This window comes from Phocoena phocoena, chromosome 10 (assembly GCF_963924675.1).
Source record: "Phocoena phocoena chromosome 10, mPhoPho1.1, whole genome shotgun sequence".
Taxonomy (NCBI): Eukaryota; Metazoa; Chordata; class Mammalia; order Artiodactyla; family Phocoenidae; genus Phocoena; species Phocoena phocoena.
The window spans coordinates 38,543,885-38,685,725 of record NC_089228.1 but is presented as its reverse complement, the minus strand read 5'-3'; the positions used below and the strand labels follow the sequence as shown (position 1 = coordinate 38,685,725).

Genomic DNA, 141,841 nt, shown 5'->3' with positions numbered 1-141,841 from the left:
TGGTTTTTCCAGGAAGTTTTTGAACCAGGAACCAGCATGGTATAGAGTTGGAGGGTCATCTTAGGACTTTGGAATGTCAGTCACTGTTGTGGGTACCACTTTCTGTTGGATTAATCATTCATGTGTACAAGTTAGGCTGATCTGAGTGAAAGATGAGAGTGGACTGGTGAGTACTTTTGTGCTCAGACACACAACTGCCTGTCCCAGGTGGCTGCACTGGCCAGGGACAGATGGTTCTTCCCCCACTGCCCCAAGAGTCTGGAGGGTGTGACCTCCAGGATAGCCAGGCTCCAGCGTTCCTCTCAGACTCTGCCCCTCAGTTGAAAAACAATAGGCCTCAAACTTAGGTTTGGCAATATGATTTAGAAAAGGTTAATGTTTTTCAGAACAGTGAAGCTACAGTATGAAGATTAGACTTGGGAGCTCCAAAATACTCTCTAGCTTCCCTCTCCTGTTCTCCTTGGGCTCAGCACTTGTATTTGTGTTCCCACTGCCCTGAGCCCAGAGTTGTTTAGGGTGGCCCCGGAAGGTACCCTGGTCCACAGGGCTGGTCCACAATAGGAGCAAAGAGCACCACAGATAACTTATTATTTGGAGTAATTAACCCTTAAATTTTCCCTAGCAATTTTCCTCTGAGGCAGTCAAGTTTGACTAGAAAAATATAGTGCCATGTTTTGATTCATTAGTCATCTGGATGCTCACCCTCCCATATTTTCATGCTGGCTAACTATGAAGTACCATTACTCCCAGCTTGAATTTATGATACCTGCTGCCCACTATGCCCATTAATCCAACAGTATGAGAGGGACAAACTGTCTCATGCTCTTTCACCCTGTCCCACACTCCTTTCTCTTCCATCTCATATTATTAATGAAGGAGTTTAACAATAACAGTAACTCAATTTTAGTGAAAGTAAGAGAAAAGTCACTCATATCTTTAGGTTGGAATGTAAATTGAAGTGTATTTTGCCAATATCTACCAATTCTAATATACATAACCTTTGACCCAGCAATTCCACATCTAGGATTTTATCCTCAGATTTCTTACCAGAAGAATGCAAGGCTGAGAGGGAGAGAGCACCCTTCAGAGCAAAATATGTAGGATACTTAGACAGGTATGTGCCACAAGCAGCAGGGGGTAGTGAGGAAGTGGATCCACCCACTGGGGCTGAGGTCTTCCAGTTCTAGTAAACTTTAAAAAGTAACAGTTATGAAGTATGTGATACCATTTGAACTTTGAGTGAAATAAAAAGAGATGTACTAGTTTATGTGTTTAGAGATACATTAAATGTGTCATTTGTGGAGAACTACTGAAGAAACCCAGCCTGCTTACCTGAAGGCCTGGGAGGGAAACCACCTTTTCACTTACGGCTTAGTGTATTATTGAAATTTGTTTTACCTCCATGTGAATTATTTTTATTGCATTAAGTTCAAAGGACCAGACAGCTGATGGCACCATTGTGAGGCTTACTGTGTATCTTCTGAATCATGCCCGGGGATTGTTAATGGGGAATCTGATACTGGGAAACACTGATTTCAGCCTGCCCATATTTTGTGTTTAGCTCTGGGACCTCTGAACTTGGTGATGGTCTGGTTGGGGGTTTTTTCCTCCAGGAGGGAAGGCTCCTGGGAAGGAAAGATGAAACTATTTTTAATCTTGTGCAAACATAGACCAATGTAGTAATTTCAGGCCCCAGTGTGACATTTTCTTCCATTATAATCTGAGTCACTTTTAAAGCAAAGTCCTTTTTTGTACATTTTGTGCTTGTAGTGTTTCTAGAGGGAAAAGCTTTTAAGATACCCCCTCCTTATAAAGGAGGGCTTGGGGTCCTGGTGGGCTATGTTTTGAATCATGAAGTCAGGGGCCTTGGTGCCTGGAATCTGGAACACTAGTGGACAAAGTGCGAGGGTGTGAGGTAAGTGGTAGGATTAGGGTTACTTAGGCCATCACCGTTTACAGAACTCATCTGCTGACTTTGCCTCACAGCTGTTGATGAATATTGCTGCTTTGTCAGGGAAGAACTGAGGTTCTGAGACGAGAGGCCGACCATGCCCCACATTCCTTTTTCTTAACACTTATTTTCTTTTCATTTCACACAGTTTATATTTTTGTAACTTAAAATTTTGTTATAACTTCAAACTTGCAGAAAAATTGCAAAAGTAGTACAAGAAACTCCTAAATACGCTTTACTTTGAGTTACCATTTGTTTACATTTTGCCTTGTTTTTGCTTTGTCATTCTGTTTCTTTTCACTCTGTACATTTTTTCCCTGAACCATCTATGAGTGATTGGCAAACATCATGCCCCTTTACTCCTAAATACCTAATTGTGTATTTCCTAAGAATAAGAATATTCTCTTACATAATGACAATACATCTGTCAATATGAGGGAAATTTAATATTGGTTTAATATCTAATCTACATTCCATACTCAGATTCCTCAGTTGTCCTAATAACACCTTTGATAGCCCCATGTGAGTAGGCACAAGTTGCTGGTTTGTCTTGATGATCAGTCCTGGTTGAGGAGGTACCTGACAGTTTTTTCCTCCTTAAAGTTCCTATTTTTCCCTTTGCAATTAATAAGTAATTTATGGTAGGACACTATGTAAATATTCTGTTCCTTATCAAACTTTGACCCTCTACTTTCAGCATGCAGTGATGCTTCTAAGACCATCATTCCTTCTGAATTAGTTGTCATCTTACTCAAAGAAGAGCTTTCTCACCGCCTTCACTTGTTTATTCAGTTTTGTTTATATTAGTTCACATTGATAACTTATTCAATGTGATATAGCCCATTCTTGTCATTATTCATTTTGATGCCCAGATTGTCCCAGGTTTGGCCAGTGGGAGCCCCTTTAGGCTGGCTCCTGTTCTTTTGACATGTCTCCATCATTGTTTGAGCACTTCCTGACTTTCTAGTGCAAGAAGATGTTCCAGGTTCCTTTCCCCAGCCTGGCATCAGCCCTTTCCACAAGGAGCCTTGGTTTCTTTTAGTTGAAGTGGCATTTAGTAACCAGGATATGGATGCATGGTACACATTTTTATTTACTAAAGTCTTATAAAATAAATCTAATTTTGTATTCAGTTACTTAATCATGTTGCAGTTGAATAAAGGAGTTTCATGACTTAAATAAAGGAGATCCAGTTCTTGACTTTTGTTATAAGTCGAACAAGTAAACACACGATATAAGCAGACTAAGATGGACTTTAGCAACAAAATAAAAGAAGGTCTTGCCTGGTCAAAAAGAATTTATTTCTGCTTAACTGTTACAGAAATTACCAAAACCACTGAGCTAATTTCTGAAGAAGAAGGATATGCCTGAATATTGATGCCAGGGACCCTTATTCCAGGCTGTGGACTGCCTGAAGTCCAGCTCCGTGAGGCAGTGCCCTTGACTCTGTTGTCAGAGCTTTGGAGTAATGGCAGTGTCTTTCGAGGCGATGAAGCAGAGCTGCCCTGGTGTTTCAGGTGGTCTTTGACATAGTTCTTCCCTAGGTGGGTTCCAGTGTCATGGGAAGACCTGGGTCTGACCTGTGTTCTCCCTGTGCCATCGTTATACTATGTGAGCAAATCAGATATGGCCCCTGCTGTCACTATTCTGAGAATTGAATGAAGAAGGAAAGGTATAGTGGGAGGTTAATTGGATAATGGAGGACTAAGTTGGGTGGGTTTCCCAAGGAAGCAGCATTTAGCGGGCTGGGAACTGAAGGGCGAGAGGGAGTTGGAAAAAACTCTACTTAACAAATGCTCATGAGTAATTTTTTTGTGTGTGCCAGGCAGAGAAGGTGGACCTGATTCATGGGCAGCTGTCATGAGCTGCCTAGAACACAAGAGCCATGTGATGGCAGTTGTGGCTCAGGCAAGTTAATCTGGTGAACCAGGCTTCAAGTCCTGGCTCTGCCCCTTACTTGGTATGGACTTCAGTTTTTGCATGTCATAAAGGGGACATTAGCTATTCAGCAGGGTTGCTGTGACGTAGGGTCACTTACCATCCTTAAGGTGTTGCAGCATCCAGAACATGATTACTCCTTGTTATGGCACTTTAGTGTAGGGTAAACCATGGTAATTGAAGGGTAGTCTTTGTGGAATGCTTAGTCTGTGCATACATTGGGCTGAGTGGCTGATGCATCACTTTCAGTTCATCCTGACAGTAGCCCTTTGAGGTCAGTGACACATGGTCCCCATTTCATTGATGAGAAAACAAGCTTAGGCAGCACCTGGAGGCCAACTTGAGCTCATGTCACAGAATCAGAGTGGAGCCAGCGACTGCCACAGCCACTACGACTCTGAGAAGGACTGGGGCTTGGAAGGCAGGAGGGAGAACAACTCCAGTAACACTCCTGGGTATTCCATGTGGTGCCAGTGCTGCTGAGTAGCATTGATGTGTTTTGTGAGGGGGCCAGGACATATGGGAGAAACTTTCTAGAGGATCCAGAATTGTGGGTCTGGGGCTCTGATGAGAATTTCAACACAGGAGTCCTTGTCCTGGTGAGGATTGATCAGATATACTGGGTTGAGGGTAAGTTTCTGCGTTTCCAAGCCCTTTTTCTCAGCTGTGCACCAGTTTTTAATTCCTTCAGTATCTGCTGTCCGTGTGGTCTGGGCCCCAAACTATACTGTCTACCTCCTGTCCTGTTTCAGAGCTGTTGTATCTTTAGAGCAGGGTTTACTATTGGTTGAAATCTGCACCCCAGTCAGTGACATCAGAATTTTGGGGGTGGGACTCAGGCATCAGCTCCCTTCCCTGCCCAGGTGATTCTAATGTGCAGCCAGGGTCTAGAGCCACCGCTCCAGAGCTTAGGAGAGCTTGTATCCTTGGTTGAAGTAAGAAACTTAGCCTGCTCACGAAGGCAGAACTGGGTATTCAAAAGGTGCTGATGTCAAAAAGAGTCATGTACCACAATGTTCATTGCAGCTCTATTTACAATAGCCAGGACACGGAAGCAACCTAAGTGTCCATCAACAGATGAATGGCACATATATACCATGGACTATTACTCAGCCATAAAAAGAAACGAAATTGAGTTATTTATGGTGAGGTGGATGGACCTAGAGACTGTCATACAGAGTGAAGTAAGTCAGAAAGAGAAAAATACCATATACTAACACATATATATGGAATCTAAAAAAAAATGGTTCTGAAGAACCTAGGGGCAGGACAGGAATAAAGACGCAGACCTACTAGAGAATGGACTTGAGGACACGGGGAGGGGGAAGGGTAAGCTGGGACGAAGTTAGAGAGTGGCATGGACATATATACACTACCAAATGTAAAATAGATAGCTAGTGGGAAGCAGCCACATAGCACAGGGAAATCAGCTAGGTGCTTTGTGACTACCTAGAGGGTTGGGGTAGGGAGGGTGGGAGGGAGACGCAAGAGGGAAGAGATATGGGGATATATGTGTATGTATAGCTGATTCACTTTGTTATAAAGCAGAAACTAACACACCATTGTAAAGCAATTATACTCCAATAAAGATGTTAAAAAAACAACAACAACAAAAGGTGCTGATGAACCTGCCCATTAGATCAAAGCTCATCTGAGGAAGATGGTCAACCAGGAAACAAGCTTTAGGTGGCCTTAATGGCCAGTGCATGAGAAAGGGGGTGCCTTCTGTTTCCCTCTTCCTGGGAATTCTCATGCCTGATGCTGTAAATGTCTAGCTGTTTTTGAAGTGGAAAGGAATGGACTTTGGTATAGTGCCATATTGCGGAAAAACTGATTTGTGTTTAACTCTCCAACTAAATGTTTGTTGAGCACCTGTTCCATTGAGGGGCTGGGCCGGATGTGGGAGTAAGCATTCCAAGTTAATTGGAGCATGATCGCGCTGTAGCAACACCTGCGGCTCTGTGTGGAGGAGAACGCGCTGTGCGCATAACCCGTTAAATGAGTGGCAGGGATTGGGCATGCTTGGATAGAAGGGAAAGCACTCTTGGAGTGGTAAAGGAAGGGCAGTCTCTCAGGAGAGGAGGAGAGGAGGACTTGGAGCCTAGTTCTGAAGATAAGCAGAGAACCTGAGGGTTCAGTAGACATCTCTGCTCTGGGCAGTGATGCAATGTCCTAACTTATGGAGGAGTAGAGCCCTCCTTTCCCTTCCTATCCCAGTGGTCTTGGATGAACAGACCGGTCTGGAAAGTAGAGGTCACACTCTGAGGACTCAGCTTTCCCTGATGGTGCTTCACTCTTCTCCACCCTGGCCAGGCCCTGCTGTCTAGTCCCCACTGCATCAGCCTGAGCTCAGGACCTAGGTGAATTAGACCCTATTCCAGCTCTCAGGAGACACCCAGTCTAGTGGGGAAAGTTTTTACTGAGAAACAAGAGAAGCTCCTATTATTATTATTATTGGCTATGCTGTGAGGCATGTGGGATCTTAGTTCCCCGACCAGGGATTGAACCTGGGCCACAGCAGTGAAAGCACCTAATTCCTAACCACTGGACTACCAGGGAATTCCCACATATCATTTTTCTTGAGACTAGTGCTCTAAATAAGAGGAAGCATTTTCATTTTTATGGTGTTCTTCATTTGTGAAGAGATTGAAACACAAATGGAATGGAGTTGGAGTTAAAGAGCAGATGGTGGAAGGTAGGATGATACGTGATATTGAGTAGATGGCCAAAAAAATTTTTTTTAATTTTTATTTATTTATTTTTGGCTGCATTGGGTCTTCGTTGTCGCGCGCGGGCTTTCTCTAGCTGCGGCGAGCGGGGGCTACTCTTTGTTGTGGTGTGCAAGCTTCTCATTGCAGTGGCTTCACTTGTTGTGGAGCACGGGCTCTAGGCACATGGGCTTCAGTAGTTGTGGCTCTTGGGCTGTAGAGCGCAGGCTCAGTAGTTGTGGTGCATGGGCTTAGTTGCTCCATTGCATGTGGGATCTTCCCAGCCCAGCGCTCGAACCCCCATCCCCTGCAATGGCAGGCAGATTTTTAACCACTGCGCCACCAGGGAAGCCCTAGATGGTCATAATTTGTTGAATACAAATCATCAAGGAAATATAATTCCTATTGTGTGTTTCTTTGTTAGAGTAAGGTGCTTATGGAAAAAGAAAAGGAATAATTGCAGAAGTATTATTTAATTTGCCATTTGCCTAAATTATCTCTGTTCATGCTGTTGATTATAATTATAGCTGGTGTTATTTCATTCCATATTTGCCTAGAAAACAAGGTTTCTAAGAACATAGATTTATAAAATTATTTTTAAAAAATTCTGTCGGCCAAAAAATTGCTGTTGGTCCATTGCACCCGGTGTTGCTCTGCTCTCTCGAGTGCTGCGACCTCTGATAGTCACTGACCTCTTTCCTGTTCCATCCCCAGAGGACAGCCACACCTGAAGTTCTGTTGGGCAGGACCACTGCTTTCCTATTGAGGTGTAGATGAAGTTAGAATATGTTCATTCTCCTTGAGAATGATTTGGACGTGGGACTTCCCTGGTGGTCCAATGGTTAAGAATCTGCACTCCCAATGCAGGGGGCCTGCGGTTCGATCCCTGGTCAGGAAAATAGTTCCTGCATGGTGCAACTAAGAGCCTGCATGCCTCAACTAAAAGAACCCACGTGCCACAACTAAAGGTCCGGCATGCCGCAATGAAGATCCCGTGTGCCACAACTAAGACCCGGCGCAGCCAAATAAATAAGTAAATAAATAAATAAATAAAATATTTTTTTAAAAAAGAGAATGTTTTGGACATGATTCCTTTAAAGCCTTTTGTGTCACGGCCCATAATAAGTGCTGTGCGCTAACCATGTACAGGCCTTGGTGCCCAGGTGCTACACTCGTTGCTGTGGGTCATCCAGCAGGATATGAGCTACAAAGAAGTAACCAGTACCAGACAAAGAAGTAACCAGTACCAGACAGGACTGCACACCAGTCCTGTTTGAGGTGCTCACTGAAGCTTAGATTCCTGTTGAGGTTGAGGCCTTGTCACTTCCTTGCTCCGTGGTCAGTGTCAAATTCAAGTACTTAATAGTCTGTAAAAGCAAAAGATAGCTGAGATCCTTGGATGCATTGCAAGTAATCCAAAAAACATATGCAAGCTTTAAGTTAGTCTTCTTTGAACTAACTGCAGTTGTTTACAGGGTGGACTCTCAGAAACTGTGGCTCAAGTTTGCAGCTGCACTAATGCTTGGGGTACGAGAGGTGGAAACTCTGGTGTCAAGAGCCTGCTGGGTGACTTCCTGCTTCGTAGCCTTTCTGCAGGTAGAGAGCTGGAGTAACTTTTTGAGGCGTCTGTAGATTATGAGTTTATAAAGAGAGCTTGACTTGAAAACAAAAAAAACTCCAGCTCTCTAGATAAATGCTACTGGTAATTTACTTATTTTTAGTTCTTTGTCACAGAGAATTCTGGATTTTCTTCTAATCATTTGCTGAATATAGCAGGTAATGATCTAAGGCTGGCAAAGGACTGGAGGGCTGCTCTCTCCTTTGGGATGAGAAGCATCTCCGAGGAGCTCATGGCTCCATTTGCTCCCCCTCCAGTTCTGAGTCAGGTTGATGGGTGAGACATCTACTTGGGTAGTAATAGTCAGCAAAATCCCGAAAAGGATCCGACTGCTGTTTTTGTGGCCATTTCCTTAATCCAGTAAGAAATATCTCCAGCCTAGCATGTCTTGCTGCCTTAGGATGAACAGCTTGACAAGAGTGTGGAAGGCACTCTCTCCAGTCCCTGTTGGTTGTTGCCCTGTCTTGTCTCTGCATCTCCCACTCCCCCATACAGAAATCTATGTAGGGACAGAGACCAAATCCTGTTTTATCAGTCAGGCTTTACAGGGCAGCTTGGTCTGAGAAGATAGAATCAGAGCTCCATCTAGTTTACTCACACTTTCTCTTCTGCCTGTGACCATTCTGCCTTCCTGTCCCTTTACTGACCAAGGAAGTTCTGAGGGGTAAGCAGCGGCTATCCCTATGGTTCTGTGAGGGGCCAGCCTGTTAGGAGGACTGTTGCCATGAATTCCTCACAGTGTCATCTTTATCCCTGTGTGAGATAAATGCAGAGGTTCCTGACTCTTGATTAGATCTGTTATTAAGACCACAGAACTTAACAAGATTCATTGGATTGGTATACAATGAGAAGACATAACATAAACTTGTCATTTACAAAAGAGGTCTTTTAAGTAGTTAGCTCCCAGCACAAATGATTTACATAGAGCCTGGGAAGGGCAGGGTGCCTCTGTGCTCTCATTAGAAGCCAGTTGAAGATTCCTGTGAAAAGAAGATAGAGTATCTGAAGAATTAAGCTGTGGGCTGGTGGGAATCTTTGTTCATTTGGGCTATGGGAGTCTATTTGTGCCTGACGGGCCCAGCTTGGAAATTCAGACGATCTTGGCTCTGTTAGGAAGAAGAAAACAACACCTTCGAGCATCAGGAGATGCTGGCCACTACTGAAAAGTACTTGATAGCTGCTACTTTCTCCCCAGTACTTGGGAGTATGTAAATTGTAGCTGTACCCATTTGATAAGACAGACGATCCTCTGCATTTGTCCTTCCCTTATGTGTATTTGCTTTTAATTTTTAATCCTTGGGTTCTAAAAATCAGGAACTAATTTCCAAATAATTACTACTGAGTGGAAACATACTTTTTCCTTTGTGCTAAGGAAGTGATCAAAGCCTGCAGGAAGAGAAGGTAGAAGCAGTGGGAGGTGAGGACAAGGGCATCTTCAAGGATTTCTTCAGTTGTGTTATACCTGGGTTTAAATCTGTTGTGGCAGACAGTGACTGGGGATCTCCTGGAGCTTTGAGGAGGGGGAAAGCACTTGGGAGTAATACATTTCCTCCATCTTACTTGGTGTAGAGGTACCTGAACTGGATGTATTGTATTTCTCTGAATCAGTGCTGTGATCCTTGAAGAGCAGCCCCATATCCTCTACTGGGGAAGGCCAGCAATGCAGAAGTTGCTGGGATTGGCCCAGGAGCTTTGCCTTCACCAGTTCACTGGGAGCTGGTACTTTCAGGTGCCACTCTAGGCCTGATTCCGAGGTCACGCATGGCATGACCTTCTGCTCAGCATTGGCCTTGTTCACTGCTTCACTGCCTGGTCATAGAGTGGCTGTGGCTTTGCAGAGCAGGGGTTCCAAGAGTCTGCAAAGCCATCTTTTGGCCCTTTTGCTCCAGCCTTTGGAAACACAGCCCTAAGACCTACCAGAGAAGTTTACGATTATTTAGATTTTGCAGCTGTAGCAAGGCTGAGGTAGGTAGAAGGGCGAATCAGAGCCATATGTGGGAGGGAAGGAATTCTGCTAGCAAGAAAGTCTGAGCAAAGGGAGTGGGTGCTAGTTGTGTCTTGTCCTTCTATAAACAAGGTTTGTTGATCTGGCAATTTCTGGCATGGTTGAAATGTTCTTGATGGTTGGGTCTTAAGAATGTGGCCCCAAAAAGAATGTGGCCAAAAGCAGGTCACAGCTTTAAACACTGAAGGCTAGTATTTGCCTAGATAAACACTCAGAACAATGGCACCTTACAGTGAAAGTGCAAGAGCTCCCAGTCATGTGAGCTAGGATACCCCTGTCTGGCTCCTGAGGCCTGTATTGTGAGGTTGCTGGCAGGATCAAGGGCTGCAGTAATGGGGGGCCTGAGTAGGGAGCTGGGAGTGGCTGTGGCCACCCCAGTATTTCATCTCATTCCTCTTTTCTGGAGTCTGATTAGCCAGTTAGGTCAGGAAGGCCAGCAGTCAACAATCTTTTTCTAACCTTAATTCATTCAAGTCAGATTAGCATATTAGTTTTGAGCTGTGGTACTTATTTTTAGTCTTTCGTAGTATAATGGAAAAAATATCAGAAAGCTCAGCTTTTAACTTCAAAGTGTGAAATCAGATGATTATTTGCTTTGTGCTTGGTGAATCATTGTGGGGATTTAGGGGAAACCCCGTTGCTATTCCCTGATATCTGAGTGACTGCTTGGTGCTAGGCATCAGTTGGGGAAGAGGGCAGCAGAGCATATGTGGCGTCAGACCCCTGCAATGGACCTTTTCTCTCTCCTTTCCTCTCTGGGCAACCCTTGGCGTTCAGCCTTGACCCGACAGATAATTGACCATTCTGCCCTCACAGTGTAGTCCCAACTCTACCTTTGTACTGAGATGAAGAAGGGGTTGGATAGCCAGAGGAAGTTTGGGGAGTCAGAACGCAACTTTTATTTTCTAGTAAGCACCTACTTGGAAGACACTTATATAAGTATTTAGTTTATTACCTCTTGTGTTTTAGTAATGTATGTAAATCTTAATTGACTATTTTTGTATGAAATTTGGGAAGACTACATGCATAGCAAATGAAGCTTCACACCTAGTACAGGGTAGGTAGTCGGTAAATATACACTGAAGTGTTAACTATTGTTGGGCTCTCTTGAGATAATTGTAATTTACTTTAATTGGGTTCTTGGATGCCGCAAGGGTATGCAAATGTAGTAACTCATTCCCACTTGTATTCTGCTGAGTCTGGCCACCCACCTCTCACACTTACTCCCCTACTTCCACCCCACCTCCAAGTCCAGCTGCTGCAGCCAGATGGACAGTTAGGCCTGGTCCTTGTCTTTGGGCTCAGTTTATCCTTTTCCAGCCTCAGTTCCCTACCTGGGCATCGATGATTAGAAGACTGGACTTAAGCCTTATAAGTTTTTTCTGAAGTCTAATTGGTGTGACACTTGAGTAATGTGGGTTTTAAAAAAATATTTATAATTGTAGTAAAATATACATAACGTAAAATATGCCTCCTTAACCATTATATTTTTTAAAAATTGTGGTAAACAAAACAACATAAAACATAACCATCTTAACTGTTTTAAGTGTGCAGTTGAGTACTGAGTAATGTTTAACAGCAGCATATGGAGTTCAGTGGAGTGTAGAAGGAACTGTTTTTCAGTGAGCTTTATCACATAAGATGTTAAAATTCTACTCAGGCTAAAAACCACGGTCCAGTGGAGAAATGGCCTTTCAGCCCTGGCTTCTGAACCTTGTCTTTCTTCCCTTCCTCTAGGATGTGTTTGCACCTGAGTGAGTTTGTACCCAGGTAGAAAGCCTTTACTTCCTTCCTGCCTTTGTTGAGAAAACCAAACCACCGTCAGCAGAAATCATTGCTCTTCTGGGACCTCTGCTTTTTGTATCTGTGATAACAGAGTTTCCAAGAGTTTTCCAAGTGAGAAAAGCATTCAAATAGCTTTTGTGTTTGATAGACTGTTGAGTAGTGCTTGTTTCTCACAGGTGGTAATTTTTTTCTTCCAAATATTTTTACTTTTAAATATCTTGCTGTGTATGTGGCCCTGGACTCTTGGTGGGTTCCCAAGCTCCCTGATGGTGTCTTCACCAGGCTGCCCCCACACCTCTGATGATACTCCCACAGAACACAGGCCAGAGAGGAACTTGCTTTGTGTCAGGGAAACCTCATCTGCCTCCTGAGCAGTGAACGATTTTAGGGTGACACCTTGCATCTTCACCAGTGACTTGGCTCAACACCTTCCTCATCTGACCCCAAGGTGTGAAAAAGTCCTGTTTTAAACTCAAAGCAGAGCAATCTGCCTGTCTTTTTGGTGTTTGAAGCCCAAGTAAACAATGACTTCACACTGTTGTTTTCCGTTGTGTTGAGTACATCCTGTTGGCCATCAGATTGAGCAGTTTTAAACCGGTTAACCCTCTAGAATTTTTAGATTAATATTAGACTGACATTTAACATTTACTTTTAACTTCTGAGTGTCTGGACAAAAGCCTTTTTGCTAGATGGAACCTAAAGTGATTGTTTCAGTTAAGATTATTCCTTTTGATCATTTAAAACAAGGTCATGGAATTTTATTAGTTTTGTTTTAAGAAGAAAATCCCATTTTCCTTAAGTGTTTTAATTACATCGTGAATGGTAGCAGTTTGACAGTTTAAATACTATTTTTAGGTAATATAGCTATTAGAGATTTAGGGGTTCCTGTGAGTGGTGGGCTGGGCTGCCTCTGCTTCGTTTTGTATGGTTAATAATGGGTTGAATCCCACAACTTTTCCTTCATTCTTAGAGAATAAAAACTAGTAGGGAGCCATTCTTTCAGAGTTTTTAGTTAAGATACTTTAAAGTTTCAGTCTCTGTAGGTTTTTCTGCACCTGAGGAAGTGTTAAGTTTACTACAAATTGAGTTAGTGTCGTGTATGCATTTGTTCCACGTGTTTTTTGAGTGGAAAGTTTTATTGACTGAGCCTACTCCATGCATGCGGCACTCATTAGCTCTGGGAGGTAGCCAGTGCTGGAACAGAGCTACTTCTCTCCTGGGGCTGGAATTCCAGAGGGAATCTTCTAGTTCCCAGGGATCCAAGTCTGTCTGGACAGGGTAGAGTCACAAGGCGCTCACAGGCCTCTCCTCTCCCCGCCCCAACCCCAAACGTGCTTCATTTGCATATAGATAGGGATTAGTGACAGGAGGGAGCCGGGAAGGATTCTTTCCTCAGATGTCTGGGGTCCTCACCTACCACTGTATAATGCTTTTGAGTCTCTGGTTGTGTCCCTGCCGATTGATCTGGTAAACTATTTATTTATTTTTTATAAACTTATTTATTTTATTTGTTTATTTTTGGCTGCGTTGGGTCTTCGTTCAAGCGGGGGCTACTCTTTGTTGCAGCGCGAGGGCTTCTCATTGTGGTGGCTTCTTTTGTTGTGGAGCACTGACTGCAGGTGCTTGGACTTCAGTAGTTGTGGCTCGGGGGCTCTGGAACGCAGGCTCAGTAGTTGTGGCTCATGGGCTTAGGTGCTCTGCGGCATGTGGGATCTTCCTGGACCAGGGCTCAAACCCAAGTCCCTTGCATTGGCAGGCGGCTTCTCAACCACTGCGCCACCAGGGAAGCCCTGATCTGGTAAACTTTAAATACACCTGCCTCCAGGGCAGATTTTATGTATTTTGTTTTACAAAGAGCACCACCTTTTGGGCACTGCTGAAAACTTGGCTTTTTATTTCTGCCCATCACTGAAGAGTCCCCAGTATCACAGTTGGAGAAAGGAAGTACGCCCATTTTTCACATTGTATGCCATGGCTTGTTGAGCAAGTGTTCAGAACGCCAGGGGCTTCCCCAAGGCTTTGGGAAGGTCCCTCTTCACAGAGTTGGCTTTTGCTGGGGTCTGGAGCAGTGCCGAGCTCAGACTTAGTGGTGGACATTGCACTGGGGATTGGCACAGAGGAATGAGTTACCCATTCCCACTACCCATTTCTCAGCAGGAGAGCTTCAGCAGTGTCAATCAGCCAAACAGTGGTGAGTTCAGCTGAGACATATTCTTGGCCTACCCTTAGCACTTGCTGGTATTCCAGAGGGTGTAATGTGAGTGTGCATGTGCAGTGTTGAAATGAATGGCTGTGTCAGGAAGACTTTTGACATAGTCTTTTCTCTGGTTCCTCAGCACCTTCTCCTCCCACCATCTTCTGGCCACAGGCTCTGTGTGACCATGGTTGAGTGTTACCTCTCTTTAGGCCTTGGTTCTGAAAACTGAGGAGGAGGATCTCTGTAGTGCCTCCATCTCTGGATGACCAAGTGTGTGAGTATGAGACTATGTGGAAAGCCTTCCAAAGGGACGTCCTAATAGTGGTGTTTGGATGCAGCCTGACAAGTTCCTAGCATAGGGAGACATGACCGTTGTTTATAGGAAGCCAGTATTAGAAAGACACAAGGCTGCTTTTTGCCAGTTTGCAAAAAGATCTTTTCTTCCCAGAACATGGAAAACCAACACATAGCAGCAGTTGGAGTTGTGCCGTGGACAATGCCTGCTTGCTAAATGCAGAGCACTTAGTCATGCCCATGAAACAGATACCCCGTGTCGTCATATGTCCACAGATAGCATACTGAGCTTATGTTCCTGGTAGGACAGGGTGTGTCTCATACTGTTGCTGTTTTCAAATAAGCTGAGAATTTTTAAATGGAGAATCAGATTAGAAAAGCAAAAGATCAACTGGATCTAATAAGTAGAAAAGTAAGTACACAAAAGAGTAAGAGTGTCAGAAGAAGATTAAAAAAAAAAGAAATGGGGCTTCCCTGGTGGCGCAGTGGTTGAGAGTCTGCCTGCCGATGCAGGGTACACGGGTTCGTGCCCTGGTCCGGGAGGATCCCGCGTGCCGCGGAGCGGCTGGGCCTGTGAGCCATGGCCGCTGGGCCTGCGTGTCCGGAGCCTGTGCTCTGCGGCGGGAGAGTCCACAGCAATGAGAGGCCTGTGTACTGCAAAAAAAAAAAAAAAAAAAAAAAAATGTCCTGTATCCTCTCCATTCATTTATTATGTGTGTGCTTGGCATACATCAGTGATTGCAACAGGTGCTTTCCTGCCCTTCCTTTCTACAACTTACAGTCTTGTGGAGTGTTGGTTGAGCTGAGCCATTCACTAAATAATAGTCAATATGTATAAGAAAGGAAAAGTTATAGAAAGTACTATGCAACAGTAAAGAAAACAATAAAGTTACAATTTAAGATAGTATAAAACAAAAGACCTAGAATATTTAAAAAATTAAGTGATAAACTATAAAAGGGGTACAAAAGCACAGACAATTAAAAAAATGGGAGATATTAAAAAAAAAACAAAACAGAAAAGGGCTTGAAGAAAAAACTTAAATTTGGGAGCAGTTTATAAGGATCTGAGGAGAAGACCTCCACCCAGGATACAGAGAACACCAGGTGTTGAAGAACACCTTCCTTGCCTTTCCTGGTAGAGGACCTCACAAAGGTCACTGGGAGTTAAGTGGAACTGTTGCCTGCAGGACCTCAGCTTCTAAGTCCGTGATCATTTGGTGTCCCGCTTGAGAAGTGTGGCACTTAACACTGCTGGCAAGTCTGGTGGGAAAAAGTGTTTTTCATGTTGCTTTAATTTTCGTTCCTTGATTACTAGTGAGGTTGAGCATCTTTTTTTATGTTTATTGCTTTCAGGTTTTCTTTTCTGTGAATTACTTGTTTGTTATCTCTTCAACCCATTTTTACTGTTTTAGGGCACTTGATATATTTTGATAGGGATCCTTTAGCTATCATATGCACTGAAAAAGCTCTCTCCCAGGCTGTGGTTGGTCCTTTTTATTTTCTTCATGGTATCCTTTATTGTACAGAAATTTAAAATTCTAATTCAAATTTTTTTTTTTAGGTTAAAACATTTTTTTGGAAATAATTGTGGATTCACATGCAGTTGTTAAAAATAATACTGAGAGATCCTGTATGCCCTTTACTCAGTTTCCCCCCATGATAACATCTTAAATAATAGTACAATATCACAACCAGGATATTGACATTGATACTATCAAATTACAGAACATTTTCATCACCACAAGGATCTGTCACGTTGCCCTTTCATAGCCACATCTTCCCCTCATGTCCTAACTTCCTCTTTATTTCCTGGCAACCACTAATCTGTTTTCTGTTTCTATAATTTTGTCACTTCAAGAGTGTTATATAAATGGGGACTTCCCTGGTGTTCCAGTGGTTAAGGATCCGAGCTTCCACTGCAGGGAACTCGAGTTCAATCCCTGGTCAGGGAAGTAAGATCCTGCATGCTGCGCAGTGTGGCCAAAAAAAAATTTTTTTAAATAAATTTATTTATTTTTGGCCACGTTGGGTCTTTGTTGCTGTGCGCGGGCTTTCTCTAGTTGAGGCGAGCAGGGGCTACTCTTCGTTGTGGTGCGCGGGCTTCTCATTGCGGTGGCTTCTCTTGTTGCGGAGCGCGGGCTCTAGGCGTGTGGGCTTCAGTAGTTGTGGTGCATGAGCTCAGCAGTTTTGGCTTGCAGGCTCTAGAGTGCCGGCTCAGTAGTTGCGGCACACAGGCTTAGTTGCTCCGCGGCATGTGGGATCTTCCTGGACCAGGGCTCGAACCCGAGACCCCTGCATTGGCAGGCGGATTCTTAACCACTGTGCCAGCAGGGAAGCCCTGTGGCCAAAATTTTTAAATAATTAATTAATTAATTTAAAAATTAATGTTATATAAATGAAATCATATACTGTGTAACCATTTGGGATTAACATTTTTCACACCACATAATTCCCTTGAGGTTCGTCCAAATTGTTGAGTGTGTCAATTCAAAAGTTCATTCCTTTTTATTGCTCACTAGTATTCCATGGTATGGATGTACCTACCACAGTTTAACCATTCATCTGTTGAAGGGACATCTGGTTTGTACCATTTGTTGAAAATGGTTGTACCATTTGTTGTACCATTTGTTTCTCCCCCATTTAATTGCTTTGTACCTTTGTCAAAAATCAGTTGAGCATTCTTGTTTAGGTCTATTTCTGGATTCTGTATTCTGTGCCATTGATTTATGTGTTTGTCCCTCCACCAATACAGTCTCTTTTTTTTTTTTTTTTTTTTTTTTTTGCGGTACGCAGGGCTTTCACTGCTGTGGTCCCTCCCGCTGTGGAGCACAGGCTCCAGACGCCAGTGGCCATGGCTCACGGGCCCAGCCGCTCCTGCGGCATGTGGGATCCTCCCGCACCAGGGCACGAACCCGGGTCCCCTGCATCAGCAGGCGGACTCTCAACCACTGCGCCACCAGGGAAGCCCCCAATACAGTCTCTTTTTAAAAAATATTTATTTTCCTTATTTTTTTTTTTGGCTGCGTCGGGTCTTAGTTGCAGCACACAGGATCTTTGTTGAGGCATGCAGGATCTTTTTGTTACAGCACGTGGTCTGCTCAGGTTTCTCTAGTTGTGGCACTTGGGCTTCTCTCTAATTGTGGCATGGGGGCTCCAGGGCGTGTGGGATCTGTAGTTTGCGGCATGTGGGCTCTCCCGTTGAGGCGCGAGAGCTCAATAGTTGTGGCACGTGGGCTTAGTTGCCCCACGGCATGTGGGATCTTAGTTCCCAAACCAGGGATTGAACGAATATCCCCCACATTGGAAGGTGGATTCTTTAGCACTGGACCACCAGGGAAATCCCCACCAATACAGTCTTGATTACTTTGCTCTCTAAGTTGATATTAGGTAGAATAATTCCTCTTTATTCTTTTATTTTTTAAAATTTATTTATTTGGTTGTGCCAGGTCTTAGTTGTGGCAGGTGGGCTCCTTAGTTGTGGCTTGCCAGCTCCTTAGTTGTGGCATGCAAACTCTTAGTTGCGGCATGCATGTGGGATCTAGTTCCCCGACCAGGGCTTGAACCCAGGCCCCCTGCACTGGGAGCATAGAGTCTTAACCACCGTGCCACCAGGGAAGTCCCTAATTCCTCTTTATTCTTCTTGTTCAAAATTGTTATTGTGTTGAGAAGCTGGAGCTGGTGTATTAAATTTAAGAATATGCAGATTATGACCTGCTGAATGCGGGGGCACAAGCCATCCACATGAGGTCAGCAGGTAGCTCCCTCAACATCTGAGCTCCCAGTTTGGGGAAGTGAAGACCATAGGGTCGTTTTGATTGAAGGTGCAGTTCCAATCCACCCACACAAAGGAACTAAAGTCACAAGGTCTATTACTTACAGATCCCAGACATAGGGGGGTGGGCAGTGAGCCAGGGGAAGGGCAGTCATCTGTCTCAGGTCACAAGCGAGCAGGAGATAGAGAGCACCTATTACTTACATGGTGGTCGGGACAGAGGTCCCTTATTTTTCAGGGGCTCAACTCTAAGTGGATATTTTAAAAGATGCCCCAGGAAAAGCAAAGTGGGAATTTATGGTGGGAATCTTAAGCTCAGATCCTTATTGCAATGTCCAGACTCTGGGAAATGCCTAGGCAGCAAATCAAAATAGTTGTTTTCTCATCACAGCTATTTTATTTTATTTTATTTTATTTTTAACATCTTTATTGGAGCATAATTGCTTCACAATGCTGCATTAGCCTCTGCAGCACAATAAAGTGAATCAGCTACATGCATACACACATCCCCATATCCCCTCCCACCTTCCCTATCCCACCCCTCTAGGTGGTCACAAAGTACTGAGCTGATCTCCCTGTGCTATGCAGCTGCTTACCACTAGCTATCTATTTTACATTTGGTAGTCATCACAGCTATTTTAGTTCCTTTGCCTTTCCATATAAATTTTTCTAAATTAATTAGTTAATTATTTTGGTTACATTGGGTCTTCATTGCTGCACGTGGACTTTCTTTAGTTGCGGCAAGTGGGGGCTACTCTTTGTTGTGGTGTGGTGGCTTCTCTTGTTGCAGAGCACGGGCTCTAGGTGCGCGGGCTTCAGTAGTTGTGGCATGCGGGCTCAGTAGTTGTGGCTCATGGGCTTAGCTGCTCCGCGGCATGTGCGGTCTTCCTGGACAGGGATCAAACCTGTGTCCCCTGCACTGGCAGGCAGATTCTTAACCACTGTGCCACCAGGGAAGTCCTAATATGAATTTTAGAATAATCTTTTCTATATATACAAAAATTCTTACTGGGATTTTGATAGGAATTACGTTAAACCTTGAATTAGTTTTCTAGGGCTGCTGTAAAAAATTACTACAACTTTAGTGGCTTAGAATAACACACACAATTATCCTCTCATAGTTCTGGAGATCAGAAGTCTAAAATTAAGGTGTTGGCAAGAGCTGTGCTCCTTTTGTGGACTCTGGAGAAGAATCTATTCCTTGTCTCCTCTAGCTCTGGTGGCTGCCACTATTCTTTGGCATTCCTTGGCTTATGGCCACATCACTCCAATCTGTGCCTCAGGCTTCACATCCCCTTCTCCATCTGTGTGTGTGTATAATCTCTCTCTGCATCTCTCTTATAATGAGAATTGTGATTGGATTTATAATCATCTCCCCAGGTCAAGATTCTTAATTTAATCACACCTGCAAAGACTTTCCTTGTAAAGTACATTTGCACATTTTAGGGATTATGACCTGATATCTTTGGGCGGCCATTATTTAGCCTATTACAAACCTGTATATCAATTTGGGGAGAATTGACATCTTTACTGTGTTGAGCTTTCCAATCCATTAACACAGTATGTCTTTCCATTTGTTTAGATCTTTGATTTCTTTCACCAGTGTTGTATGGTTTTCAGCATACAAATTCTGTACATGTTTTGTTAGATTTACACCTAGATATTTCATTTTTAAAGCAATTTAAATTGTATTATCTTTCAAATTTGGTGTCTGCATGTTCATTTCTAGCATACAGAAATACAGTTGAGGGGCTTCCCTGGTGGCGCAGTGGTTGAGAGTCTGCCTGCCGATGCAGGGGACACGGGTTCGTGTCCCGGTCCGGGAAGATCCCACATGCCGCAGAGCGGCTAGGCCTGTGAGCCATGGCCGCTGAGCCTGCGCGTTTGGAGCCTGTGTTCCGCAACGGGAGAGGCCACAGCAGTGAGAGGCCCGTGTACCGCACGGGCTTAGTTGTTCTGCGGCATGTGGGATCTTCCTGGACCAGGGCTTAAACCCGTGTCCCCTGCATTGGCAGGCGGATTCTTAACCACTGCACCACCAGGGAAGCCCTACAACTGATTTTTGTATGTTTGTTTTATATCCTTTGGCCTTGCCAAACTTATTAGTTCTAGGAGTTTGTTTTGTGGATTCCTTGGGATTTTCTACACAGACAATTATGTTATCTGCAAGTAGGGAGAGTTTTATTTTTTTAACTTTATTTATTTTTGGCTGTGTTGGGTCTTTGTTGCCGTGTGCGGGCTTTTTTAGTTGCGGAGAGCAGGGGCTACTCTTTGTTGCGGTACATGGGCTTCTCATTGCGGTGGCTTCTCTTGTCGCGGAGCATGGGCTCTAGGTGCGTGGGCTTTAGTAGTTGCAGCACAGAGGCTCAATAGTTGTGTCATGAGGGCCCCAGAGCACATGGGCTTCAGTAGTTATGGCATGTGGGCCCAGTAGTTGCGGCTTGCGGGCTCTGGAGCATGGGCTTAGTAGTTGTGACACACGGTTTTATTTTTAAGTCCCTACAGTTTTATTTTTTCCTTTACCATCTACATGCCTTTTGTTTCCTTTTCTTGCCTTATTACACTGGCTAGAACTTCCAGCACTATGTCAAATAAGAGTGGTAGGGGACTTCCCTGGTGGTGCACTGGTTGAGAATCCACCAGCCAATGCAGGGGACACAGGTTAGATCCCTGGTCCAGGAAGATCCCACATGCTGCGGAGCACCTAAGCCTGTGTGTCATAACTACTGAGCCCGCTCTCTAGAGCCCGCAAGCCACAACTGTGCTGCAGTTACTGAGCTTGCATGCTGCAATTACTGAAGCCTATAGCCAGCGCTCCACAGCAAGAGAAGCCACCGCAATGAGAAGCCTGTGCACTGCAACAAAGAGCAGCCCCCCCCCCCACCGCAACTAGAGAAAGCCCATGGACAGCAACAAAGACCCAACGCAGCCAAAAAAAAAAAAACCAAAAACAACCAGTGGTGAGAGCAGACATCCTTGCCTTGTTTCTAATCTTAAGGAGAAAGCATTCAGTCTATCACCATTAGATGCTCTTTATCAAATTGAGAAAGTTGTCCTCTGTTCCTGTGTTTCTGAGAGTGTTTATCGTGACTGGGTGTTGAATTTTGTTAGGTACTTTTTCTGCATTAATTAATATGATCATGTGATTTTTGTTCTTTAGTCTGTTAATATGGTGGATTACATTGATTGATTTTCAAATATTGAACTGGCCTTGCACCCTGAAATAAGTGCTACGTGGTTATGGTATATAGTTCTTTTTATATATTGCTAAATTCTGTTTCTTAATGTTTTGTTAAAATTTTTGTGTCCATCTGCATTTTCTTTTCTGTTTTTTTTTTGGTATTGTCTTTGATGTTGGTGTCAGGGTAATGTTAGCTTCATAAAATGAATAGGCAGGTGTTTCTTCCTTCTACTTTCTGGAAAAGACTGTGTAGAATTGGTGTTAATTCTTTAAATATTTGGTAGAATTTATTAGTGAAGCTGTCTGGGCCTAGAGATTTCTTTTTGTGGGAGTTTTTAAATTATAAATTTTTTGAATTACAAATTTTGAGGAATTGGTCTGTTTCATTTGAATTATCAAAATCTGTGAGTTACTTGGTAGTATTTCCTTACTATCCTTTTTGACGTCTGCAGGATCTGTAGTAATATCCCGTCTCAGTCCTGATATTGGTAATTTGTTTATAGAGATTTGTCAATTTTATTAATCTTTTCAAAGAACCAGTTTTTTGTTTTATTGAGTTTTTTCTGTTGTTTTCAATTTTATTGATTTCTGTGCTTTACTATTTCCTTCCTTCTGCTTGCTTTTGGTTTATTTTGCTCTTTTTTTTTGAGATTCTTGATGTGGGAGCGTAGATTATTGGTTTGAGACTTTTCCTCCTTTTTCTAGTGGTTTCAGTGCTGTAAATTCACTCCAAAGAGCTGCTTTAGCTGTGTTCCACAAATTTTACTATAACCCCACAAATGTATATTTAGTTCAGTGTAACATTTTATTTCCCTTGAGGCTTCCTCTCTGACACAGGAATCATTTAGAAGTACATTGTATAGTTTTCAAGCCTTTGGAGATTTTCTTACTATGCTTGTGTTACTGATTTCTAATTTGATTCCATTGGGGTTGGAGAACATTTCAGTATTATTTCAGTTCCTTTAAATTTGTTGAGATTTTTTTCATGGCCCTAGATGTGATCTCTCAGGGTATATGTTCTGTGGACATTTGAAAAGAATATATGTTCTGTTGTCAGGTGGAGTGCTCCATAAATGTTGATTAAATCATATTGATTGATAGCATGTTTTAGTTCTTTTGTACCCTTGGTGATTTTCTTTCTAGTTGTTCTATCATTTGTTGAGAGAGTGATGTTGACATTTCCAACTAGAATTGTTGATTTGTTTATTTTTTGTTTCAGTTCTATCAGTTTTTGCTTCTCATGGTTCTGCTACTCTGTTGTTTGGTGCATATACATTTAGGATTAGTATTCTTCTTGATAGATTGACCCTTTTATCATTATATAATGTACCGCTCTTTGATAATTTTCTTTGTTCTTCAGTCTACTTTATGTGATATAAATACGTCTCCTCTTGCTTTCTTTTAATTATTGTTTGCATGATATATCTTTTCCCATCCTTTTCCTTTCTACCTATCTTTTTCATCTTGGAGTTGTCATCTGTTGATTGTCTTTTTTTTGTTCAGTTTGGGATCTTCTTGGTTCTTGGCATGATGAGTGATTTTTCAGCATTTTTTTTTTTTGCGGGGTGTTGCGGGGGAGCTGTACCACATGGCTTGCAGGATCTTAATTCCCTGACCCAGGGATTGAACCCGGGCCTATGGCAGTGAAAGCACCAAGTCCTAACCACTGGACTGCCAGGGAATTCCCATGATGAGTGATTTTTGATTGAAACTTGAACAATTTTGTATTTTGTTCTGAAACTCTAGATTCTGTTTTAGCTGGCTTTTGTTTGACACTTGTCTGGCAGAGAAAGGGTAGAGGAGGCACTGCCTGATTACTGGGAAGTTTAGGTAGAAGCCCAGGTTCCCCACTCAGCCTTTGTTGACACCTGAAGGCAGGTGAAGTCCTTGTTACTGCTGGTTGAGGGTGGGAGTTCTAGTTCCCTAGGCCTCACGACTGCTGAGCAATGGTTAAAGTTCTGACTCTCCACCAGTCTTCCTCTGACACCATCCCAGCAGGGATGGGGAGAGACTCCTTCTTATTGCTTGGGTGGGAATATAGAAATCCAGGTTCGCCATGTGGTTTCCACTGACACCAAGGGGCTGGAGGTAGAGGGTGGTGCATTGTTACTAGCCAGTGAGGATGAAAGTCCCAGCTCCCTCCCCAGTGGCGATATTAGGGTGCCTTGTTACAGCCTCATGAGGGTGGAAGTCTTGGCTCCCCACTTGGCCTTTGTCGGCATGGGTGGGAGTGGGGCCACAGTTTTTTCTGTGGTGTTTTGCTAGAATAAAGCTGTTACTGTCTAAATGTTTTATGTCTTGCTAGGTTACCCCCTTCTTGCTTCTTTGGATAAAGAGAGCAGACTTTTGTTAGGACGGTTTTTGTTTCATCTGTTGGCATTACTGGGTTGCCAGCTTCTTCAGCTCCCACTTCTGGTATACATGAGGCAAAAGAAAACCCAGGGAACTCACTGCTGTGTCATTCCTTGAATCCTGGGGTCCCTAGCTGCTCTGCCTTCTTCTCTTGACTGTTTAAGAGTCTCATGTTTATTATATATATATATATAATATCTAGGATTTTCCCTTGTATTTAGTGGGAAACTAAGGAGTACATCTGTTTCATCTTCCTAGAAGTGAAAGTCCAATGGTCTTTTTCTTTTATGTTTTGTGTTTTTTGATATCTTTTAAAAATGAAATCCTTCCTTATTCTGACATTCTGCTATATTCTAAACATTTTAAAGTTTTGCTTTTTACATTTATGTATCTAATCCACCTGGGATTTATCTTGTTTTTTGATGGAGAAGTGACAGAAGAAACCTAATTGTTTTTTTCTACATAGATAGCCACTTGTCCTGGTGTCTTTGAACAGCTTCTTTGCAAGCAGGTTTTGGGCTCTCCCTCTGGTTCCACAGTCCAGTGTCTACTCTGCCCCATGTGACACTGCCTTAAATACAGTAGCTTTGTGATAAGTCTTGGTTTGGTAGGATAGGACTTCCAGCCCTCAAAATTGTTTTACTTTCTTGGGTTTTGTCTCTGTCTCATGACTTTTAGTTCAAAAACAAAATAAGAACAGGAATAACGAAGTCAATAGCAAAAAAAACCTTTTGGCATTGGCTTGGATTTGCATTGACTTCAGAGTACACTGTCTGTTTCAGTGGCCTTGTTTTCTTTAGCAATTTTATTTACTTTGCATTACCCAGGTCAAAAAATATCACGTGGCTCCTCAACAGCTTGGCTCAGGGCAGGGCTTCATCATTTTCCAGAATGGGAAATTGCTTGTGATGGCTGTGGCCACCTGTGGGCACCCAGAAAGTCCCACAGTGCATCTGTGTGGCTGCCAGCCTTAGAGCAGGGTCATGAGCTGCTTGAAGCTGGTGTGGGGGAGAGGGGACAATGTGCAGGGTTTTAGTCACTGCTGGGGGTTGGGGGGCAAGAGAGTTCAAATAAGTTTTGTTCACTAGCACTGGTTTGCAAATATATGCAATATGTGGGGTGTGAGAAGTGGGTGGTTGCCACACTTCTCTGTGCAAATACTTGGCTTTTCAATTTTTTTCAAAAGTATTTTTTTAAGACTTAATAATTGTAATATTTGGCACATTGTTTTATCTCTATATATGCATGCACATGTTTTTTTTTCCCCTTGGACCATTTCAAAGTGAGTTGCAGAAAAAAAAAACAAAAAAAAACAAAACAAACAAACAAAAAAAAAACAAAGTGAGTTGCAGAGATTTTTGATACTTCATCCCTAAATACTTCAAAATTGAGGACAGTCTGTTATCGAGCCACACCACCATCATTTCACCTAAGAAAATTAACAATAAATATAATCTCCAGCCCACATGCACAATTCCTCAGCTGTCCCTTTGAGAGCTGGTCTTGTGTGTGTGTGTGTGTGTGTGTTTTTTTAAGTAAATCCGACACAAATGAACCTATATATGAAACAGAAATAGAATCAGGGACATAGAGAATAGACTGGTTACCAAGGGGGTGGGGGGTAAGAGAGGGTTGGATTAGGAGTTTGGAATTAGCAGATGCAAACTGGTACATACAGAATGGATAAACAAGGCCCTACTGTATAGCACAGGTAACTATATTCAGTATCCTGTGATAAACCATAATGGGAAAGAATATGAAAAAGAATGTACATATATGTATAACTGAGTTACTTTGCTGTACAACAGTAATTAGCACAACATTGTAATTCAACTATACTTCAATAAAAAATAAATTTAAAAAAAGTAAATCCAGGGTCCAGTCAAGATGTACACACTGCATCTGGTTGCGGTCTTTAAATCTAGAATAGTCCCCTTGTATTTAGAGGCATCAGATTTGGAAAGACCAGACCAGTTATCTTGTAGAAGGTCACACATTCTAGATTTGTCTGATTGTGTCTTCATGGCCCTGTGTTTCCTATGAACTGGAAGTTAGTTCTAGAGCAGTACTACCCAACAGAAATATAATGTGATCCACATATGTCATTTAATATTTTCCAGTAGTCACATGAAATAAAAATAAGCAGGTGGAATTAATTTTAATAATATATTTAATATTTTTATTATGTACTATTTATTAATATTTACTTACTTAACTATACTTAATATTTTCATATCAAAAATATTCAATATGTAATCAATATTTTTAAAGTATTAATGAGATATTTTACATTCTTTTTTTAAAAATTAATTTATTTATTTAGGCTGTGCCAGGTCTTAGTTGCAGCCTACAGACTTCTTAGTTGTGGCATGCGGACTCTTAGTTATGGCATGCATGCAGGATCTAGTTCCCCGACCAGGGATCGAACCCTGGCCCCCTGCATTGGGAGCACAGAGTCTTACCCACTGGACCACTAGGGAAGTCCCCAACATTCCTTTTTTATACTTAGTTTTCAGAATCCACGGCGTGCTTTATACTTAATGGACCAGCCACATTTCCAGTGTTCAGTAGCCACATGTAGCTGGTGGCTCTGTACTGGACAGTGCAGGGTGAGACTTGATCCAACTCAGAGTAGATATTTTTGGCAGGAACACTTAGGGGGTAGTAACTGCCTGTGCTCAACTTTGAAACCATGGAAGTTGCTGAAGTCTGAGTCTACTCTTCTTCTTTTTCAGGCTTTGGGTGCTCTGGGATGGAGCAGGTGTGGAGAGGCTGAGGACCCAGTTCTGGGACCACGTCACTTGCTTCCTTTCTTAGACTATCTGCTTGAGCAGACTTGAGCCCGGGATGAGGATGTCTGTGGCCCTCTCGCTGCTGCTCCCCCTCTGGGGGAGGACCTTTCTCCTTCTGCTATCTGTGGCTGTGACTCAGTCCCGCTGGCCCAGTGAGCCTTCGGAGGCCGTCAGGGACTGGGAGAACCAGCTCGAGGCGTCCATGCACTCAGTACTCTCAGACCTCCATGAGGCTGTTCCCACGGTGGTTGGCATTCCTGATGGCACTGCTGTCGTCGGACGCTCATTTCGAGTGACCATTCCAACAGATTTAATTGCCTCCAATGGAGAAGTCATCAAGGTGAGACTGGATATAAACTGTAAATGAGGAATAATTCTCATCTTCCATTTTAGTTTTGATTTTAGTGTTAATTTTAGGTTTTTTTAGTTTTTTAGTTTAGGTTTAGTTTTTCAGTTTTCCAGGAATTCTGAGCTCAGTTCTTCCAGGACCTGCTAAATGTTCCTTAAGAGAGGGACAGCCGCTGACGTTCACTAGAGGGTCTCCATATATCTCAGAAAAGCATCCTAAACCTTTATTCTTGCTCCCATTTTGAGGGTGTCACCATTAAAAAGCTTTTACATATGTACTCTGGAATATCTTTTGGTCATCAAGTTAGGGATTTGATGGAAGGGCCTGTGTATAGGAAATGGTCTGCTTTCATTAACCATGGGATTAAACCCAAGAAATTTGGAACTTTTAAATGCTTTGAACCTATTTTTAAAAAATAAGGTATAAGTAAATATTGGAGTTTTGCTTTGCTTTGGTGTTCTATGTTTACTAATGTATTTGGTCACTTAAGAACCAAAATTAGTACTTAAATTTCAGCCTCGCCTCATCTCCTTTTGGGGAGGCAACCCAGAAAACAAGGGGATCTGAGATCTTTGTAACTGAAGAGTGTCTTGTCCAACCCAGGGTGGAAATTAGTTGAAACAGGAAGCTTTTGTGTGAAGAAGTACCATCCATTTGTCTGGGGTTGTGGAACCTTGGAATTTCCCCTACTTCCTGATTGAGTTTGCATGGGAGCCATGTGGGTGGGTGGGGTGTACTGCTCAACCTATGAACATCTCCTACAGCAGATGTCAGCACACTTTTTCTTAAAAAAGCCAGATAGTATTTTTTTGGCTTTGCTGGCCATATGGTTTCTGTTGCAACTCCTCAACTTTGCCAGTGTAGTATGAAAGTAGCCATAGACAATATGCAAGCGAATGGACATGGCTCTGTTCCAATAAAACTTTTTTTAAAAAATAAATTTATTTATTTAATTTATTTTTGGCTGCATTGGGCCTTTGTTGCTGCACACGGGCTTTTCTCTATTTGCGGTGAGCAGGGCTACTCGTCGTTGTGGTGTGTGGGCTTATTGCTGTGGCTTCTCTTGTTTAGGCGCATGGGCTTCAGTAGTTGTGGCACACGGGCTCAGTAGTTGTGGCTTATGGGCTCTAGAGCGCAGTAGCACGGGCTCAGTTGTTCCATAGCATGTGGTATCTTCCCGGCCCAGGGCTGGAACCTGTGTCTCCTGCATTGGCAGGCGGATTCTTAACTACTGTGCCACCAGGGAAGCCCCCAATAAAACTTTACTTTTAAAAACTTTACTGAAACTGAAATTTTAATTTCATGTGATTTTCACGTGTCAAGAAATACTATATCTTCTTTTGATTTTTTTTCCCCTCACTCATTTAAAAATAGCAAAAAACATGTTTAGCTCATGGGCTGTACAAAGACAGGTGGCAGCCCGGATCGAACCCGCGTCCCCTGCATTGGAAGACAGATTCTTTACCACTGGACCACTGGGGAAGTCCCATGGCCACAGTTTTCTTTTTAGTAAATTTATTTATTTTATTTTATTTATTTATTTTTGGCTGCATTGGGTCTTCGTTGCTGAGTGCAGGCTTTCTCTAGTTGCGGCGAGCAGGGGCTACTCGTCGTTGTGGTGCGTGGGCTTCTTGTTGCGGAGCACGGGCTCTAGGCGCTCGGGCTTCAGTAGTTGTGGTGCGTGAGCTGTAGAGCACAGGCTCAGTAGTTGTGGTGCACGGGCTTAGTTGCTACAGCATGTGGGATCTTCCTGGACCAGGGCTCGAACCCGTGTGCCCTGCATTGGCAGGCAGATTCTTAACCATTGTGCCACCAGGGAAGTCCTCATGGCCATAGTTTTCTAACCCTTGGCCTACAGCATTCTTTCCCCAGAGGTGTGGCTTGAATATGAATTAAAAATATTCCAAGGTCTATACTTCGTTATGGTAGTTTTTTTTTTAAACATCTTTATTGGAGTATAATTGCTTTACAATGGTGTGTTAGTTTCTGCTTTACAACAAAATGAATCAGTTACATATACATATGTTCCCATATCTCTTCCCTCTTGCGTCTCCCTCCCTCCCACCCTCCCTATCCCACCCCTCCCAGCGATCACAAAGCACTGAGCTGATCTCCCTGTGCTATGCGGCTGCTTCCCACTAGCTATCTACCTTACGTTTGGTAGTGTATATATGTCCATGCCTCTCTCTCGTTTTGTCACAGCTTACCCTTCCCCCTCCCCATATCCTCAAGTCCATTCTCTAGTAGCTCTGTGTCTTTATTCCTGTCTTACCCCTAGGTTCTTCATGACATTTTTTTCCCTTAAATTCCATATATATGTGTTAGCATACGGTATTTGTCTCTCTCTTTCTGACTTACTTCACTCTGTATGACAGACTCTAGGTCTATCCACCTCATTACAAATAGCTCAATTTTGTTTCCTTTTATGGCTAAGTAATATTCCATTGTATATATGTGCCACATCTTCTTTATCCATTCATCCGATGATGGACACTTAGGTTGTTTCCATCTCCGGGCTATTGTAAATAGAGCTGCAATGAACATTTTGGTACATGACTCTTTTTGAATTATGGTTTTCTCAGGGTATATGCCCAGTAGTGGGATTGCTGTGTCATATGGTAGTTCTATTTGTAGTTTTTTGATGAACCTCCATACTGTTCTCCACAGTGGCTGTATCAATTTACATTCCCACCAACAGTGCAAGAGGGTTCCCTTTTCTCCACACACTCTCCAGCATTTATTGTTTCTAGATTTTGTGTGTGTGTGTGTGTGTGTGTGTGTGTGTGTGTGTGTGGTATGCGGGCCTCTCACTGCTGTGGCCTCTCCCGTTGCAGAGCACAGGCTCCGGACACGCAGGCTCAACGGCCATGGCTCACGGGCCTAGCCGCTCTGCGGCATGTGGGATCTTCCCGGACCGGGGCACAAACCTGTGTCCCCTGCATCAGCAGGCGGACTCTCAACCACTGCGCCACCAGGGAAGCCCTGTTATGGTAGTTTTTAATATCTGTTTTGCACTTAGATTTCTACATACACATAGTGTTCTGGCTATTTATTGGTATGTTTAAAGCATAAGAACATAGTGGTTTGAAATGGCCAGTTTGTTTTGCTCACAGTTTTGTGGCCAAGAATTCAGGGATTTAGCGCTCATCTGGGAATCTCATCTCTGCTGCACATGGCACTAGCTAGAGTGGCTCACCTGGGCCTGGAGGATCTACTTCCAAGGTGGCTCATTCATGGCTGGCAAGTTGGTTCTGCCTGTTGGCAGGGAGCTTACCTGGGACTGCTGATCAAGGTCCTTGGTTTCTCTCCATGTAGACCTTTCCACAGATACCTGGATTTCCTCACAGTACAATAGCTGGGTTCCAAGATTGCGTATTCCAAGATACAGGAAGTGGAAGCTGCCAGTCTCTTAAGGCCTGGGCTTGGAAACTTGCACAGTGACACTTCCTTTGTACTCCATTGGTCAAAGCACACCCTGGCTCCAATGAGGCTTTACCAACTTGCCTCTCTCTGACCCACAAGCCCCAGGTATCTAGATTAGAAATGGTCACTCTTCCATGCCACTTCCATTCCATGCCACTCTTCTCATTGAGAGGTGTGTCTATGCCCCTTTCCCTTGAATCTGGGCAGATCCACTCCTCACCTGACCCTCCTTGTGTTCTCTTCCTTTTCCTTTTTGACCCCCTCTCTTTAGCTTTTGGCTTGTTCTTAGGGTGGCCTTGTGTTCTCAGAGGTGGTCATACTTCCGAAGATCCTGTCTCAGTTCCATGGAGCTCTTTCTAGTTTGTAGAGTCTTTGAGAAAGATTTCCATGTAATCTTCAAAACACCCCAGTAAGCCAGTTTCTAGTTTATTAGATGAAAAATGGCGTTTTTGGAGGTACATTTCTTACCCAGCATCAAATTTCATCTTCTGAATATCCAGACCCTGTAGCGATTACCCTTGTTCCAGTGGCCACTGGAATGTTGTACATGGATTAGTCTTGACCAAAGGTGCCTTGAGTCGATACAGTGAGCTGAGTATTTGCTGTATCTGGCAGAGGGACATTTAACAGGCTTATTCACTGGGGGAGCAAAGAGATTTTACTAGGAAAACAGGATTTTATCTGAGCTTATCTATCTGTGGAAAGCACACCATTTAGTAGATGATTAGCCTGTAGAAAAACAGGTGAAAATGTGTGACTCTTCATCCTGAACCGTCTTGACATCAGGGTTGTGTGGGGTGGGAATCAGATCAGAAAGCCTGACTTCCTTCCTGGAGCTTTGTTTTCCCTGTGTGTAAAACAGGATTGGAAAGTCTTTACACTAAAGGAGTTGTTTTTTTCCCCCCTATTATAATAATGATGTATAAATGTACATTGTAGAAAAAGGGAGAAAGAAAATCTCCTGTGGTTCCTAGCACTAGCATACTCCTCTGTCATTTTCTGCGTTCATCAAGAGGTGTCCGTGTCACATACACACACAGACATTTTAGACAGACCTGAAATCATGCTGAATCTATATTTTAACCTTTTTTTCATTCACTGTAGTTTGAGTTTTTTTCCTTGGTTATTAAGTATTCTTTGGGAATGTAACTTTTAAAGGCTGCCCAATATTCTTGTGTATGTGAGGAATATTTCAGATCTTGGTCCCAAGGAGCCTTGTTGGGGTGACCTCCAAATCATATCCATCACTATTAACTGTCATCCAAACTACCACTCGCTCACCGCTTCCCAGGCGCCCTGCCTCTGTTCTTAACCCCTTAGTCTGTTCTCCATACTGAGTCAAGAGACATCTTTATCTTTGTAAAGCTTACATCTGCTAAAAACAGGCCTCCCCTACCCCCCTGTCCTTAGGATTAAGCCCTGTTTGATCTGGCCTCTGGCCTCTTCTCTCTCCCCTTTCCCTTTGCATACCTTGTCCCAGCCACACCAGCCTCTTTCTGCCCCACAGATATGCCAAGCTCAGGGCCCACCCCAGGCTGCTGGCTCTTTTTTTCTTCTGTCAGCATGGGTACAGCCACCTCTTTCAGGCTTAGTTTCAGCATTGGAGCCCTTTCCCTCCACCCTGATGAAGGCATATTTCTCACAAAACCCTGTGTTATCTTCTTAGCAAATTTTTGTACTTGAAATTCTTTTTAGTCTGCATGTTTGATTCCAGTCCCATAGTAGGCCTTCAAATATTTTTGGGCTGGCAGAGGGAAGGAGAACCCCCTCAGCACCTGCAAACCTGCTTTGGATTGTCAAAGCCTACCTGCCAGGGACTTCCCTGGTGGTGCAGTGGTTAAGAATCCACCTGCCAATGCAGGGGACATGGGTTCGATCCCTGTCCGGGAAGATCCCACATGCCGTGGAGCAACTAAGCCCATGTGCTGCAACTACTGAGCCTGTGCTCTAGAGCCCACGAGCCACAACTACTGAGCCCTCATGCCACAACTACTGAAGCCTGTGCGCCTAGAGCCTGTGCTCTGCAACGAGAAGCCACCTCAATGAGAAGCCCGTGTGCCGCAACGAAGAGTAGCCCCCACTCCCCACCACTACAGAAAGCCCGCACACAGCAACGAAGACCCAACACAGCCAAAAATAGATAAATAAAATAAACTTATTAAAAAAAGAAAAAAAGCCTACCTGCCTGTTTGTAGGAAGAAATGCCAGCCTATGTCAGGGCAGTAAGAGACTAAGCTTGCCTAAGCCTCATGTGGAGTTCCCAGGTAAGGGTTGGCCTTCCAGTCAATTAGCCAGATTGCCTAATGAGGACTCATAGGCAGAACATGGTCTGTCCTGAGACCTGATGAGATTAGATGGTGTGGTTGTCATACTTGCTGACTGGTCAGGAGATGTGCATGGGGGTTGGTGATAGAATAATTCAGTGTTTGTAACAGACCATGTAACAATCTATAGAAGGGGTAGAAAATTAAGTCTCATGCTAAGTGAGCTGCACTGGCTACCTGCCAAGCCTTGTTGGACCTGTGTGGGCTGATGGTTGTGGTATTTCAGGAGATTGTGGCAACTTTGGGAATCACAGTGACAGAGGAAGTGCTGCTTGGCATCAGCCAGGTATGCCCTTCCCTATATTTTATACACCAGGCTTCAAGGAAGCAGGTCAGGAGGAAGAGGAAGGGGACATGCCTGCCTGGAGGATTAACCCTGAGGTCCTGGATCCTTTGCTCTGCCCCACATCTGAGACTCTTTCATGTCCAAACAGCCCTTGTCCAGTCTCATCCCAGCCAGCACCTATTACTTCCCCGCTGTTCTCTAGGTCTACCTCAAGAATCAATTTGCTATTACTGACCCCATTTTAACTCCCAAATGGACTCCATTGATCTGATGTAAGAAGGGTCTATGGGCTACCTCCAGACCTTTGTGGCCAGCATGACCTTCCTGAAAGACCTGTGCCTTGGGTCTCTCTTCTTTTCTCCTGTGGCCTCAGGACACCCTAAAGGAGATGGTCCTGGTGTGTGCTCCCTTGGACCAGACTAGATGCCTGTATGCAAAGCTCATCCCAGGTCTCGACTGTTCTTTGCTCTCACAGCAGTCTTAGGTCTTAGAGCACCCTCTCTCTTCATCAGGGTCTGTAGGTATAGGTCCCACAGAAGCCAGCTTTGCCTTTGCTGGACAGATCCTAAGCTGTCCCAAGTTGGCCATAGTATAAGTTACCCCCCTGACTTCCCTCAGGATTGGTGCTGGCTCCCTAAGGGTGCCTCTCCTCTGACTTGAGTTGAGTGTAGGACTGGCTGAGGAAGGTGATTATATGGCTGGAGATGTTCTAACTCCTCCTCTCTGGGTTGGTCAGGAGAGAAGTCTTTGCATCTCATGAAATGATTGGGCTGCCCCTCTAGAGCCCCCTCAGATGTCTCATTTTGGTAGTGCCCATGAGGATGGCTTTTCATCCCTGCTTCCCTTTAGCCTCCTTGTCTGGAGACAATGTGGAATTTCTCTCAGCCCAAGATGTTGGCAGACTGGGAGCAGCCCTTCCTGGGACTGTGCTCTCATCTGCTGGCATAGGCCCCCAATTGTTCCCATGAGAACAATGGGTACTCTTTTTGGCCAGGAAGGGGAGCTCATGAAAGGAGTATTTCTTTGGATGCTTGCGAGCTTTGTGGCAACCCCGCCTGCGTGAGATGAACTGCAGTTTCTTCCTGCCTCAAGTGGGTGTTCCCTGGCTCTGAATTGATCCCTTGTGAACAGAGCACACTGGGAAATGTGGGTTGGCGAAGGAAGGCATCCTTGGGGGTGGGTTGTCAGAATGACACTTGCCCAGACATATCAGCTCAAATACTTATTATTGAATATATAGGCTTCTATGTTTTAGAAAAAAAATTACTGACAAAGACTGAAAACATGACAAAGTAAAAATAGTTGATGTCAGGGCTTGGGACTGAGGGACTGATTCTGAGAATTTTATTAGTGGCTATAACCATGCTAAGCTGTCCCTTACTTTGGGGGGAAAATGATTAATTTTTGTTTTCAGATGAGAACAGGTAACATCAGATAAAATGCTTCATAATTGAGACCAGAGGGGCACTGATTGAGCTGGACTAGTTGTGTTCAACAACATGTGATCCTGTGGCCTTGGCCTTTGTGGCAACAGCCATATTCTGGCTTGAGGTTTGAATGTCAAGCAGCAGAACCAATTATTGTCTCTCATGGGTGTGGCTCTGCTCTACTTGGTAAAGCAAAGTATGTCTACCCTGGTTCTACCCTGGTTCCTCACCTTCTGTGGGGGCAGTCTTGGCCTTTGACCTCAAACCAGAGGCTCTTCGTGTTGACATGTGCCATCTCCCCACAGCCCAGCCATGTGACTGCCCATGTGCATCATTTGTGGAAGGTGAGCTTGGACACAGATTAGTCTCATTGTCATAGTCCATGGCACAGACACAGGATCACCCTGAATGTGAGTCAGCACCGTGGGGGCCTCTGAAACATGACTGGAAGCTGACTCCATCAGAGGGACTATTTCCTGCCCCCCTGAGCAAAGGAGCCCACCACACAGTTGGCCTGCCCCAAGGAGGCCTTGATCACCTCATGTGTGAGTGCCTCCAGGGTGTTGCCTATGGTATCCAGCCATAGATGGCTGTGGGTTGGCCCAGCTCCACAGCTTGGCTGACGGGTGAGGGGCTGAAGGGTCCAGGAGCCAGTGACCAGGTCTGAGGGAAGGCAGGGACTTTGCCAGGGCAGGCTGCTAAGAGGCCTAAGCAGTGGGGTGTCACAGGGCAGCAGTTTGTGCCACTGTGAAATGGACCAGTGAGAAGACCCTCTGACACATCTGTTGGGGATTCAGGGAAGGGCCCAGCCTAAAACCCTGGGGCTGTCCTGTCTTGAGGTGTTGGTTGGAAGGTGCCACCACTGAGGCTCAAAGGACCCTCCAAAAGGTTTGTAGTGTGGGGGAATTCTCACCAAATGCAGTTTCTTTTTTTCTTTTTTTTTTTGCGGTACGCGGGCCTCTCACCGCTGTGGCCTCTCCCACCGCGGAGCACAGGCTCCGGACGCACAGGCTCAGCGGCCATGGCTCATGGGCCCAGCCGCTCCACGGCACGTGGGATCCCCCCGGACCGGGGCATGAACCCATGTCCCCTGCATCGGCAGGCGGACTCCCAACCACTGCACCACCAGGGAAGCCCCAAATGCAGTTTCTTGATTATACTTTATTCCTAAGATCCCTCTTTGCTGGCCAGCATCAGCTCACCCAAGTGACAAGGATATGAAAGTGCTCATCCATCTTTCTGGAACTTTTGCTTGCCATTTCTAAGTCCCATAACTCCTGCATGGGTAAGATACCACCTTGTGGGTTCTGAATGATAAAGCTTAGGTTTTCTTGGTTTTAGAAACCAGTGGTCATATAGTTAATTAAGCCCTAGTGAGAGTCCAGCTTCTCAGTTTTGATGGGCAGAAATCTGCTCTTTGATGAGGGACTAAGTAATATAAGCTCCTCTGCTGATTTGTTCTTTCTCCAGGTATATTATGCTGATTTGGGGTGAGAGACTCTACTTGCGTTGCATGGTGTTTAGCACAGGTGCTGTATCTTTATCAGACCAAGTGTTTGACAGTCTACTGTGCCAGAGAAGGCTCCAGCGGAGAAGTTGAAGAGAATGTCTGAGAACTGAATAGCCAGTTACTAGTCATCTGCTAGTATAGACTGAGGAGTGACCAGAACCTTCACGTTTGGCAGTTCCCCAGTCATTGGTCATGGTGATTATTTGTGGGCATTGCTGGGCAGGTAGTCTTCAGAACTCCTTATGTGTCTGCCCAGGTTTTGTGGTTTTGATTCTTAATGTTTTTGGATGTACTTTATGGATCAAGATTTCTAAAATTGGGTGTGTGGCTGTTCAAGATCTTATTTTCCTCAGTGCTGGGCTTGCCTTCTATCTCAGAAGCATGTTCTCTCTGAGGGTTGCTGAAACTGGAAAGATTTCTGGCTCTTTGTGAGTGGCCTGTGATCTAGAGCCCATGATCTTAAATCAGGCTTCCTCCTGCAGTTTCTGCCTCCTGCAGGTGTTCCCATTGCCTGAAGTCTCCTTTCCAAGATGGCTGCTTTATAAGGTCAGCAAGGGAGTATTGGTATTTAATGATGGAGGGTGACTTGAAAACCTGGGGGTGACTTGAAACCCTGGGGGAGTTCCATGGCCGGGGACAGCCTGTCACCCCAAATACATGTGCTGGTGTTATGAGCACTTCACACAGAGCTCTGATTCCTGCTTCTTGCCTGCCATTCCTAGCCTGGCAGCCCTTAGAGGGTCAGTTGTGGGTGGTTACAGTACAGCTAGGACAGAAATTTCTATATGAGTAAACTAAGGATTCCAAGGATAGTCGGAATCTCATGTGCAAATATGCCAGGATCAAGCACATCTCTTTTAGACTTAGAGGATGTGAGTACTGGCTTTGGGCTGTCACCTGCAGCAAGTTCTCCCTGCCTTCTCTGCCCCTCAACGTTTTCATCCACTCTTAGCAAACAGGTCTTAACAGGTAAGCAAGTCCCTGAGGGTCCCCAGCCTTGGCTGTGTTCCCCTCTGGGGTCCTGGCTTCCTCTTCCTGTGGCCTCTCCACTTCCCTTTGATGCTTTGAGTTTCTGCTTTGGGGTATGAACAGGGAGACAAAGCCTCAGTGTGTGCTGGGTCCAAGGCCATTTGGGAAAGAGGATGAGGGAGTGGAGCCTGGACACGCCCTGGATCCATTCCTGCAGCAGCCTCACAATGTGTACTGTGTCCTCTCTCAGCCCATAGGGGCGGGTGAGGAACCAGCACTGACAGAGTCCAGCGTGTGCCTGGCCCTGTGATCATACAAGGCTGGCATCTTTTTCCCCTTCTTACATGTGAGAAAACAGGCTGAGTTTAGATGAAGCCTCAGACTGCCTGGAGATGAGGCTTCCCTTCGGGTACGGTGTTTTTGTAGAGATGAGTCCTGGTTTGTCATGGGGGCTGTGTCTCTGAGAAGGAACTTTCATATCCCACTTCACCCTTAGTCCCTGAGAGGAAAAGTGGTCTAGATCCTGGAAGTTTTGCAAGCTGGGGAGGATGTCCAGAGTTCCCATGGACTGAGGGGCTCCTGCTTTGTCACAGTAGAGCAGGTGTTGCATCCCAGAGCGTTCCCTCAACTGAGTGCCCTTGAGAGGGAGGGGGGCTGCTAGTGGAATCCTTTGGGGACTGTGGACACTGCCAGACCTTCAGGCATGTTCAAACTTCCCAGTTCAGGGGCTTTCCCTAAATGGCCTTGAAAATGTAGAGATGTCAGCTTCCCTGTGACTTGGGTAGGTTCCTTGTGGAACTCAGATTTGTTTTGCTTCCTGTGGCCTTTCTATTAAAATGAATCATTGCCAACCAAAGTGCTGCCTGGATCTGATGTTTGCAGTACCAAGATGTTCAGAGATATATGGATTTTAGAATGTTCAGGTTAGAATCTCTCCTTGTCTGAGGAGTACCCAAGACACCGGGTACTGTTTCCTTCCGGGTGTAGATCCAGGTTGAACACCTATCCTGTGGCCAGGGCTCTAGTACCTTGAGGAGCCAGAATTTGCAGAAGGGAGGGCAGGTGCAGGGTGGAGTGGCTTGGCTCTGTTTTTCTGACATGGCTTATCCCAAATGTTGTCTCTAAAGCTGTGGGTAGACCATAGTGAAAGAATTTGTTTCAGTAACCAAAATGAAGGTACACAGTTCTGCTCTTCCATCGCCCAGTTTGAGATTGAGCATTATAACTTACTTTGGTGAAACCTGGGGTTTTCTTTAATGTTTGTTATTTATATTACACGTTATTAACATGTTAAAATGTTACTTGGCATAGTTCAAATAAGTGTATATTTTCTAAGTCTGGCTGTGTGGGAGCCTTGACCAACCTGGGTTTATGCCTTAGGGCATGTCTGACAACAGAACTGTGGCTGTTGGGGGTCAGCAGAATGGGAAGCTGAGCCAGCCAGGGGAGCTTGAGGAGACAAGGGCCCTTCTCTATTCTCTCTGTTATAAAGTGCCCTTACGTAATTGAGACAGACTTGAAAAAGCACTGGCGCTGTTTACTCATCTGTGCTGATGGAACACACGGCGCTGGGCACAGGCCTAACTGCCTGGCCACTGAGGCATATCCCATGGGCCTGGCCAGCCACTTGGCACCCATCTGGAGCCTCTCCTGGTCTCTCTTGGCCCTGTTCAGTCTTCTCTACAAGTGGCTTCTCCTTGGCTGACTTCATCCAGAGCTCCATTCTTGGCCCTCCCTTTCCCCTTTCTCTGCCTGATCTCTTGCAGATGTGCTCTCATTCCAGTAGTAGTCATTGGGATGGAGTGGGCTTAGGAGAAATACCCTTGGGTGGCCAGAAACCTGGGTCCGCACCCTGGCTCACCTACTCTCTTCCTCTCAGGAAGTTCTTACCCCACCCCTGTAAAAGATCTCATGGTTCCCTTGACTACTCCATTTGGCCTTAACATCTTTGCTTCACATTTTTTGTAAAACTAGATCATTCAACCTTTGCTTTATATGTTTGTATGTGGCAGTTTTTGTATTTAACATAATTGAACTGAAAAAATTTAAAGCATAGGTTTTTCAGTCAAAGCAGTTGTGATAAGTATTTTTGTAGCTAAAAAAGATTGTAAAGGAAGAATATATTTAGTGTTTTTCATGGATTTGAAGACACCCATGTTTACAGTTATTTTACCATTTCTGATGTTGGTTCTGTTTGCAGTGGATGGTGAGTGATGGGATGGGAGATTCTTAGTGGTTCATTAATTAGATGATTGTGCACCCTAGAGTTGATGGAATGTGGTCACAAAAGGAACTGTGAACTCAGTGGTTCAGAGAGCAGTCAATAAAGGACAACTCCTAATAATGTCATATGTCTTCTCATGGCTTTTTGCTGGAGGTAAGAAATCTCTTTATAGGCAGGGTAAATATCTGGTCTCTGATAAGGTTGATGGAATGGCATGCGCATGGACACCCGGGTCCTAGCTGGGAAGAGCAGGTATGAGTTCAGGGTCTCTTCCCCAATCACTCAGGCACCCGGCTCTTGGAAGGAGGAAGCCTGGTGAACCAGAGCCCCTGGGGAACCCAGAAGCTATAGCTGTGGACTTCCTGCCACAGGGAGGGAAGCATTTTAGTTTCCTTCTCCTGACAAGCAGTGGCCATGAAGGGCAATCCCTGGGCCGAGGCTGGCAGTAAGACATGCCATCTGTTGGCCATTGTGTTTCTGGACTTGACGGACAGGGCAGTGGAGCTGACTGAGAGTGCCTTTAGGCAGACCAGAGAGTGGGTCCCACCTTTCTTGCATTGGGGGCAGGAGTAGGTGTTTCCCGAAGGTGAGAGAAGTCATAGATGGGGCCTGGGTAAGAGGCGAGTCTTGTTTCCCTCTTGTCAGCTGATGGTGGAAGTTTTTATGGTGGCATTCCATTGGGGGCTTTACGTATTACCAGTCATATTGCTGTGGAGAAGGACTTCCATCCTGAAATAAGTCTGGGAGGTGCTGTTGGGTGGAAAAGGGGATGAGCTCCTGAGGCCTGCTCTGTGCTTCGGCTTTCCAAGGACAGAGGTGAGCTCTGTCCATTTCCCAAACTTAGTTGACTACAGAATTCTGACTGGAGGTCCTTGGAATGCCTTTCATAAACACTCTTCTTAGGATAATTGTTTACATTCCCCTACCCTGGACATTGAAGTTTTTCTTGAGATTTGAAAAGCACTGTTAAGACATTAGATACAGCTAACCAAATGTGCCCTACTACACTTGAATGTAACATGGTGGTTGTAAAATGAGGCATTTGCGGGTATTGAGTTGTCCCTGCACCCAGACCTGTGTGCATTTCCACTTCTGGGCAGGAGAGGCACTCTAGGCCAGGCATATACCTTGAGCAAAGTTGTGGTGTCTGTGGAGGGTAGGGTAGAAGTCTGAGGCAAGCTTGGAAAGTAGTGCTGAGGGGTGAGACACCCGGGCTTGATTCTGCAGGCAGAGTGGACGAGTAGGTGGCAGGGCACTTCATTGGTATAAAAACCTGCAACATTCTTGAGCTCCATGGCATCACTTCTCTGGGATGAGACATGTGTTTTGAGTGCCAGAACTGCTGTCTCCCCACCGTGTGGCCTTGGGCGAACCATTTACCTTCCATGCTAGCCCATCTGGCAGCCCCAGTCTTTCGTGATAGGTAAATGAGCTCCAGGAGAGAGGTGTTGGTTCCTCCACCAGGAATTCTGAATTGTACCTCAGGCCTGTCACACAGGCTAGGCCAGTGGTTAACTGTTGTGATCATGTTCGGGTTATGCAGTGATGGTGGCAATTAACTCATGCTGACATCTCTTCTAGGTATCAGCAGCAGGGAAGGAGACCTTACCGTCCTGGCTGCAGTGGGACCCACAGAGCCACACCCTGGAGGGTCTCCCCCTTGACACTGATAAGGGCGTGCATTACATTTCAGTGAGCACTGCACGGCTGGGGGCCAATGGAAGCCACGTCCCGCAGACTTCCAGTGTGTTCTCTGTTGAGGTCTGCCCTGAAGACCACAGTGAGCCACAGTCTGTGCGGGCGGCGTCACCAGACCCTGGTGAGGTGGTATCATCTGTCTGTGCTGCCGATGAGCCTGTGACTGTCCTGACGGTAATTCTGGATGCTGACCTCACCAAGATGACCCCAAAGCAAAGGATTGACCTTCTGCACAGGATGCGGAGCTTCTCAGAAGTGGAGCTTCACAACATGAAGTTGGTGCCAGTGGTGAATAACAGACTGTTTGACATGTCGGCTTTCATGGCTGGCCCAGGAAATGCAAAAAAGGTGGTAGAGAATGGGGCCCTGCTCTCCTGGAAGCTGGGCTGCTCCCTGAACCAGAACAGTGTGCCTGACATTCGTGGTGTGGAGGTCCCTGCCAGGGAAGGTGCTATGTCTGCCCAGCTTGGCTACCCTGTGGTGGGTTGGCACATCGCCAACAAGAAACCCCCTCTCCCCAAACGTATCCGGAGGCAGATCCATGCCACACCCACACCTGTCACTGCCATTGGGCCCCCAACCACAGCCATCCAGGAGCCACCATCCAGAATTGTGCCCACCCCCACATCTCCAGCCATTGCTCCTCCAACCGAGACCATGACTCCTCCAGTCAGGGATCCTGTTCCTGGGAAGCCCACAGTCACCATTCGGACTCGAGGTGCCATTATTCAGACCCCAACCCTTGGCCCCATCCAGCCCACTCGGGTGTCAGAAGCTGGCACCACAGTTCCTGGCCAGATCCGCCCAACAATGACCATTCCTGGCTATGTGGAGCCCACGGCAGTTGCTACCCCTCCCACAATTACCACCAAGAAGCCACGAGTATCCACGCCAAAACCAGCTACACCTTCTACTGATTCCTCAACCACCACAACTAGAAGGCCAACCAAGAAGCCACGGACACCCCGACCAGTGCCCCGGGTCACCACCAAAGCTCCCATCACCAGATTGGAAACCGCCTCCCCGCCTACTCGCATCCGCACCACCACCAGTGGGATGCCCCGCGGAGGAGAACCCAACCAGCGCCCAGAGCTCAAGAACCATATTGACAGGGTGGATGCCTGGGTTGGCACCTATTTTGAGGTGAAGATCCCGTCAGACACCTTCTATGACAACGAGGACACCACCACTGATAAGCTGAAGCTGACCCTGAAGCTTCGGGAGCAGCAGTTGGTAGGCGAGAAGTCTTGGGTGCAGTTCAACAGCAATAGCCAGCTCATGTATGGCCTGCCTGACAGCAGCCACGTGGGCAAGCACGAATATTTCATGCACGCCACAGACAAAGGGGGCCTATCAGCTGTGGATGCCTTCGAGATCCATGTCCACAGGCGCCCTCAAGGGGATAGGGCTCCTGCTAGGTTCAAGGCCAAGTTTGTGGGTGACCCAGCAGCTGTGGTGAATGACATTCACAAGAAGATTGCCCTGGTGAAGAAGCTGGCCTTCGCCTTTGGGGACCGCAACTGCAGCACCATCACTCTGCAGAATATCACCCGGGGCTCCATTGTGGTGGAATGGACCAACAATACACTGCCCCTGGAGCCCTGCCCCAAGGAGCAGATCACGGGGCTGAGCCGGAGGATCGCTGAGGATGATGGCAGACCTCGAGCTGCCTTCACCAACGCCTTGGAGCCCGACTTCAAGGCCATGAGCATTTCTGTGACAGGCTCTGGCAGCTGTCGGCATCTACAGTTTGTCCCAGTGGCGCCACCCAGGAGGGTGCCCTCAGAGGCACCACCTACGGAGGTGCCAGATCGGGACCCTGAGAAGAGCAGCGAGGATGATGTCTACCTGCACACGGTCATTCCGGCAGTGGTGGTTGCAGCCATCCTGCTTATCGCTGGCATCATTGCCATGATCTGCTATCGCAAGAAGAGGAAGGGCAAACTCACCCTCGAGGACCAGGCCACCTTCATCAAGAAGGGGGTGCCTATCATCTTTGCAGACGAACTGGACGACTCCAAGCCCCCACCCTCCTCCAGCATGCCGCTTATCCTGCAGGAGGAAAAAGCCCCCCTCCCCCCTCCTGAGTACCCCAACCAGAATGTGCCCGAGACCACTCCTCTGAACCAGGACACTGTGGGAGAGTACACACCCCTGCGGGATGAGGATCCCAATGCGCCTCCCTACCAGCCCCCGCCGCCCTTCACAGCCCCCATGGAGGGCAAGGGCTCCCGTCCCAAGAACATGACCCCATACCGGTCGCCCCCTCCCTATGTCCCCCCTTAACCCACAAGCGCCTGGGTGGAGGCAGGGGTAGGGCAGGGCCCTGGAGACAACACGGTGTTATCTGTGGAGACAGGTGGCCTGCAGACCATCGCCCACTGGGAGCCGACACCTGACCTAGCACACGCTGACACACACGGGGCCTGAACAAGCCCGCCCACTTGGTCCTCCTAAACCCCAAAGCAGCTGGAGAGACTTTGGGGACATTTTTACTTTTAATTTTTGCCTAACAGCTTTTTGTTTGTTCATAGAAAATTCTTCGCTGCGTTTTTGAAGGCTGGCTCTGAAAGCACCGTTTGGAGTAGAGGTAGATGGAGGGAGCGAGGAACCGTGAATGAACTCGCAGGCAGTGCTGGGCGGCCTCCCGGCTCTCTGCGTTTTGCCTTTAACACTAACTGTACTGTTTTTTCTATTCACGTGTGTCTAGCTGCAGGATGTAACATGGAAAACAGTAGCTAAAGATTAAATTCAAAGGACTTTCAGAAGTTAAGGTTAAGTTTTTACATTTAATCTGCTGTTTACCTAAACTTGTATGTGTAATTTTGGGGTGGGTATGGGAAATTGCTTTGCTAAAAATAAGCTCCCAGGGTGTTTCAAACTTAGAGAAGACCAAGGGACAGTATTTTTTATCAAAGGAATCCTATTTTTTCACACTACGTAAACTTCGTTGCTCTGATACCCCAGAGAGCCTGACTGGGGGCCTCCTGGCCCTGGCTCAGGGGCCAGGGCCCTGGTGCTGGGTTTGCTGTCCCACTGTTGCCAGGGGCTGGAAGCTGGAGGGGCCTCTTAGGCCATGGACATCCACACCCCCACCCCATGCACGCTAGCGGCCCACAACCAAGGGGTCTTCATTTCCATAGAAAAGGGACTCCAAGAGGCAGTGGTGGCCGTGGCCCCCAACCTAGGTGCTCCAGGTGGGCCAGCTGCTCGTGGGGATGCCTGGGGAGGTCGAGAGACTCGACCACATCAGCCTGTTTTCTTTTACCCTTTTTCCGTGTGTTTTTTTTTTCCCCTCCTAAAAGGAATATCATGGATTTTTGAAACACTCAGTGGGGGACATTTTGGTGAAGATGCAATATTTTTATGTATGTCATGTGATGCTCTTTCCTCACTTGACCTTGGCCACTTTGTCCCAACAGTCCACAGCCCAACCCTGACCCACCCCACCCCTTTTCTCTGGCGCTCCAGTCCCAGGCCTTGGGCTTGAACAGCTGGGAAAGGTCTGGTGGCTGGGGAGGAGTGCCAGCAATAGTTCATAGTAAAAATAGGGGGGCTCTCAAAGCTAATTTTTTACTAAAGTTTTTATACAGCCTCAAATTGTTTTATTAAAAAAACGATTAAAAATGGTGATGCTTACAGCAGTTTGTACAAGCTCTTAATGTTGATTCCATGGGACTGACGGCTTTGCTCATTTTGATTTTTTCCCCCCCTTCTTTTCCTAATGGTTTAAAATTCTGGAATTACACTGGGGCTTCTTTTGCCTTTTTTAGCAGAACATCCGTCCATCCATCTGCATCTCTGTCCCGTGACTCAGGGGCACCCACTCAGCTTTGATTCTCCTCCTTTGGAAGAAACCATTTTGAGCATGACTTCTTGATGTCTGAGAGTTATTTTGGGTACCTTTTAGGGAGGAATGCCTTTTGCAATAATGTATCCCTTCCGTGATCGAGGGCGGGTGGGTGGGTGGGTGGACCCAGGCTCCCTTTGCACACCAAGCAGTCACTTCTAAGCCATACTGACCATTTTGCAGAGGATTCATGTGTGCTGCCTCAGGAGGGGAGGGACGGTCAGAGTGGAGGGGTCTCCACCCTGCCCTTCTCTGAAGGGTATTCCCGCTTGCGCCTTCTCCCCCAGGGCCTAGCCTCTCTCTCCTGCCTGGTCTCCTGGTGGGGTGAGCAGTGCCACTGTGGGGGAAGCCTGTAGATGAGGGCTCAGTGGACCTGTGATGACTGGGCCTTGTGCCTCCAAGCCCTGATCCAAGCCGGAGTTTCCCCAGTGCCCCAGAGTCAGGAGCGCAAGCTGAGTCTGACCTGGTGAGATTATTTTTGATGACCTTGCCAAAAGATAAACAATTTCCAGTGTTCCAGGTGAGGGCTTTGAAAGGCCTTCCAAATAGCTCCGTTGCCCCTAGCAACCCCACCATCGGGCATTGCCACGCAGAGACGTGGCTGGCCCAGAATGGCCTGTTACCATAGCAACAGGAGGCGATGGGGCAGTGAACAGAATAACAACAGCAACAATGCCCTTGCAGGCCGCCGCCTCCCCTGAGTGCCCGGCTGGCAGTGGTCTTTGGACTCTGTGAGACAGAGAGCCAATCTCACATTCAAGTGTTCACCAACCACTGACGTGTTTTTATTTCCTTCTATATGATTTTAAGATGTGTTTTCTGCATTCTGTATAGAAACATATCGAACTAAATAAAAGTGTCTTTATTACAATACCATTGCCTCCAAGCATCTTTTTCCCTAGCCCCTACACAACATGAGTGTAGGGTGGAACTAGAGTCCATGTGACAGAGGGAAGAGGGGACCCAGCTAGGCCCACTCAGAGGTGGCCTTTGAGCAGCTGACCAAATTGCCTTCACATCCTTACCATTTCTGTTCCTCTGGGAGGGGTGGTTGTGTGCACCAGAAGCTCTGCCAACCAGTGAGCCCTCCTTAGCACCTCTTCTGCCTGAGCCAGCTGAGATAAATCTCCCTGAGCCTCAATCTCCTCATCTGTAGTGCGGGGTGGGGAGAGGAATGGGCAGAAAACCCAGTGAGACTGGGCGGGAGGGGAGGATGGTGGGAGAGGTCTTGCTACAAGCTGTCTGCCCCAGAGTGGGTCAGCTTCTGCAGGTCCCAGACAGGGGTCCCTCAGGCTGGGCCCCCTGCCTACTACCTTGTGGGGTTGAGGCTGGCCAGTCTCCCAGGTAGTCTCAGGCAGGTTTGGCCTTGGCCTTGGCCTCGGGGTGGGGAGAAGGGGAGAATGGTTTCTGGCCAGGATGTTCTGCCTTCATTGGGCCTATAGTTTCTGGGGGCCTGCTCCTAAGTGCCCTGCCTGGGATGGACAGGCCAGCTGGGTAGCCTTAGCATGACTTAGTGCCCAGGAAGGGGCAGGTTGTCCTGGGACACTGCCAGGGCGTGGGAGGCAGGGCATGCAGCAGCTGTGTCTTCAGAGGCAGGATCAGGGCCATTGGTCACAGAACAACTGGTGCCTCTTTGGGGCTCACTCCCACCACCACAGGGTCCTCACCATCTCCACCTACAGCACCCAGGCTGCTGCTCTGCTCACAGCTTTCAAGACCCAGAGCTGAGACTGGTCCTGTATTGCAGATAGAACTGAGTCCCAGGGTGGGGAGTTGGGGGTGAATTACTTGTAGGATACCACACTGATAAATACCAGGAAAAGCTGTCCCCAGTGCAGAGTTCAGGGACACATACCTCACCCCAAGACCTAGCAGCAGAAGCCCAGGAAATGACCCTGCCCTTGCTCTCTTGGCCTCAGGAAGTTCTGCTTAATGTCTAACCTGAAGCCACTGATGGAGGTGACCCTAGAGTCTCAGCTGGGGTGGGGCTAAGTTGGTCTGTTTGTGTCCCTGTGAAGGCTCCTTGTGTCCAGGAGGTGCCCCTGGGTGGTTTCCGGGCGGTAGCAGGGGCAGCTCTCAACCTTGGTAGTGGTTCAGGGGCGCCCCATGTCAGCCCGGCGGAGAGCCAATTGCCAGGGACTCTGGGCCAAAGAGGGGGGACAGTGTCCATGGGCTCCCAGGAGGTGGCGCCACAGGCTGGAGTAAGCCTGACAGCAATGGGCAAGTCAGGGTGTGGGCGGGGTTAAGTAACAGCGGAGGCTGGCTGTAGGAGGGTGGAACCCGGCCTAGAGCAGAGCTGAGACGGCCTGGCACTGGACCAACCCTGGAGGGGGGCGGGGCCGAGCGGGGCTGTAGGCAGGGCTAAGGCGGTAGGGCCCGCTGCCGAGAGCCGCTCCGAGTTAGGCCGCGGACTGGCGCTTTAACTGGGCGGGTCTTTTCTCGCTCAGACACCGAGGCAGAGACCCTGAGGGCATTAGGGTGCGAGTTGCTGGGGTTTGGAGCCTGCCTTTCGCTGCGGCCGTTCTCCTTCAGAAAGGGAAGCTAGCAGAGAATAAATGGAAGGGGCGAGTCTGGGGCCCAGGCTTCCAGATGCCTTCTGTTACTGGGGCCCTGCTGGCAAACCTTGAATTCGGATGTACTTAGGCAGGAAGGAATAAGGACCTTTCCTTTGCACCTTAGCTTTTGTAAACCTCCAGGATTCCTGCGGTGGAGGCCAGCATGGGGCCTGCACACAGTAGGGCTCAGTGCTTGTTAGATGCTCCCTGCGTCTCCTCTTCCTCCAGCCTGAGAGCTCCTGAGAACACGGCCTAAAGTGCTGCGGATCTGGGAGGGTCCTGGATGGAAGCCAGGTGGCTCCAGTTGCTGTGCCCCTAGGAGAAGACACTTGGCAGTAGAAACAGACAGGGATGGGGTAGCAGATGACACTTTCTCTGAGTCGACCCTGGAGTGGGGGCACCCTGAAGCCCCAGGGAACACCCTGCCCAAAGCTCTCTCCACAGCCCTGGGCACTCACTAGGACAGCAGGGAACATCCATTTGGCAGCTGGCTAGAGCTCCCAAAGGCAGGGCTGAGTGTATTCTTGCCTTGTGTCCTCATGGTGTTGCAGCCTCAGGCTGTAGCGGGCAAAGCCCAGGTTTGGGACTTGCTAAAATGGCTGGGAGTTCAGGTCAGGCCAGCTCCTTTTCCAGGGATCATGCCCCATTTCCCTCAGCATCTCTGTTGCAAAAGGTCTTGGGAGAGAAAGGTGAAGAATGGGGCTGGCTCCAGCCCACGATGGTAGGGGATGGGGAGGTCCTGATGGGAGGTGGCAGCAGCTTTCCTCTGGGTGTGCCTGTGGGAGAGGACCAGCTTTGTCCTGGATGAACTCACCCTCAGGGAACATGTGCCTAGTTGGGCTGGACAAGAAGCAGGGCCTGGGGGATGCTGAAGGGGATGCAGTCCTCCTCTTGTTTGAGGAGCACATGGTGCATATGTGTGTAGGGGGGATGCCAGTGTTTCTGTGTCCAGTACAGTGATTAGAGGGCAAATGAGAGGCTAAGGAGGCATCCAGTGTGACCCCAATGGCTCTGACTCAGCAGCCACTGTGCCTCCCAAGGCTCACCCTGGGTCCCAGGCAGTACAATCAGCTTACTCCTCTCCTCAGAGACGCCCTAGGCCAGGCAGGGCTAGGAGAGGGACACAGCCACCCTCTGAGCCCCAAGAAGATCCCTGGAGCAGATCCGGGGATGAGGGAGGGCTTGGTTGAAATGAGCAAAGACTGGGGGAGGGAGGGCTCAGGGGAACACATGACCTTTCTGTTCTCTGAAGGCAAGAGGAAGATGTACTTTGTTCAACCTTACTAGGAATTCCTCAGTCTGTACTGTTAGCTTATGGTCAGAAAGGCCACCTTCTCAGAAAGCTGATGCCCATGCCAGGCCTGCCAGCTAGGGGAGTTATTAATACATAACTAGCAGTGCTAACCCAGATGCTGCTGTGTAACTGATACCTGCTGCTACCCACCCCAGAACCCCAGGGAAACCTGAGTGTGACTTCAGCCCTTACAGCCTGGCCTGGCCTGGTGGTGCTTTGGCCACACCCACGGATGCAGGGGATGGTAGTGGTCCTGCATGGAGGGCCAGCAGTCAAGCCCTACAGATTCAGGGCCTGGTTTGAGCAGCAGGCAGACAAAGGCCAGACTTGGAGATTGCAAGTTCAGTGAGGGTGGAGTAAGCTCAACAGCCTTGATTTCTGCTGCATCCTTGGGCCCTAGCATGATGCTGTCTTTATTCTAGGGCTCAAAAGTGCCAAATTGAACTGAAATTATTTAACTAAATTGAATTTAACTGAATTGAAATCATCCATCCTAGAAGAGGCCTAAGGGACTGTGGACCTTTCTACTTGCCATAAGGGTTTTGTTTCACCAACCTGCCCTATTCTGTCCATCTTTCCTGGAAGGCAGGAATTCTTCCAGTGGCTCCTGGAAGCTCCCTGGACAAAAAAAAAACCTTATGGTAATCCACTCTGATCAGGACAAAGATAAAGCTCAGTGCAGAGAGTAGCTATGTCCCATGGCCTGAAATACCTGGTGGTAAAGGTTAATTCTCAGTAATGGGCTTGGGTTTGCTGTAGTGGAGCCACAGAGGGTCAGGAGGTAGGGTTCCCTTTAATAGACTTCCCTGAAGACATGTGGAACTGAGTCTGATGAAGGGGTTGAACTAGCTTTCCCTTCCCGTGAACTGTCCAAGTCATGTATGGTCCTCTGTTGCCTGGAGTAGGATACATGGGCTGGTTAAGAGAGGGCATAGGGGCATGACTTGCCACCTGACCTGTTCCCCCTGCTCCCCATCCATGGAACAGAGGTAGGTGGAAGCAACTCCATGGAAACTGGGATCCTAGTGGGAAGGACTGCAATAGTAACTGAGGTAGCATTTTCTTTTTTTTTTTTCTCATTATTTATTTATTTTATTTCTGGCTGTGTTGGGTCTTCGTTGCAGCACGTGGGATTGTTGTTTTGGTGTGCAGGCTATTCATTGCGGCAGGCAGGTTTTCTCTCTCTGTTTGTGGCGTGCGGGCCTAGTAGTTGTGGCGTGCGGGCTTAGTTGCCCCGCGGCATGTGGGATCTTAGTTCCCTGACCGGGGATCCAACCTGCTTCCCCTGCATTGGAAGGCAGATTCTTTACCACTGGACCACCAGGGAAGTCCCGAGGTAGCATTTTCTATAGTTTACAGGAAACCATTTGTGTGCTTGTCTCTCCCCTTCTGCAAACTGAACTTCTTGAGGGAAGTTCCCACAGTCTTCACTGGGCCTGGCGCCGAGTAAGAGTTAGGTATGCACTGGCTGAAGGAGGATGAGTGTGCGTGCACGCACGAATGAGATCTGCAAAGCCAGCCTGGAGGCCTGTTTGGGGGAAGGCAGAGGGGCAAGGAAAGCAGCATGTTTTGACTTGGACAGTTACAACTTGGAGAAGCCATGTCTTCATTATGTCACAACAAGCCTTTGGAAGCACATAACTCTAATAGCAATGGGGCTTAATTAGCTTTCTTGGGAGCAATGCACGGGCGGTGGGGCTAGGCTAGTGATAAACATTTCCGATAATTTTTTTACTGGCTTTTTTCACATAATTCAAGTAAAGATTTGCACATTGCAACAGTAAAGGAAGTATGCAGACAAGGCATCAAGCAAATTCTATACTTTTCAGTTTTGCTCCCTTTTCCTACTCTACAAAGGGCATGGGTCATCTGAAGATCCTAGTACACAAGCAGAATTGTCCTAGCCAGCCCAGATGAGCTGCTGAGCAGGACAAAGATCGAACAGGTTTCTTGTTTGTAGCCTCATACCAGCCTTAGGCTTGCTTGAGAGCTGCCTTATTCCCCATGTTAGTGGGTAGTGCTGACAAACCTCAGCCAGGAGGGAAACCTTCTGTTTCTTTGGGCTTCCTTCCTTCCTCTTCAGTCCTGTTTTTCCATCCCAGAGGAGGAATGCACACAGGGATCCTATTTCCTGAGTTGCTTCTCACTGGGAGGTGAGATAAGCCTCAGCATCACTACAAAAAAAAGAAGAGTGCAGAGGTCAGGGGGCCCTGTAGATGGGAGCCAGCTCTCCCAGCCTCTCTGGAATAGTCCAAAGCCCATAGCAACACGTCACCCAGAACTGTCCTCAGTCATGCTTCATCATTCTCTCCCATCTCCACACTCTCTACCTCCTCTTCTTGCCTGCAAAGTTTGTCATTCCTCTTCACCACCGTTGGCATCTTCATCTTTGGCTCCTGAGCCTCCCTGTGGAGGTCACCATGCTGAAAGTAGCAGCCCAGGGTAAACTGGATTGTGTGGGGAAGCAGGACAGCCTCAGAGTCTGCACTCTGACCCCTGTGCATGGGCTTGCATGCCTTTTGCCTTGCCCATGGCCCAGCTGGCATCCAAGTGCAGCTCCTGAGGCCCTGCATCTCTTCATTCTTCCAAGATTTGCCTTCCAATGACTAATAGTTTCTACAAATCCCAGCAGCAAGCTGGCTCTGACTAGGCCTTTTCCTACCTGGGTAGATTTTTTCCCCCTGATTTCATTTTCCCTCTGGTCTTCTATAAGTGTTTGAGAGCACAGACTGGAGAAGTAAGTGGACATGTGTCCATTCATCAGTTCTGTTTTGGCATGTGGACTGATTCTCCTCCCATCTGGTCTTTCTCCAAAATGACTGCTATGTGTCATATGTCACACTGAAGTGGGAAGAAAATACATTTGGCAAGTGAAGTTTAGGGGGCTGGGAAGCTTCTGTAGGGTCTCCAGGTCCATCCCGTCCGTGGCCAGGCAGCAGCTGGACGAAGGAGGGAGTGGTACCAGACATACCACACAGCTGGTTTGCACAAACCGAGAGATTTGTGCATTCACTTGTCATGAAGTCAAGCCTAGTGAATTCTCCTAGGTCAGTATAGGCAGCTTGTCTATAACCCCTCCACCAGGAGACACTCTGGACACAACCTCAGCGCCCTCCTTTTACTCATTAAGTCAACAACCCAAATGCAGTGTTGCAGGAGCTACAGCCAAAGGTCCCTCTGGTGTGCTTTTAGCCTGGTGGTTGGTGAAGCCCTTGGAAGTGCAAGTGAGGGAAATGCTCAGAGCTGCAAAGAGAACTCAGCCCAATCGTTAGCCCCTGAGGTCCTGCTGAAAGCAGCCCAGGGGATAGGACAAGCCAGACAATGTCCTGCTCTTGAGGAATGCCCACTGTAGGTCAAAAGGAAGGAAACAACCCCTGGAACAATGAATAAAAACTGAATCAGAGCCCCAGACAACCAGAGGCCAGCACCATCCCATGGTTGGCAGGAGTCCCTAGGCTGAATGCCAGGGGTGGATGTGGACAGGGCGGGCATGTTCCTGGCAATGTTTCTCAGAGGAAGTGGGACTGAGAGTTTGAAAGGAAGGTAGGGGAACCACTAACCACACTTCCAGGTCTCTACTGTACTGTGTCCTTTGTCACCAAGGCAGCAAAGACCTTGGAGTTCTGCTAACAGCCAGCAATCCACTCTGAGGCAGGCAACTCCCCAGGCCCACTGCCTGGGTAGGGCTAATTACCCCCATTGGTACCAGGGACATGTTGATTTAAATCTGTGGAAAGCCACAGCTCCTATGGCTTCTACAAAAACAGAAAACAAACATCCTTCTCTCCCCCACTATCAAGTGGCCCAGCCCACAGTGACTGGTGTCTGTGAAGCCAGAAGGGCCTGGGTGGGGCCAAGGTCAGGTCATTGGCCTGCCCATAGTGCCTTTGTACATGTTCTTCCGCAGGAGAAAAGGTGTGGCACAAAACCCCCAAATCCCAGACCACCCACCAAAGGGACAACTAATAATAAAGTTGGTCATGTGTATGCTGGGCACTTGTTGTTTTATTTGTATCAGCCACTCCACTCTCATAATCCCCCATGTTAGAAGGGCTAGTATTATTATAACTTTGCAGGCTAGGAAATGGAGGCTTGGTGAGCCTAAGTCAGTTGCCAAGGCCCCATTTGGAAAGTGGCAAGACTGAGGTGTGGATCCTTGTGGAGCCTAGATGTGCACACCTAGTCACCAGACACAAAGATGATTGAAACACAGGAGGAAACACAGTGAAGACCATCATAACATAGGCAGAGAGGCTCTCATCATCCCAGGCAGTCAGAGTCAGGTAGTCAAGTCAGTGATCCAGGCTTCATGGAAACTTCATCCCAGAGGTTGGGGGGGAGCAGATCAGAGGGTATGGGAAGGCCCAGCCAAGGTCTGTCTATCAGCCTGGTTATCAGTGTTCATTGGGATCCCTGGATTAGTCCAGGTCAGGTTAGAACTGCTGACATCCCTTTTAATATATTCATCATCAGGAGAATTAAATGGGTTTGTAAAATGGGTCCAGATTCACTCAAGTTCTTCTACACAGCCATGATTTATGAAGCCAGGAATAGTTTGGAATATAGTCTGGATATTCTAAGAAATATTCTCCCTCAGGAAAGCACAGGTTTGTGTGAGAAGCCAGGAGGCAGAGTAGTAGGCACTGAAGTCTGTAAAAGTGAGGTAATGGTTAATGCAGAGGCAGCCTGCAGCCCCTCATCTGGGAACAGTCCCTGGGAACCACAGCTCAAAGCCTCTAAGAAATATCAATTCCTCTTCCCAATCTCCAAGGTCACTGTCCCAGGGCCTGCTGAGGCATCCTTCCACCTGGCTTCAGGCCAGCCCTGACACACCCATTACCTTTCCCAGGGACACTTCCTGAGACTCCTGTCCCGCGGGACCAGGCCTCAGAGTGAATCCCAGATGGTTCCCATTGCACCATCTGGATAAAATCTTCACCCCCCAGCTAGCCTTTGAGACCCTCATAACCAGCTCCATCACCCAGCATCCTTTATCTCCGTCCTCCCGTGACATCGTGCCTCTTAACACTCTTGTTTATTTGCGTTTCCAACTCCTAAACATCCTTTAATGCCACACTCGGTGTCCCCTCCCTGAGGCCTGTTCCCACAAAGTCTGCCAGGTGGGACACTGAAGTTACCCAAATGAGAGCTCCCACTCCCAAGTTCTCCGAGTCAGAAAGCGCCACTGACTCCAGGGCAGGGCACGGCGCGACGCCCCCACGGCCCCTTCTCGTGATCCGTGTCCCTCCAATCCTGGTTGGGTGGGAAGCTCCCACCAACCGCCGCTGGGCTCCTGGTAGCACTCGCCGTTCGCGTCGGCCTCAGACGCCGCATGCGCTGCCGCCGGTGGCTGTTTCCCTGCGACCCCGCTTCTGGCTCGTGTACTAGAGTCCTCACGGGCTGGCGGGAGCGCGCGCACGCGTGGGGGGCGTCGTGCGCAGGGAAGGGGCACCCGAGCCGCGCATGCGCAGCGGCAGGCGGCGGCGCGAGCAGAGCTGGGAGATGATGGCGGCGGCGGCGGCGGCGGCGGCGGCGGCGGCGGCGGCTGCGGCGGCGGCACGGAGTGTGTGAGCAGCAGCTCGGGAACCGCCGGCCCGGGCCCAGTGCGACCCCGACCCCGCCCGCCCGCCCGCCATGGGCAACGAGGCCAGCCTGGAGGGCGGCGCTGGCGACGGGCCGCTGCCGCCCGGCGGCTCCGGCCCTGGCCCCGGCGCAGGGAAGCCGCCTTCAGCACCGGCTGGTGGAGGACAGCTCCCGGCGTCAGGCGGGGCGCGGGCAACCGCCGGACCACCCGGTCCAGGCCCCGGGCCCGGTGCCGGCCCGGGCACGTAAGTGCGGGACACGGCGGCGCCCGGGGGGCGGGGATCTGTAGCTTGAGGCCGAGGCCGGGGCCGGGGCCCACGACCCTGCGGTCTAGTCTGGACAGCGAGGTCGGACGTCCGACCACACTTAGAACCCAGCTGGTTTGGCATGAGCGGGTGGTCGCGGGAAGCGGCCCTCCCTTTACAGCCGCCCTGCCTTAGTAAAGCAGAATGGTGAGCGCAGGGTCAGTCCGGGCCTGCAGACCGTGACTCCGTCACGAACCCCAAATTCGCTTCCTCCCCAATGCCGGGCTAAGGAGGGGCTTATGTAACCTCTGCTGGGCCCCTCTGCACTGGGGAGCAATGGGACGGAAAGCGTCCTCCCTGTCTTCTGGAGTCTGCATGTGTCCATTGTGTTGGGCCAAGGAAAGAGCACAATGGGAGTGGCTGTCAGGGAAGATAAGTGTCACTGCGAGGAACAGAAAGATGTGGAAATAGTTGAACCATGAACTTGGTCATGTGCTTTCCTCAGGTATTTAGTGGCTAAAATCATCTTTGGAGGAAGGGAAAATGCCACTGGACACCAAAAGGTACTTATTTAGGCTCATAAATACTAACAGGGTCATGTGCTTTCACAATGGTTTAGTGAAACACTTTGGGGTGAAGCAAAAATGCAGTTGAATCATCTAGAACCAAATATGTTCTCTTATGATTTACATTACCACCTCAGATCAGTGGAATGTTTTAAACAGAACATATCTGATCAAATACTGTGAAACCAGCTTGTTTAAAATGCATCCCGAGGTCCTATAAACAATCAAGTGGCAGTAAATGCAGTGGAAGGAAATGCCAATATATAATAAACCAGTAGACTGAAAACTCAGGAAAGCTACCAAGAGACAACAAGATAAAATGGAAGGCATTATCTTTACACCAAATAGACTTGGGGAGTAGCAAAACTGGGGAGTGCTTCTGGATCCATGTGAGTCTGCTGATAATGTTGCCTTGGCTTCTCTGTGTGGGAGCACATAAACTGTGAGGGAGCATAATTTTTGATTCTTTAGCTGCCCAACTGTGCCTCTCATGTGGTTATTTTCTCAGAAGTTGTTTTTTAGACAATTAACAGTAATGAAAGGCTCTTAGTAGCCTGAAACCTGCCACAGACAGGCCAGCCTGTGACCATCCCTTTTAGAGTAGGGATTTGACCATTTTACATTAGCTATTATGGTAATGCAGTTGGATAGCACACAGTTCTTAGCACTGCAAATACTGTCCATTTTGCTGCGTGTTGAGCTGCTGTTTGAGTTTTAGCTTGGGGGAGGCTCACTCAGGCTTTAGAGCTCTCCTTCCAAAGGAAAGCATCTACGGCTGAGTGGAAAAACACATTGTTGTTAGGAGTTCTCTATATGGGAAATTTGTCATTTCTCTTCTGATAACCAAACAGGCTAGTCTGCTTGTAGTTTATCTAATGTTGCAGAGCCAAGCTTATGAAAATTTGGAAAGACTTGGGCAGCTCAAAGACACAGGAGGAGGCTAGTGTCTATTCATATTCCTTTTCAGTATTTCATTTCTACCGTGTCTATGTGTTCTGCTACAGGGCAGACCCATGAACTACTGTGGGGTAGGGAACCATGGGCTCCTGCTGGATTTAGCCATCACATAATCTCACTCCTGGCTGTGGGCAAGGCACACATATGGACCTGTGGAGCTAAGGTCCTACAGCTGTCAGGCTCAGGGGGTGAGCTGGCTATTTGTCACCAAAGCTCTGAATTGGGGGCCCTTAGGAGATGGAATTTACTCTTCCAGCTGATATTTGCTTGTCAGAGCATCTCAGCTGAGCTGCACCTCCATGATACGTCTCTCCTTCAGCATCAGAATGGCTTCTACTTCCTCTCACCAGAGCGTCTCAGGTACCTGATGCCAAATTTAGCATGTTCTGTTCCGAGATGCTGCTGAACAGATTGGCCCACTGATGGAGAAAAAGCCCTGTGACATGTGCTTCTGGGCATTCGGGAAAGGCATTGGCATAGTTTCAAGCCAGCTTGTGAATTTGGGGGAATTATATTGTGAATAGAGGTAGGTGGAGGGTCAGGTAAGGGGGAGGTAATTTTACTAACCCCAAAGGAGAATGGAACTGAGGTCCTGGGGGAGTTGATTCCTGTCTCTTTTCTGTTGCTGTATTACCCCTTGTCACCCCAGGTTGAATTGGTCTTTTCATCCTCATACTGAGCTGACTTGAGTTCTGTGAGGGGGCAGCTCCAGCATCTGTGGCTGAAGAGCTTGACTAGAATCCTGTGAGTAGCAGTGCCACCACACCCATAGTGCCGCCTCTTAACCTGTTTGGATGATATGGCACTTTGGGCATCAGAGAGTCTCTCAAGGCAGGGCTCTCTGCTTCTGGTCTCAGGGTCACATGTGCAGTTATATACATTGTGCCTTTCCCAAGGAGTGCCAGGTCAGGGAAGGCTGAACTCTATCTCAGGCTCTAAGCTATATGCCTTGGTATGGGCTGCATCTTCCTACAGGAAGGGGCACCTTTCACTTATTCATTCATTCACTTATGTTTATGGTGGAATGCCTGATGTACAGTGAAGGTCCCAAGTTGATGGGATTTTACTTGTACACACATCACCAGTTCAAGAGAAATTTTATGAGTACTCCAGAAAGCACCTTTTAAAAAAATTGCACAAAGAAGCCACGTAGACCAGTGGCGGCCTGTTTAATCTACACCAGCTCTGCGGACTTGCAGAACTTTGACATTTGCAAACTGATCTTTAGTCAATCAACCAAGGTATATTTACTGGTATCAAGAGCAAGCACTGTGCTGGGCTTTGTGGAGGGTCTGGAAGAATATATGATGCTCCCCTGTCCTATAGCACCTCACAGTCTGGTTGGTCAGATAGCTCTTGAAGAGCTCTCAGAGAACAAAGTCATGGAAGCTTCCTAGGAGTGACACTGTAGGCAGCTCAGTGTCTGAGAAGTGTCAAATAGGTAGTGCTTATAGAAGGGTTGTCAAGTGAGAAGAGTGGAGAGGCAGAGCCAGTCTTCAAAAGAAGGAGAATCCCAAGACTCTTGGGAGAATGATGGGGATCTAAGAGGTGGAGAGAGATAGAAATGACATGAGGAGTGTGGTTTACACAGGCAGGGACAGTGAGCAGAGATTGGGGCTAAGTGCAGGGGTGTGGAAAGCTGGGACAAACCAGGTAAGGCGCCTCCCGCTTGTTACCCCATTGAAATTGGTGATCAGTGCTGAGCTCTTCACTTCCAGTCCAGGGAGACATCTTGAGCCAAAGGCAGCTGGGCACAGAGAGCCTGGGCATTTGCTGGAAGGTGGTTGAAGCTGCTCTGAGAACCATACCCAGAGTTCCTTTCTCAAGATGAGTTTGCCATAATTATATCTCAAAAATGAATGAATGAATGAATGAATGGATTTGTCAGGCATAGTATCTCTGGTTTGGGATTAGTCAGACTTGTTATACTATGTCAGCTATCAGTCAGGCTCTAGAAAAATCTGGGATTAACTTGTAAGGCTAAAATGAAGGGATACAATTGTTAGGTTTGGAAATAATGATCCTTTATTATTTAGAGATCCTGTGAGGCCATTGGATTCTCATGGAGGGCATGTCATTGAGTTTGCGCTTAAGTGACCTAACATCTGAATGGTGATGATGTCAAAAGCTCACCCAAAGGGGGCAACCATTTTTGCATTTCTTGCCAGGGAGAGAGGGACAGTTTTGATAATATAGCTGTTCCTAGCATTAGTAAGACTGATAAGATGCTGCAGATACAAAAAAAAAAAAAAGTTATGGATGCATTAAGGGGAGGAAGTCTATTTTATTTAAAAAAAACTTTTTATTATGGAAAATTTCAAACATACATACATAAAGGTAGAGAGGATAAGTTAATAAGCTCCCATGTTCCCATTGCCCAGCCACCACCATCATCAGCTCATGGCTGATTAAGTTTATCTGTCTCCCTCACTTCCACCCCCATCTTCAAGATATCCCAACATTTCATCATCAATATTTTAGTGTCTATTTCTAAGAAATAAGGGATTTGTAAAAACATTACCACAGCACCATGATCACATCTAAACAGCTAACATTCTCTTCTTAGTCTCAGCAAATATCCTGTCAGGGTTCAGTTTTTTTGATTATCTTATTAATTTATTTTTACAATTGGTTTGTTTGAACTGTGAACTAAACAGGGTCTACACATTGCATTTGTCTGATACATCTCTTCAGTTTCTTTAAGTCTGTATGTTCCTTCTCCTTTTTTCCCCGTTGCGATTTATGATTGGCTGTGTTATTTGTCCTGTGGTTTCTCATATTCTGGATTATGCTGATTGTATCCTTGTGGTGTCATTTAAGATGTTCTTCTGTCCCGTATTTTTCCTGAAAACTGGGAATTACATCTAGAAGCCATTCAGAATCACATTTCTCTTTTCGGCCAAGAAATTCTAGCTTTTTAAGAAAGAGTTCGTTGAGGGCTTCAGATGTGAAGGGACTGAGAGTTTGTTGAAAGTAGATCTAGACTTTGGACTAGTTTGGGAACCAAAGAACAACACAGTGGGCCACTTTTCTGTTCTTTTTCTAAATTCCTCCTTCCACTGAGTAGGTTTGGTTCTGAGTTAAGAAGTCAAAGCTTTCAGAGCCCCTGGATCACACCTTTTCACTCCAGCATAACAGGGGGAGCCTTCCCTGTATAATGTAAGTAGCAGGCTGCTAGGAGAGAGGATTTAGGGCTTCAGTAAATCCTCCCCCTTTTCATAGGTCCTGCACATTTGAATGGGGCCCTTTCCCCTAATCTGTGATGGATGTGGGGAGGGGCAGACCTTGCTATGTGTGGGCTACTTGGGGAGAATCTGTACCTGGAGCCTGTGGCCCATACGCAATCAGTTGGTGCTGACTGTGGAGACAGGTTGGCAAAGCTGTCGTAATAGTTATAACTACCATTGCTGGGTGCCTGTTCCACCATAGTCATTCCTCTAGGTGTTTTACACACACTTATTCCTCACTCCACCTGCCTGGCCATACAGCTCCTGCAGGCTCCATCTGTCCTGGCCTTATTCGTCCATCCTTCCCAGGGACTCACTTTTTAAAATGGTGAAATGGTGGCTGAGACCTACCTGCCAGCAGCAAGGGCCAAGTGTCACTTTAGGACTTGAGGCCCTCCTAGTAAGCTGGGACCTGGTGGACAATCCAGCTCTGGGGACTCCTATCTCAGTTGGTGCCAGGGGCATGTCATGCTGGTGTTGGTACTGCATTCGTAGGACTTGCGCAGGTTCCTTTCCTGTAGGGCCTTCTGCCATCTCCATTCACCATTGTAGTGGTGGAAGCTGATTGTAGCAGGGGAATGAATTAGGACCCTGGCCTATGGTAAGGGAGATGAATTCTGGTGTCCCACCCCCACCGTGGATTGGGCCTCTGGTGGGGACCTGTCCCTTTCTGGGATTCTCTCAGTGCATGTGTCTTATACTTTAGGTTCTGGTCAGCTGTGCCTGTAGGATGGAGAAGAGGAGCATGCTCCCTGATTGATCTGTGCTAAACCTTGGGTGCCCAGGCTGGTCTCAGGGCTGCTTTGATCTCTCCTTCCCGTACTTTGCTCTTAGGGGCATCTAGGGTTAAGAGAGCCTTGCTCTAGCAGAGCCCTCTTACGTGGTATCTCCACTTCTTTCTAACAAGAGGGTCACACGGAGGCATATTGGGAGGCTCCAGAGAACTTTAGGTCACCCTTGAGATCAAATCCAGATTTCTTTGGAGAGGCCTGGCTGCTTCTGAAGTGGTGGGACTGCTGTCAGGGCCAAAGGTGAGGAAGAGATTTTCCCTAAGGAGTAGTGGAAGGACTTGGTCCCAACCACTGAGGAGATCAAAGAGCCTCAGCAGCTTGTCTAGGAGCTCACACAAGGATCACCCAACCTGGTCCTATCTGGGACTGCCCCTATACCCAGAGGAGCCCAAGCTCTCCAGTGCCCCAGGCTCAGGGAGGGGGATGTGCCCGCCCCCCTGCCAGGGATGCTGGAAGAATCAGTAAGACATTTGGGTGCTTAGGAGGAAAGGAGAGGTAAGGAAATTTCCTGGTAGTCACATCCGTACGTTGGATACGTTCACGTGTGCTGGTAGGTAATAAGGATCGTCTGCACTTTTTGTATATGGGGGCAGTTATGAGGGATTTCTACAGTTAAATTCTACTTAGAAGTAGGAGGACTTTAAAGTGATGTTCAGCCACGTATTCAGGAAACCCTTTGCTGAGCACCTACTGGATGCCTATCCCTGGGTGAAATATGAGGAACAAAGGAAGGCACAGAATATGGGCTGTGCCCTCAAAAGGGCTCACAGCGTGATGGGAGAGAAAGAGAGACAAGTTCAAATCTTTACCCTCAACTTCCTTAAATTAGAGTTTGCTCCTGCCTTCTCTTTGTCTCACAGAGGTAAGAGAAATGAGCACACGATTAAAAGGGTTTGTATTATTTCATCTTCTAAAATAGTAGAGCACATATTTGTATGGTGTTTAACAGCTTACAAAACACATTCACAGCACTAACTTACTCTTTTGGGAGCTCCAAAGGTCTAACATGAGAGATTCAGAAGAACAGCCAGCTAGCTGACTTTAGCAAACCCAAATGCCATACACTGAGCACAGCTGGAGAACCACGTCACTTCCCTGCCTCCTGTTCTCAGAAGATGGAAAATTTAGCAAGAGGATGGGAGGGCCTTGAGGACAGGAAAAGGATCTGGAAGTAGGACATTTGAGCAAAGGACAGGGTAGGGTGGGGTGGGGGATGAAGGATGGTGGAAGCATCCTGGGTGGGGGTCAGAAACTCAGGTTTTAATCAGTCCTGACATTGCCTGAAACTGGCTGTGCGTGTTGGGTAGGTCCTCAGTTTTTTTCCATCTGTAAAATGAGAAATTTAACTAAATAATCCCCAAAGTCCCCTCCACCTCTGACAGCTTATTTCTGTGAGATGATTGAAAAGGAAGGGGGATGCTTCCCACTCTTTTTTTTTTTTTTTTTTTTTTCCCACTCTTCAGCTTCACAGAGGAGAGAAAACAAGTACAACGTGCAGCCTTTAGGTTAATTAGAAGAGCTTTAAATGAAGAGGATTGCTCTTCCATTGTGCCCCAGAGATCTTCCGGAGTGGACAAAATGACCTCACAATCAAGCCTGGAGCCAGGAGAGGGACTGGCTGCTGCCTTGCCAATTGGTTGCTCCTGGTAAACACGGGCTCTTGAAAAGCTCTTGGCATCCTTCTACTGGCTTGGCTGGCTAGCCAGCAAGGCTCCCACCTGGACCTGCAGAGCCTGCTGCAGGATCCTTTTTCCCAGCCGTGCTCGACTGCTTATCTCCTGAGTGTTGTCCCATCCGTATCCCACACGTGCTCTGGCAGCAGCCAGTGTGCTCACGTTTTCCAGGGGAGCCAGAGTTAGCAAACACTTTGTGGTGGGGGAGGTGGGGCATGGATAGGGCTGGCCTGAAAGAGACTTTAGTTCTGCCCCCTCCAGTTGGCAGTTGTACAGCTTCCTTCCCTTGTAGAGTGAGGAGATGGATGTGGTACTCGCTGCAGTTTCTCCTGTAGCTCCGTGGGTTCTGTGGGCTCAGGCCAGGTCTCCTCCAATGTCAAGGTCTGGCATGTGAGGCCACATCCTTCAGGAGCATGGTTTAGCTTCAGCATGTGATATGTTTGCTCTGTCCTCCTTTTATTTTGAGCATCTAATCCAACACCTAATGGATACCGGAATGGCTGCTTCCATATTCCCTGAAGGCAGGAGCTCTGCCTTGGTGCGAATACCCCAGTGGTCCGTGGCCTCTGGTCCCTCCCAGGCAGATGATTCCACTGTTGGAAAGTTCTTCTTTCCCTTTGTGTGTCTCCTTATACCTCCTGTCTCTGGGTCCTGGCTCTGCCCTCTGGGCTGGCTGACTTATCCGCTCACAGGTTTGGCAGGAGCTCACTGTGCTCTCACCTCCTCAACCCTGGTCTTCTCTCTAGGCTTCTCCAACTCCTGTGGCTGGAATGTGACTCTGGGACCCTTGCTGACCTGGGCTGTCCTGCCCAAGACTGTCAGATCCTGAGGACAGGAAGGCTCAGAGAACAGGGCTCAGGGCTCAGCATGTCACATGGACTGTGAGTGACACAGTCTGAAGGATGAGGGGCCTTGGCTCATGTAGCCTGAGAACACCATCCTACACCTTTCTGAGCACTCTCTGTCACTGCACCACACAGTTGTCCAGCCTCATGCTGGGCATCTCAGCATGAAGGCTGGATTCCCTCCATCCTGGGCTTGTGCAACCTGAGTGTGAATCTTTGGGGGTTCTGCATGGGTCCCTGCCATGACATCTCTGGTTGTACTTAGAGATCCCTTCCAACCTAGTGAGACCCTTTTGGATCCTGACTCTGTCCTCTGAACTGGGGTAATAACTAAGGCAGTGTGATTGTTTCAGTAATCATGCTATGTGAACTTCTCCCTTTCCTATGGCCTTGTGAGCCCACTTTCCAAACCCCTTTATCTGATCTTGAGTGGCCAGTGTTGGGTTGTAGAGGCCACAGCCTTGCTAGCTTGGGTTTGGAGTGGTGCCAGCTGAGGACAGTGGCAGAGACAGGGCTGGATTGGAGAGGCAGCCACTGCTTGCATCTTAGCCATGGCAGCCCCGGTGCAGGCTTGTTCTTCCCGGGTTGGCCAGGTCATGCTGGCCTCTCTTTGGGGTGCGTTGGCCTTTGGCTCTGTAGGTTAGGTGTCCCCAGGGGCAGCACGTACTCTGCAGATGAAAGTTTCAAACACACATAAAAGGAGAGAAGATGGTATGGTGAACTCCCTCCTGTGACCCCATCACCCAGCTTCAACAACGATCAATGTTTTGCCAACTTGTTTCATCTATATTCCTCCAATTTTTTTTTTTTTTGGCTGGATTATTTTCAGTCAAAATCCTAACATATCATTTCACTCATAAATTCTTTAGGATGTACCTCTCATAGTTAAAAGATATTTTAATTTTAATCCAATGACATTGTCACAGCCAACAAAGTTAACTGTAATTTTTTTTCAACTTTATTTATTTATGTATTTATTTATGGCTGCGTTGGGTCTTTATTGCTGCGCGCGGGCTTTCTCTAGTTGCGGCGAGCGGGGGCTACTTGTTGCGGTGCGTGGGCTTCTCATTGCAGTGGCTTCTCTTGTTGTGGAGCACAGGCTCTGGGCGTGCGGGCTTCAGTAGTTGTGACTCGCGGGCTCTAGAGCGCAGGCTCAGTAGCTGTGGTGCACGGGCTTAGTTGCTCCACAGCATGTGGGATCTTCCCTGTAATTTCTTAATATAACCTAATACCTAGTCCATGTTCAATTTTCCTTGATTATCTCAAAAATGACTTCTTATTTAGCAAGAGAAAACACAGATTTTTATTTATGTATGTATGGGGGAGTTCAGAGAAAAATGTGATTTCCAAAAATGACTTTTGAGAGTTTGTTCAAATCAGAATCCAAACAAACCTTGCATATATATAGACTATTATATATATGTAATGTATATATGTGTGCTTATTTCAAAATAATGATAGATATTTTTACTAACAATACTAATGAATGTAGTTTAAAATTCGTTTGTAGTTTCTTTTGTCCTTAGTTTATATATTTTCAGGAATGTGTAGTCAAAGTTCTGTTTCTGAGTGTGGGATCTTTTAGTTGCAGCATGCAGGATCTAGTTCCCTGACCAGGGATTGAACCTGGACTCCCTGCATTGGGAGCGTGGAGTCTCAACCACTGGACCACCAGGGAAGTCCCAAAATTCTGTGTTTTAGAGCTATTAGAAATGATTCTTCTCTGTGTGGTTATGCTACTAAGAGGCTATACAATTAAGGTTTGGGTTTTTTTTTCCAGTTTGTTTTCAGTTTGTAAGGATTGCTTTTTGATCTCTTACCTGTTGCCACTGTCATACTGCACAGTAAGTCAACCAAAACTCAGTGGCTTCAAATAGCAATTTTTAATTCTCACTCATGCATCTGCATGCTGGCTAGAATTCATTGATCTAGGCTGGGCGCCAGGCTGTAGGTGAGTCCAGGTCTGCTCCACGTGTCTCTCATCCTCCTCAGACAGCAGGCTAGCCAGGGCATGTTCTTCCGATGGTGATGACAGATGCACAAGAGGGCATACCTAACCACACACAATTTCAAGCCTCTGCTTGAAATGACACATCTGCTAACATTTCTTTAGTCAAAGCAGTTTTTAGTTAAGCCCAAAATCAAGGTGTGGTACTGTAGTTATTATGGCTACCTAACAAATTACCCCAAAACTCAGTGGTATAAAACATCTATTACTTTGCTTATTAGATTCTGTAGGTCAGGAATTCAGGCAGGGCACAGTGGGATGGCTTATTTTTGCTTCACAATGTCTGGAGCTTCAGCTGGAAGAGTTGAAAGTTGGGGACTGGAATCATTTGACATGTCTTTATCATTTACATGTCTTACAGCTGATGCTGGCTATTAGCAGGGAGGGCTTCAGTGCTTCTCCATGTGGACTAGATTGAGCTTCCTCACAACATGGTTACTGGGTTCCAAGGGTGTCCTGAGAAAGGAAGTCAGGTGGAGACTGTGCTGCCTTTATTACCTAATCTCAAAAGATGTGCGTTGTTACTTCTGCCCACTCCATTCATTGGGGCAGTCACAAAGTCCTGCCCAGGTTTGAGAGGAGGAGGCAGACTCCATCTCTTGATTGGGAGTGTCCAGGTTCTATAAGAGCATATGAGGGCTTCCCTGGTGGTGCAGTAGTTAAGAATCTGCCTGCCAATGCAGTGGATGTGGGTTGGAGCCCTGGTCCAGGAAGATTCCACATGCTGCGGAGCAACTAAGCCTGTGTGCCACAACTACTGAGCCTGCGCTCTATAGCCCACAAGCCACAACTGCTGAGCCCACAAGCCGCAACTACTGAAGCCCACGTGCCTAGAGCCTGTGCTCCACAACAAGAGAAACCACTGCAAAGAGAAGTCTGCACACTGCAACGAAGAGTAGCTCCCCCTTGCCGCAACTAGAGGAAACCCGTGCACAGCAACGAAAACCCAACACAGCCAAAAAAATAAAAATAAATAAATTTAAAAAAAGTTCATACAAGGGAATTCGCTGGTGGTCCAGTGGTTAGAACTGCAGGGGGCGCGGGTTCGACCCCTGGTTGGGGAACTAAGATCCCACATTCCGTGTAGCTTGGCCAAAAAAAAAAGAGCGTATGAGACTGGAAATTTCGCTGAGATTATTTTCAAAAATAGAGTCTGCTGCAGCTGGGAAAATATACTGCACCTCTAGTGGGAGGAATTGCAAAGTCATATGATAAAGGGCAGAAATCCACAGAAGGTAAAGAATGGAGAACAATGCCATCTACCATATTTTTTCTTTACCATTTAATTTTCTTAAAATTATTTAAAACTTTCATGTGATTCCAAATAAAACAAGGTGTACTGAAAGAAGTCTAGTTCCATCTTGTTGCCTTCCACTTTGTTCTCTGCCTTCCCTGATAAGAAACCATTTTTATCAGATTTTTCTATTGTTTCTTTTTGAAAATATGAGGAAAAATATACATTTATTTACCTTTCTTTTGTATATAAAAGGTAACAGATTCTAAACACTATTCTATACTTTGCTTTTTTTTCACTTAATATATCCTGAAGATCTCCTCATAGCAGGATGTAGAAATTCTCCTGATTCCTTTTTGCATCTGGGCACTGCTCTATCATATGCACATGCTATGGTTTTCCCTTGGCATCAACCTGTGTCCAGTCTTTTGCTCTTACAAATAGCACCACAGTGAGGAACCTGGTATCTGTGACATTTTGTATTTTTACCAGTGTATCTATGGGATATTTTGTGTTTTTTCCACTGTATCTGTAGGATAGTTTCCTGTTGGATGCGGAAACAAAATGGTGAATGCACATTTTGCTATGTGTTGCCAAGCCTGAGGGGCAAGGGCAGAAGCTGGGAGCTAGTGAGGGGCTTGAACAGTATTCAGGTGTGAGAGGATGGTCACTGGACGAGAATGAGGAGGGAGTGATGGGGAGTGGGGAGGGGGTGAGAGTGCTGAAAAGTGCTCAACTTCTGAATATATTGTGGATGTAGAGTCAGCAGGATGGCTAAAGGGTTGGCTGTGAAGGGTTAGAAAAAGAAAGGAGTCAGGAGGACTCCTGAGTTTTGACCTGAGCATCTGGTGCACACTGAGGGTAACAAGGATGGGGTCTAAGATCAGGAGTTTTTTCCTGGACAACTTGTGTTTTAGAGGCATCCAAGTGAGATGTTAGGTAGGCAGCTGGGTATTCTAGTCCTGGCTAAAAACATAAAGTAGCACTTCACCTGCAAATACTTTAATATTGATGCCACCTGGTTCCTACAAGCACTCTGAGAAAGAAATAAGGAAGAGGAATAAATTGAGGCCATACTGGAGTTCCAAGAGGGCAAGTCAAGTATGCTCAACTCAACAAGCATTTATTTTATCAAATGAAGTGCTAGAAATGAAAGCATTCACAAGAGGCCTGGCATTAAATGCCAACTGGTGCCTGGTTCCTGCCCAGGGCTGAGGATATAAAGGTGAACAGGTAGATTAGCATCCCTGTTTCCTACTACAGAGAATCTTTGAGTTAAACTTGATGGAAGGTATGGACTCTGCCCTCTGGGAGCTCTGACTCACTCATTGGGAGATGCTCAGAAAGCCCACTGTGGTCCATCCTTCTCATCTTCACACACAGCTGCTAAAATAGATACAGAATTTGAGCCTCAGACCAGAGAGTTTACTTGAAAGTTCCGGCCCATCCCACAGGCTCTCAGAATTCATTGCTGGTTGGGTCTGAAGCCCAGACCACCAGAGCCACAGAGAATACCCTCTCACTGTAGGAAGAGTATCACTGTTTCTTCTTAACCCTCACTTATATTCATGAAACTCCAGGAAGGCTGGACTGTGGTGTGGGAGAGGGTTCCCTTGGCAGATTTTGGGAATTAGGAAGAGGGCAGGAGAGAGGGAACTCCAGGTCTGTGGTTGCTGCTCTGGGGTAGTGATCTGCTCATGGGCATCTGGGGTAGAGATAACATAATTTGACTCTGTGATGTACATTTCTCTGGGCCCTGGGGCCTGGGTGCAGGCTGTGGCACACGGAGCTGGCTCCAAAGCCAGGGGACTGGAGTAGGTCTTTTGCAGTGGCCAAGCATTCTTCTCTGCTCCCCTCCTGTACTGAAGCACTTTTGCAAATGATAGTGCTTAGTGCTAACTGCCAGGGTGAGAGGGGCTTCCTGCCAGGGTGCTTTCAGGGAGCTGTGATGCAGGCTGAACCTGTGGAAGAAAGGAAGGAAGGGAAGAGACAGAACAGGGAAGCTTGCTCTAGATTCTCCCAACAGACCAGGTCTGCCCCCACCCTACTCTTTACTCCCCAGCTTTGTCAGGGTGTATGGTGGAGCCCCTCCAAGGATCCCTGCTCTCACTGGTACTTGGCACCTCCCTGGCCAGCATGGTGTACCCCATAGATTGCCTGAGCTGAAACACAGACTGAGGGGCAGCAGGTACATGGCCTCTGTGCTGTCCCTACCCAGGTATCCAGTCAGGTATGAGGAACCCTGGGGAACACATCCAGGGCTCCAGAGACAGTTGTCACACTACCAGCTCCTTTTATTTTTTAAAAATATTTTAAAAATATATTCTTTTTCATATTCTTTTCCATTATGGTTTGTCACAGAATATTGAATGTAGTTCCCTGGGCTATACAGTAGGACCTTGTTGTTTATCCATCCTATATATAATAATTTGTCTCTGCTAATCCCAAACTCCCAATCCTTCCCTCCCTTACCCTCCCTCCCCCTTGACCAAGTCCTTTTCTAAATGGTAAGAACCTCCACACCCCTGAGTGTGGTGTGAGAAAGAAAAATGTCCTCCCTGTCCTCAATTCATAGAGCCTGGTGGGGACCCTTGGGGGCAACACTGCCGCTTTCAGTTGCCAAGACCTTGACTCCTGCTCAAGGAGTACCACTCCTGGTGGTACTGAAAACCTGTTTTAAGTGGCATGAAAAAAGAGGAAACGAGAAGCTTTGCCTGTTTGGAAACCATCCTGTGTTCCCTGTACTCCCATATGAGTCCTTATTCTGGGATTCTCAGGCTGGTGTGATGCAGGGGCAGTGACCCCAGGAGTAAAGGTTGAGTCTCCTGGCAAGGTTTTCAGGGAACATGGGCCTTGGTCAGGCTCCCTCAGCTTCCTTTTCCTTAGTCCCTGCTGGTGGCTCAGGAGAAACAAGACATTCAGATAAAGATGTACATAGCTTTTGAAAAGATAGTAACAATACTTAGTAATAATTGAGTGATTCTGCTTATACAGTATTTTTTCCTCTGTGTAGCTCTGGCCAATAGAGGGTCAGAATCACTGTTGAAGGATGGAAAGACTGAAGCCAGAGAGGTAATGGGCGTTTCGAAGAACCCATAGCAAGGTGGGGCAGGACCAGGAGGAGGAGCCTGGACTGCCCACCCTGGCCTCTGTTCAGTGAATCTCCCTCGCTACTTTGGGATGAGGAAACTTCCATGTGTCCAGTAAAGGGATCAGACATCGGTGTGCAGGACTGGCCTGCTTGGTATACTCTCTGCCCCTGGGTAGAGTGGGCTAGGGGTGGGGAGCAGGTGACAATCTCAGGGTGGCCTTGGGGGTATAAGGCTCCAGGGCCAGAAGAGAAGAGCCCAGTCCCCACTAGATGGAGTTTAGGGGCAAGGCCTCTGCTGCAGTCTCTTCCAAACAACTCACTCTTGTAGAGCACTCACTCTGTGTCAGGCCCCAGAGGCCTCAGGGTTCAGTTGGGAATGAGGACAGAAATCATTCAGTCTTTTTTTATGTGCTGGCATGGATCTGAACAAGCACACAAGCTCCAGGACCTTGTGGAGTGTATAGCCTTCAGGAATAAGACCCATGGCCACTTTATCAGAATCGGTGTAAGCGATTCTGATAAAGGGTGCTGGTTGTTACTCCATGACCTGCCTTGGGGGGTGGGCTTAGATACCTAGGATCTATACAGCACCACTGACACCCTCCCCCCAAAAATTAATTTCTCCAGAGGCCCTGCTTTATCCCCAGGAAAGGCTTTGCTCCCAAACAGTTCTCATTCTGAGAATGCTGTTTCTTTGTCCAACATTTTTGTTCATTATTTATTTTTGTTCAGTGTTTGTTCATTCAACAAGCATTTATTAATCCTGCTGTGTATCTGGGTCTGTGCAGGCTCTGAGTTCACAGAGGAAATGCAATAGTCAGCCTACTTGGATCCCACAGTCTGGGTCAGCATGAGGGACTCAGCCAAAGCCACACAGTTCAGAGAAAGGAGCAGCAAAACTTCTTAGGTGCCCCCATGTGGGTCTCAGTGTGCTGGTGTCCTGCCAGACTTTTTGTAGTTGGACAGGCCTGAGCCTCAGATGATGGCTGCTCGTACACACACACACACACACACACACACACACACACACACACACACACACACACACACACACACACACACACACACCCTGACCCTGTTACCTCCTGGTGCTCCAGGGACAGCCTAATGGCCAGGTTCCTGTCCTTATCTGCTTAGACCTCCCTGTGGGCTCAGACCCTCCTGACCATGCTTCCTTCTTGGTTTTGTAGCATGTCCTTGTTTACTTGTCGGTCTCCTTTGTGGCACTGCTTGCCCTGTCTGATGAGGTTCCCAGGACTCAGCCCTCAGCCAAATCTCTTCTTCTCACTAGGCCTGCCCAAGGCTTCTACGCAAAAGGTGCTGCATGCTGACAGCTCCCCAAACTCTCCAGCTCTGGTCCTCCTACTCCCAGTGGACAGCTCCATATGGACCATCACTATGCCATCACTTGCCCTCTCACCTCTCCCCTTTGGCTGAAATAGTGTTTAATGTTGGGTTAGCAGGACCCCTTTTCTTGGAAAACTTGAGTCTGTACCACAATGAACTTAATCTGACATAAGACTTTTTTGAGGACAGGAATGTCGATGATTTTGTTTGGTATCCATAAGAGATCTTAAACAGTCTTTTTTTAAAAAAATATTTATTTATTTGGCTGTGCCGGGTCTTAGTTGTGGCACGCGAGAACTTTAGTTGTGGCATGTGGGATCTTTTTTTAGTTGCAGCATGCGAACTCTTAGTTGTGGCTTGTGAGATCTAGTTCCCTGACTAGGGATCAAACCCGGGCCCCCTGCATTGTGAGCGTGGAGTCTTAGCCACTGGACCACCAGGGAAGTCCCTTAAACAGTCTTTTGTTTGGGAATGGAACCTCTTCTCAGGCCCAGGCCTGGGCTCCCCAGGTCAGTAGGAGCAGGTGAGCAGAGTGTGGATGGTCAAAGAACACTTCTGGTGGGAAATATCATAATCCAACTTGGACAGCCTTAAGTCAAAATGAGGGGGCCATATTATAAGATCAGAGTTGTGTCTTTCAGAACTCAAAAGTAGTTTATAGTCAGCTCTCAGATAGGGATGAGGACCTGGGAGATCATCTTCTCCTCCCAAATCTGCTTCTCTTCTTCTCCCTGCTGCTTCTTTCTGCAGCCTGGTGAGTCTGGCTTCTCACCAGACGGGCTGGTGGGAATCTTGGCAACTCACAGCTCACCCATCCCTCTCCCTGTTTTCCTTTCCCTCCCCCATTTCAGTTCTCCGGGGAGAGACTCTGAGAGGCTCAGTGTGGGCCAGGGGCCAGCATCAGCTCTGATCCACAGTGCAGGTGGAGCCACATTGTACAATCTGCACAGGACTCTTCTGTAGGGTCATTCCACCAGATTCTCCCACTAAGTGGAAAGCTTATGGTCCACCCACAAGGATAATCTGTAGGATCCCTGCTGCTGGCCAGTGTGTCAGAGTGCCCATTTAAAACCTTTTCCATGTGCAGCCCTTTTGACTCTATCTTACACCCTGGAGAACCTGGTATCCAGGTGAGACAGAAGGCCAGGTGGACCAGAGTGATTGCCAGAGCATGTTCCCCAGAGAGTGGTGGTTGGCTCCTGGACCTGATTCTTTGCTTGCCCAGGAAGAGGAGAACATATTCCAGCAACCTTGGGCTGACCCCACTCCATCCCCTCAGACTCCAATGGGCAGCTGCCTTTCACAGCAGCAGACTTTCCTCCCAGAAGCCTGCTTCTGGGGTCCCATTTTTTGCTTTGGGACCATAAGTGTTTTTCCTCTTTTCTCCCCAACTGCTTCTGCTCTCCAGCCGGGTCCTGGCCTCTGGTCCCATTCTCTCTTCCATGAGCGTACCATCACCATGGCATTGGAGCCTTTCCTGTGATTGTTGCCTTAGTCTAAAGGCTTAGGTACTGGGGGTAGGAGCAGAAAGGGGCTTGCTTCCTCCTTTTCTCATGGTATAACAGTGCTGAGCAGCTGTGAACAGCTACTGGGGCTCACCCACCAGGCTTCCCAAGGGCAGGAACTCTGTCTAACCCTATGAGAAACATTAGGGAGGGATGGGGCTCAGGGTCAGCCATGGTGAATTGCGGCCTCCCTGTGGAGAAGCCTTGCTTCTGGGTGGGCCCAGGTCGGTGGGCCCAGGTGTTTCTCCTGGAGTTGGAAGTTTGGTCTATCCTATTGGGATCTCCTGTAAGGATGCAGCCAGTTTCCCTTTCCTAAGCAGGTATACAGCAAGGGCACCCTGGAGCAAGCTCTCATCAGCGTATCAGCTTGTGATAGGGCTCGTAGGGAGTTCTTCCTTGCAACTTTGGCTTCAAGGTGAGCCTCTTAAAACCCTAGCAGCACAAGCCACACCTTTGGAAGCCAAGGTCAGGCCTCCAGACAGATGTAACAGAGACTCTGCTTCCCCCTTGCCCCCCACCCCTCCCCAGGACTGACCCCATTGTCCCACTGATCTGGCTATGTTCCCTAAGGGAGGAGAGATGTGGAGAGGAGTGGGCGGGGGCAGGAAAGCCTGCATGGGGTGGCTTCCCTCCGGTGACCGTGATACCACTGATCAAGGTGCTAACTGTGTGGTTGCTTAGCATGACTGGGACAGGGGGAGCAAGCTTACTATATTTTCATCCCTGACTAGTGCACAGGTGGGCCCTGGGCTTGTGAGTACTCAGTAGGGTGGGGCATAGTGGCGGCTCCAAGAATAGGATGGACACTCAGCAGGGATTTCAGGAAGGGATCTTGCTGAGAGGTAGCTCTCAGCCCTCTTTGGGTCCTGCTACCCCCATGCTTCTCAGAGATCTTGCCTGAGCAGCAGTCTTGTTGCCAGTGAGGCTTGTTCTTTGTATTTGTTCCCATGCTCTTTTCTTGGCTTCCCTTTTTTTTTATGTTACTCTCCCGACTCCTGATATATCTAGGTAATTTTGAGTTTTACCTTGCTGATGAGACTGTTCTGGAATTAATAAAAATTATATAAGTAAGACATGAATATATTCTTGATGTAAATATTCAAACAATTCAATCATATATTGAGTAAAACTTCTATTTTCCTTTCCTTTTCTAACATTATTACTTTTCTGTGTATATTTCTAAGATCTTTCTCCAAGCATTTATATTCATGACTCTTTTGTGTACATATACACACACTTTTTAAAAATAGATCAGTTTCGTTTTCTGTAGTAGCAAACATTTAATCACCAAACAAAACTTGTGGACCTTGAGCACCCAAGGGCCATCACAGGCAAAATGTTAGGCTGCAATAATAAAGTAGCACCTAATCCAGAAATCAATGCCTTAGGGAAGGATGCACTGCCTAGGAGGGGCACAGAGTTAGACTTAGCCCCCTTTTCCCTGCTAAGGGTTAACAAAAAATGGGGCACAAAGCTCTGCAGGGTCTGCACCACCAGAGAAAGCTGGTCGAGACAGGAGGGGATGGAAATTTGGAGTTGGCCAGGGTCTTCAGCCATTCACATTGAGCTACTTCTGAACTGTCCCTGAGAGTTCAGCATTTGGGATCAGGAATTGGTGGGCGATCTCCACCTCCATAGGTAACAGCAAAGGGCAAGGGAAGGTGAACTGGAGCAGTGGGTTACCTGGACCTCTAGCCACCAGGCCCTGGTGTATGGGGTGCCCACTGTGTATGGGGAATGCCACCAGCTGTGGCATCTTCCTCTCCTGTGATGCCAGGGCCTTAGGATTGCCTCGGCTCCCCAGGGCCACCTGAGCCACCAGGACTTCCAGGACTACCTGGCCTGCCTTGGCTGTCAGTGCTACCTGCTGCACCCACTGCGCTGGCCATGGCTTCTGCACCTTCCTCCACTGTGCTTGTGGCTCCTTCACCATCTGACATCTTGAATCCGCCCACCCTCTCCACTGGCCGCTAAAAGATCAACACATACTTTCTTAAAGAAATGGGATCACACTGAATATGTTGCTTTGCAGCCAGCTTTTTTTCACAGAAAAGTATGGGGAGACATTTCTCCCTATCCCCCTCACTTCTCAAAGAATCAGCAGTTTGGGCCCTAGATAACTTTTTGTCACCTTGTCCCTTCCTGAATTGGAGCAATCCTTGTGCCTTTTGGAGTCTCTTGGCCAGTCCTGTGTCCCAGACATATCTCCAAGCAAGCTACCAGACGTTTGTGTAGCTGGACACCTACTTGCTCAGCCTTTGAGGGTAACATGAGCTTGAGCAGCTCTGTGCAGGGGTAAGACAGTGCCCTTGTTCCTGAGAACTTGTTCCTGAGTTCTGCCTGTGAACTTCAGAGGGTTTCCAGGTTCTAATCTGTTTTTCCAGCTAGGGCTGTCTCCTGGATGCAGGGGTCCCTGCAAAATTCCTTTTTCTTCCCTGACATGTGGTGTGAATTCCCTTTCTCTATTCATACCTTCTGCAGGTTGCATTGCTCAGATTCACAATCATCTGAGTAGAAGACTGCTCGCAGGGCAGGGCCACTTACAGCATAAGGAATCATCTGTGCCGGCACCTTGCCTTTCTTTTTGGTCCCCATGGTGACCTGTATTAGTACACACTGTCTATGCCCCTTCAGAGACCCAACCCTGAATCTGAAGGAGGGTGGACCCCAACTCTCTAACCTCTTCCCACTAAAGGTTTTGGTGTTTGAAATTTGAAGATTTTTTTTAGTGCAGCCCAGCTCCATGTTGGATCAGACCTCTACTCCAGGGCAGAATAGTGCTTGGGATCATTTATTCATTTAATAAATATTTATTGAGCACATACTACATGCTAAGCACTGTTCTAGGCAGTCCTTACTGTTGCCTATTAATCATGTCCTCCTCCCAAATTTCTTTGTTTTGCTGGTTTCCTCGCTGCTTGTGGGAGGCTTTTGCCTCAGGAACATGAATTTCAAATTTCCAACCAAATAAATCACAAGAATTTTTGCCTGAGTTTTTACTCAAATTCTATCCTACCAGGAGCATTTTATTCTCCTATGAAATGCTGAAGGAACAGGAGGCGTGTTTCCCTGAAACTGGCCTTGGTGTGTTTCTGATGAGGCACTTAGTTTTAAGGAGTTGGGAGTGTTAGAGTAGGGCCGGGGGGACCTAAGTTCCCAGGCCAGGTCCCAGCCTCACACTGCCTGTTTTTCTGGTGCCCTTATGCTGCTTAGTTTCTTTAATCTTTAGTCTTCTCATTGGAAAAAAAATGGAAATGATAAGAGTACCCACCCTGCGTGGTTGTTAGGAGGTTGATTATGTAAAGGGTGAATCTGGCACATGGAGTGAGCTGAGAGCCTGATGGTGCTAGGGGTGATGGTGTTAGTGGTCTGACTCCCACGAACGAAAGACATTGAAACCATTATGTATTTCATCAGTCAAGATTTTTTTTTAAATATCACTTTTTATTTTCTAACTTTGTGAATGCTTAATACATTAGCACCATAGCACATGCTTACAGTTTAGAAATGAATATTGCATATTTGGGGGTATAGGCTCAGGTAGCATTTTTTAAAAAAATTATTTATTTTGGCTGTGCCTGGTCTTAGTTGTGGCATGCGAGCTCTTAATTGCAGCATGCATGTGGGAGGGCTCCCTGACCAGGGATCGAATGCAGGCTGCCTGCATTAGAAGTGTGGAGTCTTACCCACTGGACCACCAGGGAAGTCCCTCAGGTAGTATTTTGAAATTCTTTTTTGAGATATAATTCACATAACATAAAATTCACCCAATTTTAAGTGTACCATTCAATGTTTTTTAGAACAGAAGTGTACAACAAAAACTACAATCTAAATTTAAAACATTTTCATCACCCCCAAAAGAAACCTTATATCCATTAACAGTCATTTCTTATTCTTCCCCACCCCCAGGCTTAGGCAGCCACTAATCTATCTGTCTCTATAGATTTGCCTATTCTGGACATTTCATGATTAAATAGAATCATGCAGTATGTGGTTTTTTGTGTCTGACTTCTTTCACTTAGCATGTGTTCAAGGCTCATCCATGATGTAGCATGTGTCAGTACTTCATTCCTTTTTATTGCCCAGTAATATTCCATTGTATGGATATACCAAATTTTATTCCCTCATAGGCTCATGAACATTTGGGTTGTTTCCACTTTTTGGCTTTGACTATTATGAGTAATTCTGTTATGAACATTTGAGTACAAGTTTTTCTGTAGACATATGTTTTAAATTCTTTTGGATGTATTCCTAGGAGTAAAATTGCTGCGTCATTTGGTAACTCTACATTTAACATTTGGAGAACTATTGGACTTTTTTCTAAAGTGACTGTACCATTTTACATTCCAAACAGCAGTGAATGATGGTTCCTTTTTTTCCCACATCCTTGTGAACATTTGTCATTATCTTTCTTTTTGATTTTAGCCATTCTAACGGGTGTGAAGTGGTATACATTGTGGTTTTGATTTGCATTTGCCTAATGACTAATGATTTAAACATATTTCATGTTACTGTTGTCTATATCTTATTTAGAGAAATATCTATTCAAATCCTTTGCCCATTTTTAAATTGGGTTGTCTTTTTATTGTTGAGTTGTAGAAGTTATTTGTATGTTCTGGATAATAGACTCTTGTCAGAGATTTGATTTGAAAGTATTTTCTCCCATTTTGTGATTTGTCTTTTTACTCTCTTAATGATACATTTACAGTAAAAAAAGTTTTTAATTTTGATATAGTCCTATTTACCTATTTTTTGGTCACTTGTGCTTTTGGTTTTGTATCTAAGAAACTATTGCCCAACCTAAGGTCATGAAGATTTTCTCCTATGTTTTCTTTTGAGTTTCACTTACATTTAGGTCTATGATCCATCAGAGTTAATTTCTATGTATGGTGTGAGGTAGGAGTCCAACTCCATTCTTTTGCATATAGCTATCCCAGCACCATTTGTTGAAAAAACTGTTTTTTCTCTGTTGTATTTTCTTGGCCTCCTTATCAAAGATCAATTGACCATACACATATAAGTTTATTTCTGGACTCTCAATTCTATTCCATTAATCTATATGCTTATCCTTATGCCACTACCACACTGTCTTGATTACTGTTGTATTGTAGTAAGTTTTGAAATTGGGAAGTGTGAGTCCTCCAACTTTGTTTTTTCTCAAGACTCTTTTGACTATTCTGGATCCCTTACATTTCCATATGAATTTTGGAAATTCCATATGAATTTTGGAAAGGAGAGGCTTGTCAATTTCTGCGAAGGAGCCAGCTAGGATTTTGACACATTGCATTGAATCTGTAGATCAATTGGGGAATATTGTCATCTTTACAATATTAAGTTTGATGCATAAACATGGATGTCTTTCTATTTATTTAGATCTTTAATCAATTTCAACATTTTGCAGTTTTCAGTGTATAAGTCACATTTTTTGTTTGTGTAGCTTATTCCTAAGTATTTTATTCTTTTTGATGGTATTGTAAATGGAATTGTTTTCTTAATTTCAGTTTTGTATTGTTCATTGCTAGTGTATGAAAATAAAATTGACTTTTGTATGTTGATCCTGAATCCTGCAACCTTGCTAAACTAATTTATTGGTTTGAATAGTTTTTTAGTGGATTCCTTAGGACTTTACTATATTCAAGATCATGTCATATGCAAATAGAGATAGTTTACTTCTTTCCTTTTTTTTTTTGGCTGTGATGTGCAGCGTGCAGGATCTTAGTTCCCTGACTAGGGATTGAACCTGTGCCCTTGCATTGGGAGCATGGAATCTTAACCACTAGACTGCCAGGGAAGTGCCTACTTCTTTCTTTATAATATGACTGCCTTTTATTTATTTTCCTTGCCTAATTGCTCTGGTTAAGACTTCCAGTACTATGTTAAATAAAAGTGGTGAAAGTGGACATCTTTGTCTTGTTCCTGATCTTAGATGGAAAGTTTTAGTCTTTCACCATCGAGTATGATGTTAGCTGTGTTTTTTTCATATATGGCTTTTATCATGTTGAGGAAGATTCCTTCTGTGCTTAGTCTATTCCTAAATCAGCTTTTATCATGAAAAGATACTGAGTTTTGTAAAATGCTTTTTCTGTATCAGTTGATGTGATCATGTGTTTTTTTTTCCTTCATTCTATTAATGTGGTATATTACATTGATTGATTTTCAGATGTTCAACCATGCTTGTATTCCAGAAATAAATCCCATTTGGTCATGATGTATAGTCCTTCTAATAGGCTGCTGAATTCGGTTTGCTGGTATTTTCTTGAGGATTTTTGCATCTATATTCATAAGGAGATTGACTTGTAGTTCTTTTTCCTTGTAGTGTATTTGTTGATATGAATTCTTTTTCAGTGTTAGAGTTTACCAGTGAAGCCATCTGGACCCAGACTCTTCTTTGTTGGAAGTTTTAAAATTACCAGCTCAGTCTCTTTACTTGTTATAGGTCTATTCAAATTTGTTTCCTTTTGAGTCTGTTTTGGTAGTTTGCATCTTTCTTGGAATTTGTCCATTACATCTAAATTACCAAGGGCGGGCTTCCCTGGTGGAGTAGTGGTTAAGAATCCGCCTGCCAATGCAGGGCACATGGGTTCAAGCCCTGGCCTGGGAAGATCCCACATGCCGCGGAGCACCAAAGCCGTGCACCACAACTACTGAGCCTGTGCTCTAGAGCTCACGAGCCACAACTACTGAGCCTACATGCTGCAACTACTGAAGGCCTCGCCCCTAGAGCCTGTGCTCCACAACAAAAGAGGCCATCGCAATGAGAAGACCGCGCACTGCAATGAAGAGTAGCCCCCGCTAGCTACAACTAGAGAGAGCCTGTGCGCAGCAATGAAGTCACAACACAGCCAAAAATAAATTAACTAATTTTTAAAAATAATTAATTAAAAAAATTTAAAGTAATAAAATAAATTACCAAGGGCATATGATGTTCATAGTATTCTCTTGTAATTCTGTTTATTTATTTAAGATCAGTAGTGGTGTCCCTCTTTCATTTCTGGTTTTAGTCATTTGATCTATTTTCTTTTTTTTTTTTTGTGGTACGCAGGCCTCTCACTGTTGTGGCCTCTCCCGTTGCGGAGCACAGGCTCCAGACGCGCAGGCTCAGTGGCCATGGCTCACGGACCTAGCCGCTCTGCAGCATGTGGGATCTTCCCGGACCGGGGCACGAACTCGTGTCCCCTGCATAGGCAGGCGAACTCTCAATCACTGCGCCACCAGGGAAGCCCTTCTCTTTTTTCTTTATCAAAAGAATGTTTTTTTTGGTTTTGTTGATCTTTTCAAAGAAAGAGAATTTTTTCCTTGATTTTCTCTATTGTTTTTCTATTTTCCGTTCATTTACTTATGTTCTAATTTGTATTGTTTCTTTCATTGTACTTGTGTTTACTTTGCTCTTTTTCTACCTATTAAGGTGGAAGTTTAGGTTACTGATTTGAGGTCTTCTTCTTTTGAATATAGGTGTTTACAGCTATAAACTTCTCTCTGACCATTGCTTTTGCTGCATCCTATATATTTTGACATGCTGTGTTTTCATTTTCATTTCTCTCAAAGTATTTTCTAATTTCCCTTGTGATTTCTTCTTTGACCCATTGGCTATTTAGGAGTGTGTTGTTTAATTTACACTTATTTGTGAATTCCCTAAATGTCTTTCTGTCATTGATTTCTCTTTTTTTTTGGCTGTGTTGGGTCTTCGTTGCTGCACGCGGGCTATCTCTAGTTGCGGCGAGCGGGGGCTACTCTTCGTTGCGGTGCACTGGCTTCTCATTGCGGTGGCTTCTCTTGTTGAGGAGCCAAAAAAATTTTTTTAAAACGGGTATTGAAGTCTCCAGTTATTGTTGTTGAATTTTCTGTTTCTCCCTTTAATTCTGTTAGTTTTTGCTTCATGTATTTTGGCAGTCTGTTTCTAGGTGTATTTATGTTTATGTATATATGTATATATGTTTATAATTGTATATAATTAGATATTGTATATTAATTGTATATAATTATAATAATTGTATATAATTTAAATCTTTCTAATGAATTGAGTTTTTAAAATCAATCTTTATCTTCAGTAACATTTGTCTGTTCTATAGTCTATTTTGTCTAATATCAGTATAGCCACTCCAGCTCTCTTATGGTTGCTGTTTGTGTAATACTATTTTCCCATTAAAAATTTTAAGCTATTTATGTCTTTGACTCTAAAATGTGTCTCTTATAGATAGCATATAGTTGGATTTTAAAAGTCAAGTCTAATAATCTGTCTTTGATTCGATTGTTTAATTGATTTTTATTTAAATGATGTTATTGGTATAGTTTGATTTACATCTGCCAATTTGCTTTTTGTTTTCTATATGTCTCATTGCTTTTTTATTCCTCTTTTCCTCCTTTACTTCTTTCTTTTGTATTAAGTGGACACTTTTGGTTTAACATTTTAGTTCCTCTGATGGTTTTTAAATTATATAGGTTTAGATTATTTGTCTAGTAGTTGCTGTAAGACTTATACAGTATACATCTTTGTTTGTCAGAATCTGCTTCAGATTTATGCTTACTTAATTCCATTGAAATATAGAAACGTTACTCCTATACAGTTCTATTACTTTTCCCCCTTTTTGTGCTATTAGTGTTATACATACTGTATCTATATATATTACAAACCTAACAGTATGTCATTATAATTATTACTTTATATAATATTATGTAATGTTATATACAATCTTATATAGACCTTTTAAAGAAGCTGAGAGAAAAAGGGGAGAAAGTATATATTTGTGGAATTTGTTATATTAACTTTCTTATTTACTATTTCTTATTCTCCTCATTTTTTCCTGTGGATTCTAGTTACTAGGTGATGTCATTTCCCTACTTCAATACAGCTTTGTTCCCACCCACCTCTTTTGTGCTCTTTTTGTCAGACATATTACATTTCTATACATTATAAGCTCAACAACACATACAGTTTTATGCAATTGCCTTTTTATCAGTTAAGAGAAGAAATATGCAATTATACTTTCTTTTATGCTTACTTACGTAATTACCTTCACCAGCACTCTGTTTTTTTGTGTGTTTGAATTTGAATTACTGTGTGATATCACTTGTTATCTGCCTGAGGAATTTATTTTTTCTTTATCCCCTTAGTTTTACTAAGGTATAATTGACCTTTATTATTTCTTGTAAGGTAATTTGCTATCAACAGTTTTCTTCTGCTTTTGTTTATCTGAGAATGCTTTATTTTGCCTTCATTTAAAAAATATCTATTTTTCCAGAGATTTTTAAGCTCACTTTATATTTGTTATTAAAGATTGTTGACTCTGATAAGGTTGAGAACCAAAGGCACAGAGTAATATTATGAAATGATGAAATATCAACATATTTCTTATTCACAGTTTTTAAAAACTGTTAAAAATGTTTAAAAATTTTTTTAAATAGCAAGCCAATGGAGTAGGGTAATTTGAGACATATTTTTAAAATTGAAATTATTGTAGATTCACATGTGGTTTTAAGAAACAATACAGAGACGTTCCTCTTACGTTTTGCCCAGTTTCTCCCAGTGGTGAAACTGTAGTATATCACAACCAAGATATTGACATTGATACAATCCACCAATCTTATTCAGATTTCCCTAGTTTTACTTGTACTCACTTTATGTGTGCTTATTAATTAAGGTATACAATTTTATCACTTGAACAGATTTGTGTACCCACTACCACAGTCAAGATTCTGATCAGTTCCAACCACAAGGATCTCTTGTGTTGTCCGTTTGTTACTACATCCAGCCTCCCTCCTGCCCCTTCCCTCTATTCCATCCCTAATCCCTGGCAACACCAATCTGTCCTCCATTTTAAATGTTTTGTCATTTCAAAAATGTTGCACAAGTAGATTCATACATAACCTTTTGGGGTTGGCTTTTTTCACTTTTTTTCACCTATAATTCCATAGAGATTTGTCCAAGTTGATGTGTCAACCAATAGCTCATTCCTTTTTATTGCTGCATAGTACTTCATGGTATGTATGTACCACGGTGTGTTCAGCCATTCATTGTTGAAGGACATCTGAGCTGACTCCAGTTTTGGTCTATTAAAATAAAGCTTTTATGAACATTCATGCACAGGTTTTTTTAAAAAATTAATTTATTTGTTTATTTTTGGCTGTGTTGGGTCTTCGTTGCTATGTACGGGCTTTCTATAGTTGTGACAAGCGGGGGCTCCTTTTCGTTGCGGTGTGCAGGCTTCTCATTGCAGTGGCTTCTCTTGTTGCGGAGCATGAGCTCTAGGCATGTGGGCTTCAATAGTTGTGGCTCATGGGCTCCAGAGCGCAGGCCCAGTAGTTGTGGTGCACAGGCTTAGTTGCTCTGCCGCATGTGGGATCCTCCCAGACCAGGGATCGAACCCATGTCCTGTGTATTGGCAGGTGGATTCTTAACCACTGCGCCACCAGGGAAGCCCCCATGCACAGGTTTTTATGTGAACATAAGTTTTCATTTCTCAGGGATAAATGCCAGGAATACAGTGGCTGGGCCGTTTGACAGTTGCATGCTTAGTTTTTAAAGAAACTGCCAAACTGTTTTCCAGAGTGGCTATACCATTTACATTTCTACCAGCAGTATGTGAGTGATCCAGTTTCTTTGCATCTTTTCCAGCCTATGGTATTGTCATCATTTTTAGTTTAGTTATTCTGATTGTCATTGTGGTTTCAATTTGCATTTCCCTAATGGCTAATGATGTTGAACATCTTTTCATATGCTTATTTGCCATTTGGTCTGTTCGTGTCTTTTGCCCACTTTCTAATTAATTTTTTTTCTATTGAGTTTTGAGGGTTCTTTATATGTTCTGGATACTAGCCCTTTATTGGATATGTATTTTCAAATACTTTCTCTTACTCTGTAGCTTTTCTTTTCATTCTCTTTACATAGGCTTTTACAAAGCAAAACTTTTAAAATTTAGTGAAGTCCAGTTTATCAATTTTTCTGTAATGGATCATACTTAAAGTATCAAATTTAAGAACTCTTTGCCTAGCTAGATCTTGAAAATTTTCCTGACATTTAAGTTTATTGCCCATTGTGAATTAGTTTTATATGAAGTCTGAGGCTTAGGCCAAGGTGTTGTTGTTGTTGTTGTTTTCCTGTCTTCAATACCATTTGTTGAAAAGGCTATCCTTCCTCAATTGGTTGGTTTTGCACCTTTGTAAAAAGTCAGTTGAGCATATTTGTGTGGATCTATTTCTGAATCCTTTATTCTTTCCATTAATTTATGTGTCTATCCTTCTACTAATACCACACTGTCTTAATTAATACAGTTATATAGTAAGCCTTAATATTGGATAGAGTAATTCCTCCCACTTTACTCTCCTTTGACAAGATTATTTTCGTGATCTAGGTCCCATGCTTTTCCATATAAATTTTAGAGTAAGGTTGTCTATGTCTATAAAAACTATTGGAATTTTGATAGGAATTGCATTAAACCTATAGATCAATTTGGGGAGAATTGACATCTTTTCTATGTTGAGTATTCTATTTCATGAGCATAGTATGCTCTTCCGTTTATTTAGGTCTTTGATTTCCTTCCTCAGCATTTTGAAATTTTCAGCTACAGGTTCTATAAATGTTTTTAAGTGTATACCTAAGTGTGTTATTTTCTTTGGAGTGATTGTACGTGGTATTGTGTTTTTACTTTTGATTTCTTCATGTTTATTGTTAGTATATAGAAATGGAATTGATTTTTATATATTTATTTAGTGTCTTGCAACCTTGCTGAACTTATTTAATAGTTCTATGATTTTTTTGTAGATTCCTTGGGGTTTTTAATGTAGATAATCATGTCATCTGCAAACACATACAGTTTTATTTCTTCCTTTCCAATCTGTATGTTTTTTATTCCTTTTACTTGCCTTATTACAGCAGCTAGAACTTGCAGTACTATGTTAACTAAGAGTGATGAGGGAGTGGCTGGAAGGGAGGGCTGGACTGAGGGACGTCCAGACATCAGGTTGAGTGGGGTGGTGAGACCAGAGGTCAGAGGGCTTGGAATGGCAGGCAGGATTTGGACTTGAGTTTGTTAGGAAAATTCTTCTGGCTACTGTATGTGGCATTTGTGGAGGAGGCGAGCCTGGAGCCCAGTAATGAGTGGAGGCTATAGTCACCGCCCAAAGCCCCATCTTGGAGCCAGTGACAGAAATTGTTGAACATGGGTTTGAGACAGAATAATGGCCCACGGGGAGTGAGGAAAGAGTAGGTGAGGAGCCATCTTTAAGTCTAGGTCAAGGCAGGACAAGAAGCCCCAGTTCATTTTCCTCACTCCTGTGATGTAGTCAGTGACCAGTGGCAGAAACCAGCTCTGTATCAGAAAAGCTCCTCTGGGAGAGCAGAGAGGAGAGTAAGTTCTCCAAGAGGAAGGAAAGTAGGGAGGTTCCTAGGCTCCAGAAAAAGGAAGCCATGGTGGGGGGCGGGTAGCCTGGAAGTATGGCCAGGAAAATTGGAGGGACTGAGGAAGTGGTCTGCAGTGCAGGTGGCAACCATCCGAGCTGCCTGAACATCACACATGAGACCTTCTCCCTGAAGGTTCTTCAGAAGTTAAGGAGGTCCTTACTTGTACTCTTGGTCATGGCAGTGTCCAATGGGCTCAGCTCTGCTTTCCTTTCTGAGGCCTCGTGAGATATGTGAGTGACCAGAAGCCTAGAAAGATCTTAGTAAGAGCATGGTTTCTTGGAGGTTGGTCTTCTGAGTGTAACACCTGTTCCAGCGCTATCTTGTGGTTCTGTGTCTTGGCCAAAAAATTTGCAGGTGAAGTAAGTCTAGAGCTGCAAACAGAGGCCAAGGCTCTGATGGTAGTCCCTGGGGCAGAGTCTCCTGGATGTCATTTTCCTCACTGAAGTCGCTCCATGATGTCTCAGAGTGAAGGCTGAGTCTCAGTCTAGCCTGGTTTATATCCAGTCTCAGAAAGATACCAGACAGTTTTCCAATTTTTTGTATATATCAATCACTAGCATTGTTTGTTTCTGAAGAATTTATACTTTTATTTCTCAATAGGAGGTAATTATTAGATTTCTGAAAAATGCGGGATTTGTTTAAATGAGTCACAGCATTTGGCTGAAATAGAGAGGACTCCATCTGTTGCTTTTGCGTGGTCTCCAGTTCTGTTCTCTGTGACTAAGCTATAAGGGAAGCAGGAGAACTTGGTGTTCTGTGAGCTAACCATGACTGACTGTCAGACACAAGCCTCACCAAGTAAAGATATGGGAAAGAGGACCCTGTTTCCTGAGAGCTTCTCAACTTGAGATCTCTGCAATTAGTCACTGTGTTTGGGTGAGACGGGGTTGGGGGCAGGAGCCAAGGGCTCTTTGTCCACTGACCTCTGGCTCTTTCATTAGTGACAGGTCTTTCTCATGTGCAGAGTGAAAGAAGAGGTATCCTGTGAGTCAGGGGCACAGCATGTGAGATTCTCACACCCCTGCAGCTCCTGTGAGGGGTAGCTGCTCTGTGGGTGGGGTGAGTTGCTCCCAGAGCTTTGTGCTCAATCAGCAGATTGGCCTGCCCTGCTTAGCTGCTCATATACCTGCCTCTCACTGGGCAGCTGGGGCCTGGCCTTCCGCACCCACTGGAGGGGCTGGGCCCATAGAGTCTTGCCCCACCTCTGCTGGCTCCTCCAGAACCAACAGCCTGGGAACTCTTGAGCGGCACAGGTGCTACTCCACTGCTCTCTTCTTCTGCCCTAGCCCTGGAGACCTTGTTCTGAGCTGTCGCAGGAAGTGCCCTTTCCTCTGTGACGCAGCCTCATCTCTGCCTGTAGGTGGTGTGCTGCCTGGCTTGTGTGTAACCTCAGTGGATTCCTCCTCCTGTGGGGCCAGTTGTAGTGGCTGTGTGGTCCTGTAAGCAGATGCCACCAGCTTAGCCTGATTCCTTCTTCCCAACTGCACAGGGTGTATCACAGGAGTTGCCTGTCTGTTTGTTTGTTTATTTATTTATTTATTTATTGGCTGGATTGGGTCTTAGTTGCGGCACGTGGGATGTTTTGCTGCGGCGTGTGGGCTCTTTGTCACGGTGCACAGGCTCTTCATTGCGGTGTGCAGGCTTCTCTTTAGTTGTGGCGCGCGGGCTCAGTAGTTGCGGGTGCACGGGCTCTCTAGTTGTGGTACGTGGGCTCCAGAGCATGTGGGCTCTGTAGTTGTGGCGCGCGGGCTTAATTGCCCCACGGCATGTGGGATCTTAGTTCCCTGACCAGGGATTGGACCAGCGTCCCCTGCATTGCACAACGGATTCCTCACCACTGGACCACCAGTGAAGTCCCAGGAGTTACCTGTCTAGATTGGCACCCTAGGCAACACAGGCCTGCCAGGATGCATCGTGATTACCGAATTAGCAAGTGACCAGATCCTTTTCCAGGAGTGAGCCTTGTGTGAGGAGTGCTGAGTGGACCCCGCTCCACTGCTGGAGACAACCCAGAAGCCATTTGCTACAGTGATACCAGTAGCTCTGAAGGCCCAGGGAGATAGATTTCTGTTGGCCATTCTTTTAGCAGGTTTTTGGTGAGCCATACTGTCACTCTGTGCTGAAACTCAAGATCTGACTCAGCCCAAAAAAGTGTTCAGCTGACCTTGCCAGCTCCCAGCGAGTGCAGAGGCCCCCACCCCAACAACCCCTTCATTTTGGGTTAGGTGCTTCCCTTTCCTGGTACATCCATGAAGCAGCTTCTCCCTCCCAGCAACAAGCACCAGTTTGCTTTGACCCTGTGAGGGGTCTGTGCAACACCCTGTGGCTGGTGTTCGGACCACTAGCCTCTGACTGGGCCTACACTGGCCTCTCTGGTTTGCTCTAGCTTCCTTAACTGTAGCACAATAAGATATCCTAGGCTTAACAATTCTGCCCCTGACAATGATCCTGAGGATCATCCTACAGCAGTCCTCAGAGACCTTCCTCATCCCTTTTCACAGCTGTGGAGAATTCCATTATGTTGTTGGACCACAGTGTTATTCAGCCAACTCCTACTGAGGACTTTGGGGTTATTTCCCGAGCTTTGCTGTCACAAATCGTCCCAAGATGAATTTCCAAGTGCATGTGTCTATTTTATTTATGTGTGTAACCATCATCTCCATCTAGTTCTAAAACATTCTCTTCACCCCAAAAGAAAACCCCATACCCATGAAGCAGTTGCTCCCCATTTCTTCCTCCCCCAGCCTCTAGCAACTAGTAGTCTGCTTTCCCTCTCTATTGATTTACTTATTCTAGATAGTTCATGCAAATGAAATCGTAAAATATGTAGCCTTTTGTGTCTGGCTTCTTTTTTTTCTTTTATAAATTTATTTATTTATTTTTGGCTGCGTTGGATCTTTGCTGCTGCGTGCGGGCTTTCTCTAGTTGTGGTGAGCAGGGGCTACTCTTCCTTGCGGTGTGTGGGCTTCTCATTGCGGTGGCTTCTCTTATTGCGGAACACGGGCTCTAGGCACGTGGGCTTCAGTAGCTGTGGCATGCGGGCATAGTAGTTGTGGCTCACAGGCTCTAGAGCACAGGCTCAGTAGTTGTGGCACACAGGCTTAGTTGCTCCGCGGCACGTGGGATCTTCCTGGACCAGGGCTCGAACCTGTTTCCCCTGCATTGGCAGGCGGATTCTTAACCACCGAGCCACCAGGGAAGTCCCTCCATTCCTTTTTAAGTCTGAATAACATTCCATTGTATGTATATACCACATTTTGTGTATTCATTTACCCATCCATGGGCTTTTGGGTTGTTTTCACCTTTTGGCTGTTATGAATAATGCAGGGATCCTTGAGTCTTAGCAGCCTGGTGGACAGGTAGAGCAAAGACATGTAGACAGGCACTGAGATGAGGTGCAGAGGCTCGGGAAGGAGTCCAGAAGCAGGGTCTGCTCCCATGCCCCAGGGTGTTTGCGTGGCTTTGTTCAGGTGTCCCCTCTTCTGAGGGTCATCCCCCTCCTTCCTCATTTGTATTGTTCTGAACGAGTCAGGCTTATCCATTTGTCTTCTTGGTCTTTGCCTGTCTCTGCACCATAAGGCAAGTTCCATGAGACGAGTGGCCTTGTTTGCCTTGCTCACTGCTAGGTAACCAACATCTGTAGTGCAGCCCAGTGCCAGGTACCCTGGGGCCCTTGATAAAAAGGGTCTAATGTTCGGTGAAGCCTCACACTTGTGCTGCCATGGCCGCCATCGTAGCCTTAACCCCTTTCGTCTCCCCAGCTTGCATTTGGATCTGCACTCACCACGTGCTCTGTCCATGTCATCCCAAACTATCCTGGGTCCCCAGCACCTTCTCAGACATTGCCCCCACCTTCTGCCAGGTGAGAGCCTGGCTATGCCTGAGGTTGCCGCAGTCCCCTCAGCCCCTCGGCAGGGCTCTGCAGACCCACACTCACTTGCGTGTCCCTCCTGGCCAGGGGGCCTTTGGGGCTGCATGAGCCTGGCCCTTAGACCCTGGTCCTTCCTCTCTTGTCAGCCACAGGCCATATGGTTCTACCACTTTCTCTCCCTCGGCCTTGCTGGCTGGACCTCTCATTACTTCCCACTTCCCTGAAGATTTTGGCATCAGAATCCCAGGCTTCCTGCCCACTCCCCTTGCTGTAAGCCAGGGAAGGAAGGAAGGGAGGAAGGAAAGAGCTAATGTTTTTCTCAGTGCCTACTGTGCACCTGGCATTGCTCTTCCTCAGACTGGGGTGACCCTTGTCGCTCTGTTGGCTTAGGCTGGCCTGGGCACTCTTGGCGGGGACACAGGGCTGGGCTAGTCCCTCAGGGCATTTGCCCTTCCCCTTGGGAGCAGACCTCCTGGACAGGGTCTTACTCATTACTCAGGGCTGTAACTCCATGCGCCATGAAAAGTGTGGTCATACATGTGCTGATGTGCTCACACACGTGTGCGTGCAGTGCACTGCACACACAGGAGCGCACACTAGTGCCCCACACTCACACATGTGCATGCACAGTCACACAGCATCTCATCAGGCTTTTTTCTTGGGTCTTAATCACCACCCTCAGACTCACATTTTCCTTTTGAGTACATCTGTCTTAATGGATTTTAAGCACAGGTAGCTGAGTTTAACACTCTGGACATGTGAACACGTATCAGGTAGGAACATGGGCATCCCTGAGCCTCTGCTGGTCAGATGCTGAGCCTTGGGAAGGGGAAGAGAGTAGGGAAGGGAGCTCCTGGTGGTCAGCCCGAGGAAGGACCTCTCCTGGTCAAGGGTCCCACCTGAAAGGGACTTTTCCTCCTTGGATGGAAGATTCTGGCCTTAGGCCAGGCCCAGGGGGCCTTGCAAGAGAGTTAGCTACCCCATGGCAGTCTGGGCACTGGGGTGTGTGAGGGTCAGCTCCTCAAGCAGGAGGAAGGAATAGGCACATGAGGTGAAGAGGGGTGGGGTGAGGGAGCTGCAGGAGGCCTCCCTAGCCTCTCATGTTATTGGGAAATCTCTACCAGTGGCAGGCAAAGCTCCCTGAGGGACTCGTAGGTGAAAATCCAACAGGAGGGATCTAGAAAGGAACCCACAGCACATTCATGGCCCTCACAGTCTAAGGGAGAGAGAGGCTCAGGAACCAAAGTGCCACAGGTAGATATTAGATTTCTCATTCTGAGTTAGATCCCTCAGAAGTGAAGGGCAAGAGAACCACAGAGGAAAGACTGCGGAGTTGGCAAAAAAGGAAAAAGAGCCTCCATCCATGTACATTTTAGGCTGACAGGGAAGGTGGAACAGTGGGCACAGTGCTGTTGAAGGCTGGAAGGGTGGTGGGTGGCTTTCCTTTTACAGTTTCCTTTAATGAAGAAGGCATGTTTTTCCTGCTGGAATCTTGAGTCTCATTTACCATCTTGAGATGTCGTTTTTTGTCATTCTGATTTTTTTCACAAGCCCTGTAAAGAACTGCATTCACTAGATCAACACTTCCTTAGCACAGACCCCATTTGGGCTTGGGTGTTTAGTCCTCTGCTGCATGCAGGTAGGGCAGGGAGAGAGGCCAAAGAGCTGCCCTCAGGCACCTCAGGGAGCTGCCCTGTGTGAGGCTGTGGGAGTCTGCAGGAAGGTCTACAGCAGGTTTCTGGGGACTGGGGACTCTGGGGAAGGTCCCAGAGAGGGCAGGATGCTTGAGCTGGGTTTTGAAGTTGACTTGGAGTTTAAGGAAAGGGCCTTCTAGAAAGAGAGCAGAGCATAAGCTGGGAGGAGTGAGGGTCAGCTGAGGAGCCTCAGGACTCCCTGCCTGAAGGCAGTGCAGAAAGAGGAGACTGCGGGTGGGAGGACCCCATTGTAGAGTGCTTTGAAGGCAGAGGCCGAGTGTATCCAGGGTGGGGTGACAACATGGGTGGGGCTGGTGGCATTTCCCTTGCACCTGTTTCAGAGGTGGGAAGAGTGAGCACTTGGCGCAGTGTGGCTTGTGCGATTGTGGCAGCTGCCTCATGGGCTTTCTTTTTTTTTGGCTGCACCGCAGTGGCATCCTAGTTCCTAGGATTGAACCCGTGCACCCTGCAGTGGAAACACGGAGTCTTAACACTGGGGACCACCAGGGAAGTCCCCAAATGGGCTTTCTGAGTGAAACTCCTGAACAGGGCCTACCCTGGTATCTCTGTCCTGGACTTCAGAGTCCTTTCTGCCCCCAGACTGTCTCTCATCAGCCTCAGAAGTCTTGTGGCCCCAGGATTGTTGCAACACATTTACTATCTTCCAAGCCTGGTTGTGTCCGTCACCACCACACAGGACCGCTGATTCCCTAATCATTCACCCCAGGCCATCGGCCATTCAGTCCACAACTACTGAGTCCCCCTGTATGCCAGGCCCTGTGCCAGGCTCTGAGGACCAAGTGGTGACCCAGTGTGGAGGAAAGGCAGACTGCCCCCACTGCTCTCTGGAAGCCTGTCCCCTTCCCCGCATCTTCCTCCAGAGTTTTCTCTACCTGTACCAGCCCACATCCGTTTCTCCTTCTGGGAGTCCCCGAATCCGCCACCCCTCCCCACCACACAAACATGCCTGCACATTTAAGTTCTAATTATTTTGTGTATGGTAAAGTTTTGTGTATGAGAACACTTGCTTTGAGTTCTCTTGATTGTAATAAATTTGAAATTGCAAGGCAGAGGTTTTGTTCAGAGGCTTTCCTCCTCATTTCATTACCTGTTATTTCCGGTGCTGCAGGCCCTTTGTCCAAAGGCAGCATTCTTTAGCGGTTGGAATAGCCCTGCGCAAGAACCAGCACTGTGCCCTGGGCTGTGGGAGCAAGTGACAGAAGGGCAAGCGCCGACAGGGTGACTTTGGGAGATAAGTAGGGATGGAACCCCTTCTATTTTTTCACTCAGCTGAAACCAAGGACCATGGATGATCCTCGGTCACAATTTTCTTTTACCATTTTTGGGTCACAGATAAGTTTTTCCTTATTGTATAGAAACATAAAAAGCAAGCAAGCTCTTACTAGTTAAAAAGTTTAAAAAATTTTAAATTAAAAAAAAGAGCAGGGCTGATATCTGGACAGAGAGGTTTTTAACATGGAGTGGGCAGACGTTACTTTGGTGTTTCTTTCTCCCCCCAAATACACAATAGACATAGTTTTTGGATCCCCCTTGCTTTCCATGAGAAGGGAGTTAAGGGGTCCTCAGGCTAGGTGGGGTTTCCCTGCAAGTCTAGAAGGGCAAGCTCTGGGAAGCCTCATACACTTGAGGTTTTTTCAGGTCCAGCCCAGTACCCTGCGCACAGCAGGTGTTCAGCCAGTTCACATATTAATGATGCAGGCACTGGCTTATCTTACTAACTGCATTGTTGGCCCCCATCTTCCTTTCAGTGCTTGGATCGGGGCGGGCATGGAGCATCTTTGTGGCTAAGGGTGTGTCCCGGCAGTCCCTGAGGACAGGCTGACGGCTGAATCCACTGCACTGGGTCTGAAGACAGGGCAGAAGCTTGTCAAGCTTTCTGAGCCAGAGTCCTGGCTTCTGCCGTGTTGGGGTTGGAGTGGAGAGACTGGGGCCTGCTGCCTCCATTGTCACAAAGACTTGCAGTTTTCTCTTATCTCCTGGTTTCAGCAGAATTTGGAAGAGAGCTGACAAGCATAGTGCTTTCCCCTTGGTAAAAGGCTGTAGTAGTAGAATTTGCTGGAGTGAGAAGCAGGGGAAAAGCTGGCTCAGCTTTATGTAATGACTCCTGACTCCTGATTAGAGCTTCCTAGCTTTAAGAGTCCTCTCCCTGAGCCAGAAAACTGGGACGCTTCACAGCTCAAAGTTGTCCCTGTGTGGGGTCCCCATGCAGATGTCTGCAAGCCTGGGGCTGGGTGGGGGTAGGAACCTCGGTGGCTTGGGCTGAATTCCTGGGCCACACCTGGGAACCATGGCACTCCCTGAAGACAGGGTTGGTAAATGAGAATCAAGGGCCGGCCTGGGGCCAAAGATCTTGAGAAGGCTGTAGAGAGGGGGCTAAGAATTTGCCTGTCCACCATGTGTGCCCTCAGAAAGCTGAGCCTGGGAGGGGAGTTCATGGGGGTATGTGGCGGGCCTGGAGGTGCCATTGAAGGGTACCCTGGTCACCACAGGCTGGAAAAGGCCAGGGGGTGCCTTAAAATTCAAATGCTGTATATGCTGTAGGTCTTAGTACAGGGATGTGTTGGGATTTGCCCAGATGAATGTCAGCATCCTGGGTTCAGTCCTTATGGTGCCCAAAGGGAAGAAGAGTCCCTAAGGTTGGGGCCTTGTTTCCTCTGGTGTCCCAGGTCAGACCACCTGGAAAGCCTAGGAGGTGACGGGGAGAGCCTTTGAGGAGCTGCTGACCTGGGTCTCATCTCTGGGCGGTGACTCTGGTCTTGCCACCTGCCTGCCTCCTCTTCCTTCCTTTGGCCCTCTTGGCTCCCAGCGTGGGCCCTCACCTCTCCTGTCTCCCTCAAGAATCTCCTACTGATGAGCTTTACCCAAGTCTGGTGAATAAGTGGGAAAAAGGCATTAGGGCACTAAAAGCAGTAATGTTCCCCTCCTACTAAGTTCTAGCTAAAGAAGCCAGCTCCTCTATGCACTGTAGTAAAACCCAGTCTTTGGATCCTTTCCCCTTGGAATTTGTGGTAATTGGCTGAACCAGACCTTTGTAAAAGATGATTGATATAAATATGACTGTTTAATTCACCTAAAATAAGAAGTTGCTTTCAAGCCCTACCAGAGTCATTTCCTATAAATCTTGCCTAATTACAAATTATCTTTCGTCAGTTGTTTATAAACAACCTGTGTGAACTTCTGCTTCCTTTGACTGGCAAACAGGGATTGCACCCACATTAGATTCTGGGAATCCCTGCCCTTATAGGGTGCTCAGTCTGACCTAAGGGACACTGTAAACAGATAGTGCCTTGCAGGGGCAGCACTGGGACCAGGCCAGAGGGGGACGCATAGGGAGGGAGACCCCAGGAGGCTCCACACCAGAAGTCAGGTTGGAATGGTGCTGTGGAAGTGTTCAGCCAGCCCTCTGGAGAGCCTGTGGGCGTGGATGCAGGAAAGCCCCTGGCCTGTTGGGGAGCTCCCAGGCCTCAGGCAGGGCTTGTGTTAGGGGACGTGTGGGTGATGCTTGAGAGACAGGCTGGTGTAGTAGGCCCAGACCAGCCATTGAGGAGTTTGGACTCCATGGGCTTTAGGAGGTCCAGTGCCTTCTGAGAGCAAACAAAAATGTTTATGAATGTGTACTTTTCTTCTTCTTAAGGATAAGATCTAAAGTTTTAAATCAGATTTATAAAGGGACCATGCTTTAGAAAACTTAGAACTTGCACAGGTGAAAAGCCAGAAAATGGCATTTGTTTTGTGTTGTAAAATGTCTTTCTGGTTAAATACGATAAATTAAAAGCATCTCTTTGCTCAGTCTCCTTACTGAACTAACCAAAAACTGCAAGAAGAATAAGAAACAGAAAATGGGCTTCCCTGGTGGCGCAGTGGTTGAGAGTCCGCCTGCCGATGCAGGGGACATGGGTTCGTGCCCCTGTCCGGGAGGATCCCACATGCTGCAGAGCGGCTAGGCCTGTGAGCCATGGCCGCTGAGCCTGCACGTCCGGAGCCTGTGCTCCACAATGAGAGAGGCCCACCTAACGCAAAAAAAAAAAAAAAAAAAAAAAAAAAAGAAAGAAACAGAAAACTCTCTTCAACAAAACAAAGGAACACCTATATGTAAGAATGCAATGAACAAAGAATGGTTTCCAAACACAGGGAAAATTAGTTCTGATGAGGGAGGGCTACAGAAAGGGAAATTTGCCTCTGTGGAGCTAGGGCAGGGAGGTCAGAGTCCAGAGGGCCAAACCCAAGAACCACCTTCTTGGACTGGTTAGCAAAGCCACCATATGTGGGGACGTTTAGGAGTGTCCCTGAACCCTGTGTGATGCCAAGAAGTTACTAGGGAGGTGGAGTTGCTCAAGGAGTTGAGCAGATTCGGGGTGGGGGAGTGGGGGGGAACCATGGGCTGCCAGCAGCCTGAACAATGGAAAGACAAAGGAAAGTTAAAGTAGGTGTAATTGGTATCTCTGGAGAGGAGAGCAAAACAAATGGAACAGAGAAATATTCAAAGGTATAATTAATAGAAAACGTTTCCCCCCTGCAGTAAAGGAACACATAAATCTTTAGTTTGAAAGAACATACTGAATTTCAGGAAAAATAGATATGGAATATTAAGTTACTAAACTTCAAAGAGAAAAGGAAAAAGAGTTCTAGAGCACCTAGAGGAAAATGTTAGTATACCTATAAGGGGAATTAATTGGGCTGGCCCAGAGCTCTCCACAGTCATAGTTAGAAAACACAGGGGCTGTACCTGCAAAGTCCTCAGGGAAAGGAACTGTCAACTGAGAATTTTACATCCAGCCAAGCTGTTGTTCAGATTTAATGACCACAAAGGTATGTTCGGACTTTCAAGAACTAGGGAACGTGGTTCCTATGAGCTCTTTTAGCATGAATGAATGAATAAAAAATTCTAGAGATACACTCCATAAGACATGAATGGGCAAGCTATGACTAGAGGACTAGTAACCCCTCAACAGAGTCCTAAGGGGGATGGCATCTACCACTCGCTTGTCCTCAGGTGAGCCATGGTTCACACAAGCACCACAGTGCAAGAGACATTCAGCTTTCAGAGTTACACCAAGCTTATGGCATTTGATGGTTCAGCTGACTGATGCCCACACACAGCTCTTGTGACTCTGGGAAGACCACAGATTGGAGGTGAAAATGGGACCAAGGGAAAGGTCAGAAGTAAACACTACATGCATCCTCTGGTCTCTTTCGGGGGATGAATTTGACCCGAGGTGGGTCTGGCCCAGTTCTGAATGAGACACTCCTGGAAGCTGGGTATCACTTGAGGCAGGTCTGAGGGTCTGGTTTGGTTCTGCATCATGGATGACAAGTTCATGGCCTTTGTGCTTATGTGCCCTACTCCTGGGTTCATGACAGACCTTTCTAATTGGTGGCAACAATCTTTCCCACTGATCTTTCTCAAACCCAGCCCTCCAGGCAGTCTCTACCAATTAATGGGGTTGGAGGAAAGTTACCTTTATTTCCCATCCTTGTTCTGGATTCTGGAGACTGACTGGACCTAAAGGGAACCAAGGCCAAATCAGATTGTCCTGAGAAATGCTCTCAACCTAGTGGACCCAGATAGGCCTCAAGGCTGGGGAATGAGGTAGCCAGGACTTGCTTTCCTTACAGTTACGGCCTGGGTCCCATCTTGCTCTCAGCCTCCTGCTGGTGTCTCCCCTTATGCTTCCAGCTTCCCTGGGGCTGTGTCTGATGGCAGCAACTCTTATCCCTACCAGGGACCCATGATCAAAAAGGCAGGAGGCCACTGGCCTGAAAGCTAGGCAGGTCAAGAAATATTTTCTTGTGTGAAAACTGGCATTTTTTTAAAACTCAAACTTTCTGAATTCTCCCATCCATTCCTGAGAGAGTTGCTCCAGGACCCAGGACCTAGATCCTGGTGCCCACCGTTCTGCAGCCCCTGCTTCTCTGCCTGGATACATGGGGGCTGCTGGGCTGGCCTAGAGGTCCTTCCTGGCCTGGACCTTAAAGGAGAAATCCTCCCATAGCATCTTCCTGGCCATAATTGCCTGTTATAGAAAGGTCAGCCAAGAATTTATCAAAACCTTGTTTGAAGCTGTGGGAACTCTTCCGGCTGCTCTTAGAAAAAGTTTCTTTAAATTCACTCCCCTCCTGGTGAGCAAAGGCAGCCATTTATTTGTGTGAAATATTTCTCTTTCAAATATTCAACTGGAGGTGGCGGGGGGCATGCTCTAGAATGCTGCCATGTGGACCCCGGCCTAGTTTTCCCTTGGGAGCTCACACGGTCTCTTCCTGCTTTTCCTGCCAGTCTGCCCAGCCTGAGCAGGCCCTCCCTGACTGCAGCCGCCAGAGGGCCTCCAGGCTCCTTCCCACGTGGACTAAGGCAGCCACGGCTCTCCCTGGTGGCCCTGCCCTTATGAACAAACCTGGTGTCTGAGCATCTTTGGTCACTGGAGCTTGTCGGCCTCATGCCTCTCTTGGGAGTTTCTGACAGAGGGGAGTCCAGCTTTTGACTGGATTATTCCTCCCGGCAGTGGTCATGGTATGGGACAGAAGGCCACAGGGGTACTGAGGAGAGCTGGTGGGGAGGCCGACGGGATTGGTCTTGTGGTGGGAGCTCCTTCCTGCCCTGCTAGCTAGCTTTAAGACTTGTTTCTGATTAGTCAGTAGCCTTAAATGCTGAAAGGGAGGAAACCTGGTAGAAATACAGCAATTTTTACACCCTCTACCTTTCTTGGCCATCTTTTTAAAATATCTATCCTGGATAAGGCATTTTTAGTCTTCTGCTGCTTGTCTTCCAGCCACTCCTTCATAGCTCTGCCCTCTCCCTCCTTCTTCACCTGCCTGTCCTCCTGTGTCTTTTCCACTTTATGGCAGTGTCCCTCTCCCCTCCTGCTCACCTGTCCTCATCCCAGCCCTCCTCAAGGAGCAGGACTCCTGGAGGCTGCTGAGAGGAGCACTGGCCTCCAGGGCTCTCACTACTGATGAGCCATATCCATGAAGCCAGGTCTTCCCTGGGGCTGGGCTGGGTCCCGATTGTGGACACCTCCCTCCCTCCCTCCCTTCTGTGCCCAGTGGAGACCTTTGTTAAGGAAGGCCTCCTGGGGAGGGCATTCCTCTGCCCTCCCCAGGAGGCCCTAAGCTACTCCAACCCTGGCCCCCTTGGGACTCGTGTCCAGTAGAGTGTCACAGACAAATCTGGATCTCTGGCCATGGATGGGCCCTTGTGGTCAGAAGTATAGAGAACTGGCCTGTCCTGAGGATAGGGGACTGAGTGGGAGAGGGCTCATGGCCCTCGTGGGTGTGGCCTTTTCCTTCAGAGCTTCTGAGGCTTCTCAGCCCTCAGGGACGTAGACTCAGGAGCATGTTGTTGAATGCTCCTCCTTATGGGAACTTCTCTGACCCTGGGGGTTGTGTTCTTGTTGTTCTCCTTTCTCTGACCTCTCTGTTTCTGATACCCCTTCTGCTCCCATTAAAGTTGATGCTCCCCACAAATCTTTTCTGGACCACTGCTCTCCATGTGATCTTTATCCCCTGAGGCTCGCCTGTGAACTGAACCCTTAACTCTCTCAGATAAAAATATCTAGACTTGTCTGAATTGACCCCAAGCTCCAACCCATTTCCTGATGTTCCTTGGATGCCCCCCGAAGACCACCAACTCAGCAAAACCAAACTCAACCTAGTGATTTTGCCATTTCACTCCCCAGCCTCCACCCACCAATTGGCTTCTCTCCCTGGATCCTCCGTCTCAATCAAAAGAACCACTCCTCCCTAGACCCCAGGTCAGAATACCCCTGCTGAGCCTTCCCTCCCTCTTGGTCCCTGGACTATCTTTTGGGCTGTTGCCTTATTCTCACTGTCTCCCTACCTCCACCATCTCCCTGACACAGAGCTGGAGCACTCCCTTGTTTGAAAAGCTCGGAGGCCCTGCTCCCCTGGCCCTTCCTATTTTAGCTCTGAGCTTCCCAGGTAGTTCTGGTAGTTGGGTGCACACTGTTGCCAGGAGCTGTTCTAGGTGCTGAGAATAGCACTGACTTACACCTTGTCAGGCCTCTGGGCCGTTGCAGGTGCTTTCCCCTCTGCTTCAATTGCCCTTTACCTTGGGGAGAACAGCCCATCCATTAAGACCTGGTTTAGATGTCTCCTAGTCCTCAAAGCCTTGTCAGACTTCTGCCTTCCCTGGACTGTGTGGAGGTGTCTTACAGTGATTTGTTTGCACATCTGTCTCCTCTCTGGACTGGAGGCTCCCAGAAGACTGGATCCCTGTCTGATTCACTTTTTTAAAAAATGTACTTTAGTTAAATATTGAATAGGTATTTATAGAGGATATAAGAACACTGATAAAATATGTGTAAGATGTAAAGGATAGCAATACAACGAACACCTGTGGGCCCACCTTCCTTTATAAGAGACGTAATCCATTCTTACCATCAGTACCTATCACAGGGCCTGGAACTATCATTCCAGGGGTCAGTGAATCTTTGCTAATGACTGAATGCTCAAATGAATGAGTGAATGAATGTGGTTTTCTCTATGTGTCTCTCAGCGTTGCTGGCCAAACTCCAGGGGAAGTGGTCATAACAAAGTAACATCACTGCCCTAGCTCAGCCCTGCTCCGTGAGCTCACTGCACTGCCATATGACTTCCTGTTTACTTTGCCTCTACACTTATTGAGTGTCCACTCAGTGCCCAGCATGGTGCTACATGTGAGAAGCAAAATGTCAGGCCGCTTCTGAGGGAGTTTCCACTTAAACAGCTCTTCAGAAGAAAGAAAAAAGAATCCAAAGAATCCAAATTGCAGTGCTTCCCACCCCTCCATAGCCTCACCGTGCTCCCCCAGAGGTGGTGTGAGACATGGTTAGGGACATGGACTGGTGGCCTTGATATTGGAATCCCAGTGCCACCACTTACAGGTCATAATAGCTTTGCAAGTTCCATAACTTCTATGTGTGGCAGTTTCCTTGTCTATAAAATAGGCAAATTGGATCCTACCGCATGGATTTGCTATGAGGCTTAAAGGAGTTAATATGTGACAGGTGCTTGGCACATGTGGTGCTCATGATGAGGGCCCGATTAGTATCACCATCGCCGTGGTCAAGCTGAGTGTTCTATGTGGTGGGATTGGGGGTGCAGCCCCTGGCCAGAGAGGACTCCGGGTGTTGTTCCTGTCATTCTGTCCTGCGTGAGGTCAGATCCAGCGGAGGGCTGAGTGCATACCTGTCACATGCCATGTCTTCTAAGCTTGAACACATTTTGGGGCCACATTTTAATGTTCTGAGTCGTGATGTGACTGCAGTCCATCCATCCAGGAAACATCTCGAGCATCCAGCACGTGCCGGGCACTGTGCTAGGCTCCGGGGTGCAGCTGTGGAGAAAGCACAGAGGCCCTGCCCGCATAGCGCTGGCAGGCTAATGCAGGGACCACAGAGGGTGCACAGAAGCAACATACATAGTATATGATGAGTCGGAAGGTGCTCAGTGCCATGGAGAACAAAGAGGCAGGAGGGATGGAAGCTGCATTTTAAATAGGGTGATCCAGGAAGTGTCTCCAAAACGATGCCACCAGAGCAAAGACTTGAGAGAGCGCAAGTGCCAGCAGATGTAAATGCCCAGAGGCAGGAGTGGGCCTGGCGTAAGGGAAGTGGACACAGGGAGAGAGAGATAGTAGGAGATGAGGCTGGAGGGAAAGGGCTCAAATCTCATGGGGCCTCACAGGCCATTGTAAAGCCTTTGGCTTTTCCTGTGGGAGGGAAAGGAAGGTTTAAGCAGACAAGTAGTTTGATTTATGTATGTAAAGGATTATCCCAGCTGCCGCATGGTGAAGACTACCACATAGAGGGGCAAGTGGGAGCAACCCAGCTTGTGCAAAAAAAAAAAAAAAGAGGGCACAGTGATTGACGGGTGGAGCGAGGAGGCAGAGGAAGTGGCCAGACGCTGAAGCTCACAAGATTTACTGATGATTGACATGGGCTGAGAGAAGGGAGTCAGAGACTCCAAGGGGAAGATGAGGAGGGGCACATTTGTGGGAAGATCAGGGGCTCAGCTTGGACACAGCAAATTTGAGGTGCCTGTAAGACATCTCAGTGAAGATGTAGAGTTGGCAGTGAGCCAAGGGAGGAGCTCAGGGGAGGGGTCTGGGCCAGACACACATTTGTAGTTATCAGTGGGGAGTGAGAGTTAAAGCCTTGAGTCTGGGTGTGTCTTGAGCCTCAGGGGTTTGTGTACATTTGTGAAATGCTTGTGTGGACAAAAGCTAAGTCCCTGCAGTGTAGGAAGTGGGGTCCCTGGTTTGGGGCACGAGGAAGAACCTGCAGAAGAGCTTAGAAAGGTACGGCCAGGAGGGAGGAGGTCGCCCAGGGGAGGGTGGTGTTCCGGGAGGCCAGTGGAGAGCTTATTTCAGGAAGGATGGAATGCTCAGCGCTTTCAAGTTCCGCTGCTGGTCTGGGGATGATCAGGTGGGAGGAGGAACTGAGAAGCGACTGTCAGATTTGATGATGTGGAGGCCACCGGTGACTGTCACCTGAGTGATTTCTGTGGAAGGATGGGCAACAGCCAGGCTGTATTGGTTGAGAGGAAGGGAGGAGAGGAGCTGGAGGCCGTGAGTGGAGACCACTCTTTCAAGCAGTGTTGTTGTAAAGAGCAGCAGAGAAATGAGGCAGTAGCTGAGGGGGAAAGTGGGCCAAAGTTCTTTTTTCTTTTTCAAGATGGGAGACACATGTTTGTATGGCCATTGAAATCATCCAAATAGAGAGGTAAACATGGACGATGAAGGAGAGGGGAGAATTTGTGAAGGTGAGAAGTGGGCCTTGGGAATAGGAGACAGACAGGCAAACACAGTGGGACAGACGCCGAGAGGCCTTAAATGTACAAATTCCCCTCCAGTGGCTCCCGCTTTCCCTGCGAGATGGTGAGCAAGTCGTCAGTGACAGCAAGGAGAGGGAGGGACATGCTGGCGGCTTGCAGATCAAGGAGAGGTGTGAGGAATCATCCAGGAGACAGGAGAGTGAAGGGCTCATGGGCGTGTATTGTGATTGCCAGGTGTCAACTACAGTCACCGTATGATGTGTGAACACACATCAGGCCTCTGTGCAGGGAGCGTTGCCCTTCCAAGTGCAGACTTTGCTGGGTGCAATGGGCATTGTTTGTTTATTCACTGTCACCACAGCTGAGTTGAAAGTTAACTTGAATTTGGATCCCTAAGTGTCACATAAAATGTCCCCAGAAAGACTACATTGTGAGGCAACACTGAATTTAAAAAGTCACTGTGTACACGGAAGATTGCCTGTCACACCTCATGCAAAACAAACACAGTAGAAATTGCTAAGTTTCTCAGGAGAAACCACTGACCTTGCACAGCCTGAGAAGGGGCTACAGTCTCTTCACATATTATAAAGGGCTCTTCGTAGCTTCTGATTAGCTTTTTAAAAAAAATTTTTTTTAATTTATTTGGCTGTGCCATGTCTTAGTTGCGGCACACAGGATCTTTGTTGCTACATGCGGAATCTAGTTCCCTGACCAGGGATCGAATCCAGGCCCCCTGCATTGGGAGCGTGGAGTCTTAACCACTGGACCACCAGGGAAGCCCGTTTCTGATTGGCTTTCAAGGGCTGCTTTTAAATTCTAGCCCCAAATAATTTAAGTAAAAAATGAAATTATGAATTTAGCCAAGTGGGATTATTTCTTTACAATACCTAGAAATTAGTCTACTGAAAGGCCCTAGAGCCCAGGTTCCAGGTGTGGGCCAGAGATGGCTGCAGCCACCACCACACTGGGCCTCACAGCTGGTGGCAAAGGTGGCTCAGAGGGGCTAGACTCAGACTCTGGTTATCCCACTGAAGAAGAAAGTGGCAGGTCTGTGAGACTGGATGGATGGGTGTATTCTGTTGTTGGTTGATGGACATTCAACAGTGTTTCTTTTTCCTGGAAGAGTCTTTATTAGACCAAGGGTGTGTCTCTTCCCCAGCAGTTCCTCAGAAGGGAAGAAGGACTGCAGAGTGTCTTGAAGTGGGCCTCGCCAGGGAAGCTCCTCGTCTCCCCTCTGAAATAGCTTGTCCTAAGGCATCCTTCAGTTGGCTCCTGAATTTTTTTGGCAAGCAGATGGTCTTCATATAAAGGCAGCAAACTTAGAATCCCCTCCTATTAGTCAGACCCTACAAGGACCAGGAACACTGGGGCTGAAGGGGCCAGGCCAGGATGCTCCACAGGCGGCTGTGGCCGGGCCTCTGCAGTGGCTCTCAGCCAGGCTGCCCTGTCGCCTGGGTGCCAGTATCCACCCAAATGAATACAGACTGAAGCAAGTATCGAATTTCAGGGAAGCAATATGAAGCATTGCTTTTGGCTTTTTGTGCTCGACTTTTTTCAAATTGGAAAACTGGCAGAAATGAACTGAAATTGGGTCAAATGAGAAGGAATATAGGGCATTGAGTTTAGCCTGATGGTTTGCCAGTTAATGGAGATGGAATTAACTGGGCATTGGAGTGCCTTCCCACCCTCACCTGCAACTGCCCGGGGTCGGCCTCTGAAGTGGACAAGCCAGGATGTAACAGACCTGCCAGGGAAGTAGCTCTAAACTAGCTGCATGTTGAAATCACTTAGGGAGGAAAAAAATAGTAATGCCAGGGTCCTGTCCCCACAGATTTTGATGTAATTTGTCTGGGGTGCAGTCTGAGAGTCAGAAATTTTAAAATCAGCCTAGGTGTTACTGATATATAGGTTTAGAGCCTTGGTTTTCAAAGTGTAGTCTGCAGACTATAGTAAAGGCATCACCTTAGAGATTCTTTTTTTTTTTTTAACAGCTTTATTGGAGTACCTTAGAGATTCTTAAAAGTGCAAACTCCACCCCAGACCTACTGAATCAGACTCTGCACTTTAGTGGGATGTAAGAGGGGACACTCATGAGCCGATCACATGGCCTGGTGCTGACGGTTCAGGTCAGGGGACACTTGTCAGTCAGCACTCGGCCAGTGGGGGCTGTGATATGCCACTGGGCAGCAGAGGAGGGTGGCAACGGGGCTTGGCAGAGTCACCTAGGTTGGTGGAGACCTCTGCAGGGGACTTCTCTAAGGTATATCTCTAACATCGTCATTTTCAATGTCATTTCAGCGTTTCCAGGAGACTGGACCCCAAGGAGCCCCTGGGTAGCCAGAGAGCAGCTTCCCCAACCCCAAAGCAGCCTTCTTCTCCTGCTCCCAGCCGTGAGAGCCCCCAGGAGACAAGGGCACAGGGCCCAGCTGGCCAGGAGGCTGATGGCCCCCGCAGGACGCTGCAGGTAGACAGCAGGACGCAGAGATCAGGGCGGTCCCCCTCTGTGTCACCGGACAGAGGCAGCACCCCCACATCACCCTACTCCGTCCCCCAGATCGCCCCCCTTCCCAGCAGCACGCTGTGTCCCATATGTAAGACCTCGGATCTCACGTCAACCCCCAGCCAGCCAAACTTCAACACCTGCACCCAGTGTCACAACAAGGTCTGCAACCAGTGTGGGTTCAACCCCAACCCTCATCTCACCCAGGTAATCAGCTCTGCGCCGGCTTCCTCCATCCCACCTGCCTTCCCAGGCCTCCCCGGTTCCCCTTTTCACCAGCTCTCTTTTCCTGGTCATTTCCCTTGGCCATCAGCTTCTGTGTCTTCCCAGGGCTTGTATTCTGGCTCCCAGATGTGGTAGCAGAGAAAAAGTCTTGGCCCCAGATGTCCTGAGGGATTCCTGCACCTTCTGAAAGCTTGGGCTCAGTCCTGAGTAGAAGACGCTTTCTTACCTGGTCCAAGTTTGACCTGGAAAAATGGCCTTAGGGAGGGTCAACGACAGTCTTACGGACAACTTTTCCCAGTGGATGCTCATTTGGAGAGGGCCATGAGCAGCTGCAGGGCCCAAAGGGAGGCAAGTCTCCCTGGCCGTTGGCCAGCCTCTCTCCCTGACAGTGGGTCTTGGAGAGGGATGCCAGTGAGGGGAGCAAGGTGTTAAGGGAGACAGGAAACTGCCTCCCACCTGGGCTTCAGGAACCGCCTCCCCTGGGCTTCCGTTCCAGTAAGCTGGGGCCTGATGGGGTGGAGCAGCTACCCATCCCAAGAAACAACCTTGGGGTAAAGTAGAGACCCAGACTGGGGGCCAAGCATCCACATGGAGGCAGTGTCCTACACTCATCAAGAGGCCACTGCAAGGCCATTTCCATGAGATTGGCCTGCGTTCTCCCCCAGAGGACCCTGGGTTCCCAGCCCCACCCTTGCTGTGTTGGCATGCTTTGAGTTGCTGTGGGATGCTCAGCCAAGCCCCTGAGCCTCTCTTTGGTGCCATGGAGGCTGGGTGCCCCAATATACTAGCTGGGCTGGGGCCATGCCTTTGAAATGAGTGGGTTTGTCAGCTTCCTCCCTTTCCTCCGCGGTAACCCACAGAAGTCTCTGGTAGACCCCCAGGGCTCTGCCCTTGGGCCAGGTGGAGAGTGGTGACTGCATGCCCACAGCTGGGATTATCAGCAGCAGGAGCCGTTTGGACCACATGGGCGGGGGGACGAGTGAGAATAATTGTTCACAGGTCGGGGTCTATTTGTGATATGAGGTGCTGTGGGTGTGGGACGTGTGCTTTGCGAGAGGTAAGTGTGAGATTCCAAGGAAGGAGCTGCCGGTGTGGGGAGATGATTCAGTGTGTTTGCAGTCGCTCCTGGAGTGTGGGGGCTTTCTGAGGAGGCGTGTACACTCGTGATTATTACATCCGTGATTAGAAACAACCCATCCCTGCCCTGATCAGTTAGGTAAGTGTTGCTCCTCAGTATTTAGAACAGTGTGGTTAAGGCCAGGGAAGCTCACCTGGGTGTTTCTGCTAGCGAGAAGCCAGAAGCACCCAGCCTCACAGGAGCAGGGAGGCTTGGCAGGCAGGGATGAGAGAGGCTGCTGTGGGGATCCCCCTCTTGTGCTGGCCCTGCCTCCCAGGTTTCAGCCTCCAGAAACGCTCACTAGAGCGGCAGGACCCGAACGACTCTGGGTGGGGTAGGCGGAGATCAAGGGAGAGCCGCACACGGTGGCACCAGTTTCCTGGTGGGCATCTCAGTCCTTCCCACACAACAAACTCCCCCAGCCTAGGACCTTTGGTGAGGTGGGAGGGGAACCAGCCTTTGGCTGTGCCTGGAAAAACAGCAGAGTGGGAGGACCTTGGCGACACTCGGTCCATCTGCCTCATTGTGCTGGGAGGAAGCCGGGGCTCAGGGCCTGGAGGAAAGGGGCCTCCAGCTTACTGCAGATTCACAGTGTTTGGTGAAAAGCGGGCCTCCGGACCAGGTCCTTCAAGGCATATACATGCAGGAGCTCCAAGACAGGGCTGTTGCTGGTGGCCTTTCCCAGACTTGCTTTCACTGAACATTAGGGGCTGCTGTTCCATGGCATTCTGTTTGGGAAGTGCTGACCATTCTCCAGCTTCTCGCCTGGTGGATGCCCTTTTCTGCCATGGTCTCCAAGCAGAACCTTTTCTTCTTCACGGTTGGCTTTCAGTGGTGTTCCTGTCAAGGAAGAGAACCCTCGGCCCATTTTCCTGAGGGGCTGGCAGAGCCTAGTTCTTGAGTCAGAGCAGTTGCCCTTTGTCACTTCACTAAAAGCAGGTTCACTTCCCTGGTCATGCTTCCACATAACGAGAAAGCACATTTGTAAGTTTTGCCCACATACCTGCTGATAGATCCACCTTGGTCAAAACACATCTGTTCTGGCCCTTCTAACATGATGTTCATCAGCGAACAAGGCTGTCTGTGGGGTTGCCCTGGTGTCCTGGGCTGGGCTCCTGCCTGGCCTGAGGTTCTGGGCAGCGCAAGGGGTGGGTTCTGAAGTCAGGCTGGTGTAGGTGGCAGGGGCTCAGGCAGAGTGACCTTTTCCAGGAATTTCAGCTCCAACACTCAATTCCTTTTTTGATTACTCACTTCCTTTTTTGACTTCTCACTTCCTAGGAGTAGCCCAGCTAGAGTGGAAAGGGGTGGGGGGACTGCCAGTCCCAGCACAGATGCACTACAGACACTGGCCACTGGGCAGCTTAATTGGGGTCCTGTCTGAGGGTGTGAACTTGTGCCTGAAACTGCTAGTGTGGTAATGCCGAGGTAGCCTGGGTCCTGCATCCTGCCTTGAAGGTCACCGAAGCCTCATCAGGGCATGTGAGCAGGATGCATTGTTCCTCAGCTTTCCACCACACAAGTTACTTGGAGGGTTTCATGCCTCTCAGACCACTAGTGAATCTGCTCTTGGATCTTTGGAAATGAGACCATGGAAAATGAACCTTTTATCGTGTGTGTCACAAGGAGAGAATCAGGGGCTGGTTGGTAACTCAAGTTGCAGCACAGATTAGGAATGTGATAGAACTGTCATGCTGAATGGCTATGTGAGGACAAAGGAGTAGAAAGGAGGGAAAAGACTGGCACTGCTGGGCCAATGGTCACTGGAACTCAGAGTTTTGGTTTTTCTGTCTCATGGCATCTGTCAGCATCTTATTACTTTAGCTGGGTCCTGTGGAAACAGCACACCAGGTCTGGAGATGAGAATCACATACAGGTCAGCCCCATGTGGCCAGAATAGTGTCTGAGATCTGGAACCACTGCTTTCTGGCCAGTGTATCCAGGGGCTGCTGGATGGGTACCACACTCACACAGATGTGGCACTTGCTGTCTTGCCTGTGCCCGGGTTGGCTGGCTCTCAAGGCTGTGATGCCTTGAGAGGAAGATGCCTGCCCATGTGCTTTGCTGGGGGTCTGAGTGCCTGGAGCACATTAAGACTTCATGGAAGTCAGGGAGCAGCTCAGAGCACCCTCTGTTTACAGATGAGGAGACCAAGTCTTCGTTTATTGTGATTCATTTTGGAGCAAGGGAGCTGGGGACCCAGAACCAGTAGCTAGGTCTCCAGTTTTACCCCAAGGATTCCCATCCCCATTCTCCTTATTCATAGTCCATTTTTGCTTGGGCTGAGGATGGTTTGTAGCAAGCAGGGCTATCCTGGCCACTCTTCGTGGTGGAGGCTGTTTTTTCCTGGAGATCTCCAGCCCTGGTTGCTCAGGGCAGGTAAATAATTTAACCTGTTTGAAACCATGGCAAAAGACTGGGGGTTTCCTTGTGGGGTCAGAACATTTCTCACCACCCACAAAAGACCCTCCCTGTGAGGACACACTGACCAGGAAGCCAGAGGTGTTAGCATTTAAGCCAAGTCACTGCCCAGTGATGGGGAAAAGACAGGAAGACTGTTCTCTTCTCTCCCTGGATATGGGTTCTTACACAAGTACCTTAAACCTCCCGAATGTTTAAGGAGAAGCAGGGTCCAGGGACCAGCCTCAGTGGCTTTGCCGATGCCCCAAGCCTGCTCCGTGCCACATTAGCCCACCTGTCTGCTCTTCGGTAACTCAGCATTCACGCCTGCCACCCCTTTCTCCTCTGGGACAGAGCCACCTGTTCTGATAGCTGTGGGAAGGAAATGGGTGTGGCCATGAGCCAGCTGGGTGGAGGGGGAAGGTAAGGTCGGGGTGGACAGCGGGGTGGGAGTGAGCTCCTGGAGAGGACAAGCCGTGGCTGGGGGCAGGCATGGCCTGTCTCTGTCAGCCCCCTCAGGGGCCTCCTTGCCCTGTTCAGAGCAGCCCCAGCAGCACATCCTGGCCTGGAACTCCTTCAGTGGAGTCTGTCCTTGTGCTAGCAACAGCATCACAGGAATGAGTGCTGTGCAGAGGCAGGGCTGACTGCACGCCTATGCTTCCCGGTCGGATCAGCAGAATCCTCTCAGAGCAGCACCTAAAGTGAGGCTGTAGCCTGCATGTGGGAGGCCCACCCTCTACCCCTGTGGGTAGCAGCAGAGCTGCCACCTTATCCCCAGCCTTCCAGGTCCAGACAGCCCATGTGCCTTCAACCTCCCTTGCTCTATTCAGAATTGCTTATAAGCCCCTCTAAGAAAACTACAGAAGAGTGATCATGGTCTTTCTTTGCCCGTTCCAAGGTCTAGACTTTGCTGAGACGAAGCCAAGACCGAGCTACTGTGCCCTCCCCCATTCCCACCCCATTGGCAAGCCTTGGGCTTAGGCACTTACCCGGGTGGGTGGTGTGGAGAAGGGAGGGAGAGATGCAGTGGCCACAAGCCTCTTCCTCTCCCGCCTGCATCCCACTCTTTTCCGGCGAGGGCTGGGCCACCATCTGGCTCGGGGGTGGTGCTGTGAGTGCAGCGCAGATCCCTCTGCTGCAGCCACCAGCCTTGCCCCCTTCCCTCTGCTCCCTCCTGGCCACACTGCTGCCTGGGCCACTGAGGAAAGAGGAGCAGGTGTTAGAAGGACATGGATCAGCGGTGAGCTGAGGAGAGGCAGAGGTGTCCTCCTCCTTCCTGGGCCCAGCCTTCCCCTCTCCACCTCCAAACAAAGAGGAAATGGATCTCCAGGTGGCGGGCCCTTTGGGAGGCCTTTCTCCCCTCTGTACATCTAGTCCTTGGGTGGTTTGCCTGGCAGTAGCCACTTTGACCCAGACAATCTCTTGAGTCAGTAGGGAAATGCCCCCCAAGATTCAGCCAGCCTTGGGCAGCCAGCCGTGCTGTCAGTCCCTGCTCCCAGGAACTAGGCCCCTTGGCCACCTTGCTTGGGCCACTATGGGGTGGAGGCCAGAGCCACTGGGGGCAGGCAGAAGAGGTGGCTGTTCAGGAGTGGGAGCTTTTTATAGCTGTGGCTGTCAGGCATGGCACTTAACTTTTAGCTATGGAAGGGGGCTGTAAAGTTATCTAAGTATGAATATAAAATTAAATCAGAACAGAAAATACGAAATTTTATTCCTAAAACACCTGATTTTGTATGTGAGGGCAAAAGAAAACAGCATGAAAAAGAATGGAGTGAAAAGGGTAGAAAGAGAGAAATAAAGTAGAAGCAGGGAGAAGGGACAAGAAGGGGAGAGGCAGGGGTCCAGAGGCAGGAAGAGGCAGAGGAGGAAAGCTCCATAAAGTAGCCAGTTGCTGACTGGTCACCTGTTGGTTCTGCCGTTTCTACTGTCTGTTAGTTCAAACTTGGCCTGAGCAGGCTTGTTTGTATCTACTCAGTCAGAGGGTGGCCCTCTCCCTTCCTCTCATCCTTTCTTCCCTCCACAAATGCTTTTTGAGTCCATATATAAGCCAGGAACTTTCCTCAACACTGGAGATTCAGGCAGAGCTGCAGCAGATGTGTTGCTCAGCCTTGGGGAGCCTCCGGGCCAGAGGGAGAGGCAGCTCGTTCACCAGTAACCACGTCCGCAAACACACCACCACACCTGGGGGTCAGGGTTGTGGAGGACCAGGAGGAGGGCTGGTGGGACTTGCTGTGATGCTGTGACAAGACTCTTGGGGACTTCTACAAGGAGGGGAGGTTAGACTGCAGATGTTAGACTGATGCTGGACCAGAGACAGGTGGAGGCAGGGGAGGCCTGAGGGGAAGTACGTGGCCCATGTGAGGGCCGGGGTGCAAGCCAGGTCCAGAGGGCAGGCAGGTCCTGCTGGGGGCTCCAGATGTGATGTCAAGGGTTTTGGATGATGGCAGTGGGAAGGTAAGGTATGCATTTAAAAACATCTTTTTGGAAATAGATAATGGTGATGGTTGCACAACATCATATATGTAATTAATGCCACTGAATCTATACTTAAAAATGACTAAAATGGCACATTTTATGTTATGTTTGTTTTACTCCCCTTCATAGATGTATATGTATACAACAATAGCACACAGACACACACACCCCACACTCTGGCCGCTGTGTGGAGAATAGCCTATAGAGGCAGGCTGGGGCTGGGGTAGAGATGGTCGTGGGGTGGAGGGGAACCGTGACAGATTCCTTGTGTATTTTGGAGGCTAAACAGACAGGTTATGGAAATGTAGTGGACATGGGGGTAGGAGATGGAGATGGAGAATTCTTCTGTTTGGGTCGTGTCAAGTTGGAGTTGTCTGTGAGCACCCAAGTGGAGTGCAATAGGGTGACAAATCTAAGACTCTGGCATGCAGGCAGGTCAGGACTGGAGACCTTGGAGATTCACAGCCATATACTGACATCAGTATACTTCCCACTGAACACTTCAGTAAGCCTCTCATTAGTTAGAGATCAGTATTTAAGGGTTTTTTTTTTAAGGTAAAATTTATATAGAATGAAATGTACAAAGCTTAAATGTACCATTCAGTGAGCTTTGACAAAAGCATGCACCTGTGTCACCCAAAGCCCTCCAGTCAAGACAGACAACATCCCCGTCACCACAGAAAGTCCCTTCAGGCCCCATCCCTGTCCATCCTCATCCCTCCTCCAGGGACAACTGCTGCTGTGATTTTTTATCTACCGTAGATGAGTTTTGCCTATTCCAGAACTTCATATAAATGGAATCATACAGAATGCACTCTTTTGTGTAAGTCCTTTCTCAGCACAGTGTTTTTTGAGCTTCATCCATGTGGTCAACTCTTGAGAAGCTTGGCTGAGAAGGAGAGGAGAGAGCCTGGACAGTAACTAGGGAAGGTGTGCAGGCAGGAGAGGGTTTCTGAAAAGCAGGAGACAGTGGTGCTGTCTGAGCTCCGAGAGGAAAGCCATGCCTAGGCACGTGGGAGATGGGGCATGCTTGAAAGAGTGGGGCCCCCGAAAAGGCAGGTCTAGATCCTGAGTGTGGAGGAGGCATCCTATTATGTGGCTCCTTTTTGAGACACTGGAAGCAGGGCCATCATTTGATCCAGAAGGCAGGGGAAGATGACAGGCAGGGATGGGGATGGACAAATTGAACCAGCCTTTGCGGAGAAGAGCTAACTGGAGAGATGGAGTGAGTTAACCAGGCAGCTGGGGGGCCCGGGAGAAGCTAGGACATAAGTTAATTTACCGTGGAGCCCCTTTGCCTGGTACCCATTCAGCTGTAGGCCTGGAGAAAAAGGTATGCAGTTGGATCTAATTCTGGAGCAGACACAGGTCAAGAGAGCACAGACATTGAGCAGAGTGTGACAGGATCGGCAGACCATAGATTTAGCTGGGTAGGAAGGGATGTGAAAGCAGAGGACCCATGGACGAACAGAAAGTAGAGGCTCGGTGGGGGAGGTCCCCACAAGGCCCCAGGCCCACTGCAGTGGGGAGGCCTAGGAGATGATCTGGAGGATGGAGGAGGACAGGCACAGGGGTAGTTTGGGAGGAGAGACAGTTTTGGGCGAGGGTAAGCTTGAGGGTGAGGCTGAGGGATAGAGATGTTAGGTGGGTTAGCGGGTGGCTGCCATCTGCAGTGACTGTGGGAGTCAGTGCAGTGGAAGCCTGGGAGGCCAGGGCCAAGGACTTCTGAGTCTAGAGGCATGATGAGGGGGCCTGGAAGGCAGCAGGAGCCAGGAGGGGAACAGGGTGGGGAAGCCAAAGGCTGAGCTCCGAGGGCCCTAGGGAGTTTAAAGAGAAGGTGAGGCATTGCCACATTCTGAAATCCAGGGAGTGCAGCTTCTCCTAGAGAGATCGTCTGGGGTCCAAGAGGGGTATGGGGATGGGGTGTAGGGAAGTTGGCTCAGTCCTGGACAGAAGATTTTATAGGACACAGTGGACAGGCCTGGGAGGGAGGGGAGGCCGTCTGGGGTAGGATCGGGGGGGAGTTGAGGGATATCGGGAGGTGGAGGATCAGCAAGGGGATGGATTCTCTCCCTTTCATGGAGCTCCAGGCTAGTGAGGCCTTCCAGCCCCAAGGAGCAATTGGGTTCAGCCTCCACGACCCAAATCCTGGCCTCAGATGCTGGGCAGATTCCCAGGGTCCCCCTCAGGGTCCTGACCTGATGAGATTGGCACAGGCCTCCCCAGTGGGCCAGGCCTGGCTGATCCAGCTCTGGATCAATTTGCCCTGCTCTATGGGACCCTGTGGTACCCGCCCCTAAACCTGAGGTCAACCAGCTGACAGTCCAAGCAGATTGGTGGCAGACTTGGGGCAGCTAGATGCTGGATGAGGCAGGTGATGTGTCTAATGCTAGGGGCAGTGCGAGGGCACAGGCCCACCCTTCTTCCCAGCACACAGTGGGCTATGTGCCTCCTCCTGTCGAGGCCTGGCGAGTGACTCACAGCCCGGAAGAACATGAGGTCACACTGGACGGTGGGGCCCTCCCAGGAATCTCTAGACTTGGCACCAGCAGGGAAGGCTCATTTATAAGCTGCTCCTGTGATGTTTCAACTTGTACCAAAATGGAAAAAAGAATGAATGCAGCATCAGGCATGATGTCAGTGCAGTGATCTGACACCCTGCATGCCTGCTCTCCCAGGCGGGGCTGGGCTCAGAGGCAAGCCGCTGCTCTCTGCAGGAAGGCAGGCTAAGTGACGTCTGCCACCCTCCTTCCTTGCTGGTGGGGACGTGGGAAGGGATGGTGGAAAGAGAACCTGTTACTGCTGGGGGCCCTCAGAGCTTCCTGGTAGCCATGGAGGTGACAGTGCGGCAGGCCCCACCCAGGAGCAGAAGCAGGTTCCCTGGGCAGCATCCTTTGGGGCCAAATATGACATGCAAGGCTGGATCCCACCCTTTGGGGCTGAGATGCAGGGTGGCAGGTGCAGATGTAGAAACCCCTCCCCCAAAGTTTCCCCACTCCCCTTCCTGCCCCAGAGCCCAGTGGAGGGAGCCGCAGGGAGAGGCCACGCAGATGTGTGGTTCACAGAGCCCCCAGCCTGGTCCCAGGCCTCTGGATCCTTGGTGGGCTGCACTGCCTTACTGCCCTTCTGTGATTGACCAGTGCAAGTAAGGGAGCAGCTGAGAAAGGCTCTTCTCGGGGAGAAAGTCCCTTCAGAGCCAGGAACCCACAAGGCCTGCTTTTTTGAATCTCTGGCCGGCTCCTGGCAGAGCAGGCACTGGCTCCCTATGGGAAACCATGTTCCTGTAGCTTCTCCTTCCCGCATCTGCGCACCAGCTCTTGGCTGCACACCACACTGAGCCTTCCCATCCCCACTGCTGCTCAGACCCCCACTGAGCTGGGTGCAGGGGCATCTGTGCCTCTGAGATGGCACAATGGGTCCCCTTGCTGGCAAGAAGGATCAGCTTGACCAAAGCTGATGTCAGGCAGAACCATCTACCTCAGAGTAGCCCTGGGAAGTCCCCTTAGCTCCATCTTTGGGTCTTGGGACATGAAGTCTGTGACCTGCCCACCTCCTGGCCATGGGCCAAGGGCTTATGGAGATATGTGGTAACAAGACTCTAAGAGAGGTTCCCTGTCACACTGGTAGAAGGCCATGCCCTCTGATTCTGGTGGGCAGCCAGCTAGGAGGGTACCCAGGAGCCACAGACACTGTGTCCAGCCGAGGAAGACTCTCGCTGTTGTTGGTTCCAGAGCCAGGGGAGCTGCCCCAGGCCTGGTCATGTATACCCAGCCTAGGTGGGCAGGTGGGCTGGTGGTGCACAGCTATCTCCCTCCCTACCCAGTGGACAGCCTCCATCCCCCTAACACAGGGTAAGCACCTTGGAGGAGGGAGGAAGAGGCTGAGGATGAGCCCCTCCCAGCAAGCTTCTGAAGTTCCACGGGGGAGGCAGAGAGGGAAGTCTTGCTGGGTTCAGAGAGATCCCCCAGCCAGCTTTCTCCTTGGGTGGCCTTGTGTGCTGGCCCTATCTGCCTGGGCCTGAGCCTGGGAGGGGTTGGGGGAGGGCACGATCAAGGCTCCTGCCGTCTGGAAGAGGCTGGATAGAAATAGCTACGCCCATCTGGGATATGAGTCACTGAGGGGCGTTTTAGCTGTTTCTTGGAGAGGTTCTATTTTAGGTGAGACGCCTGTGACAGCCTGGGTGATGGGGGCTGGGTAAGGGAAGGTTCTGGTGGTGAGTGCAGGAGTTTTAGCACAGGCCCTTGTTCAACCCTGTCCAGAACCCAAAGGAGGGTCACCCTGAAGTCCCAGGAGAAAGAGCCTTACCTCTCAGGTTCCTCTTCTTGGGAAGTCCCACCTCAGGGCATGCTGCAGAGATGGGACCTCCAGTGTGGGCTGCGCACCCACCACAGGAACTGAGTTTGTGGCTGCAGTCCTGGGCTAGGACCTAGGCCTCCCCTCAAGAGGATAATCATCTCCCAGGGTCCCTCTGAGGGTGAGCCAAAACAGCTTGCCCCTGGGAGCTCCCGCTCTTGATGGGAGTGAACCCCCATCACCCTCTCCAAAAATGAGTTTTCTAAAGGAGTCTTTGGGCTGAGTCCCCAGGACACAGATTGTTTCCTCTGTAGCTTTCTTTGCCCAAAGGTAGACAAAACTGCCTTGGGTCTTCAAAGCATCTAGATGAGTTAACAGTTCCCGGCTTGGGGGATGGCTGCACTCCCCAGTGCTGCGGCATCACTGTTCTTATGGTTTCTAGAGCCAGGCTTGGTCTTTGAGTTTCGCAGGGGCAACTTCTAGACCCATGACTTGACTTGGGTGAGGCTAAGCAGTCTGCAGAAGAGGCAGACATGCAAAAGGCCGCAGGCTGCAACCTGCAGCTCAGGAGCTGGGCAGGGCTGGCAGGGCCAGTCTTGCGAGTAGTGCCACTTCCAAGCTGGGCTACTGTGAGAGCTGGTGGCTAAATCGTACTAGACCTTGGTTTTCTCTACCATGAAGATAAAATGCAAGAATGCCTGCGAACATGCCCTGTGTGGTGCAGGGTGCCAGGGGGTACTCATCAAAGTGCAGTCTTCTCCCCACTCCTTGGATGCTGCTCTTCGGCTGCTGGGCAAGACAACCAAGCCCAGGCTTCCAAACTGTGGCAAGTCAGCCACAGCGGCAGCAGCACAGCCCTGTGACCTCAAGGCAGAGAGCAGGGCTGGAGGCACCCCTGAGGGTGGGCAGAAGGAACTTTCTGCCCCAGGGACCAGACTGGACCTTTCCCTGGCAACTGGGCCACTGTGGTGCTTTCAAAGACTCTGGCTGCTCAACCATAGATGAGCAGACTTGGCCTCTGCCTTTCTGGTTGAGAAGGAGAAGCCTCTTCATGGGATGCTGAATCTCCATTCTCATGGCTGCAGCCTTGCAAGAGCTATGCCCCTATTAATAGGTTGTCAGGATTAATCCTACAGCAAGCATTTCTGGAGTGATCCCTGCTCTGTACCACACACTGTGCACTGTCCCAAGACCACCTAAACAAGAGCTCATGGTTGGGGCAAGGATGCAGGAGACACCCAAAGGGACAAAGTAGCAGAAGCTTTGGGAAAGAATAAGTACTGTGAAGAGGATAAACTGGGTGATTACCTACAGAGTGCTTCGGAGGTATTTTCTTTCTTTCTTTTTTAAAAAAATATTTATTTATGTATTTATTTATTTGGCTGTGCTGGGTCTTAGTTGCAGCATGCGGGATCTTCGTTGCCACATGCGGGATCTTTAGTTGCGGCATGTGGGCTCTTTAGTTGCAGCATGCAGGATCTAGTTCCCTGACCAGGGATTGAACCCGGGCGTCCTGCACTGGGACCGTGGAGTCTTTACCACTGGACCACTAGAGAAGTCCCAGGTATTTTTGATTGTGTGGCCAGGGAGGGCCCTGTTGGTGAAGTGATATTCGGTTGAGACCTGCATAGCTAGCAGCACCCGGGGGCAGAGGGAAGAGTGAGTGCAAAGGCCCTGGTTACAGAAGAGAGCTCAGAGGACCACTTGGCAGAACAGGAGGTCCAGCGTGTCTGGGGTGAGACAGCAAAGGGGAGAGGGCAGGAAAGGAGGCCAGAGAGAGGCATAGGCTGGGGTAGATCGGGGGCCTCATGGGTCACAGTAAAGAGTTCCCATGGTTAAGTGTGATGGGAATTCACTAGAGGGGTTTGAGCCTGTAAATGACATTCTCTGATTTGTGTGTGGATTTTTGGAGGAAGATGATATTGGCTTATGTAACTGGAAGTCCGAGGGTAGACTTAAGGCAGAGCTGGATCCAGGGAATTGAATAAAATCATCAGTTCTGCTCGTTCCTCTTTGTCTTACCTCCGCTTCCAACTGTCTCTTGACTTCATCCTTAGTGCCTCTCTGCATGTTGGGCAAGAAGGCTACTGACCACTCCAAGGCTACGTCCTTCTGATGAGTGAGCCTATCTCCTGTTGTTCACTCACCCAGTAACATGGAAGGGCTCTGATTGGCCCTGTTTGCAAGGTCACATGCCCATCCCTGCACCCCTAGCTGCAACCAGTGATTGGCCCAACCTGAGTCATGAGCCTGCTGTCCTAGGGAGGAGTTAATGACAGAGAGAAACTGCACGTCCATCATGGGAACAGCAACACATGCCTTGTTTATTCTGGAGGCACAAATTTTCCCATTTTCTTTAAAAAAATTTCTCTTCCTTAAGAAAGCAAAAGGTATTTTTATTCTACTTACGTCACTTACATTGCATTACTTTGCCCTCACTTATTTTGCTCTCAAGATTGCTCATTTATATCTTGTCTCCTCAGCTAGACTCTAAGCTCCTCTAGGACAGGAATCATGGTTTCTTTTTATTTTCTATGCCTCCCTCTCGTACCTATTACTCTTCACTTCTTTATTCATTCTGCAAGTTTTTATTGAGTACCTATCGCATACCAGGCACTGTTCTAGGGCCATGCTTTCCCTCCTGGTTTATATTTCAAAAGGTCACTCTGGCGGCTGTGTGGAAACAGCCTGAAGGGGGCAGCAGGGGAAAGAAAGTGACCAGTTGGAGGCTTTTGGGGTCATCCACCCAGGAGGATGGGAACGTGGATTGGTGAGGCGGGATGTGGACATGGATGATGTACGCAGGTCTGAGGTACAGCCAGTGGCGTGGGGAGGACCCTGGCAGGCAGTCTGGCAGGCAGTGTGTTGGTAGTTGCGGGTGGGGAGTGTGTGACTGCCTCTGCTCAGCTCCACGCACCTGGCAGCTCCTAGAGGGCAGGGCAGTGCTATCTGTCCCTCAGCCCACCTCCTGGCAGCCCAGAAACACCGGAGCCGGGCTTGGTTCCCCTGCCTGTGCTAGGAGCTGGCCCTGGCTGCTGTGGGCTGCAATGATCTGGACCATGGACACCCCCAGTCCTGACCACCCTGATGACCATGATGCTTCCTCCTCAGGTGAAGGAGTGGCTCTGTCTGAACTGCCAGATGCAGAGGGCTCTAGGGATGGACATGACCACTGCGCCTCGCTCCAAGAGCCAGCAGCAGCTGCACTCCCCAGCCCTGTCTCCGGTCCACTCCCCAGCCAAACAGCCCCTGGGGAAGCCGGAGCAAGAGAGATCACGGGGCCCAGGGGGACCACAGCCTGGCCCCCACCAGGCTGAGACAGCCAGAGCCACCTCAGTGCCTGGGCCTGCCCAAGCAGCTGCCCCTCTGGAGGTGGGGAGGGTGTCTCCTCAGCCCCCTCTCCCCATCAAGCGTTCCACAGCTGAGCCCAGGCCACCTGCAGGAGAGGCCCCGGCCAAAAGTGCCACCACAGCGCCCTCTGGGCCTGGTGCTGCTGAGCCGACCCAGGAGGGCCTCACTGGGAAGCTCTTTGGCCTTGGTGCATCGCTGCTGACCCAGGCGAGCACCCTCATGTCTGTGCAGCCTGAGGCCGACCCCCAGGGCCAGGCTGCCCCCAGCAAGGGGCCGCCCAAGATCGTCTTCAGCGATGCCAGCAAGCAGGCTGGCCCAAGACCTCCAGGCTCAGGGCCCGGGTCTGGGCCAGCACCTGGAGCCAAAACTGAGCCTGGAGCTAAAACAGGTCCTGGATCAGGGCCTGGAGCCCTGGCAAGAACTGGGGGAACAACCAGTCCAAAGCATGGCAGAGCAGAACACCAGGCAGTGGCCAAGGCTGCTGCCAAGCCAAAGACCACGCCTAAGGAAAGGGCCACCTGCCCACTGTGCCAAGCTGAGCTCAACGTGGACAGCAAGGGCCCCGCCAACTATAACACCTGCACCACATGCAAACTGCAGGTGTGCAACCTGTGTGGCTTCAACCCGACGCCCCACCTGGTGGAGGTAAGAGAGCTGGACCAAGCATGTTCCCTTGGGCCTTGGTGAGGGGCCAAGGCCTGGGGTGATGGGGGGGCATGGGAACCAGAGAGGACTGTAGAAATCGGGGTCTGTAGCAATCACAGGGCTGCCCCTACCCAGCTGCAGAGAGTCTATGCTCCCTTACCTGTCCCTGCCCCGGGCCTGTCCTTCCACTCAGAGAATTAACTGGCACAGTGGACAGAATAATGGTGCCCGCTGCCTCTGATCGGCTGACCAGTGCCCTGAGGCTGGTCCCAGAAGTAGCCAGGTTCAGGAGGCCCTGAACCGGCCTCCCCATTCCTGGCTATCATGGGCATGGCCCTCATGGATGATGCCAGCCCCCGCTGCGCAGGCAGGAAGAACCTGAAGTCATACCCTGCCCTCAGTCTGTGACCCTCACAGGGGTTGAAAGGCTGTTAGGCAGAGGGCTGTGCCCCCATGCCCAGGGCAGGGCAGAAGGCTTTCTTACAACGGGGAAGCCCAGCCAGGCAGTGTCCTCCCTTCATCCCCTTGTCTGAGGTCGTGGGTATTGATATCTGCTTGTCAAAGCCACAGTCTTTGGTCCACATACTTTCCTGTGGCAGGGCCTAGCCCTCCTTGGGGCTGTTTGTGGGGATGCTCAGAGATGCTCTTCTTACCCAGAGGGAAGTTTGAGGGAGTGCTGGGGTTGGGGCCTGTCTCTCTGCAGTCCCTCTTCCACAGGAGGGTCCTGGGCCCCGTGCAGAGCTGGGTGGAAGGGAGCAGGAGGCCTGGTGCTCTCTTGAAGCTTGGAGCCCAGCCTGGGAGGTTCAGAAGGTGCGGAGGCACCCTGGCAGAGCAGGACAAGCCTGGGCCGGAAGGCTGTTCCTGCCCCTGCCTTCATCTACTCCGCCCTGCCCAGGGCCATCCATGTGACCCCTACCTTGGCTGCCTTGCCCATAGCTGGGTGTGTCCCCTTCCGTGTGTGCCCTTGCGGTCTATGATTGGCTCATCTTGGCAGGTGGATGTGTCCCCAGCTGTGTCATATCAGGAGATGTCAAGCCAAGCCCACTCCTCCTGCACACTGTAGCCACCTGAGTCTTGGGGCCCCTGGGCTAAGCCATATGTGACTGATGGTTGGGCAGAGTGTGGAGTGCAGACCGCCGCTGGCCCAGAGACAACAGAGGAGTGTGTGGTTGTCCATGGTGTCTGTGGCGCCTTGTTGTGACTTGCCTTGGGCCAGGCCTCCATGGGAGCAGCCCACTGTGATAAGGAAGACTACTTTGGCCGCCACAGGCCATATTTTCCAACATATAGGGAGGAGCAGCCTGAGCAAGATGAGTGACCTCCTCGTGTGATGCCTCACGTGATGCCCTCCAGGTCCTCACTACCACCTCCCCAAGCCCTAGGTCCAGTGGCTCACTGGAGGATGGCTGGCCTGGCTGCCCAGAGAGGTGAGGGGGCACCAAGGGGTCACCACAGGGCCAGAGGAGCTCCAGTCCGGAGCCAGGCACGCACCCACTGCCGGGTGGGGCAGCCTGACACTGAACCCTGTTGGACTGTTGAGCTGGCCCAGCCTGGAGGACCCTTGTCCCTGAGGGACCTCCGGGCCCACATTTCCTCATTAAGCAGGATGTGCAGAGAGGAGGGGAAAACTGTCTCTGTCCAGGAGTATAAATGTTCCTGACAGTTCCTTTCAGCGCCCTCTGGGCCAGGTCAGGGGAAGTGCTGATTCTGCCCAAACAGGAGTGTCTCAGTCACATGCTGACTCTGGGTGAGCGGTCTGGATTTTGATCTCAGCCCCTCATTAGAGGCTTGGTTGTTGCCTCCCTGGCCCCTGGAGCTTCTGCCCCTCGGTAGCTAGCGTTGCCCCTTGCCCCAATCCCTCCATGTCCTGCTGTCTCCATGTCCTGCCCCACTGCCACCTCCTTGGCCAGGGCCACCCTTGCCTCCACAGGATCTGTGGGTTCCATGGGCCTGATGGCAAAGCTGCTGGGCGTTCTGGTCCTAGATCTTCCCTACCCGCAGCTTCTGCTTCCCTGCCTCCTGCTCCTAACAGCAGTCAGAAGATGGCCCAGCTTCTCTGACTCCTTTCTCCTCATGGCTCTGCTTGTTAATGCTGCTATCCCCAGAGGGCCTGTGGCTGCTCCTGGGGAAAGTGTGGATGGGCAGCCATCATGCCCCCTCCCGTGGTTCCCACCATGAGACTGTGCCACCATCATCCATCAGAGGTGCAAGCTGGCAGCCTGGGGAGGCTGGTGGGGAAGGGCTGGTGCTTGGTGTGTCCCCCTCCCCTGCCCTTCCCAGCTGAGGCTCTTAACCAGGCCATGGGCCATCTTTGGTCCCATCTCAGTGAATGGCCACTTGGCATTTAGAGCAATTTTGTGTTTCCCTGTGTGTTCTTGGTAAGAGGCTCCTGATTTTTCAGCAGGTGGCCCAGACACATCCTGCCTTGGGAGGGAGGTGGAGGGGTAGGTCTGCCTTGGCTGTCTCTCTCCATCTGGCTGTCTCTGTGCCCAGCATGAGGCATGTCTGCATGCAGGCTGGGGGCCTGAGGGAGGGCCAGCTCGCCCCTAGACCTGTTAGACCTGCTGTGGCTCCACCTGTGGCTGGAGCCACCTGTCTGGGCTGCCAGGGTGGGAATTACCCCAACTCTCTGAGCTGTAAAAACCTTTTTACCTTCTTTCTCAAGAGGGAGTCCAGAGCATACGATGGAGGAGGCAATAAGACTAGATCCCTTTTCCCTTTGAAATTTTCTCTGAAAAATTAACCATAGTGCTATAAAATGTGAGTCATTTCATGATTAACAGTTGTTGATTCCAAATTTTTTACCTATTTATCTTTTTGAAAGATAATAGCACCCTCTGGCTTAATTTTTAATTGGCTTTCGGTTCAAAATAGAGTTTGTGAAGAAATTAGTGGAGTTGGAGTTGTTACAGTAACACTGCCCGTTTCTTATCTTATTATAATTGCCAAAATACCAGCCATGGCCTTGAGAAGTCAGGCCTCCCTGGGCAAAGGGCCTGGCACCTGTGATGTGTGGGATGGGATGGGCCTATTTGGGGTGGGGACTGCCTCTGCTCTAAACCTGCTTCAGTCTGCCTGTGGGGTAGTGATCTCAGGGAGGCCTGTTTCCTCCCTTGTGGAATTGGGGGCCATAGTTCTCCCTTTTAGGTTTCTGTGAGAACCAGGTAAGATGCCATACTTCAGATACTTGTGCGAGGTCCAACACACAGTCAGCCCTTGAGCCAGGAGATTGGAACCAGAGTGTCCTAAAAGAGGGTCTCTGTACAGGAAAGAAAGAGTCCCCACCAGCCCCTACTACCTGGGTATGAATTGACCCCGTGGCCAGTGCAAGATCCTCATCTCATGAGGGATGGCCACAGGGAATGGACACATTTGGTGCTGGAGCATGAGGAGAGCACAGCCCAACCATAAAGGCAAACGTTGGGGAAATCAGGGACGATTCCTCTTATCGGAGGCAGAGGTCCCAAAAAGGGGAGCCTACGCATGTCTGGGGACAGGGAAGAGCAGAGCAAGGGTCCGTAGAGGAACAGCAGCACCAGCGATGGCCATGCCTGTGGTCCAGTGTGCAAGTCTTGGGCTCTTTTATTTTTAACCTCTGGGCATCCTTTTCTCAGGAGTTCTCATCCACTGCCCCTGGTCTGGCAGTGGGGCTGGGGGTATGTTGGGCTAGGCAGCCAGTCCGGTGTTGCTGTAACCAGACAGACACCTAGGCCAGCTCCACATGCGGAGAGACTGTGTTCTGCAGGGTCATTCAGGCTGTGTCAGACAGTGCAGGGAGGATGCCCAGCTTCCAATGCAGCCTCGCTGGGCTCTCTTGGCCCATGAGGTACAGCAGCCAGTGATTCCGGAAGGTAGCAGGTCTCACCCGCCTGTGGGGTACCCTACCAACTCTCTCAGATAACTCACTTCCCCTGCCTCACCCCGAACCCACCTAGCTCCATCTGAAGGTATGCACATCTACGCCTCCCACCGTTATTAGGTGGCGATAGCCCTTGGGGGATTCCTGCCTTCCTGCCCCCAGAAAGGAACTGGACAGAGAGAGGCAAGGCAGAAATGGTCATCAGAGCCTCTCATGTCCACCCCCAGGTCCCAGATCGTCCCCTGCCCACTTGTCAAAGGGGATAGGAAAAGGGGCCAGTGAGCAGCAGCTCCCCAAGGGCTGGGGCTGGATGAGGGAGAGTATGAGAATGTGCAAGTGAATGATTGAATGAGGGGGGTAAACACTAAAAGGGGAGAGGGAATGCATGAACAGGGAATGAAGGAGCGGGGTGGGGGTGGGGGCATGACGTGAGGGGCAGAGATGAGAGCAACGTGAATAAAGGAGGCAGGGCCTCAGTTTGCAGCTGCTTTCCAGCCCCCAGGCACAGCCTGCCTCCCATCCCATCCCCAGCCTTGGCCAGGTCTCCCCTGGCTCCACCTCTAGCGGCCCCAATGCCCTGTACCCTTCTCCCACCAACCCCAGAGGGCTGGGGAAGGGCCTCCAGCAGCTAGTGCAGCTGTTTATTTTTAGCTCTTACCTCACATGCCTCCTCCTGCCTGCCCTCCCTCCCTCCCTCCCTCCTTCCCTCACTGCCTGCTATAGCAGAGCCAGGAGCAAGAGGGCCAGCTGGGCAGCCCCTTCTGCAGCCTGGCTGCCTCTGTGAGTAAGCGTGGGAAGGAACAAAACCCCGGGGAGCATGTGACCACAGTTGACATGCTCTGCTGAGGGCTGGGCCTCTGGGCTCAGGTAAGCAGGCCACTGCAGGGGCTGCCTCTGAGCTCTTGGCATTAGGTCTGTCGCCTCCATCCAGGCCACCCTTCCAAGGTGCCCTTGCTTCATTTGGACTGTTACTTCTGGGGTGGGGTCTGCAGGCCAGAGGTGGAGGTCGGAGGTTTGCCAAGCCAGCAAGGTGAGCCAAAGTAGATGACAGAACCTTCAGAGGCCTAACCTGGATGGCTGTGTGCATGGACCCAAGGTGGAGTCAGGGCAGTGTTGCCTTGGGCCAGCCCACTGTCTAGGCCCAGATCCTAACCCCATCATGTCGATCCTGGGGCTAGGGAAGGGGCTGTTCGCTCATTTCCAGAACTCTCTCTGGGCCTTTACTAACACCCCTCCCACTTCTCTAGGATCATTTTGCCACCTTACAGTCCTCTCTGACATGGAGGGAGTTCCACTGTGACCTTAGGTGATGCTGGGGGAACGTGGATGGGATTCCTGGCTCAGCCCATCCAGCACTCTCCCTAGGCACCAAGTGAGCCCAAGGCCCAGCAAGTGGCCAGCACCCATTGCTTCATAGGAGTTTGTATGGGGGATACACAGAGCATCAGATAAGGTCCAGGGGAGTCAGCAGTGGTGCTAGAGCCAGGCCCTACAAGGAACAGGGTGAGTACCTGCAGGACCTCTGAAGGGTCCCACTCGATAGCTGAGCCCCTCTGCTCAGGACCTGTGTGTGGAATTGGACCTCCAGGCAGAGTTGGAGCTCCAGTCTCAGGGAAGCAGTCTCAAGGCCCTGAGTAACAAGCTTGTGGAGCAGACCTGTCCCTCAATCAACACCAAGGCCCTGCCACCCGCCTGACCTGGCCTCTGCTGGGGCCCAGGGCAGAGATGTGGTGTGTAGCTTTGTGGGCAGGAAATCAGGGCAGAATCATTGATATGGTACTTGCCATGGTGGCCTGTGGATGCCAGGCTGAGGGCAGGCATCCTGGAGGTGCCATGCTTCCAAGGCTCTGCCAGGTGGGCTAGGGTCTGACTTGGGCCTAGGGGCAGTGTGTGTGGTAAGGGTGCTGAGGACGCTGGCCCACTTTGGGGTGGTGAGGGCCAAGGGCCACCTCTTTGCCCTGTCCCTGGCTCTTTGACCTTGTAGTTCTGTGTCCTCTGGTTCCCCTGATGCCCCATCCTAGTGGTCAAGCTGCTGGTGGGAGCCTGAGTGTCTTGGCACCCCGATGTGCAACAGTAGGACAGTAGGGGTGCCGAGGCTCTGCATCCCTGGGATGAGAGCAGGCACAGGTGTGTGCTGTTACTCTCATTCCCCGCCCAACCCTCCCTCGTGGGCCAGGACAGGGCCTCAAGTCTTGCCAAGGAGGAGCCCTGACCCTGGAGGAGGCTCCTGGGAGCCATGCTCCTGCCAGCTTCTGACTTGCTACAGAAATCACCTGCTCAGGGCTTGGGATGCCTCTCCCTGTGCAGACAGTGGGACCTGGGGAGTTAGACTTGGTTTCTAGTGTTCTGGGAAATTCACCATTGATGCCCATGTCATACTCAGAATGACCTCTTTGGAGCTCTGGGTTCCAAGAAGGCTGCATGCCAGCCTGTGTGTCCATCTTAATCATGGCTATGTCTCCAGTCCCCAGCACTTAGACTGACACAGAGAGGGTAATCCTGAAACTGGTGGACTGATGGTTGAGGATTTGATCCCAGCCCAACTCTGGAGGAAGCAGGGCCCCTGGCCCAAGGGCTGGCACACACAGGTCCCATCGGAAGAACAGCCCAGAGGCCGGGGGAGCAGGAGGAGGCTTTCGCCTGGGCGTCTTTGCTGGCCTAAGACAAGGTGACTTGGGCTGGGGGGTGTGAACAGAGGGGACTGCTCAGCTCCATCCCCCACCCCCAAGCAAGGCTTCCCCCAGACAGCCTCCCCTGGCCCCATGAGCCTGCACCCTCCCAGCACAGCCCTTACTTGGGGGTGGAGAGCTCGGAGGTGGGGGCGGGGCAGTGCCTCTGGGAGGTGCTCCTTGCCTGATGCTGTTCCTGGTCTGCGGGAGCTCTCACCTGGGGGACTCTGCACCCCTCCCAGAAGCTGTTCACACCCTGGGGGTGAGTCCCCAGCGCCCCCTCTTCTCCAGACACTGTGCTACTTTTGTAGCCTCCCCTCTCATACAGGTTCTCCTCCTTTTCAGGCCAAGTGAAAAGCTCTCTATGGGGTGAGGAAGCGACCCTTCCTTTGGGTTTGTCTTTTTAACTCTACATATGCCTCTGAAGGATGGGGCGTCTGTCATTTGGGGGTAACAAACCTATCAGTCTTTTTCTCCTCGTGCCTTTAGTGTTGTGCTTTGGGAGATTTTCTCCTCCTTAAGTTTACAGAAATAGTCACAGGAATAATCTTTGAGTACTAAAGTGTCTTTGTGATTTTCATCAAACCCCTCCTCTCTCGTTTCCGTACAGAAAACCGAGTGGCTCTGTCTGAACTGCCAAACTAAGCGGCTGCTGGAGGGCAGCCTGGGAGAGCCGACCCCACTGACCCTGCCCACCTCACAGCAGCCCCCTGTAGGGGCCCCTCACCGTGCAGCTGGAACAGCCCCTCCGAAGCCGAAAGGGCCACCGGGGCTGGGCCAGCCATCAGGCCCCCCGCCTGCCAAGGCCAGTCCCCTGCCCACCAAGGCCAGTCCCCTTCCTACCAAGGCTAGTCCCCAAGCCAAGCCCCTCAGGGCTTCTGAACCCATCAGGACCCCGAGCAGTGCCCAGGAAAAGAAGACAGGAGTCCCAGCTAAAGCTGAGCCGGTGCTGAAGCCACCTCCAGAGACTACCCTGCCCCCTGGGATTCCTAAAGCAAAGGCTGGGGTGCGGAGGACTGAACCTGCCACCCCCGTCGTCAAGGCGGGGGTTCCAGAAGCCCCCAAGGGTGGGGAGGCGGAGGTCAGTCTCATTTACTTCCCAGGGATCCTAGCTTTCAGGCAGGGCAATCTAGAGAATGGCTTAGCTCCCTGCGGGACTGGGATGTAGACCCGGGACAGGCCTTTTGGGGCCACAGAGGACAGCAGGGATGCCTAGATGAGGCCCTAGAGGGCCTAGAGCCTGTGAGTTCTAGGCCGATCCTGTGTCTGACACCTTATCGGATGCTTTGCTGGGTTCTGCTACCAGTAGATTTAGTAAAATTTCTCTTTGAGAACCTAGGGCTGCTTGGGGTTTGACATGGAACCTGCAGGTTATTCAAGACCAGAGCAATGGAGTGGGTGGTGGGCCCTGATCCCCCGGGAGGTGGAGTTACCCTTCCCCAGGGCCCTGGGTTGATGGAGAGGGCTGGACTCCCCCCACGAGCCGTCTGCCATGGGGAGTCAGTGTCTGCTTCTCACCCTGCTGCAGGAGCCGGTGGGCAAGCCTTACTCTCAGGACCTGTCTCGGAGCCCGCAGAGCCTCAGCGACACAGGCTATTCCTCCGATGGTGTCTCCAGCTCCCAGAGTGAGATCACAGGCATTGTGCAGCAGGAGGTGGAACAGCTGGACAGTGCAGGGGCGACAGGGCCATGCCCACCCAGCCCCTCTGAGCTCCACAAGGTGGGGAGCAGCATGAGGCCTTCGCTGGAGGCCCAGGGCCCGGCCCCCAGTGGTGAGCGGAGCAAACCCCGCTACGGCAGTGGTGAGGAGCAGAAGCGGCGGCCCCACTCCTTGTCCATCATGCCCGAGGCCTTCAACTCGGATGAGGAGCTGGAGGATATCCTGGAGGAAGAAGACTCTCTGGAGTGGGGGCGCCGGAGGGAGCAGCAGGACACAGCTGAGTCCTCAGATGACTTTGGCAGCCAGCTGAGGCACGACTACGTGGAGGACAGCAGTGAGGGTGGCCTGTCCCCTCTTCCGCCCCAGCCCCCATCCCGGGCAGCAGAACTGACTGATGAGGAGTTCATGAGGCGGCAGATCCTGGAGATGAGTGCCGAAGAAGACAACCTGGAGGAGGATGACGCTGCCCCCCACAGGCACGGCCCCGTCAAACATGGCTCCCAGAAGGGCAGCCCCCGGCCCAGGCCCGAGCCCAGCCAAGAGCAGGGAGCGCTGCCCAAGAGGCGCCTGCCCCACAACGCCACCACGGGCTATGAGGAGCTGCTTTCCGAGGGAGGCCCAGAAGAGGCTGCAGACGGCACTGGGGCTCTGCAGGGCGGGCTCCGCCGCTTCAAGACCATCGAGCTCAATAGCACGGGCAGCTATGGCCATGAGCTGGACCTGGGACAAGGCCCTGACTCCAGCCTGGACCGGGAGCCTGAGCTGGAGATGGAGAGCCTGACGGGCTCGCCTGAGGACCGCTCCCGCGGGGAGCACTCCTCCACACTGCCAGCCTCCACACCCAGCTACACCTCGGGCACCTCGCCCACCTCCCTGTCCTCGCTGGAGGAGGACAGTGACAGCAGCCCCAGCCGCCGGCAGCGGCTGGAAGAAGCCAAGCAGCAGCGCAAGGCCCGGCACCGCTCACATGGGCCCCTGCTGCCCACCATCGAGGACTCCTCAGAGGAGGAGGAGCTGCGGGAAGAGGAGGAGCTGCTGCGCGAGCAGGAGAAGATGCGGGAGGTGGAGCAGCAGCGCATCCGCAGCACGGCCCGCAAGACCCGGCGTGACAAGGAGGAGCTGCGGGCCCAGCGGCGGCGTGAGCGCTCCAAGACCCCCCCCAGCAACCTGTCACCCATTGAGGATGCCTCCCCCACAGAGGAGCTGAGGCAGGCGGCCGAGATGGAGGAGCTACATCGTTCCTCCTGCTCTGAATACTCGCCCTCACCCTCCCTTGACTCGGAGGCTGAAGCCCTGGATGGGGGCCCCCCTCGGCTCTACAAGTCAGGCAGTGAGTACAACCTGCCCACCTTCATGTCCCTCTACTCTCCAACCGAGACACCCTTGGGCAGCACCACCACTCCCAGTTCCGGCCGGCCCCTCAAGAGCGCTGAGGAGGCCTATGAGGAGATGATGCGGAAGGCCGAGCTGCTCCAGCGGCAACAAGGCCAGGCAGCAGGGGGCCGTGGGCCCCATGGTGGCCCCTCTCAGCCCGTAGGCCCCCGGGGCCAGGGTTCCTTTGAATACCAGGACACCCCAGACCATGACTATGGTGGGGCTGCTCAGCCGGCCTCGGAGGGCATGCCAGCCAGCCTGGGAGCAGCCGTGTACCAGGAGATCCTTCAGACGTCACAAAGCATTGCCCGCATGCATCAGGCCTCCTCACAGGACCTGGCCTTTGCAGAGGACAAGAAGAAGGAGAAGCAGTTTCTGAATGCTGAGAGTGCGTACATGGACCCAATGAAACAAAATGGTGGCCCACTTACCCCTGGTACCAGTCCCACCCAGCTCGCCGCCCCTGTGTCCTTCTCCACCTCCACCTCCTCTGACAGCAGTGGGGGCCGAGTCATTCCCGATGTCCGTGTTACTCAGCATTTCGCAAAGGAGCCTCAGGACCCCCTCAAGCTACACAGCTCTCCTGCCTCCCCCAGCTCTGCCTCCAAGGAAGTAGGCATAACCTTTGCCCAGGGCCCTGGGACACCAGCCTCCACAGCTGCGGCTCCTTGTCCAGCTGGCCTGCCACGAGGGTACATGACTCCGACTTCCCTGGCAGGCTCTGAGCGCAGCCTTTTGCTCTCTTCCACTGGCCACAGCTATGGACAGAGCCCAACCACTGCAAACTATGGGTCTCAAACTGAGGAGCTACCCCAGGCCCCCCGTGGCCCTGCTGTCAGTGGATGGGCTGCCAGAGAGAAGCCCCTGAGTGTGAGTGATGGCGAGAGTGGCACCCCACAGACCTCCCGGGGATATTCCTACTTTGCAGGCTCCAGCCCCCCTCTCTCTCCATCTTCTCCCTCAGAGAGTCCCACATTCTCCCTTGGCAAGCTGGGCCCAAGGGCCACAGCAGAGTTCTCTACACAGACGCCAAGCCCGACCCCTGCCTTGGACATGCCACGGAGCCCTGGTGCCCCCACCCCGACACCCACGGTGGCTCAGGGCACACAGACGCCACACCGACCCAGCACGCCTCGCCTGGTACGGCAGCAGTCCCCTCAGGATGCCCCCTTTATGGTCATCACACTGGGGTCAGATGCCTCCAGCCAGACCAAGATGGTCCATGCCAGTGCCTCCACCTCCCCAGTGTGCTCACCCATTGAAACCCAGCCCACCAGCCACAGCTACAGCCAGACAACACCTCAGCTGCCCCCAGAGCCACCTGGGCCACCTGGCTTCCCGCGGGCAGCCAGTGCTGGTGCAGATGGGCCCCTGGCACTATACAGCTGGGGCGCCCTCCCTGCTGAGAACATCTCCCTGTGCCGGATCTCCTCTGTCCCTGGAACGTCTAGGGTTGAGCCCGGCCCCAGGCCCCCTGGCAGTGCCGTGGTAGACCTTCGCACAGCCGTCAAGCCCACGCCCATCATCCTCACTGACCAGGGCATGGACCTGACCTCTCTTGCTGTGGAAGCGAGGAAGTACGGCCTTGCTCTGGATCCAATCCCAGGACGGCAGTCGACCGCTGTACAGCCTTTGGTTATCAATCTCAATGCCCAGGAGCAGACCCATGCCTTCCTCAGCACTGCCACCACCGTGAGCATCACCATGGCCTCATCTGTGCTCATGGCTCAGCAGAAGCAGCCTGTGGTCTATGGAGACCCCTTCCAGAGCCGACTGGACTTTGGCCAGGGTGCGGGTAGCCCCGTGTGCCTGGCCCAGGTCAAGCAGGTAGAACAGGCAGTCCAGACAGCCCCTTACCGTGGTGGGCCCCGAGGAAGACCCAGGGAGGCCAAGTTTGCCAGGTATAACCTGCCCAACCAGGTGGCACCTCTGGCCAGAAGGGATGTTTTGATCACTCAGGTGGGCACTGCCCAGAGTGTTGGCCTCAAGTCAGGCCCAGTGCCAGAGCCTGGTTCCGAACCCCATCGGGCCACCCCCACAGAGCTGCGGTCACACGCCTTGCCAGGTGCCAGGAAGCCACATACAGTGGTGGTGCAGATGGGAGAAGGCACAGCAGGCACTGTGACCACACTGCTCCCAGAGGAGCCGGCAGGTGCCCTGGACCTCACTGGGATGAGGCCCGAGAGCCAGCTGGCGTGCTGTGATATGGTCTACAAGTTCCCCTTTGGCAGTAGCTGTACAGGTACCTTTCACCCTACCCCCAGCGCACCTGAGAAGAGTGTGGCAGATGTTGCCCCACCCAGCCAAAGCAGCGGCCCCTTCTACAGTCCCCGGGACCCTGAGCCTCCCGAGGCCCCCACCTACCGGGCACAGGTGGTCGGGGGGCCTGGGCCCCATGAGGAGCAGAGGCCCTACCCACAGGGCCTCTCTGGCAGGCTGTACTCCTCTATGTCCGACACCAATTTGGCTGAGGCTGGCCTCAACTACCACACCCACAGGATTGGTCACCTCTTCCAGGGCCCTGGACGAGACTCGGCCATGGACCTCAGCTCACTGAAGCACTCCTACAGCCTGGGCTTTGCAGATGGACGCTACCTTGGGCAGGGCTTGCAGTATGGTTCATTCACAGACCTACGTCATCCCACAGACCTTTTGACTCACCCGCTTCCCATGCGGCGCTACAGCTCAGTGTCAAACATCTACTCAGACCACAGGTATGGCCCACGGGGAGATGCAGCTGGATTCCAGGAGGCCAGCCTGGCCCAGTACAGCGCCACCACGGCCCGTGAGATCAGCCGTATGTGTGCTGCCCTCAACTCCATGGACCAGTACGGAGGGCGGCGTGGCAGCGGTGGTGGTGGCCCCGACCTCATGCAGTATCAGCCCCAGCCGGGGCTCAGTGCCCCACAAGGTCTGGCTCCCCTCAGACCTGGCCTCCTTGGGAACCCCACCTTCCCGGAGGGCCACCCGAGTCCTGGGAACCTGGCCCAGTACAGGCCTACAGCAGGCCAGGGAACAGCTATCAGACAGCTGCTGCCATCCACAGCCACTGTGCGTGCAGCCGACGGCATGATCTACTCGACTATCAACACTCCAATTGCTGCAACACTGCCCATCACCACCCAGCCTGCCTCAGTACTGCGGCCCATGGTGCGTGGTGGCATGTACAGGCCTTATGCATCCGGAGGAGTCACAGCCGTGCCACTCGCCAGCCTGACACGCATGCCCATGATTGCTCCCCGGGTGCCTCTTGGGCCCACAGGGCTGTACCGATATCCTGTACCAAGTAGATTCCCCACTGCTTCCAGCGTTCCACCTGCTGAGGGTCCTGTCTACCTGGGGAAGCCTGCTGCTGCCAAGGCCCCAGGGGCTGGGGGCCCACCAAGGCCAGAGCTGCCAGCAGGGGCTGCTCGGGAAGAGCCTCTTTCCACAGCCACCCCTGCTGCTGTCAAGGAGGCTGTAGCAGCCCCAGCCCCAGCCCCAGCGGCTGGCCAGAAGCCGCCGGTAGATGCTGCTCCTGGGGGCAGCAGTGGGGCCCTCAGCCGGCCAGGGCTCGAGAAGGAGGAAGCATCACAGGAGGAGAGGCAGCGGAAGCAGCAGGAGCAGCTGCTACAGCTAGAGCGAGAGCGGGTGGAGTTAGAAAAGCTGCGGCAGCTGCGGCTGCAGGAGGAGCTGGAGCGGGAGCGTGTGGAGCTGCAGAGGCACCGCGAGGAAGAGCAGCTGCTGGTGCAGCGGGAGTTGCAGGAGCTGCAGACCATCAAGCACCATGTGCTGCAGCAGCAGCAGGAGGAACGGCAGGCTCAGTTCGCACTGCAGCGGGAGCAGCTAGCACAGCAGCGTCTGCAGCTGGAGCAGATCCAGCAGCTGCAGCAGCAGCTGCAGCAGCAACTGGAGGAACAGAAGCAGCGGCAGAAGGCTCCCTTCCCTGTGGCCTGTGAGGCACCTGGTCGAGGGCCTCCCCCAGCTGCCACAGAGCTGGCTCAGAATGGCCAGTACTGGCCACCCCTGACCCACGCAGCCTTCATTGCCGTGCCTGGGCCTGAGGGGCCTGGGCAGCCTCGTGAGCCCGTGCTGCACCGGGGTCTCCCCAGCTCCGCCTCGGACATGTCACTGCAGACTGAGGAGCAGTGGGAGGCAGGCCGCAGTGGCATCAAGAAACGGCACTCCATGCCACGCCTGCGGGACGTGTGCGAGCCAGAGTCAGGGCCTGAGCCCTGTGTGGTCAGGAGGATTGCAGACAGCAGCGTGCAGACGGATGATGAGGATGGAGAGGGCCGCTATCTCCTGACCCGGCGGCGCCGGGCACGGCGGAGTGCTGACTGCAGCGTGCAGACGGACGACGAGGACAGTGCCGAGTGGGAGCAGCCAGTGCGCCGCCGCAGGTCCCGTCTTTCTCGCCACTCAGACTCTGGCTCTGACAGCAAGCACGATGCTACTGCCTCATCATCCACTGCCGCCCCCGCCATGAGGGCCATGAGCAGCGTGGGCATCCAGACCATCAGCGACTGCTCCGTGCAGACAGAGCCTGACCAGCTGCCCAGAGTCTCTCCAGCCATCCACATCACAGCTGCCACCGACCCCAAGGTGGAGATCGTCAGGTACATATCGGCGCCAGAGAAGACTGGGCGTGGGGAGAGCCTGGCCTGCCAGACGGAGCCGGATGGGCAGGCCCAGGGTGTGGCTGGGCCGCAGCTTGTAGGGCCAACTGCCATCAGCCCCTACCTGCCTGGCATCCAGATCGTCACCCCAGGGCCCCTGGGCAGATTCGAAAAAAAGAAGCCAGATCCCTTGGAGATTGGATACCAGGCCCACCTGCCCCCGGAGTCTCTCTCACAGCTTGTGAGCCGCCAGCCTCCCAAGTCCCCCCAGGTCCTCTACTCACCAGTCTCACCCCTGTCCCCACACCGGCTCCTGGACACCTCCTTTGCTTCCAGTGAGAGGCTGAACAAGGCTCACGTGAGTCCCCAGAAGCACTTCACGGCTGACAGCGCTCTCCGCCAGCAGACGCTGCCGCGCCCCATGAAGACCCTGCAGCGGTCCCTGTCTGACCCTAAGCCCCTCAGCCCCACCGCCGAGGAGTCTGCCAAAGAGAGGTTCTCCCTCTACCAGCACCAGGGGGGACTGGGTAGCCAGGTATGGGCACAGGGGCTGGTCCAGGGTGGGACAGGGGTCTCTGCCTAGCCTGGGGGGCCCCACAGGGAGGGGCGTCTCCTGGGGTGGGGGTGGAGTCACCTCCAGCTCCAGAGGCCCAGAGCTAGGAGTCGAGGAACGGATGCACATCTCGATGCACATCCGGTGGAGCCCGCAGCCCAGCAAGGACATCCTGGGCAAAACACACACACTTGGGCCACCACAGCCATCTAGACCCTGCTAGAAACTTCAGCCTCACCCTAGCACTGCCTCTTCACAGCCCGTATCTAGTCCAGTCCCTGCCACCTCCCCCGTCAGGCCTCCTCAGCTCTCCCCTCCAGCCTCCAGCCTGGGCCCCTCCTACTCCAAATCTCTTCTTTGGATGTTTCCTGAGAAAACCATAGCACCGACCTGGCTGGGCTGCTCCCCACTCCCCAGACCCGGTCTGGCTCCCTTGCCCCACAGGAAGCCAAAGCCCTTTGGACTACCATTCAAGGCCCATTCCAGTGGGCTGCAGCGTGCTCTCTGCCTCATCTTGTCCCATGCCCCTATCTGGCCCTCAGCAAATCTGTTTACACACCTGTCTGCTGCCCTAGATAGGGGCTCCTGGAGTCTAAACTTACCCTCATCTGTGGCTTTAGTTGCCAATGATGTCCCAGGACTGTTAGGAAGATGGAGGTTGCAAGGGACTGACACCAAGGACTTTGAGTGCCAGGCCAAGAGGGGGTTGGGATTTTCTCAAAGGCCCTTGGAACTCCTGGATGTTTCAGGCAGGTGAGACAGGACAAGATGGGTATCTTAGAAAGTTTCCTAGGCAGAATATGGGCAGATGGACTGAAGGAAGTGACTGCACGGTGGCCCTGGGGAGACCGCCTAGGAGCCAGAGGCACTGGGAGGTATATTTACCCGTTTTCTGAGTGTGATGCAGAGAGGAGAGAGGTGAGGCGTCGGGGTGGGGTTGTGGAGGTGAGTCTGGGTTGTGGAGAGCCCTGGGGTATGCAGGCCAGAGGGGTGGGGGTGGGATCAGGAGTCTGGGCTGGCAGGGAAGGCACGTCAGAGAGGCAGGTGGTCTTGGCTCCGTGCTAGGGTCGGCACAGAGGTCCTATGGGCTGGCTGTGGGGGGGGCCACGCCACGATGGGCACTCATGGTGTGAGACCAAATGACAAACGACAGACAACAGAGTGAGGAGTTCAAGGAGGGAAATTTATTCCATTCCATCAAAGGCCACCCTTCGTCCTGAGGTTTGGGGACACATTATCATTTCCTTTATGACATATGGTGAAAGTAGGTGGGAGGCTTTTATGTAGTTTCTTGGCAAGGTAAAAGGTAAGAAGCCTGATGTCAGTCCCCAGTGTGTTTAGGGGATTTGGGTGGCCCATAAAACCCAGAGGCCTGGGAGCTAGAGACAATGGGAGGACCCAGGACAAAGCTTCTGGCAATGTGGACCTTGAGGCAATGTGGAGCCTTGGGCAGGTGAGGAGGACCCCATGGAGAACATGTTAGGAAGCCCTGACTGGGAAGCCAGGTAGCCAGAGATAGGGCTGGAGAGGCCCTAGAGGAGTCTGGCAGCCTCAGAGAGCGGTGGGCTGACAGGGATGTGGAGGGAGCTGGGGCCAGACCGAGGGCACAGTTTGACAGAGGGTGGTACAGGGCCACGGGAGGAGGAGAGCGGACAGGTGGCTGAATTGCATTTCACTTTAGAGAGGAGAAGGGCAGGAGGCAGAAAAGACTCAGAGCCTGCAGCACCTGACATCCAGTCAGCATGCGCCCCCTGTCATGATCCTCTAGGGAACCTGGTGGGCCCAGGACCCACTCCACTCCTGTCCATGGCCCTCCACTGCCCTTGGCTCCTGCCAGCTGTTAGGACCCAAACCCAGAGCCAGACCTGTACTCTCCTCACCTCAGTACCCTCAGTGGGAGGCGGAGGGTGGCAAGCCTGTTGGAGATGTGCTGTGTGCCAGGCCAGTATTAGACATCAGCACAGAGGGGCATCTGCTGCTTCCTCCCGTCCCACTGCCCCGAGGTCTGGGAAGGAGAAGGCCTGTAAGATGATCACAGGCCCTCCCTCCAAGGCCAGTGGGTGGGCAGGGCAGGCCTCAAGGCTGCCTGGTGAATCAGGGCACTGACAGCATGGAGCCCAGCCCCTACCCCAGCCCAGTCCAGGGCTCTTCTACCTTGTGCCCTGCCAGGCCACCCACACCTTGGGTCTCAGTGCTGCCCGCCCTTCCCTCTGTCTCAGGTGTCGGCGCTGCCACCCAACGGCCTGGTCCGCAAGGTGAAGCGGACACTGCCTAGCCCCCCTCCAGAGGAGGCTCACCTGCCCCTGGCTGGCCAGGCTCCCCCACAACTGTATGCGGCCAGCCTGCTGCAGCGTGGGCTGGTGGGGCCCACCGCTGTCCCTGCCACCAAGGCCAGCCTGCTCCGGGAGCTGGACCGGGACCTGCGGCTGGTGGAGCACGAGTCCACCAAGCTGCGCAAGAAGCAGGCAGAGCTGGATGAGGAGGAGAAAGAGATCGACGCCAAGCTCAAGTACCTGGAGCTGGGCATCACCCAGCGCAAAGAGTCTTTGGCCAGAGACCGGGGTGGCCGTGACTACCCGCCCTTGCGTGGTCTCAGTGAGCATCGCGACTACCTGTCAGACAGTGAGCTCAACCAGCTGCGGCTCCAGGGCTGTGCCACTCCGGCTGGCCAGTATGCAGACTTCCCTGTCACTGCTGCTGCTCCTGCCACTCCCTCCGGCCCCACTGCTTTCCAGCAACCCCGGTTCCCACCTCCGGCGCCACAGTACGCTGCAGGCAGCGGTGGGCCGACACAGAATGGATTCCCAGCCCACCAGGCACCCACCTACCCTGGCCCCAGCACGTACCCAGCACCTGCCTTTCCTCCCGGCACCAGTTACCCTGCTGAGCCTGGCCTGCCAAGCCAGCAGGCTTTCCGTCCCACAGGCCATTATACAGCCCAAACACCCATGCCAACCACACAGAGCACCCTTTACCCAGTCCCGACTGACAGCCGTACCCCCCACCAGAAGCCACGCCAGACATCACTAGCCGACTTGGAGCAGAAGGTGCCCACCAACTATGAGGTGATCGCCAGCCCTGTCGTGACCATGTCTGCAGCCTCGTCTGAAACCAGCTATAGTGGCCCAGCAGTAAGCAGCAGCTATGAACAAGGAAAGGCCCCTGAGCTGCCGCGGGCCAGTGACCGTAGTGGTGTGAGCCTGAGCCCAGCCCCCACCTACCCCTCTGACTCACACTACACCAGCCTGGAGCAGAATGTCCCTCGGAACTATGTGATGATTGACGACATCAGTGAACTGACCAAGGACAGTGCTTCCACTGCCCCTGACAGCCAGAAGCTGGAGCCCCTGGGGCCGAGCAGCAGTGGGCGTCCAGGGAAAGAGCCAGGAGAACCAGGTGTCCTTGAGGGGCCCACACTGCCCTGCTGCTATACCAGAGGGGAGGAAGAATCCGAGGAGGACTCCTACGACCCCCGTGGGAAGAGCGGCCATCACAGGAGCGTGGAGAGCAATGGCCGACTAGCTAGCACCCACTATTACAGTGACAGTGACTACAGACACGGGGCTCGAGCAGAGAAGTATAGCCCAGGCCCCGTGGGGCCCAAGCATCCCTCCAAGAGCCTGGCCCCGGCTGCCGTCTCCTCAAAGCGCAGCAAGCACCGGAAGCAGGGCATGGAGCAAAAGATCTCCAAGTTCTCACCTATCGAAGAGGCCAAGGATGTAGAGTCAGACCTGGCCTCCTACTCCTCCTCTGCAGTCAGCAGCAGCCTGGCCTCTCGGGGCAGGAAGTTCCAGGACGAAATCACCTATGGGCTCAAGAAGAATGTGTATGAGCAGCAGAGGTACTATGGGGTGTCCAGCCGGGACCCAGTGGAAGAGGATGACCGCGTGTACAGTGGGAGCAGCCGGTCCCGGGTGGCATCTGCATACAGCGGGGAGAAGCTTTCCAGCCATGACGTCAGTGGCCGGGCCAAGGGATACGAGCGGGAACGGGAGGCTGTGGAGCGACTTCAAAAAGCGGGCCCCAAGCCCTCATCTCTGAGCATGGCCCATGGCCGGCCCCGGCCCCCCATGCGGAGCCAGGCCTCTGAAGAGGAGAGCCCCGTCAGTCCTTTGGGGCGGCCTCACCCTGCTGGGGGCACCCTCCCCCCGGGGGACACCTGCCCACAGTTCTGCTCCAGCCACTCCATGCCTGACGTCCAGGAGCATGTCAAGGATGGACCGCGGGCCCACGCGCATAAGTGTGAGGAGGGCTACATCCTGGATGATTCCCACTGCGTAGTTTCCGACAGCGAAGGTAATGGCAGCTGGGGGTGATTTCTGCAGATGCTCAGCACCTGGGGGGCCTGCCCGTCCGTGGGGCCCTGAGCCCTGAGATGTCTCAGTGGGGCTGGCCTGGCGCCTCACCCAGTGGGCCCTGCTGCAGGCTGCCCTTCCTGCCTGCTGCACCCGCGCCCTGGCCCGGTTGTGGGAGGGGGCTGGGGCCTGGCATTACGCTTGTGGCTGTGGCGCCCACCCTCTGTTTTCCTTGCATGGCTTCAGCTGGGCCTCCCACTGCGGCCAGCCCGGGGGTTGATGGTGTTCTGTTTTTGGTCCCTGAAGCGTATCACCTGGGCCAGGAGGAGACAGACTGGTTTGATAAGCCCCGGGATGCCCGCTCTGACCGGTTCAGGCACCACGGGGGCCACGCAGTCTCCTCCTCCTCCCAGAAGCGAGGCCCTGCCAGGCACGGCTACCACGACTACGATGAGCCCCCCGAGGAGGGCCTGTGGCCACACGATGAGGGTGGCCCAGGCCGCCATGCCTCAGCCAAGGAACACCGACACCATGGTGACCACGGGCGGCACTCAGGCCGCCACACTGGCGAGGAGCCGGGACGGCGTGCTGCCAAACCACACGTTCGAGACCTGAGTCGCCATGAGGCCCGGCCTCACCCTCAGCCCAGCCCTGCCCCGACCGTGCAGAAGAAGGGTCAGCCTGGGTACCCCAGCTCCGGTGAATATTCACAGCCATCCCGTGTTCCATCAGCATACCATCATGCCTCTGAGAGCAAGAAGGGCTCCCGGCAGGCCCACTCAGGGCCCACTGCACTGCAGCCAAAGCCAGAACCCCAGCTGCAGCCGCAAGGTCGGCAGGCAGCTCCAGGTCCACAGCAGTCACAGCCTCCTCCATCCAGGCAGACGCCCTCAGCAACAGCATCGCGCCAGCCGCAGACACAGCAGCAGCAGCAGCAGGGTCTCGGGCTACAGCCTCTGCAGCAGGCCCCTTCGCAGGCCCGCCTGCTCGAGCAGGGCCAGCCAGCTGCTCGGGGTCCGGCCCCCGCTGCCAGCCAGCTAGCAGGGAAGCCTCAGCCAGGGCCCTCGACAGCCACAGGCCCCCAGCCATCAGGACCAGTAAGTAAGGCTCCAGTACGTGGATCCTCCCCAGGGTGGATGCTGGGACTGCAGCTTGGACAGCCCCTTGGTTCCAGGCTGGGCAGAGTTGACGCGTGGTAGCTCAGCTATGGGTTCTGTGTTGCAGCCGCGGGCAGAGCAGGCGAACGGCTCTAAAGGGACTGCCAAAGCACCCCAGCAGGGGAGACTTCCTCAGGCCCAGCCACCACCAGGACCTGGACCTGCAGGTGAGCCTGCCTTTGGACGCCCTTGGCTATGACCAAGAGTACCTGGGCTGCCCTCTCCCTGTGCTGACTGGCACCCTGAGCTCCCCTGCACTGCATGCCTTCACTGCTCTCTGAGAAGGTGCCCAGTGCACTGCAGGCCTCCCCAGCAGGAACGAGCCTGGGGTTAGAATGAGCCAATGGGATCACCAGCACTGGGGCCTTAGGGCCCAGGCAGCTCTGGGCAGGGAGCCTCGAAGGTGCTGGTGATCACAGGGCCAGGACCATGGATTCCTACTGTCTCCTTCCTTCCCCTTCCCTTCTCTCCTCTGCCTTCTCATCTTCCTCTGCCTATTCCTCCCTTTCTCCCTCTTTATCTTCCTCAGTCTCCTTTTTGCTGCTTCCTCCCACCCCTTTTCTTCCCACGCTTACCTTCCTCTCTTTATTTCTCTATCCTCCTCCTCACCCTCCACCTCACAGGGTACCCGTGGTCAGATTCCCTCTTAGCTGCTCTCCCACTCAGATGCTGAAGAGCCAGGCCAAGCACAGCTTATGATGGTGGTTTCTTTACCCCTAGGCATGAAGGCTGGAGCCAAGCCTGGAGGGACCCCAGGGGCTCCTGCCGGCCAGCCAGGTGCCGACGGGGAGAGTGTGCTCTCCAAGATCCTCCCTGGTGGGGCAGCAGAGCAGGCCGGCAAGCTGACGGAAGGTACGCACTGCCTACAGCCAGGTCCAGGGTGGACGGCTGCTCCAGGGCCCTACTCTGGCAGAGGTTGGGTCTGGGGACTGGTTCCGGGCTCAGTCACCCAGGCACAGGCCAGCCCGAGGGCCCACCTGCTGCGGCCTAGTGGTTCTCTGGGTAGTCCCTGCCCCTTAGGCTGAGCTTGGCTTCACTGTGCCAAACGGTCTTGACTAGGAGGGAGCCTAGCCCGACTTCCTGACACCTCTCTCCTTTTTCTGTCACAGCTGTGTCTGCTTTTGGCAAAAAATTCTCCTCCTTCTGGTGACCATGCCCTGCAGGGTGAGTATGAGCTGCCTGTACCCACCCTCTCCTGGTGCTTGAGTCAGGGCTCTTAAGTCCTGCGGGGTCTTCTGGGAGGAATGTGGTCTTCAGTAGTGGGTGATGTGGCCAGAGCTGCAGTGTCCTTCCCCTATGAGAGTGGGAGGAGGAAGAGGAAGAGGGACCCTGTGCACAGAGGTCCCAACATGTGGCCAACACAGTAGAGGTCCCCAGCAAAGGGAAGCCAAGGCCAACATCCCTTTGTCCTTTTCTACCACCCCTTAGCCCCCAACAGGGTTCCTAAAGCTATGAGTTGACATTAGGTTGTAGGTGGGTCCCCCTGGGATACAGCTCCTCCCAGCCCTCCTCTGTAAATGCTCCACAGGCTCTTGAAGAAATGAAGGGAGAGGATATCATTGCTGTGGAAAAATCTCTGGAGTCAGGGGCCTGGGCGCAGCTCTGGACTCTGCGTATAACAGTGAGTATCGGGACTAGGGTTGGGTGAGGCAGAGGAGGGAGTGAAGGGCCAAGGCCTAGCTGACCAGACTGACCCAGTTCCTGTAAGTGTGAGCCAGGAGGGACCTGGTGGGCTTCCTTCAGCTAGGATGGGCCCAGCTGCTACCTGGGAGGCAGAGACAACTGAGCTGACTGAGGTGACTCAGGTAAGTAACCTTGAGAAAAGGGGCCCGGCAGAGCAAACCGTGCCCCACAACTTGGGGTCTGTACACTAGGCACTGATTCCAAAGCCCCGTCCTTGAGGCCTAGTGCTGGGACCTTTGCTCTAGACATTCAAATGAGGCTGGAGTCCTCAAACCCTGCAGAGCTTAGCACTCCTTGGTGTGATGTCAAGATACAATTGGCTTCACAGGCTGAGTTCAAGACCTGCAAGGTGGAAAAGCAGAATGAGTGGAGAGGCAGACAGGAAAGGGATGGAGCGGAAAGGGAGGTCATCCAGACAGGAGTCTCAGCTCCAGACCAGGTCAGCCCAGGGAGAGAGTGGAAGGGCCTCGGGATGGGAGCCCTGGTTCTCTCTGGGCTGCAATGGCCAAAGCAGGATCTGAAGCCTCTGCCTAGAGCCTCCTCTGGACCTGGCCTTGCCTCTGGGCGGGAAGGAGGAAGCGGTACATCATGCAGGATGGCAGGGAGGGTAGGCTGGCTGTTGGTGCTGCTCTGCGCACAGCCAGGGACCACCTCCTCTCATTCCATAGCCTTGGGACCCTCTTCCTACCGCGCCTTTGCGAATTCTACTGTTAAAGAGTATGGAGGTGTGGGTGCTTCTCATGGTGAGCAGGTGTGTGTTTGGCAGGGCCAGGCACTCAACAAGCAAATCACGAGGGAGCGCTGGGGCCAGCAAGGGCCTTTGCCCAGGCCTGGCCTGCTTGTGGGAGGGAGCTGGGTGTAGTGCCAAAAGGGCCACCTATCTCTGGAGGACTAGCAGGGAAACTGGAAAGGTCCAGTTTCCCATCCATTTATTCATTTATTCAATAAATGTTTGTCAGGCCCTAGGTAGGTGCTGGGCCCTGTTCTGAGTTCTGGGGATCCAGCAGGGAACAAGACCAAGTCCCTGCCCTCTAAAGCTGACAGCCCGTTAAGAGGGGCAGAGAATAAATAAGTTTTTAAAAAATGAGATTAAAAGATAATTTCTGAAGGTTATAAGTGTTCTGAAGCCAGGGATGCAGGGTTATGGCACGGAGGGGGCCACTCTAGAGAAAGTGGTCAGTGATAGGTAAGGCTCAAGGGAGGAGAAGAGGCTGCTGTGGGATGTGCCCAGTGAGGGAACAGCACCCGCAGAGGCTCTGATGAGACAGATAGGCCTCAGGGACAGACAAAAAGCCAGCACAGCTAGATCCACAGTGGAGGGGAGAGATGGTCCGGGTGACGTCAGAGGGGGCAGGAGCCAGCTGAGGTGGGCTTTGTAGGCAAAAGTAAAGAGCCCGGAATTTATTCTAATTAGAGTAGCCACAGTGCAGCACCTCAGTGTTCTTCCTGCCTTCACCCCACGACAGTGGGCTCCCTGGCACTTTCCCACCCAGCTGGATGTTTCCACTGAGTTGCCCTGAAACAGATATGAAATCAGAAGTTGTGCTGAAGGGAGGGGAAAGAGGGGCAGCCCATGGACCAGGTCTATGGCAGGACCCACCTTGGGTGTAGGGCACTGTTACCAGAGCACTGTTACCAGGGAGGGAAAGGAACCACTTGCGTCGTTCCTTTTGTTCTGTGTCCTGTCACACGATGTGCGTGGGCTACTGAGACCACTAACTTTGTAATTAAAAGAATCACCCTCAAGTTCTGGCATTTGGCTGATTGGGCCAAGCGGTCAGTGCTTCTGTGAGTGTCTATCTCCTGGTGTCTTTTGTGGAAATTTCAGAAGTGGGCTGGGAGAGGCTTGTTGTTTTAAACAAAATCCCATCTCCCTCACTCTTAAGAAACAAAAAGCAACTTGTGTTAAAGAAATGGCCCTTCCTGGCCAACCTGGTTCTTTCTTCCTGATCTTCTCTTTATGACCTCAAACCTGCCCAAGCACCCCTCTCCCCCAGCCTCAGTGGGGTGGGATCCCGTGGGTGAGGAGGAGCCAGGCCGTCAGCTTGTGGCAGACAGCTGGAAGGAGTGCGGGTGGGAAGCAGCTGTCCACAGTTCTTGACAAAATTCTTCTGTCTTTCCTGTTTCCTTTCCCCCTCCCTCCTTTTCTCCTCCAAGCATCTACAATCTGGCAAACCTTGGCCCAAAGACTCATACCAGGTGGGACGTGGCAGGCGGGCCTCAGTTGAGGACGGGATGTTTTCTAACAGCAGCTGCCGGGGTGAAACATCTGTTGGTCAAGTGGGACCATTGGCCCAGGGGGACCTGTGATTGTCTTTCCAGAGACCCTGCTCTCCTCAGGGCACCACCTTCAAGGCGTAGCCGTCGTTGGGAGGGAGGAACCCTCTCTTCAGGCCCTGCCACGCGGCAGTCTTGCTGCTCTTCCCACAGCCGCCTTCCGCGGCCTGGCCAGCCAGGCTACCAATGCGTTATACACAGAGTTTGGGCGCGCGCAGCCTGTTTTTGACGGACGCTGCCCTCCCTCCACAATGCCAGAAGTTTTTCCACAGCCTTGGAGAGGGGCTTTGACTGAGGGCTGGGGGCCCTGGGCTCCGTTTCCTTCACATTCCAGCTGGCCCAGATCCCTCTGTGGCCACAGGGCCCTGCCCCCTTCACCCTGCCCC

The 141,841-nt window shown here is 49.9% G+C and overlaps 2 protein-coding genes across 2 annotated transcripts; both read left to right on the top strand.

Moving 5' to 3' along the window:
• The first annotated feature begins 26,648 nt into the window (after nt 1-26,648).
• Nucleotides 26,649-43,089, top strand: DAG1 (dystroglycan 1). The gene is made up of 2 exons (XM_065885401.1): nt 26,649-26,933; nt 40,687-43,089. Exons 1-2 carry the CDS (start codon nt 26,649-26,651, stop codon nt 43,087-43,089), a joined length of 2,688 nt encoding a protein of 895 aa, XP_065741473.1.
• An 11,047-nt stretch (nt 43,090-54,136) lies between these two features.
• On the top strand, nt 54,137-138,645 carry BSN (bassoon presynaptic cytomatrix protein). Its single transcript, XM_065885798.1, has 10 exons — nt 54,137-54,330; nt 102,626-103,034; nt 116,446-117,330; nt 124,469-124,939; nt 125,387-132,025; nt 134,263-136,339; nt 136,645-137,435; nt 137,563-137,662; nt 138,216-138,347; nt 138,605-138,645. The coding sequence occupies exons 1-10, from the start codon at nt 54,137-54,139 to the stop codon at nt 138,643-138,645; spliced, it is 11,739 nt and encodes a 3,912-aa protein (XP_065741870.1).
• Nucleotides 138,646-141,841: the final 3,196 nt, after the last annotated feature.

What these genes read in the sequence shown, in the direction of transcription:
- DAG1 (XM_065885401.1), top strand. Translation starts at nt 26,649, where the DNA reads ATGAGGATGTCTGTGGCCCTCTCGCTGCTGCTCCCCCTCTGGGGGAGG. An exon ending in CCAATGGAGAAGTCATCAAG is followed by an intron (nt 26,934 to 40,686) that starts GTGAGACTGGAT and finishes CATCTCTTCTAG; the next exon opens with GTATCAGCAGCAGGGAAGGA.
- BSN (XM_065885798.1), top strand. Translation starts at nt 54,137, where the DNA reads ATGGGCAACGAGGCCAGCCTGGAGGGCGGCGCTGGCGACGGGCCGCTG. An exon ending in AGGGGGGACTGGGTAGCCAG is followed by an intron (nt 132,026 to 134,262) that starts GTATGGGCACAG and finishes CCTCTGTCTCAG; the next exon opens with GTGTCGGCGCTGCCACCCAA. An exon ending in CGTAGTTTCCGACAGCGAAG is followed by an intron (nt 136,340 to 136,644) that starts GTAATGGCAGCT and finishes TGGTCCCTGAAG; the next exon opens with CGTATCACCTGGGCCAGGAG.